This window comes from Sturnus vulgaris, chromosome 2 (genome assembly GCF_052056855.1).
Source record: "Sturnus vulgaris isolate bStuVul1 chromosome 2, bStuVul1.hap1, whole genome shotgun sequence".
Lineage (NCBI taxonomy): Eukaryota > Metazoa > Chordata > Aves > Passeriformes > Sturnidae > Sturnus > Sturnus vulgaris.
In genome coordinates, this window is record NC_142244.1 from 58777426 (window position 1) to 58903190 (window position 125765).

At 40.8% G+C, this 125765-nt stretch overlaps 3 protein-coding genes and 2 non-coding genes across 5 annotated transcripts; 4 read left to right on the top strand and 1 right to left on the bottom strand.

The window, feature by feature from the left end:
* The first annotated feature begins 17106 nt into the window (after nt 1-17106).
* Nucleotides 17107-22343, top strand: TPT1 (tumor protein, translationally-controlled 1). Its single transcript, XM_014868797.2, has 6 exons — nt 17107-17283; nt 17536-17609; nt 18253-18443; nt 19171-19276; nt 20562-20678; nt 22118-22343. The coding sequence occupies exons 1-6, from the start codon at nt 17256-17258 to the stop codon at nt 22118-22120; spliced, it is 519 nt and encodes a 172-aa protein (XP_014724283.1). The 5' UTR covers nt 17107-17255; the 3' UTR covers nt 22121-22343.
* LOC148224806 (small nucleolar RNA SNORA31) lies at nt 21923-22052 on the top strand. Its single transcript, XR_015802021.1, has one exon. It is a non-coding gene; the product is annotated as a small nucleolar RNA SNORA31 (small nucleolar RNA).
* A 656-nt stretch (nt 22344-22999) lies between the features above and the next one.
* On the top strand, nt 23000-23135 carry LOC148224807 (small nucleolar RNA SNORA31). Its single transcript, XR_015802022.1, has one exon. It is a non-coding gene; the product is annotated as a small nucleolar RNA SNORA31 (small nucleolar RNA).
* Nucleotides 23136-30331: 7196 nt separating this feature from the next.
* Nucleotides 30332-110423, bottom strand: GTF2F2 (general transcription factor IIF subunit 2). The gene is made up of 9 exons (XM_014895405.2): nt 110223-110423; nt 103746-103819; nt 103240-103258; nt 102257-102401; nt 95525-95563; nt 72329-72410; nt 40630-40729; nt 35726-35869; nt 30332-31192 (listed from the first exon to the last, which is right to left on the bottom strand). Exons 1-9 carry the CDS (start codon nt 110286-110288, stop codon nt 31073-31075), a joined length of 789 nt encoding a protein of 262 aa, XP_014750891.1. The 5' UTR covers nt 110289-110423; the 3' UTR covers nt 30332-31072.
* On the top strand, nt 81970-83036 carry KCTD4 (potassium channel tetramerization domain containing 4). Its single transcript, XM_014868796.2, has one exon. It carries the CDS (start codon nt 82113-82115, stop codon nt 82884-82886), a length of 774 nt encoding a protein of 257 aa, XP_014724282.1. The 5' UTR covers nt 81970-82112; the 3' UTR covers nt 82887-83036.
* Nucleotides 110424-125765: the final 15342 nt, after the last annotated feature.

The window sequence follows — 125765 nt, forward strand, 5'->3', positions numbered from 1 at the left end:
GCCTTTCCCACAAGGGAGATGATTCAACATTGAATGAATGACAGAGTGATTGACGTGACACCAAATAACATCTCACATATGGTATATTTTTTGCCACTTTCAGTACACCCCTTGCTGGCAGTACTCAATTTCCAGGGATACTAGGGAGCATCTGTTGAGGGAAACATATATTTGTGGAAGCATCTGCTGGGGGAAATACATGTTTGCACTAGACTATCCTGTGAAAGCAGAGTTGCAGTTGAAGTAGTTCTACAGTAAAAGAAATGTGACTCAAACAAGACAATAATCAGGGAGATGTGCTGGCAGGTGACCCCAAGCCATGTCCTTCACAGTGCAGGATTTAGGTTGATCAGAACACAGAACTGTTTATGTAGGAAAATTTCAAGCTTTCAGTGCTATTACTTCTTAAAGGAGCCTCACTATTATCTTTCCTGATTCTCAAGTGTTGATGTTTTTCCAGTAGTGTTTACTGAATGCCTTGCATTAAATCATTACCCAAGTACAGCTTTTCTTTTGGTAACCCCAGTCTGGCTTTGGGTAGCCTAGCTTTCGCTATCAGCATCTGAATATCATTTCCTTCCTTTTAAATTAAAAAATGTACTTTATAAAATTTTATCAATTGAAGCATTTAAGTAACTTTTTAAAATAAAAAGTTCTAAAAAGGCAGGATGCTTTCTGAAGAAGTATCCTCCTGCTTTGCAGGCCTGCTGATCCACAGGATGGCAACACCAGAACTAACACAGTGTTTGGCTGAGATGAGCTGATGGCTATTAACCTTGAGCAAGACAGGTTATTCTGTACAGCAGAGAAAAACAGCTGTAGGATTTTGTCCTTGTGGTAATTGTCTGTCACAAAACCACATCCTAAACAAGTCACTCAGGACCTTTAATGTGCAGTGGGATTCCTTGCTGATGCTGCAAAGCAGCAGTCATGGGTAGGAACTCACATCTCCACTGCTCCTATTTACAAAGCCTGGCAGAGTGGGAAAACAACTGTCTTCCAGAGGCTGAAGAAGCACAGACTACAGCAATAGACATCCTGGGTTTCCATGAAACACGGCAGCTGACATGCTCATGTCCCCCCATGTCCCCAGTTATCCTTCCCTACACTTGGTTCAGTGGATGCCAGCTTTTGGACACGTTCATGCCTCAGGAGGCAGCACCAGGGAGCAGAGTGATGTACGTCACAGCTGTAAAAAGGGTCTTTGTTCTGCAACAAGGCAGCACTGATGTAGCAGCTCACTGCCAAAAAGGTAGATGCTCCCTTACCTTCCCATATTCCACTCCCATTCCCAGACACAGTTCTGGCCCTTTGCTTAGGCTGATGATTGCTCTCACCTGACTCACGAGTGGGCTCAAGTCACTAATTACAGAATGCACCCGTTGAACCTCAGGCTTCTGCCAGCTGATGGAGCTGAACTGGCTTCACACTGGCAGCAGCACCAGTGTAATAGAAAAAGCAGCAGTGCATGACTTGAAGTGGGTTCATCCTGTTGGAAGCATTGAAATATTAGACTGTCTCAACATCTCACAGGACTTAGCCACACGTACCTGGCAAAGCAAAAATTCTTGAGTGGTTGCAGTATGCATCCTGCCTTTTAACACCCTTTCCTAATACCTCTGATCTTCTGTCTGGCTTTCAGTAAGAACAGGAGGTGGCATTAATGCCAGTGTGTTAACACACACTTATGCTAACAATTTTTTCTGACCTTCAAGGCTGGAGAACAGAGGCAAGGCAGAGCCACCTTTCAGCCTTCAGGCTGCCAGCTGGATCATGTATAAAAACTCATTGAAGAACTTTGGATGGCCTCCTACAACACAGCTAAAAATGCAAAGACTAATTCATGCCAAAGACTGGTTGGCCTTGTTTCAGCTCTAAGGCCATGGGGAATCCCGTCCTGCATAATCAAAGAAGCAGCCTACAGACTTCCTTGCTTTTCATTTCAAATACAAAGCCAGCAAGAAGACAGGAAGAAGAGAAACAAAAAAGCAATTAAGAGTAACAAAGATGAACAAGGGAAGATAGTTCAAATGAACGTTGAAACAAGAGATAAGAGGAGATCAGGCCTGTGTAAATTGTGCAGAAGGTTCTACTGGTGCTAGACTGTCTGAAATGACAAGAGGGGGTTTTGTAAGTGGAAAGAATAAGTGATGCTTTGAAAACAGATGGTTTGCCAGTTCAGTGACAGTTGCCATGAGGACTAAGACATCTAGATAGCCCGTTCCAGAGGAAAGCGCTACAGGTGAAAGCTAGATCTGACACTTTGAGGATTCTGAGAGAAGAAACATTCTAAGAAAGGTATCTGGGGATTGAGTGATTGTCTCCACATCCTGGAGGGGTTTTGTGGGATCCTGGAAGGTCACAGCACTATGCAGTCACACCTCAGGATACCCAGCCATCCTTCCAGGCTGCTTGGAGCACAGGACGTAGCAATAGATTATGTACTTCCCCTTGGATGGAGTTAAACTTTGTAGAATTGTAATATCTGTGAATTTTATAGGAAACTAGCCCAGCTCTTGTAGTTCTTACACATCCCAAATTTTATGTGATTCCAAAAGATGAAATGTTTTTGTTATTTTTATATCTTAAATAACAGTCTCTACCTGAAAGGCTTTTATAATGGAGGTAATTATATGTGTATGAAAATGAGGTAACGATAGAAGCTACACAACTTTTTTTCCAAATGTATCTCAGCAATGTGTAAATGACAGCACTTTTTTCTGATGTTGATTTTCTCTGCAGACTCCATTGTAACATTGAATTTTGGAGATTATAAACAGGTTGTTCTCTATTTCTAAAACCTTAAAGTACAAAAGCAATGCCAGAAATAGGGGAACCCCTGAAAATGGCTTTCGATCAGTAAGTATACAGTATCTAAAAGGAATGGGAGAGGTGAAAGTCTGAACAACGAAATGTGCAGTATAGATTATCTTACTCACTCCATACAGTCCAGTACATGGTAGAGGCATTTAAATTGTGTGGTTGAAGACTAGGTGGGGAAGATTAACAGCGGTATGCAGACTCCTGCAGCTCCATCTGGTTTATCTGAACAGAGCTCATTCAATTAGCTCAGCAAGTCTCTAATCAGCAAAAAAATCTTGGTTTAACCACTGCCCACGTCACCAGTGCAGAAGGAATTAGCTCCACAACGGAGCTCATCTAACCATGTTAGCACATAGTTATGTGTCTGTCTTTTCTGTGTAAAAGTTAACACACCTGACTTCACCAGTTTCAAGTATCAGATTAGTTGTATCCCAAAAGCTCTCTTAGCCAAACACAGGCTTCTGGATAGCAGCCCAGAAAAAGTTCTAGGAATTTTCTTAAATTCTGCATTTTGCTGTAATCCCTTAACAACTGTGATAGGAGACAGAGTTGCAGCAGCAGTGAGACCTTCAAAACTTCCTTTATGTGTTGCAGGAGGACAGCATTAGGCGTGCTGTACAGCAGTTCTTGCAGCAGGAAAATCAGAATCGGGACTCTTACGATCAAAGCTGTTCTGCCAATGCCACAGATGTTTTGTTTTGCCATTTTGCATTAGAAACAATGAGCAACATTTCTGCATTTTCATTAATTAACATTCTTGGTCAAAATCAGTTTATCCAGAAAGCTCAACTGAATAGCTTTTTGTTTTTATCCTATTAAATCTTCTAAATCCACTGCAATATACATTAGCTCTCTGAAAAGCAATTGTTCAGGCAGGCCACAGCATTCTTGCTCCCATCCATTCTCTCAACAGTTCCAGCAACCCTAGAATGCATTTGCAAGGTATTTGCCATTTGCTGGCAAGTGGCAATGGCATCAGGCCCTGGAGTTTCTCACTGATATTCAGTTCTCTTTTACTTTCCCTGTTTTGTTTACTTCATATGCACTGAAACAAATGGCCATATAAATGTTAATGAATTACAGGCTCATTAATCAGACCTAGGTTTGCCTCCAAGTTTTAGCTGATCTCAGCCTTGTGAGCAATGTACTATGAAAATTCTTGAAAAGCCGGTTTAGTTTCAGAGGGTGGTGTTGGGAAGACAATTATTATTTTGTTATGTTCTCAGACCATAATTTTATTGTAGTAATAATGGGGGGGAAAGCCTTGAATGAAAATCAAGAGCAAAATATTCTTGCAAGGAGAGCGACTGCTCATCCTGATCCAAGGGTTTGATGTTCCAATATTAGACTAGACACAGTAATGTCAAAATGCTCCATGTCCACCAGCAATTCAGGTGCTGGTGCAAAAGATGTGGCTGTATGAAGCAAATGATCCTGTCTAGTGTACACCTAGAGACATCCTGTGACACTGGCAGTCAGTATTGCACTCTAAATACAGAAATGTGTGTTCTAACAGTGCTCTGAGCTCACAGAGGCTCTGTTCTGCTGATTCGAGTTGACTGTGGCCATTGGGGTGAGGAATCAATGGTGCAAGGCACAGCTGTAGTCACTCTGCATTTTTGATGACTGAGATTGGCTCATTTTATTCATACTTAAAGGTTGGTTCAGATTGGCTGTACATCTCAATTTAAAAATCTTGTAGAGCATAGACTGAAATGTTTTCCATTTCCATTTCCATACAGAACACACACACAAATAGAGATACTCTCCACCCCCCTCCCAAACTTACTTCTTACTTACACCTCTTGAGGAGGTGCTTGCAAACATGAACCTTAAAAGGTACAGCCAAAAGGGCAGTCAGGAGCTCTGTGGGACAGGTAAAAAGATTATAATAAATCTCCTCTGTCAGAACTGCATCTTAGTTTTTGCTGACTCTGTTTTTAAGCCCAGATTTGAACATCTGAACTTTCCCTCAAGTAGCACATGACAGAGCCAGTTTGTGCCAGGTTCCAAAATCAGCTCCCAGAGACCTTTCCTGACCACAGACAGGAACCAGAGCAGGCAGTGTTACATTTCTGTAGAGTCACTCTATGTATTAAAAAATATTTTCTTTTTTGCCTTTCACTTCTGCAATTACATGAATGTTTCATTTCATATACACTATTAACATAAGAATTAGTGTTTGAACTAAGTCAAAACAAAGCCATGATGTCACTTGCCAGAGCATGGAAAATAAAATATTGCATTGAAAATCATAGCTCTTGTCTTGCAAACTATGTGATTAAAAAATATAACAACTACAGCCAACTCAATATTACTACTATATCACATACTTGACAAAACCAGAACTCATGTATTCAAGAGTCTTTAGCTCTCAGATGTCTATTGGACATTCGTATTAAAAGACTAAAGTACTTGCTCCAATTCAATATGCAAGTCCAGGTGTGCAGTATATACAGTCTGTAGCTTTCATATTTTTCACATAAAAATTATTTTATATAAGCTAACAGTAGTTAATATTGTGCGCATTTTTATATTATTTTTAATCTTTGAAATAGATATATAGGTAATAATACATTATTTAAATGTTGTGTTGATAATACAAGTTTGTCTTTCTTCTCTTGGTGCCTTTCTGGTAAATTCATAGCTATTCTTAGTTACAACTTTTAAGCTAGTGGGTCCTTCACATTAATGATATAAAAGAACCAAATAGAGGACTTCAGAACTCTGAATATGACTGAAATTGCACTGACTGTGAAAAAAGGCTGAACCAATGCCTGATGCTGTTCACATCTCTGCAACTAGGCTTGAACAAGAGGGTGCAATTCTTACACGTGTTGTAATACTCAGTCTTCTTCCTCGAGGCCTTAAAGCGATCTCATCCCATAGACTGCACTTCTGAGCTGTAAGCAATGACTCTTCAGGGTATTGTGGTCTGTTACTGCCCACATGTACATGTTATGAATAAAGGGACTGAAACAAAAAAATTGAAATCCAAACTGAGTGCCAAGAACAAGACCTGAGCATCACAGGAAGCTCCTGCCCCTGCTGGGAAGCAGAAAAGTGCTTTGATTCCTCAAAACATACTTACAGGCTTAGTCCTGAGCACCCTAGAAAGCAGCACAGCTCCAGTAGGGCTGAGACGCAGGAGTTCCCCACTGTCATTCCAAAACTCAGCTCTTTTTCATGCTTCTCTTTCAAGGTTAACATTTTGTAACTTGGGCCAAATGCCACACTATGAAAACAAAACTTGTACCTCTCTGTGGACCAAACTTCAGCATCAGCACAACTGAAAAATTATCATGGCAAGATCTCAGGTTCTTGCTATCCATCCTGAATATCCATGATCTCCAGTTTTGTTTCCCTACCTATGGAAATAAGTAATAATTTGTTACGACTGCATTACACTAGAAGAGAAGCTATGAATGAAGAAACACATTTGGTCAGTATAATTACCAGCCATCATGGCTGTGTTCAGGAATGGAAAATATAATCAGAAATCAAGGAAATGATGAAAAGAATTTTCCTGGTCCTTAATTTTCAGTGGGCTACAAAAATCAGAAGAGTTGGCCCTTGTGTTTGCACTTTTCATGTGAAATGCTCAAAAAAAAAAAAAAATTAAACAAAAATCATGCCCTGAGCCTCTGTCTGCCTAAGTCAGACTATGGGTAGGAAAGACACCCACAAATTATCAGGTTGTTCTTCTGAAAAAGCTGACCCTCAGGGAAGCAGTTTGCTTATAAAAAGGACTGCATGCAGAAAGCGAAATGGTGCCTTTCGTATTCAGCAGCAGCAGACCTGCTCAATAAACTAATGGAGAAATCGCTTTTTTTCTGTCTGTGTGTCTTGTGTAAAGCATGTGACTGAGGGCTTTGGATGAAAGCCAAGTCTTTAAATAGTACTAGCCACCAGCAGAAATCCAAAGTAGTGGATAGTAAACTCAGATTAACAGAAAGAAAAACTATCCCCATTTTCACAGCATTGCTCTTATGTGCCTGGCTGGAGCTCACCCCTTTGCCTTGCCTCAGAGGGTTCTCAAGCAGAAGCCAATTTCTATCCTGCTGTTTAGGGGCCCGGCACAGCTCTGGGCACCATGAGCACATCACACCCTGCACGCTCTCACCCTGTGTCTGCAACATCCACTCTTCCCAAAAGCAGCTTGTCTCCAGGATATTCAGCACAAACTCATGTGTGAATAATGAGAAAATGCACCAAAAAGATGATCAGAATAATTTTCATATATTTGATGTTCAGTATAGTGCATCTGTTGCATGGTTTCCATATTCATGCTGTTCTCAGAGGAGAATCGTTTGCTTTGTGCTGTAAGAGCTACGCCCCCACGCCTCCCTCATTTCTCTGCATTCACTTGCTCCCATACGTATTAATTTTTTTCAGTAGAATTTCTTCCTGGTTTCCTATCCCCATAGAGTAGTAATGATTTGTTCTATGAAGCCTTGCGTAGGTGGATAAACATTACTGGCCTCATTTCATGCATGGAGAATCTGAGACAGGAGGGTTATGCACAGACTGCCATCCCAGAGAGGAGAGACTGTAAGCACCAGTTTTGACACACAGAAATTTCTCTGTTGCCTCACAGGTGTGTACTGTGCTCCCACCCACACTCTCGAGCTTCTCAAAACTGAAGGATAGCATGACCTTTTAGGAAAAACAAGCCCAAACCTAACAGGCACTATGTGCACCCTGGCCACAGTGGTTGTTATTTACAGCAGAAAAATATGTGTGCTCAACTTTGGATGTGCATAAATGTGTTTTCTACATTCCAATGCACTTTGCTCGTACACATGTACGTTTGTGAGTGGAAGTATTCACGTGTGGCAGGATGTCCCAGACAGGAAATTTGCCATGATTTAATGTCTGATGAGCCATAGCTGGAGGAACACAGGACTAGACCACATTGCAGAACAACTTAAAAACGAGACACAAAGAGGGGGCCTGTGGCTGTACAAGAGTGCAGAGGGTGGATGTGATTTCTTGTCACTGCTGAAACAAGGCAGCCTGACCTTACAGCACCTCTGTAATCCTTCACTTACTCAGGGATATCCAACACTGCCTTGGCTGGGCATTTGAGCACAGTCATTAAACAGTAAGGAAACTGGTGGCAGCTAAACCACCTGTCACATGTGAGGAAAGTTTTGCTTGCTCTTTCAAATGTCAAAACCAGGTCAGAAATGTAAGACAGCAGAATCAGACGAGGAGAAAACCTCAGGGCAGCAGCTAAAGTAATTGGCATAGCTGGGAGCTGATGAGACAGAATGGGCAGCAGTCCTCCCTCACCCAGAATGGCCCCTCAGTTCACCAAGGGTTATTTCAGGGCAGAGAAACAGACAGGGATGATTCCCTAGCCTCCCTTCGACTTTCTTTCCCCCTCAGTGTTTCTAGAAATGTTCTCTCCTAAGGCTGCATATGATTGACAAGTTAATAAAGGGCATTTAAGGATACAGAGATATCTTCCAAACTCCTTCCTGAAAAACATACAAATCTATGCAGAGGAAGGCAACATTTCAGTGTTAAATTTCTTGACCTCCAGCTGTCTTTGACTGTAGGGCTTCTTCCTGAGCCAGAAGTGTTTGGTAGCCCTTTCAGCAATTTTTTAAAATTGCTTTTGCAATGATCCAAACTTTTGGCATCCACAGCATCCTCCAGCAATAAGTTTCACAGGGTAACTGTACACGGGGTATTAAAAGGAATCTTCTTTTGACCCTTCTGAACTTGCCACCTCATCATTTTCTTGATATTCCCATATTTCCTGTCTGCCGATAGACAGTGAATGTTGATGTCTTTTCATTTTCTCAGCTCTACTGCTGATTTCAAAGATTGCCATCACATCCACCACCCCAGATATCTCTTTTTAAAGTTGGTGTGTCCTATTCCAGATTAATATTTTGCTCCTTGCCTCTCTTCTTGGTACTGATTCCACTTTTGTCATACCTTTTTGATACTGGGAAGCCAGGCCTGCACATGGCACTTGACATCCGACCATACAACAATTATATACAAAATCTGTGTGCGTGTGTGTGTGTGTGTGTGTGTGTATGTGTGTGTGCATTTACTCTGTGTGCATGTATACAGACATATGGCTGGTTTTATTCTCAATTTCCTTCTTAAAATTTCATTAACAGTTTAGTCTTGTTATCAGCACTGAGAGATGCTCTTACATTTTCACAGAAGTATCTATTATCACTTCAGGCAACTCTGCCCTGAATTGTGTTCATTAGCTAAACTGCTTTTTTTATGTAAAGCTCCTGAAGAAATACATGAGATGAGCTGGTCCTTCCATTTTTCCTCTCTACCTACAGTATCACAGCTGTGGAGAGACACTTCCATGTGCCCACTGACCCAGTGAAGGAACCAAACAGTGAGGAACAACCTGGCTCATCATGTGTGAAAGTACTCACAAATAATATAGTTGGGTTTTTTAAATAAATACAGAAATTGTGTTGCCAAGTGTCTGTGTAGAATGGGGCACACTGAGCTGCATAGGAATCTGAGCGTCAGACCTCAAAATCCACATTAATACAGGTTGTGATCCATCCTATATTTGCAACACTCACAGGGCAATGGTAGGGCCCAGCCCCCTTTTCAGTAAGCATTTGCTCTGCAGAGGATGATGGAAATCTCCAGCATCAGGAAATTTGGAAAACAAGGTAAGCAAACATCTCCCCAGAGAAGTGCATGTCTGACTAATCCCCCTGATGAAAGAAGACTGGCTGACTGAACTCTCAAGGTCCTTTTCTACCCTTATCTTGAAGTGCCTCAGATTATCAGCCATCTCACAGATAGATTAACAGGTCAGTCCCTATTTCCCCAGAGCATATTTGTTGATTGAATCTGCAAACACCTTCTTCTCTCATCCTTCTCTTAAAATTCCCCATTTTTGAATAGCTCCTATAATGCTGTCATACCTTTCTGAAACAACAGAGCAATTCAAAATCATTCAGAAGCTGGGAGATACCTCCTAAGTGTCCAACATACCCTTTGTCACCTAGGTACCTTTTTGATTTTCACAGAAGGGAGGAATGTAGTGGACACATTATTATCCGAAAATAATAAATATCTGTCTTGAGATCTTTGAAAATGACAGCAGCTTTGTATTTCCAGCTGACATGTGTTACGACCTCAAGTTACTAGATTGTCATTTGAGAAGCTGTTTTCCAAAATGGAGTGGTTTAGTCATGTTGCCTGCTGTCCCCTACAGTAATTTGAAGTGATGGTTTGAGAGACCGAAAAGTTAATCTACCCATTTCCTTGTAATGTGTATTAAATCCTGCCATTTTCCTCGAGCATCTGCAGCAAAGTTTGCTTTCTAAATGTAACGGTGTTATGTGCTGGCAGTGTCAGAATTCTAGGGATAACACCATTAACATGCTGAATGCTCTGATATTATTTCCCTATTGACAAAACTGAGAGCTCACACTGTGTGACAATGACCTACAAAGCACACAGGGAGGGATTAGAATGGCAGAACTCAATTTCAGGCTTCATAAGATTCCTGAAGCAAATGCCATTTAGAAAAATGGCAACTGAGTGAGTTGAGCATGGCAGGATTAGCCCCTGTAATGGTTAAGGACTCAGCAGACCCCTGCTCACCAGGAATGGATGCTAATTACCTGGAGTGAATGGTATCTGTGTGCAGCATCCAGCTGGCCAGGAGCCCAGAGCAGCTGCATCAGTTACAGGCCCAAGATCGAATTTTACTTTGCTGGTCCTGGGGCATTTCAGGTGACACGGGAACGGTACCAACAGCAGTGGAAAAAGCTCTGGCCGCCTATCAAGGTGAGTAGAGCCCTGCTTGCCATCCACCGGCTCCCGTCCTGCCATCTAGTGGGGTGTCTCCACATGGCACAGGCGTTCAGAAAGCCTTAAGTCTGGCACGAAAATAAGAGAGCTCATGGGAGGATGCCTTCTTTGAGTCTTCTCAACAGGGATCGCTAAGTTGACTGAAGATGTCTTCAGGGTGAAGAACTGGGCAGAGACATTTGCCTTAAAAGCACTGGCTAACTTTAAAATGGTGGCTGTGGAAATTGTAACTTTGGCTCACGTTGCAGTAAAACCAGCTGTGTGGATGGAGCCGTGAGCTGCCCTGCTGGGACCCTCTTTCCCCTTCCCCAGGGCTCAGCAGCTGTTTGTGCTCCGGCCCATTCTTCACTCCTCATTTGTGCCGTGCTGCAGCCATGCTGTGTCTGGCCCCATGTCTGGCTCATCCCAGCCCTGGTGTTCCTTTAGACATTGGTCCCACATTGCTGGCCCAGCTGGGGCACCCTGGGACTGAACCTTTGCTGAGGAGGACACGGCCCCTGCCTGCAATTCCAGTTCTCCTTCCCTTATGTAGCAAGCCTGGCTGCTCCATGAGAAGTCAGCTTGAGCTCTCTTAACTAAGGGATCTACTTGTGAGCTATCTCTGCTGGGGATGTTAAATAGGACAAATTCCATTCCCATTCTTTGCAAAACAATTGGACCGGCCAGGCATGCACTGATAATTTTTTCTTTTTTTTTTTTTTGTGGATGACTTCATAAAATCTCCACTCCACTGTAAAAGTAGATCTCTCTGCAGAGAGACATCCCGGTTTAGTGCTCACGGACTAAGGAGAGTCCCAGCCAACACATGAAATTAGGTCCCTGCTCACCTTTGCCTTAGGTTTGGCATGAAAGGAGCCCTTTCTGCAGCATACCTCTAATCTGAGTCAAAGGACTGTACCACAGTGTATTTAAATAGGACTAAAATAGGGACTCACTAGGATTACAGCTCTGGGCACTGTAGAACCTGAATGCTTCTCCTTCTGTGTACATCTAATTTCCATGCAGACCCATCTTGCAGGGCAACATTCCTCTCTCATAACGTCCCTTTTCCAAACCCTCTTGTTCATCCTGAATATGGATTTTATATTATTTTTATATTAATTTTATATTTTATTTATATTGTCTTTATATTTATTTAATATTATTTTTATCCTAATTGTGTAACCACTCTAAACAGCTATAAATGACAGCAAATAGCTCATCTAAGAATCATTTGGTGATTAATAGGGTTAAAAAGGACGTAGAGGCAGCCTGTCCCTTTGCTGTGGGGCAGAATCAGCCATTATCTGTGTCAATAATAACAGATCTAACATGCTTTCTGATCTCCCATGAGCAGGTTCCTAGATTATTCTCAAAAACCAGCCAGGACAAAGAACTAGATAAACAGCCTATTCTTTGCTTCTCTATTGGCTGTACTGGAAAGTATTTCCAATGGCTAATCTAAATATCTTCCTCACAGCAAAAATGCAGTTGAGTCACCATCCCTGGAAGTATTTAAAAGGGAAGTAGATGTGGCACTCAGGTACATGGTTTAGTGGTGGACTTGCCAGTACTAGATTAATGATTGGATTCAATGATCTCAGAGGCCTTTTCTAAATCAAATGTTTCTATCCATGATTCTGTTTCAGCTTTGGATCCACCAGTATCCCAGATCTTTTCTGTAGAACTTCTGCCCAGTTCTCTGTCCCGTGTCCGTGGCTGTCCATTTCTGCTCTGCACTCCCGAGCATGACATCAGAGCACCGATATGGAGCACATCATCATCTCAGCATTCCCTGGCATTTGCCAGCAGCAGAAGCCTACAATAGAGCAGAGGACCAGGGCCAGGATAAGGCAGCACTTCCCCTATTCACTCTTTCAGTTTCTGGTAATATGTGGCTCAGAGCTTGTTTGAATGTTATGCTGCATCTTTGTGTTCAAAGGCCTTTGGTAGGTTTTCCTTTTAGCAAATGTTTGACTGCTCATTGGCCTGCTGGCCTTGTCCAAACACTTGTTTCAAGATCACTCCTTAATTCCACCTCTAATATCTGGTACACTTGTGGTCCTCCCAAAGTATTGTTACTGCCACTTTAATGAATGCACCCTCTATTCCATCATTCAGCACATCAGTAAGACACACTGGCAGCAGACCCAAGGATCAGGTGCAGGCCTTTCTACCACAGCCCTTTCAGTCACATGGATATTTATAAGATTAGTAAGTATAAAATATCAGGTGGGGAGCACCTTGCTTCATAGTTCTTAACTTGGGAATCGCAGTCCTGTTTTTCCTAAAAATGCAGCAGTTGCAGTGCCAGCTGGCAGCCTCACACCCCCCAGGGCAGGGTTTGGGTGAGCTGGCCTGGTGCAAGCAGTGCCACAGATAAAAGAGGTTTGTGGCTGCGCAGTGACCTGTGTGTCTGTTTGCAAAAGTGCAGCAGCCAGTGAGAGAAACTGCTCTCAGGGTCCTGAATGCAGCAGGGGGAACTGTAAATACTTAAAATGCCAAGGTAAGAGCACCTGCATTTATTCTGAGTTGCAAGAGGGCTTGTTGCTCAACCGAAGACCTTCCTTCTATTCTAAAAAATGATGCCTTTGTCTGGGATACCTTCATCTATCTAGTCCAGTCTAATATGGTTTATTATTAGTGAATAGATCTGAGCTGATAAGCTACACTAATGATCAAAGCTCAACTCTTTCAAATACTAATCTTGGGATCTGGAATTCTGGCTTAGTACACTGCCAATGTAAATCTAAATTATGAATTTTGGCTTGAGATCCAAAATAGTGGAAGGATTGCCAAACACTGGAAGACTGACTATATTCATAACATAAACTCACCTGAAAGAATCAAACTGATGGTCTGGCTTTGTAAGATCAATTCCCAATTAATAAGAAGGGGTAACAAATAGTGATCAAATCTTTATTGCCTGGAAATGCCCCGGGGAAAGAACTTGAAAGAAACCATTTAAAAGCTACTGTTTCCATCTGTATGTGTTGAAAGAGGGGCTACAAAGTCACAGCTCTTTGTTTCAGTCCTAAATTCCAGAGAGATCTGTGAGGACATGAGCTGATCACGTGCATCCTCTCTCCCAAAGCCATTGCGCTGGGAGATGCACTGGGGAAGGGGGCACTGGGCACAGACTGTCCTGCCAGCCTCTCTGCAGTTCCAGGGATTGCTCAGTCCTTTCATCTTCATTGGTCCAGTTTCTTTCTACCTTTCTATCTTTCAGCAGATATAGATATATATACACCCACAAACACTTAGGATCCTCTCCCCCACACCAGCAAATGATGTAAAACACCACCACTATTACGTGACTTTCACAGCCTTTTACAAAGGTTAGAACACACTGGTGCCATCCCTTATGTTATAGCCCAGTATCACCTCTCTTCCTCCAGCCTCACCTCTGCTTTATTTCCACTGATTGCACCCTGAAGGAGACTTAGCTGAAGGCAGGATCTCCTCCCTTTTCTTACAGCTCAGTGTGAGTTGCCACAATGGGCTGCAAATGTACTGTTTATTTAGGGAAAGAATGATGTGGTATCAGCTGTCATCTGGCACTTTAATCCAAGACACAATTAGTTGAGCACAGCCATATCCAGATGCTAACACTTGATGGAAGCAATAGCGCAGTAATTCACAACTCTCTGAGGTGTGGCTTTCCATGGGAAAGGCTTCTTGTGAGACTCTGCAGATGCCCTGCCGAGAAAATCTTCCTCAGATACTATTACAAGACTCGTCTATAAACCCACAGGATTTCCATCACTCCTTCGGGATTTACACAACACCAAAGATGAGGTGCACTATCAGGAAAACCTGTCAAATCATTTTTGTTGTCAACTGGCAACTAAAAAGGTGGAGGGAGGGAGGGAGGGAGGAGGGACCACATTTTCAACCTATCAGTCTGAAATGTGAATCCAACTCTGGCTGGATGTGAGAAGTGCTTGAAGAGACTGCCTGGACAGAAAGCAGGTGAGGAACACTAAGGTTTTCTCAAATGTCACTGGTTTCTGAAAAAAAAGGAAAAAGAAATATTTTCAAATCTATTCACAAAGTATCAGCACGTGACATAATTCTCTGTTTATAAGGATCACAGGAAAATTTCAGCACTGGTACCTCAGTGAAGCCTATGCCAATTAAAACACTGCTAACTTCAGCTTGATACTGATTTAACTTAACTCCACATCAAACTGGTGTTCACATAGGAGCCTTGACCCATTTAACAGACACATTTTTAAATGTCACCTCAGATTTTACACCTGCAACTCTTAATACAGACCTACAGGCAAGGCAAAGCAACCTGAAGGTCCATCTACCTTCACACTGTGCTAAAGGCTTTCTACCCTGACTTCAGCAAATTGAGTCAACTGATGAATTTGTAAGAGGTTTCCAGACTACTGCAGAAATATCCATTTTTCTAGAAGTCTCTTGAAAATAAAATTGAAGCACACCTACTAACTGGATGTTTTTAGCTGCATATTACACTACGTAGAAGGAGCCAAATGTTCCCCTGTCACTCAACACACTGCTAAAGATGTAAGTTGCTCTTTTTCTACTGTGGTTTGTAAAAGGAGGGGCTATCTTTTATCAGGCCAGCTGCCACTGAGGAAAAAAAAAGCAGAATAAGCTTTTGTGTAGAAGCCCCTTCTTCAGGACTGAAGTAGCAGCAGTAGTCTTGAAGGTGAAAATCAGCAGAGAATGACTTATAAATTTAATTAGATTATGTAAGCAGCTAGACCATCTGACAAAAAAAAAAAAAAAAAAAGGGCACTGATATCTGGAGCAAAGGAAGGAAAAACAGGGAAGGAGAAGATAAAAAGGGAGCTCTACCGGCACACACAAAGAAAGCAATGAACAATTTACTGCCTAAGGAAGGTGAGGGACAGGGAATTGTGTCCTGTGCCCTGATGTCTCTGCCAAGTCCAGGATCATTAGCAACATTAAGCGTTTCAGGTCCCACGATGTCTTTTGAAGGTATTTTACCAATGTCTCTTAAGGATCAGAGTTCAAGTGAGGTCTAGATTTGTTTCAGCCGTGACAAGTTGCTGCAGAAAAGTGTGTCCAAAGTGGGAAAAGAGGTCTAGGCATAACTGTTCTTCCATCTTTCATCTCGACCCTGACTACTGGGCTAAATCTCACTTATCCTTAGAAAAATAAGAAAAATATACCCAGGTATTAATAACAAGAAGAGTCCAACAACTTCCTAATTATTTCCCTGTTTTGAAAACTTATTTGGAGGAGGTGCAGCACCCAGTAGAGCAAATGTCTGTCCAGGTACACCCAGTAGGGCAAATGACTTTCTGTCCCCGTGTCACAGCCTTGCAAGGTCCAGAGCCCCTCAGCAGCGTGTGGGGATCACGGCGAGGAGGCAGCAGCTGGAAGTGGCCAGGACAGCTCACACACACACACATCTATCAGGCTGCCCATGGAGGGGACACTGCAGCTGTGGTGGGACACAGGCAGCAGTGTTTCCCCGGGGTTCTTGGGAAAAGCTGGGAGCACTTCTCCTTGGAAGGAAAGTCAGCGTGTGGATTTATGAGGCTGCCTGTGTTAAATGGGAGGCTACTTTGGAAAATGTGGGTGCAAAGATGCTTCCTAGCACAACACAAGGAAAAGAGAGCGGATATACATGATTGCCCCCCTGAAAAAAAATTGAGGAAAAAGAAAGGATGCATCCATGTGCCCAAAAGCTGTACCATCTTGCACCAACTGGCGTCTCAGCTTGGTGACTGAGTAATGAGAAAGGAGCCAGTGATCATACATCCCAGACACCTCATCAGAAGTTAGACAAAAAGAAAAGCGTTACTGAGAGCTTAAAAGATTAGAAGAGGAAAATTGGTGTTGAAACCCATGAAATGTAACCAAAGGCGATGATGGAGAGGCACTAGCCCCACTCTGTCACGGGGCAGGACTGGTTATTCTCCAGAGGTCCCTGCCTGCCGTGACCCGCTCTGAAGGATGAAACCTTGTTCCCCGTTTCGCAAGCTGAATCTGAGCGGTGCCCTGGCAGCCAGGAGGGCCAGCCCTGTCCTGGGGGGCATCAGGCACAGCATCACAGCCGGGCAAAGGCAGGCATTGTCCTGCTCTGCTCTGAGCTGGGGCGGCCTCACCTCCAGTGCTGGGGGCAGTTTGGAGCGCACAATGTAAGACAGACATGGAGCTACTACAGCATCCAAAGGAGGGCAATGACGTTGTGAAGGGCCCTGAGGGGGAGCCGTGTGAGGTCACTTGGTGTGTTCGTGATGGAGGAGACAGAGGGGAAGCCTCCGATCAGTCACAGCTCGCTGGGCCGGTGCCGGTGCCGGTGCCGGTGTCGGGGCCGGTGCCCGCTGTCCGTGCCGGTGCCGGTGCCGGTGCCGGTGCCGGTGCCGGTGCCGGTGCCGGTGCCCGCTGTGGCGCTGCGGGAGCCCCGCGCTCGCGCCCCCGCCTCGCGGCGGTTCCGGGCGCGGCCGCGCGGGGGAGCCGCTGGCGGGGGGGCGGGGCGGCGCGCAGTGCGCGTGCGCGGTGACGCGCGGGGCCGTGCCCGCTATATGAGCCCCGGCAGGCGCTGACTCGGCCCTTTCCGCCCCGCTCCCGCCCCGCGCCCGGGTCGCTGCGCTGAGACCCCGCGCCCCCGCCGCCCCCCCGCCGTCGCCATGATCATCTACCGGGACTGCATCAGCCGTAAGGCCGCGGGGGGGCGAGCGGCGCGGCCGGGAGGGGCGACCGGGCCGGCGCTCGGAGCCGGGGGGGGGAAGCGCGGCCCGGGCCCGGGCGCTGGGCCCGGCGGTTCCGCCGCGCATGTGCAGGGCCGGGCTGGGGCGGGGGGGCCGCGGGCCCGGGGGCGGGAGCGATGGGGGGAAAGCGGTGGGTGCCGAGAGGCCGAGGCTGACGCGCCTGGGTGTGTGTGTGTGTGTGTTTGTCTGTTCCCCGCAGAGGATGAGATGTTCTCGGACATCTACAAAATCCGGGAGGTGGCGGACGGCCTGTGCCTGGAAGTGGAGGGGAAGGTGAGTGCCCGCCCGCCCCGAAGGAGGGAGGGAGGGAGGAAGGGTTGCTGCGGTGACTCACGGCTGGTGGGGAATGAGGGTGGCGTCCCTGCGAGGACGGGAGGGAGAGAAGGGACGACCCACCTCGGCCCAGTGCTTGGTGCTGCCGTGGGTGGTGCCTGTGAGAGGTGGGTCAGCCCGGCTGGAGTATGATGGAGCTTGGGTTAGGAAGCGGGGAATCGTGCTTGGGAGTCATAGAATCATAGAATGCTTTGGGTTGGAATGGACCTTGAAGATCATCTAGTTCCAACCTCCCTGCCATGGGCAAGGACACCTTCCACTAGACCAGGTTGCTCAAAGCCCCATCCAACCTGGCCTTGAATACTTCCAGAGATGGGGCATCCACAGGTTCTCTGGGCAACCTCTGCCAGTATCTCCCACGTAAAGAATTGCTTCCTAATATCTAATCTAAACCTATTGTCTTTCAATTTGAACCCATTCCCTCTTCTGTCACTGGGAAATTAGTGCTCAAGCTGCAGCCAGGTTCCTTGCACTGAACTGTGTCTCTGGAGTTGTGCCCTGCTGTCAGGTCATAGGTGTGTAAGAGCAGTAGCATTAAGGTTTTTTGCAGAGCCGTTAAGTTTTTTGATGTCTCTAAATCTAGATGGTCACCAGGACAGAGGGTCAAATTGATGACTCTCTAATTGGTGGCAATGCCTCTGCTGAAGGTCCTGAGGGAGATGGAACAGAAGCCACGGTCATAACTGGTGTTGACATAGTAATTAACCACCATCTTCAGGAGACCAGCTTCACAAAAGAATCCTACAAGAAGTACATCAAGGATTACATGAAAGCGTAAGTGTTGGTAGGCTTTTCCTTTCAGTTGGATTGCCATGGTTTTACGTGTTTGAGATTATAAAAATAGCATTGGATTTATTTCTAGTAGGTGTTAGTTCTAATACAGCTGTGAAACTGGCTTTGAACTTCAGTAATGTCTTAATGCTTGGCAGAACTGGAGCCCTAAAGAATGGCTGCTGGAATATCTATGTTTATCTTGGCTGAGGCAGAGGACCTGATCATGTGCTTTGGATCTTGTTTGTAACCTTGCTGTTTTCTTTTGTGTTTGTCCATGCGAAACCTCCATGTGGAAGGGACTGAGGTGGTAAAGAAAAGCTTCCAAAGCTTTTCTATTGTGATAATGTAAACAGCTAAAAAACGTGTGAATGGGTCTTTTTGCTAGTTTACAGTGTAATTTCTGTTGGTTGGTCTTCAGTGGGGTTAATACTGAAAGTGAAAAAGCTTTGTGACATGGATGGGTGATGCTCTTGGTGCTGTGGAAAGGGCTTGCTGATTTTTGCCTATCAGTAGCCTGGTCGTGAAATGACCTTGGTGGGAGTGGTAGGTAGTGTTCTGTGATTTCACTTGCAAAATTAAGTTAAAATTTGGGGGCTTTGAGAGGGAGTGGGGGAGGCAGCAAAATCCAAGTTTGACAGGTAGCTACTCTTTCTGCTGTGACATCCTGCTAGACAGTGAAGTTAAGCTAGAACATGTTTTCAGAGAATTTTCTTCTTTTTCCTTCCAGAATCAAAGCCAGACTTGAGGAACACAAGCCAGAGAGAGTAAAGCCTTTCATGACTGGGGCTGCAGAACAAATCAAACACATCCTTGCCAACTTCAAAAACTACCAGGTAAGTTGTGTCTTCTTACAGCAGTATTGATAAGCTGTGATTGATTCATCTGCTGAACAGCTTGTTGAGAATTTTGGGGGCTTTTGTTGTGAGGATGCTAACCTGACCTCTGAGAGTATTAGGGGCCCTGAGAGTCAGGGAGGAGAAACAGCCAGAGACTGTTAGCTGCTTGGGGATCTCATTTCAGCTGGTAATGCTTGTAGTTAGCTACGTTTGTTGTTATGGCGATTCAGGGACTGTGCAGTTATACTTGGAAGGCCTAACTAAAGGATCACTTTGGTCCTTACTGTCTCTTACTCTGTTCATAGCAGCATGGTAAAATCATTGAATCACAGAATGCTTTGGGTTTAAAAGCATCATTGAGTTCCAATCCTCAGCCATGGGCAGGGACACCTTCCACTAGACCAGGTTGCTCAGGGCTCCATCCAACCTGGCCTTGAACACTTCCAGGGGTGGGGCATCCACAGCTTCTCTGGGCAGCCTGTGCCAGTGTTTCACCACCACAGTAAATCTTAACTCTATCCTGTTTTGAGTTTCAAAGATGTTCCCTGTTGTCCTGTTGTGATGTGCTCCCATCAGAAGTCCCTCTCCAGAGTTCTCATAGCCCCCTTTAGGTACTGGAAGGTGCTGTAAGGTCTCCCTGGAGTGTCTAGGGGCGAACAGCTCCAGCTCTCTGTCTGTCCTTATAGGAGAGATGTTCTAGGCCTCTGACCACCTTAGTGGCCCACCTAGGCTTGGTCCAGCAGGTCCACATCCTTCTTGTGTTGGGATCCCAGCTCTGTAGCTAGATGCAGTGCTCCAGGTGAGGTCTCAGAAGAGCAGGGGAACAAAATCACCTCCCTTGACCTGCTGGCCACTCTTTTGTTACATTTGGGTTTCTGGGCTGCAGGCTCACAGTACTGGGTTACACGGAGTTACTTGTCATCCAACAACCCAAGTCTTTCTCCTCCTGAGAGCTGCTGTCAAGCCATTTTCAAGGGCAGCCTGTATTTGTGCTTGGGGTTGCCCATACCCAGGTGTAGGGCATTATACTTGGCCTGTTGAGCTTCACAAAGTTCCCATGGACCCACCTCTCCAGCCTGTCAAGGTCCCTCTGGATGGCATCCCTTTCTTCTGGTGTGTCAGCTGTGGTGGCACTAAGATGGACAGCCTGCAGAGAAGGAAAATCCCTGTGGCTGGTCAGGGAAACTGAGCTTGGTGATGTTGCCTTGTCTGTGTATTAAAAAAAAGGCATTTTCTTCTGGCATTAGCCAACTAAATGTCTTGGTGACATATTTCTCTGAAGTTCTTTGTAGGAGAGAACATGAATCCAGATGGAATGGTGGCTCTCCTTGATTTCCGTGAGGATGGTGTGACCCCGTATATGATTTTCTTTAAGGACGGCTTAGAAATCGAGAAATGTGTAAGTACTGAGCTGAAGTGGGTGAATGTGGCCAAGTACATGGTGAGCTCTTTCATCTCTTTTTTTTCCTGTATCCCTCTTAAAGTTGAGCAGTAGCTGCCAGTTTGAAAACTTTAGATTCTGTGTAAGTACAGCCTGGTTGGTGCTTTCATATTATACAAAGTGCCTGAAACTTTCTTTGAGTACTATTAAGCTTTACTAAAAGGGAATGTAGTGTCAGTGCAGTGATTCATGGTGACTTAATGGCTAAGAAATGCAGAAGAGATGACCCTGGTGAGATATGTGTAATTGGGAATAGGTTTAAACCATTAGATTAAAGAAGAGGTCCTCTGAAATGGAGCACTTCTACTTTGGATCCCTTTTCTGGGGGTTAATTGTCAAGTACCTTGCATGGTCATGTTCCATCTTCTTTCACTTAATCTAGTGCCCTTATACAAGAACTATCAGTTTAAATATTGTCCTAAATTTGGGAACACATTAATGCTTGACCAGGTACTTACCCTGAGTTCAGGACAGCTTCCACCTACCTGAGTTCAGGACAGCTTCTGTAGTCTCCTAAACTATTCTATATTGGAATGTGGTTGCCACAAGACAATATTTGGATCCCAACACTTGTGGGTTTTTGGCTTGTTTGGAGACCTATGGAATTCACTGCAGTGTGGGATCACCAGTTGCTTTTCCCCCAGTCATTGTGGACTTATGAAGTCTGTATATAGACAGCTAAATTTATCTGTAAAGCTTCTCACAGGCTTTCTGGTATGCAAGTCATGTAAAGATGAGCCAGATTCTGGTGTGGAGCAGTAGCCCAGTTAAAGGAATACTCTAATTGTCCAGACAGACACAGCACCTCCCACATCCTCCCTGATGGAGGGGGGAATGTCTCTCCTGGCCCTGGAACAGGTGAACACCTGGAAAGTACCTCCTGGGAGCAGAAGCTTCTGTGCATCCCCTCCATGGGGTCACACCTTTTGGATGTGTTGTTTGGGTAACTCCATCCACTTCAAGGTGGAGTGAAAGAACAGTAGCAGGGTGTTCCCATGTGCAGTAAAACCTGCTTCAGCTTCCTGGTGTTTTCAGAGACAGCAGGTACATTGTAAGCTCTGCTACTTATTTAGGATGTGCACCTTACTTGAGAGGAAATCTGAACCTTGGTGTGCCAGGCAGGAAGGGTGTGAATGAGTGTTCCACCTGGCTTGCTCAGCAGCTGGTGGGTGCCAGTTGCTCTGTACGATTGTAAAAATGATCAGCATCCTCTGATAGACCATGAGCACTTCTCCTGTTGCTCCCTGGTTTGCACTAAGATGCAAAAATAACTTCCTTGCGCTTTCTGCCTGCCTGACTGTGGCAGAGCAGATTGAATTAGGGAATACACAAACAAGTTACAGAAACTTGCTGTTACTGTTGTGACCTTCAACTAACTCTTGCTACTTTTGTTTCAGTAACAAATCAAACAGTATGGTTTTGGATCACTTGTCTTCATAGCTGGCTGCTGTTTTTTCTTCATCGGCACAACACCAGGAATCAGCAATGTCTAACAACTGGACTGATGTCATCTTGAGCTTTATTCACTTATTTTTGACCCTGATTTGGAGTGGAGGCATTGTTTTCAAAAACGAAAAAACATCTATCATGTAGGTTGTCTAAAATAAAACTCATTTAAACCCATTCTAGGTCATGTCTTTTGGTGTGATGTGTCTCTCAAGGTGACTTGAAGGAGAGGCTGCAGCATGGATTGGGTGCTGTCAGTAGTACAGCTGGTGCTAGTGCACTACAACTGGACTGTTTCCAGACAGATTTCACAGTTTGCCTGCAGCGCTGGAGTGCAAAAGGAGGTTAGGTCAATAAGGCAAAGTCCAAGAAATGTCATAATGGAGTGGACCACCTTCATGTTTTATGATTGTGCTGATGCTTATCTCTGGAAGAGATAAGAAATGTATAATAAAAACATCCCAGAATGGAGTATGTGCTACTGAAGCCGAGTGCTGGCTGAGCTGTTTTGTCAGACAAAAATACTTGAGCCTCTCTTGAGCTGTAGCCTGTCTCCAAGATCAAGGCATGAGGCCGAATGAAGTGAAATGGCTCAGTTTTCCAACACAGCCTGGCTGTGGTACTCTGTATTTGACAGCTGCTGGGGAGCATAGGAGCTAGAATTCAGTCAAGTTGCAAGACTTGGGTTTTTCTGTGCTTCACCTCTTGTAGAGAGACATTGGAATGGCCTAGACTTCCAAGACCTAGACTTCCTCCAAACCAGGTGAATGCCTGTATTTGAGAATTACCTGAGTGTTTTTAACTTAGGTTCCTGCTGTGTGCCTTGTTAGGGAATGCATCTGTTTGACAGACCTGGAGCAAACACTGTTGCTTCTCGGGTTCTCTGTTGAGATGCAACAGTAACAGGTTCCTTGCGCTTTCTGCCTGTCTGACCCCGTGGCAGTTCGGATTGAATAAAGGAACACAAATCCTTTCAGAGCCTCAACTGGAGCAAGGGGGTGTCTGTTGCTGCTGATTATTCCTGATCAGGGATGTTGCCTTGGACTGCTAATAATTAACTTTTTTTCTGCTGCAGTGATGGCAGAGGCATAGGAGGCTAAGTGCCTGAAAGGGGAGGGCATGGCCCACTTGCCAACTCTTATCTCCTTCAGAGTTTTCACATCTTTGTGGTCTTGTGTCAATTTTTGGCCCCTGATGCTGGAGGGTGGAGGTGGAGTTCTGCAGGGTGAGATAGATGTGGCAGCAGGCTGGGAGGAGTGAGAGACTGGAGGAGGGAGTGGAGTGTGCCCTAGTTATCTCTCAGGTTCCTGTCTGGTTAAATACACCCTATTTTACTTCTGTGGGAACTTCATTATATATATTTGGCGGGGGGTAGTTGTTTTGTTTTTTTTAAGGTGCTCTCAAAAAAGGATTTTGGGTCAGCTGAGGTGGATGAGGGACAATTTTGGTGTAACCTGCTTCACCCAGTGGGCCTGAAAAGGCAGGGAGGCAGGTTAAAAGCCTGGATAAAGTCACTGAGGCAACTCTTGCTTTTCTTGTAGAGGATGTGATTAATGGGGCCAGATGAGGATGTTATCTTCCCTTTCCTGTTGCATCTTAAAAATGGGAGCATTAAAGGAGAGCAAGAGGGAACGCTTAGTTGAGACTTTGACTTCTCAGTTGAATAAAGTCAGTGTGGGCAGGGCAGTGCTGGTATGGCTGTGCTGCCCCTCATAGCCCTGGCTCCCACTTCCTGTGAGTCAAAGTTTAAAACTCCATCATAGAGTTGATATGTGAGAGTGAAAATGACTCCTCCCCCTGCCTGGCTGGTCCTGCTGGGGCTGGGAGCCCTGGCCACCAGCCTGGAGCAAATTGCCACGTGGCACCTGTGTACAGATGCGGTGCTGCTTTGAAAAGCAGGTGCTTCAAAAGCACAATGAGCACAGCCTTGCTGCTTGGTTGAATGGCAAATTGTCATCCTCTCTGTGCTCCAGGCTCATTGGGTATTTAATTGCTGTGTGCAAACATTCCTAACTAGGGAGTTTTGGGCTCCAAGCAGGTGTGCTTTTCTGCACAGCCTCTGGTGGGAAGGCTCCTTTTAGCCCCCTGTAAGAAAGTGTCACTTCAAAGGCTCTGGAGATGCAGGTTTTTGTTTGCTTCTTCAGTGACCTGCAAGAGAAGTGTTCTTGCTGCACTCACTGCATTTCTCAAAAATGCATTCCTGCCTTCAGTTTCTCAGGGAAGAGGGTAAGTTTTGCTGCTTTGCAGCATTAAGTCTGTCAGGTGCACCAGGGAGGGTGTGGCAGGGAAGGACTGCGGCAGTGACAAGTGCTTGTCGCAGCTGCACTGCTGTGGTAGCTGCCTGCTGTGGAGTCAGGGTGAGGGAGAGGTGGGAGTCACTACATGCTGGGAAGGCGGAGGCCCGCGGTGGTAAATGCACTTGTCCACAGCCCATGATGCAGCTCTGTATTGGGAAGGAAGTCTGCATATTTCCTCACTGCATAATTCCTCTTCTTCTGGCCCCTCTTCATCTCAAGCAGCTGTTTCCTTCCTGGGTCTGAAAAGCTAAAGTAATTTGGAAAGTCTTCATATTTCAGACAACAGCTTTGGAGTTATTAAATTGATAAAATCCCTCATGATAACAAATTACCTGGTGCCGCTTAAAATACAGCTGGAACTGAAGAACAGCTTTAACACTTAGCCCCGTCTTGTTTTAAAATATGTTTATCAGGCTTGCATCTCTCATTCCTGGAAAGATGCTTTGAGTAGATTTGGGAGGGATCCAAACTGCATTTTCCCTGAGCCTCATGGAGCAGGTTAAGCAGCTGGGTAGAAACCTTCCCAATGCTGGCTCGGGTCTCAGGCTCTGGTGGCTAGCAGGCTGCTCCTGCACCCACTACAAGCTGGTTGCTGACAGGAGAAGGAAGGCTGATTTGCTTACAGAGAGAACAACTTGCCTTTTTAGTTTCATGCTTCTCTGGTTAAAGGGGTGATGCCTTGGGGCTGAAGGAAGCAGCTGCTCTGCTGGGCACATTCCTGTGGTCCCTGTAACTTCTTCCCCTCCAACCTCACTGTTCCCCGTCAGTGTCTGCTTTTTTGTCTTACACTTGTGCTACCCCACTTACAAATCCACTCTTTTTTTTGCCCTTTGGAAGCAAACAATCTCAAACACTTTTCATGTGCCAGTGACCGATATTAATGTCCAAGTGCTGCTACCAGCAGCATTTTGCTGCTTGGCCATTTGCTTTGAAAAGAAAGGGTGCAGACCTGGGGGTGTTCATGCAGTTCAGGGAATATCTGGTGTGCTGGGAGAGGAACTGGTGTCCCCATTGCCCCTCTGGCATGCCCAGCCTTTAGCTTTGCCCTCTGAGCGTGGGCTGTGGGTGGATGCCAGAGTCCAAATGGGTGATGGTCTTGGAGCCTTGTGCAGCCCTCGGCTTTGGCACAAGGAGGGAGAACCTACAAAGGGAAGATGCTAAATTAAAGTATGTAGGAAACACAGTTGGGTTTGATTGGTGTTGGGGGCTTTTTTGGTGAGTTTATTTTTAAAATCAGTTTAGCTTGCAGCCAGGAGGCAATTACTGTAAGCTTAGGACATGGTTGTTATCAATTTTTTTTTTTTTTTAATATAGAAAAATATGAAAAAGCTGTAATTTGCTTTCTTCCCTAAGCAAGCCTCTGGCTGTTGAGCTGGCACAGGTCAGCCCACTGCAATCTTGGCAGTGTTTTCAGTGACAGCCGTTCAGGGAGGTTGCTTTCATTAAAGAGCAATAGTATCTACATCAAGATACTTCTTTTTCACACTCTGCTGCTCGCTTGGAGCAGAGAGGATGCCTCCCTCTGCTTCTGTGAACCTCCATCTATGCTTTACCTCTGTAGCCAGTTTCCTGGAGTGTTGCTGCCATTGTAAGCTGGGATGTTTTGCTCTGGACCAGGAAATCTCTGTGTCACTGTAGCTGGCAGTGGGAGAGCAGCAGTTAAACATCATGTTCATTAGCTCGGGATAAACGTCTTGGTAGGAGGAAAAAAAAACCCTAGCCAAACCTGGAAGTATTTGCCCTAAACAGTACCAAATCCATTCCCAAGAGCACAATGTTGCTGGTTTGCAGTCCCTGTCTTGGCTGCCTTTTGGTCAAAGCTGCAGCTGGAAGCTGTTGTGCAGACATCACAGCCAAATGCCCGTGGCAAGGGCTGGTGGCTTGAGGGAACTTTTTGGGTGCCAGAAAATGCTGGCAACACTGCCAGTGTGTTGTACAGGAGTGGGTGAGATGTTGAGAATGCACATGGCTGCTGGGTATTTTAATACACTAGAGCTGCATTCATCACCTTCCACCTCAGGAAGAAAGGATCCAAACACCTTTGAAGACCTTTTAAAGACCATTGTGGTGTGATGCCAATGCTGCCAATGTGGCAGCAGCTGGACATACTGATTAAAATGTTAAATATAGTTTCTCTGCAGCCCACACTTTATCCTGGGAGCTAACAGCTGGGATTCACCTCCCCATCTGTAACCAGCAGCAGCAGGAAAGGGAGTACTGCTGGCATTTCGCAAAGCAAACCTCTTCCTATCCTCAGCAAGGTGCAGGTGGGCTGGCACAAAGCAGTCCAGCTGTTTGATTATTTTTTAATATGAAATGTCCATGAACATAGATGTCGAGGAAGTTTTTTAAAGATTGGCCTCGCAAATTCTTTGTAACAGAGCAGTCAAAAGATGGCCATACGAAGCTCGGTACTCCCATCCTCGGCTAACAACAAAACCTTACTGTTGCAATTGGAATAGTCCGGCTCAAGTTTAGCTGTTTTACGTGCAGCTGTGTCTGCACCCGAGCTGGGTGCCCTGGGCCCCTCCCACAGCAGCAGGGAGGGATGATTTCGCTGCCCCTGCAGCTGTGGGGTTGCTGCAGCCACAGAACTGCCTGCAGCTGCTGGTGCTTCCTCACGCTGCCCACAAAAAGGTGTTTCAGGGAATCAACTCTGCCTTTCACCCACCGGCTGCAGCTGCCCCAGCCTGCCAACCACCCCGGTCCCCATGTCCTGATTTTCAGCCGTGCTCATAGTTAATTTCTTCTCGGTAGCTGTTACAGTGCTGTGTTTTGGATTCAGAATCCGAGTGGTGTTGATTACACACTGATATTCTGTTTTTCTGGTAAGTCGTGTTTACCCTAAGTCAAGGACATTTTTCCACTGTCTCATGCTCTGCCAGTGAGATGGGATGTAGAAGAAACGGGGGAGGGGAGCACAGCTGGGACAGGTGACCCAGGCTCACCACGGATATTCCACACCACAGAATGCTCAGTATATAAATAGGAGGGACTTACCCATAACGGGGGACCTCTCTGGCTTCAGGAAGGGGAGTCTGCCATCAGTCAGAGGGTGGTGAGTACTTGTATTGTCCATCATTTGCTTTTCCCTTTTTATTATAATTTTTATAATGTTTTACCATTACTATTATATTTTACTAATTTTCAGCTATTAAACTGTTCTTTCTCAACACAGAAGTTTTATTTTGATTCTTTTCCTCCTCATTTCCCTGGGGTGGGGAGAAAGAGAAGGGAGGTTGAGTGAGCAGGGGATCTCTAAAGGTGTGTGTGGCTTTCACCTCGTGTCTGCTCAGGTCCCTGCTGGTACTGCCTGAGCTTACCGTGTATGAAATTTCCAATGACTCAAACTGATCATTCGGGACAAGCAGTACTGGAGCATGGACGAGCTTTTAATCTCATTTAATGGCATTTAGCACACAGAAACTTCTGCTCCTGCCTGTGGGACCCGCTCACTAAGCAGCATTTTAACCACTAATATTCAAGAACATCTGCATGAGCAGAGTTCAGTGTTGAGCAGAGACAGCAGCACATGGGAAGACAGACCAGCAGGGAATTGTTCATCACTGCTGCAAGTCCAGAGTTTAGATTAATCCGAATGTGGAGGCCAGGGAATCAGACCTGAACGCCTCCGAGCCTCCTCCTCTCTTCTGGCAGATGGAAATGCTGCCAACAGCACTTGCATAAGGGCCTCGTGCAGAACAAGTGCATCGGAGCTGGAGAGGTTTTACTGCTTATTAAGTGATGGTTCCAAATGAGGTTCTCCCAGATGCTCAATCTTCATCTCAGCCATGCATTAATTTAGACTAGTCCTGCAGTGCCCTGGGTTACTGCAGAAGGTAGAATATGGGGCCCATAGGAGCATGCTTATCTTGCTGCTTGTCTGTACCATGGTTTGTACTGCAAGGTCCCATGGCTTAGCTGCAGGCTGGATGATGACCTGGCAAGGGCATCTAAAAACTCCCATCTTCATCTCTACCATGGCAGGAGCCAGCAGAGCCCTTGAGCGCACAGCACAGGTTCTGCTACCAGCACAGGAGAGAATCTTTCATGGTCTAGATCAGCATCTCTGTGGGCTCATTGTTCCCTTCTCTAATGCCACTTGGATTTTGTGGCAGCTTTTGAGGTGAAAAGTCCAATTGCACCCTAACATGCTAGAAAAACTTCAAAATCATGCAGGAAGCAGGTAAAAAAATAGTTCACAAGCTACCTGACTTCTGGACTCTCCACTAGTCCAAAGAACTTTTTTTTTTTTTTTAATTTACTCTGATATAGCATTTCCTAGTTCCATTTTTGAAATTATGTTTCCTCACTGTCCTGCTCCTCATTCTTTATAACTGGTGCTACTCCACAGAAGGCTGCAAGCAAACCAGTACACCTTGGCATTCCTCAACCTTTCTGCTTGCTTGCTGGTTGAAAACTCCACTGCTTCTTTTTTCTGTTTACTTCTAGCACTCCACACGTTTCTAATGATACCCATAAAAAAATCAGCCCTTTGCAAAGACCATAAACCCCATAAAAAACAGAGTGCTCTGCACATTTTCCATTACTCCAGAGCTTATTTACCCTGTCCAAAGACACTCTGCAGATCAATAAAATACCTTCTTTACTTACATGTTCAGGCATTTCATGCTGATTATGTCCCTCTCAACTGAAGACAAACTGTGAAGCAGCTCACATAAAACCAGAAATACAGATCCAAAACTTTCCCGCTAAACTAATCCTGCTGGGGCTCTCACTCAAGGTAACCATTTCCCTCTGAAATGTCACAGTGATTTTTATCTGTGGTAAGGAATGACACAACTACTTAATCAGGATTGCATGGCACCCCCCTGCATGGTTTTAGAGGACCATGTGGGGAGCAACACAAGAGAGAAGCTGACCTGGACTTGCTGGCTGCTTCAGCTGCTGAAACAGGACACGGATCCCACAGAGAAGCCCAGCTCATGAAAGGCAAGAGCTCTCATCCTACACATCCCTGAACACAAGTCCACAGAGGACTTGAGCAGTATGATAAGGACAGCAGTGTGAGCTGGCCCTGGCTACTGCCCGGGAGCACATCATGTTCCACAGCAAGACACAAAGGCTGACTTCCTCTGTTCCTCTCAGCATCCTCAGATGGCTCCTGCAACCATCTGCAGGCTGGGTCCTGCTGTAGAGCCCGAGGAGGCACGAGTCAGTGGCAGTATTTATGAAAGCACTCACCCTCCTGGAGTGTGATCTGCTCTTCAAAACTCTCAGCAGTCTCTCTCCTGGGAACTGGGCACTTAATGCCACAGGATGCTGAGCATCAGCCCAAAGTGTAGCTGTAGAGAGATACCTACACAAACAACTCTAGAAAAAATGAATCGACCAAAATTGTGTGACTTATAAGAGTTGTTTAAGAAACCTCTTAAAGCATTTGACCACTCCCCGAGCCTTTCATTGCTTCCAAGTTGACCAATAATGGAACGTTTTCTTCTCACACATATCTTTTGTGTCATTAGGGTGAGTAGAAATGATGCACACACCTGAAGGACATGAGAGAACGTGAAAGCTGAGCTATCAAACCTCACCTTCTGCTTCCTTCACAGGTATAATAATGAGGTTATCCTACTCTGTGTTCCTTGCTCTTTCTTTAACATAAAAGCTTTGAGAATATAATTAAATAGTCCCCTCCCTGCTTCCTCCTGAAAAGGATGTTGAAGGGACAACCCTTGCAGTGTGCATTTCAAAAACGGGGGAACAGAGACACAGACACATTTAGCAATCTTTCCCAAACCACAGAGGAACCCAGTGGCAAAGCCAGCAATAGAAACATGCTTTGAAAAAAACACTTCAGCCTTATGCCTAAATCACAACGTGTTCAGTCAATAATGTAGAACATTGTGTGGTACAAATTAAAATAATGCTTTTATTGGTCTGCTTAAACAGAACATAGGTATCAGCATAAAAACCAAACAGAAGATAAAACTATTCCTTGCTGTAACTAACAGACATTTTATTTTTTTCTCAGTAATCACATGGAGGGGACTGACATCTTCCCACTGACTTTATGGGTTTTTAACTGCATTGGTTTGTTCCCAGGGAGTCTAAGGATTGTGATGAGCACCATGGTTATGGCTGTTTGTCCTAAAGCCTTCTACCAAGAGGAGCATCATGTCCATTCCACAGAAACACTGCACAAAGGATTGTGCACATTTGCAGGCTTCCAGATGAAGCCCTGACAGATCTCAGCAGAACTGAGGGTATTAACCTGGTTACACCTGGTTAACCTGGAATGCAAACCCACGAAGTTATGGGTTCCTCTAAGACACATTTTTCATCAAAGTTATCAAGGCTTAGAAAAGCCATGAAGCTACCAAGAAAAAAACATAAGAGGAAATCTCAAAAGATTTCTAACGAAGTTAAATCTAATACCAGTTTATTCTATAAACTTTTCCTGTCAAAAGACAAAGCATATATAGAAACATACAAGAAATATTCCTTGGGGAAAAAAACTACAGAAAATTACAAAGTATCAGCTGCTTTAATTTATCTTTATAATTGAAGAATTGCACTGTGCTCAGTCCTGTCTGTAAACACCACAGTTCCCTCAGTGCAATCACTCTTACATCATAAATGTCTTTGTTAATCACTCTTTTCTTCTCCTTGGTAATGTCTGTATTCTGGCTTCAGCTCCCACGTGTTTTTGTGGGTCCCCTTCACATTGTAGATGCCTATTTCTCTCAAAATTTCTTTCAAGTATATCTGAAAGGAAACAAAAGTTCAAATTAAACAGGCAGGCAATTGCCACAGTTCCTACACACCTGCTCAATTGCAGGGACTCAGTTCCTAAGAGGCAGACAGCCTGGCTGGCTGCTGGGCACTAAACAGTGTGGGAAAGATTCTGGGATAGACTTCAACCCTCAGGAACCAGCAGGGATTACTGCAAGCCCCAGGGATGCAGAAGGGAGCACCTGAGCCCCAGGGGTGATGGTTCCCAGGCAGTCACTCTGAGAGGCAAGTACTCCAGAGGCTGCTGAAATTAAGTTACCAGCACCTCTTGGGAACTATTATCTCACACATCTTCCTCCTGCTGGAATTCCTCCAATTGAGCTAAAAGCTCTTGACCTTTCTTCCTGCTTGGGCTGGGATTATCTTGAAAATCTTTGCCTTATTCAGACTTTGTCAAAGCTTCAAGCTGATGGTTTTCACGTCATTTTGCAAAGCTTCAAGAATTTTATTATGGCCTCATTTTTAGAGGAGAGCTGAGTATATGTCTGAGAATTTTCAAATACCTTAAAATATTAAGGCTTGGAAGAAACAGAAAAAAACCCAAAACAAGTAGAGCTATTATAGTAGCTATATTATACTACTATTATAGTAGTATAATCTTTGACAAAACACAATTCACTGATATTGCCCCCCTTCACTCTTTATAATAAACACCAGTAATTTTCTTAAGAGTCACAAGAGCCTACTTGTTTGTTTAATTATTAATTGGGACTGAGATGAGTGGATTGTCATGGCAACCACAGACCACAGTTTAAGAATCCCCACATTAAATTCATAATTGCTCTAGTTTGAGCAATTTAATCCTGTTGGAGTGCTTATATTGAACTGGAGTTGTTGGAATGCTTGTATTTTCTGCATCTACAGTTCCACTACGCACAAATATCAACATACTCCAAGCCATTAAAACCAACAAATACATGTTGAAGACACAGGAAAATAAGAAAGGCAGATTGTCTATGACCTGTTCCTTACACTCTTCCCCCCTTTGCTAAATGGAAAAGCTAGGAAATAGACAAACAAAAAGTATGTTCTCAGTCAGTCAAAGAAGTGTCTTTTAGAGAAACTTAACCTTACTCTCTCTTTCCAGGTACACACCGAAAGTATGCAAAGCAGCCCAACACATAAGAAAGGTGACTGTCACAGATGTGCATATGAACCAGTTCCTTGGGGTGTTTTTAGGGTGTTTCCTTTGTGCAGAGCAGCTGGGCACAGGAGCAGGGAGTTCACTGTGCAGGGATGGCTCCTCAGCCTTGGGGGCTGCCCGATGCGAACCCCAGCAGGTGGCAGCAGGAGATCACCGACGTCCCCTCGCACTGCTCGGCTGTTGCAGAGATGCCGTCATGATTCCCGTCAGGAACCCGGGACACACACGCTTGCTATGACACCGATGCACCAGGAACGGTGTGAAAGGTGCTGGGAGCAGGTGAAACAGCCATTTCTGCATGGGTGTGTGCAGATGTGCGCACCTCTATATCCACTGCCTGCTTTGCAATCCCTGCACACGAGGCAGTGTCATCGACAGACACTTCAAAGCATGGCAGAGTGGGTGGGAGGAACACCTGGCTGCAAGGTTGAATTCTGCTCAGGATCACATGGACAGAGAACTGGAAGAAATCCCCCATAACTGCACTCAGTGCCATGAAGTATATTCATGTGCAGCTCCTGAACTGGCAGATCTAGTCTGCCTGGGAAGTTGGGTCACAAGGTGGGATGCTGCTGCTGGGCTCAGGCAGAGTGAAACCACTATGGCTGAACTTTCCAAACCACCCAAAGGCTATTTTTAATTTCAACTACTTTTCAGACCTAATTACCCAGGCAGTTCTGCTTCTCTCAGGGCAAAACTTCCAAGAATGTCACGAAATGGAACAAAACCAACCCAAAGTGAATAGCAAGGTAACATTTGTGCCACAGATAATGGCACTTCCAGCTGGAGCCATGAACTGCAGCAGCTGAGGATTTGCTACATATTCCTATTTCCCATCTCTGCTGCAGGGGGCAACCAGGCAGCAGAGGTGTTAGGGAGGGCAGTTGAGAGCATTAACCCCAAAACATCTGTGCCCATCTGTGTGGGCACAGACAACACTGAACTGCTGGAGTTTTTAGACAATTATGAAACATAGATAATCCCACTGTGCTGTACTGTACCTGAGAGGAAGTGGCTTGAAGAGATGAGTTCAGGGGATGCTATGATTTTTCCTGCAGGATCAGTTTTCCTAGAAACCAGGACTCCCCACCTGGGTCTGCACTGCACCAGGCTGGCCTTGAAGCACACTGCACTGATACTGTACCATGGAGAGAAACCCCACACTACTCCAGTGATGCCAAACACTGAAATTTAGAGCCTGGTTATTGCTAATCAGGGGGTCACAATTTTTTCTCAGAAAAGGATCCAGTGTTTTTATGTACTTACAATTCTAGCACAGAAGCTCACCTGTAGGTGATCTGTTCATACATTTAAAGCATCCTTTGTCCTGTTCTACCTTTCCTCATTATTTTTTCCATATAAAGTGAAATGTTATCATGGAATTATGAGATAATAATTTCTGAGGAGTTAACTTACAAGCTCTGAAAATCCTTCTGAAACTTTGAGGGGGAAACAAACTCCATTGTATTTAGGATAACCATTACTTAAAGCTAAAATAGAAGAGAAAATGCAAACTATCTACTCAATTTTTGAAATATACAGTTCATCTTAGACCACTGGCTCCTTCCTGGTTCCACTCTTCACAAATATTTGATTCCTCACAGAAAGTTGTATTATGTTCTCAGCCATGAAGCCCAAGTCTGGAATTACTGCAATATTTCCAGGGAGCATTTAGTACTTACATCTGGGTAGGTGGCAAAAAATTTGCCTACTACTGCAAATTGTTATTTTGCATTAGAATGAAAAACAAATAAATCCAAGTTTCCCTAATAGAGCAGTAATTTACATTCAGAAAAGATTTGTTTTGTGATTTCATGACACAAATAAGGACAGCAGCAACTTCTTGTATAACATGCAACATATTCTGTAGCAAGGGTTTAATTTACTATTTACATTTACCATTATGTAAGAAAAATACCTTTATTTATTTGTAACTTCAAGTTCTCCAGTGGCTTAAGTGGGAGCTGTGGGTGACCACTGCAAGCTGATGTCATGGTAGATGAGATAAATCTGTACCAACTTGCATTCAAAGTGATCGAGACAGTGACTGCAACACTTCTCTTACCCAAAAAAACCCACTTAAAATTTTCTTGCCACTTCCTCCATATCTTCCTCCTATTCATTCCTCCTTCTCAGCTCCCATGACCCACGCACCTTCTCTGCCACAGAGATAAGGAGCTGACTCATGAGATAAATGAATGGAAGACACAGATATGTTACCAAACTTTCAAGTTTCTTTCAAGGCACTAGACCACAGTGAACCTACATGGATTTGACTTGGGTAACATCGTAGTGCAGCTTCTAACCAAAAAGATTGTTCACTTATACAAATGCTCTGACAGAGATACACTTCATTCTAAATGTGAAGTGAGCAAAACTAGTAAGCATCTTCATTTCTGCCTTTTTTTTTTTTACAGAGTATTTTTTCCATAATCCAGCTGTTACTGTTCTTTCTTCTGCCTTAGCTCTAATAACTTGTGACACTGTTGCTCCATTTAAACGCAAACATAATTAAGTCCCCTTAAGTCTTCTGAAATCTGCAGCTGGGTTGAGGATAATATTGAAGTTGGCAGTGAAAAACATCAAAAACACCAAAGGTCCTTTGCATGTCAATGTCTCCTTCCCACTCTTGTCTGGTCAGCTCAAGGAAAGCTTGAGCACAGAAAGAAGGGAAAGAACTGGAAAGTTATGGTTCATACATGAAGCGGCTGACAGACACTACAAGACAACAAAACCATCACATATGCAGATGTCTTGGTGCTTTTCTTGTCTGTGTATCAAAACACTTTAAAAGAAAACCCCAAATAAATCCTAAATATCAACCACCTAAATTCTTAACCTAAAAATTACCCTATTTGTAAAGGAAATCCAGTCATTTTGGAGGGATTGTCATGACGTCTGAGCTCCTAACATGGATAATCTCTGCATTTAATACAAATTCAATACAGAAAAAGAGCAACCCCTGTTGCTGTGCCAAAATACAGTTCAGAAGCTGAGGGAAGGACTGACCATAGACTAACACAAGCTCACTACTGCCAAGAGAACTAGGCTTCAGGAGGACAGGAGAAGCAGGGTAGACAGAATCTGGTTCCTAGTATTAAAGCAAACCTAAATAAAAAAGATACCATTTAGGTTATTTAAACCACCTCTCTCAAGAAAAAGCACACTCACTGCAATGTTTGGTGTCCTACACTGTCCTACAATGCTGAACTTAAATCTTGGTGATTTCAGTTTGTTGTAAAACGTATTTAGAGAGGAGTTTCTAAGGCATATAATATTTATTAAACTATTTCTGGATATGTAAAAGACACACAGTAGTAACTACTGAAAATGTTTGTATTTACAAGACTTGCAGTACGTACCACTGGCTGTTTGGTTATGTCCACCAGGTCTTTAATGTTGTAATACTGATGTTTCTCAAAGGCTGAAAAAAGCATGTCCAACACCTGCTGTTTATCAGCTCGAGCTCGTTTTCCATCTTCTTTCTTCTTCTTCTCATATTCAATCTGTTATAAAACATGTTTTAAAGAAATTCATATGTAATGCTGTGTAATTCTCAGTGCTGAACATTAAGCTACAAAAACCCCTTTTCTATTTAATCGAACACTGTACAATGACTCACTGCTTTGCATCTGGAAAGTTTTCTTTCGAACAGTCAAATATTCTTTTATGAACATAAACTAAGCATTTTGTCCTCAGCACAATATGCTTCTCAGATGTGTGTATCTCCTTTAAACAGAAAAAAAGAAGCAGAAACAGAGCCTGCAGGTGCCCAAGCCTGGAAAAAGAATTAATAACAGTACAGGAATCCAAACTGAGATGGCATTCTTACTCCACTTCTGTTGGTATCAGCTTCTGAGGTACAATGACAAATGTCAAACAACCTCCCAACTGCCATTCTTGGGAAAATCCACAGACCAACATGGCTGTTCAATCACAACAAGCACTTGCCCAAAGGATGTTCCCAATGGCCCTAGGTCACTGCCTCATTTTCTCCAGAAAAGGAGCACTCAAGGCATCAACTCCATCAATACACAACCAATCTTCAAAGACACACTTTGAGGATCTGGACAGCTTCTCTTCAGGAAAACCAGAGTAGCACACATGAAGTTACACTTGTCCAAAAACCCCAAACTTTCTAAACAGGCAGAGGCCCCTTGTTGCCACGCATCATCCTACTTCAAACTGTACATTAAAAATTACTTAACCATTATAATCTGCACCAGATGACTATATATTTTCACAGAAACTTTTATCGCCTCCAAAAATACTTCCTCTGATTCATCATCAGAAGCACAGACCAGCACACCCCAAACAAACCCCAATCACCAGAGAGCACCAACCATGACACCTCCAGCACATCACCCCATCCACCCCCAATACCACCCTCAAACAGAAAATCAGCCAGCTCCTTGGAATCAACAAAAGTGATCCAGAAGGTAGTGTAAGTCATGTAATCATCAAGTGCTTTCAGGCAAACTGCGTGGGTGAATCCATAGCGGCACAATGTACAGCAGAAAAGATGCACGTGATCTATAAGGGACACATGCCTGGCTGTAAATGGGATAATTCTGTATGGGGTTGTTCTGTTTCTGATGGCTCAAATCGGATTCTCAAAAGGAGGATCTTCAGATGAAAAGCCTAGAAATGAAAATGCACAGATCTACTGGATACTAAAGATCTTATTTTTAAGAAGAAAGATTGGTTTTATCACACAATTTATTTTTTCCTATGTATCCTTGCCAGCTAACTCCCTCCTACTCTCAGAGTGAAAATAGCCTGCCTCTTGGTAGCTGTCCCAAAGTGGCTGAAGACTATTGCCACCTTTGCCACAGTTCCCAGGTCTCCAGCCAGCCAACTACCTCCTTCACATTCTGAAATGGATGTACATCATTAACCGGATGCAGAGCAATTGCTCCCAACCTGTAGCTTGAAGTCTCTTAATTCTGCTTTAAACCTAAAATGGGTGCGTGCAACCAAGTACTTGCCTGCTTTTCTAACTCCATGTAGTGTTATAAAGGCTACAATCTCACCACACAAACCCATCATGCAACGGATTTTTAACCAGTAACAAAGTTTAGTGCAATTATTTAACTCTTTAGCCACTGCATTGAAAGAATACATCTTCAAAACAGTAATATCTTTGCAACACAGCAAACGGTAACATCAAGCAAACCAGCTTGACAGTACATCATCTTGGTTGCCACGATCCACAGCAGAACTGCTGCACCACAGACACGAGAGGAGAAACATAAACCTATGACACTGGCCTTCCTTTAAACAATATCATATCAAAACATTTGTTTCTTCTGGAAGTCCAAGAGACAATTATTATAAAAATTCCATGAGAATATTCTAATATTCTTAATCCATTAATATATAAAATCAACTCACATAGAAAACTGAGTATCAAACCCTCTCTTTATTGAAAGGTTATGAGCAGCTGGTGCCCCATTGTCCACTCTCTAATTAGCAACACTCTAGCATTGCCCTCTAACTTCAGCAACAGTTTCCACTGTTATCTAAAAACAGAGAACATTGAGAAGCGCTTAAAAAAAAAAAGCCTGGTGTCTTCTGTTGATGATTTTTTCTTTTTGGTCTTGTGAATACACTGCTCACAGCAAGTTACAATGCAGCCTTTCACTCTTTTCCTCCCTGTTTTCTTTGCAAACAGGATCTTCTATGTAGTAGCCTTAAAGCACTTTTTAATAGTCATGTAATAGAATGCACCTACCCTGTAAATTCGATTTCTTTAAAGTTGTGTGGTTTTTTAATTTAAAAAACATTCAAATACTATTTGATTTCAAAGAAGGACCATTTTAGGACAAGCTGTTTAGCATAGAAGTTGTGAGTTTATCCCCAGAAAATTTTATACTGAAATCGATTTCTCTTTGTTTACCTTCCCAGGATGTTGCTAAGCTTGCTGAAAAGCTGCCAAAATTGCCTTCTTGAAAGCATCAATAATACTGAAGCTGATGTAACTGCTTAGGTAGACAGCAAATACAAAGGTGATCGAGAAGTTAGAATAAATCCAAAGTTTTATCTAAAGATGTTTTAAAGTGGTCCTAAAAGGTTTTCTTGTCTCCTGGAGTATGGGTACCAACATCTACAGTACAGGACATTGGGAAGAGAGGACCACAAAGAAACCACTAAAAGCATCCTCTGAAGGGGTAACCAGAACCATTGAGGAACTTTTCTGCTATATTATGAAAAATAATTATGTCAAAAGGTTCCAGCTGCAAGAATACTAACCTTGCAACTTTGTAAACACATTTAGTATTTACAGACATAATGGAGGTCTCTTCCACAAAGAAGAAAAGCTAAGTTACAGTCTTAGCCTATATTGTAATGGAATTGCAATTTATTCAACTAGAAATATAGGCTTAGTATAATTTCTTGCAAAAATAATCACTTTCCCAGTCCTTGAATTCAAACAAGCTATTACTACTCCCCATCCATATGTAATTTATTTCCCTCCTCCTTCCTGTTGTATGTTCATTTATAGGTACATGAAGCAGCCACACTTAAGCCCCATTTTATATTCTTTCCTTCAAGAAATGTTAACCCTTTCTGTCTTACTTAGTAGACACTCATTCTTCCCTCAGAAACTGCCCAGATGATGACTGTATTAGCATATGTGTCAGTTTATACATTTTTATTTCTTTCTTGTTCAAGTCCTGTCCCCAACACAGCACCTATATGATTACATGAAATGCATCAGGTTCTAAGAAAGCAGTTGCTGCTTGAAAACAGCAGAAAAATTCAAGAGGTTTTAGAAGTTAAAGGACTTCCTCTCCCAATTATACATGCTTTCATCCATCTAAACCGAACCTTAATAAAAGACTTAATGAAAAGAAAAATTTTGTAGCAAGAGACAAGGCAAGGTCAAGGTGACTCAAGTACAATTATTTCTTACAAGATTTTTCCCATCAGAACATCTTTAAGGTAGACATGAAAACTAAACACACTGCTGATGGATTTCCATGACCATGGACAGCTATGCAACCAATAAAAACATTACAATTAGGACACAAGAGCATCATCACTTCAAACAGGCCTGATTATGTCCGGGTTATACCCCCTCAAACTTACATAAGATTTAAATGTCCATAATGATATTATGACCTGTTTGCAGCTGGAATAAAGACACAAAGATTATCTCCAGGTTGAAGTCATACTGCTGTAATTTATGCTGGTGTCAGGGAAATGAAACATCATCCCACTAAAAAGAGAAGCTGTACCTCACTAAAACTTATTCCAGAATTAAAGAAGGAGAACACCAGCAGCATCATAAAACAATATACTGATGCAAAACTGTATCTGCATAGTAGGATACATCAGTGTGACTGTTTTGGTTAAATGGCATTCCCTCAGCTGCAATAGTTATATTGGTATGATCATCCATGTACAGAGCAGGCTTTGAAAAGTAACTACTACAAACCAGTCCCATGAGAGAGAAATTATTATTTCTGGTTCTGTGGCAATAGACTGACTTTCATAATAATGCTTAAATATCATCTAGTATATTGTCACTTGTTTTATGTAAATAAAATCTTAATAAAAAGTGTAAAAGTTTAAATGACTAACACAGTGATTCATTTTCAGTATGACTTAATGTTCCTTACATTCAACATACTCAAAGAGGATCTTTAAGGAAAAGGACGTTACAGTTTATATGTACACCAGCTGATCTGGAACAGCGGTGTGGGTGTAATATTGACAAAGCCAATGATGCCAATAACACGTACTGTGAAGGTATGAAACAGAAAAATTATCAGCTGTTACTCTTTTCTACTTGTTGCCAATTCCTCCAAAGGACTAGAAACTAATGATGCTTTTCAAGTCCTTTACCCTTCTGCAGATGATAAGTTATTTGGCTCAAAAGAGTTCTTCCACATCTCATAGCACAAAGCCAGAACTGCCTTTCATCCACAAACGTCGAAATTACATTAAAATAAAAAAAAAGATTAGAGGAAGAATGTAATAAAGTCACTAGAAAGGGTAGAGTGAAGGTGGTCTGCCCACCATCAGATAATACAAGACAGTTAAAAGTGGCAGACCTTTGCCCCAAGGGTGATATTGGTCTTGAGACAGAAAGAAGATCCCCAGAAGACAAAATCAAAGAGAAACCAGATGACATAGAGCATTGCCAAAGACAGTGGCCAACTCTGAGCAAAAGAGCTGCTGGACAGCAGTAGAGCAGTCCAGGAGTCCTAAGCCAAATTCCTCTTGAGGAAAAGAAAGGGAAATACTAAAAGCTACTTACATTATACTGATGATTAGCCACTGGTTTATAGTTTGTGGTTACAGCTTTGTCCAGCTGCTGTGATAACCTTACAGGTTTAGAGGATTCTTCTATCTGTAATCTACAAAAAAGAAAACAAGAATAAAAAATTCAGACAAGCATACACTCAAAATTAATTCTAAAAACCTGCAATTATGAACGAGCTGTTATCAAAGGTCAGTTGCAAACAATCCATAAGGCAAAACAGGTGCACTCTTCTGGATTAATTCTTCCTACTGTATTTTTGCTTAAGGACATTGAACTATTAGGGTGCTCTATGCTACAGAAGATACTGAAATGCTGAAAATCAAATAACTGAAGAGGAGATAGTAAAAACAAAGTTTGGACACAAATTTCATTGCAAAAGCCTAATGCTCAGATTAAAAAAAAGCCCTTGCTCTTAAAAAAGATCAAACCCAACCCAAATGAATGCAAAATCTCACCGCTTACTCAGCTGAGGGATGAAAAAGCTTTTCATCCACCTCTGCTAACCCATGACCTTCTCTTAGATATTGAAATGTAAAGACATAAATTTCTGTGACCTTTCTTTTGGCACTACAGTACAGTAAGAGAATGCAAATAATGGTTTTAAGAGCATTATAAAGACATGAAGATAGAAAAATCCACCTAGCTTCAAATCAATGTGCAATCAAGTCTCTGTCACACAGATAACAATAGATGACCTTCAGTTCTCTTTGGGAAAGACTCTCAGAAGGTCAGAGGTTGAGGACATCTTGTCAGGCTCATCCCTATGTAATTTAAATCTTCTGTATGTTGATGTAGAGGGGTGTTCCATTTAATTCAGATTTAGAACTCAAGAATTTCTCCTTGAAATGAAGGCAAGAAACCAAGCTCTAGAAAAGCACAGGACAATGGTCCTTCAGACACAATGGCTTTATGGCACATCCAATTAACATGTTAATTATCGATGAAGCTGTTTCCAAAGCTGTATCTTGTAGGCAGAGGAGTCAATTTCCACTAAACGCAGTATAACATGACCCAATAAATGCACAGAGATGCCTGCTTCTTTCCAAACAAAAATTAATATGGTGACATTAATGGAAATAATAACTGCATGTTTACTAGTGTAAAATATAAAAATGATAAAACTGACAGTTCTTTAAAAACAACTGTAAATATTTGAGATCACAGATTTATTTTTGTAAAGATATCATTTACACCCAAAAAGATAAAATTTAAATTCAGTATGTTTCTGATTTAACACCTGAACAACCTAAATACATTTGAAGGAAGTATCCAATTAAGAAATAAATTCTCTAGTCGTAGCAACTTGACAAAAGAAAATCATCCTCATAGCTGGTATTGCTGGACAGTAGGTGGGGGTAGTTTCTTCTCATACATAGATCAACTTGCTTCCTCTCAAATCCTTGCAGACTTGTCATTTTTTCTGTAGTTTTAACTACTCTTAAGCAACCATTGCCTCATATTCTACATTTTTATATCTATGCTGCCTTCTGTCCAAATGTAGCATGTTTCTTTCCTAGCTTGAAGGAAGATCAATTGGAAGGTAAATGAACAGTGAACATTTTTTGCTTATCACAAGAATTTATCTTTTTGTCTTCAATCTAATTAAATGATTTTAAAGATTTTCTTGATCTGGTTACCAAAGATCTTCTAAACTCATGTTTCACCAAAGAGGCATAGGCCAAAACAAAAACACTATATTTTCTACAAAACAGTCTTTTTCTCTGCTTCTCCATTGCTTCATATTTTTCTTTTTGGTCTCAATGACCTTTTAAATTTTAAAATAGTTTGTCTTTAATTTTTACACAGTTTGGCTTTAATAGTTTAATTTTTTTTCCAATTCATCATGTTTCCCATTGGTTTGATATGGGGAGTTTTCCAGTCCTCTCTCTCCTATATTCTAGCTATTTTTCATTTCACTTCTCCTCCCATTTTTCCTTTTCATAAAGGAGATTTCCTGCTCAACCCGTTTACTGGTACTGCTCCTGTTCATGAGACAGGGGCTCCTTGAGATGAACTGCGAATTCTTGTCACTCTTTTCCCCTCCCCTTCATATGCAGCAGACTGAGTTTTTTGATTTGCAATGTTGCTCCAGAGTCCTTCTCATGATGGTTAGAGCACAGGGTCCTAACAATACTTAAATACATCCATGGTGTCACATATCCAGGGAGCACCAGGCATTCAACAGTGGCATTTCTTCATGATTCTTGCACTGGGCTTTATATTCATTACTCTTTATGATGTAAATTTACAATATCATCCATTTCTTCAGGTAAACAGCCAAAGAACATTAGCTCTTCAGTGATGAATTTTCAGCCATAGACTTTAGATACCACTCATGTTCAAGGCCTCTTCCTGATCCAGCAGTTTAAAATTGCAATAGAGGAAATTTCAATCCCCATTCAGTGCATCTTCCTTAAATTAATTCTTCTTTGTATGAAAGTACACCAGCACTTTATTTCTTAACATTTTTCGCTCACCATGCAGGATATGCATTTCAGCTCTTTCACGTTAACCTCCCAATTTCCAAACCAGTAGAAAACCAAACGTGCAAGACAGCTTCTCAGAGGCCTCCCTCCAAAGGTTGATGGAAGTGAATGTACATTTAACAAGTAAAGCTCTCCAGCACACAATCTTAAAAACAAAGAAAAACTTACTGCCTGCTCAGGAAACAGAACGAAAGCCAACCAAGTGAAAATGGAGAGGGACCATCTAAGTTAGTTTGTGAAATGGCAGAAGACTTCAGAAAGATCTATACATAGCAAGTAATAAATATATCAGCTACAAATGTATGTCTGAGAAATTTCAGAGATATTTGTGTTGTACTTCGATATTTCTTGCCAAAGGTTTCCAAATTACAACCGCAGATCTCACGGTCTTTAGAAATCTGGCTTACAGTAAAATGTTAACCCTTTTTTTGTTGTTGTTTCTACTGCTGTTGTGAGAGCTAAAAATACACTACATTCCTGATACTACTTTTTAATGAAACAATTACAGCAGTGGCCACATGCCAATATGGAAATTTATATGGGAACCATGGTGACTCAGAAGGCAAACATTTTTATTAATAGCTTTTATTCTACACATGCATCTTGCTCTTCTCCCTAATGGCTGACCTTCCCTTTTTTTTTTCTGCATCTCTCACGATTTCACAGAGCCTCAGATTACCTTTCTTCCACTGGGCTTCCAGGTGGAATTCTGTCACACAATCCTACGTGGAATAATAGCTGATGCACATCTGGAGTTGGCCTTCCAAAAATGCACGAATAAAGGGACTGACAAACATGGTATAAAAACCGAATTAGTAAATGGTTCAGTGGGGATGAAGCACTGAAATTTGCTTAGCGCATTACAAAGGGTAAAGACAAGCAGCCCATAATCATTTTGTCCAGATGATTTGTTGATACAGACACTATCTGCAGGGAAAATACAGCATGGTTGTTTGGGTTTTTTCCAAAATCATGCTGCAACTCTGTTATATTCAGAAAGTAGTATGTCTAGGGGCATATAATTGACTTTTAAAATTCGCATAGCTGTTGTCTGAAAAATTTTGATGAATATATAAATTTATACATTCTAGTAATTATACACTCAACAATACATAACAAAAGCTATAAACTGAGAATTATACTAGCCTTTTAGTTAGATGTTTAACATGTTACAGATATAGTTACTTTTAAGTGCTCACTTCTTAAACAGAATTTAAATAGCAGTATTAATCAAGAATATCAGGCAGTGCTTTATGTAGAATTTTCTCAGAGTGGACCTGCTGAATCTTAATTGAAACTGCTGGTAGGAATAAAGAAAAAATCAATAGATATTCTGAGTCATTGGTGACACTGATTTAAAGGAGCAGTGGCTTTTTACCTATTACTCTTCATTATGATTTGCAGGAGTTAAGACAGTTATGGCTCTGAACAATATAAAAATTTTCAAGGAATTAAATATTACACTGAACTCTTGTTGAAATAGCTAGAGCTATAATTAATGCTAATATCTGGCCTAAAAAATAAAGAGAAAATGCAGATTTTTTTTTTCTCCAAAACTGCCAATGAATTAGCAACAGAGCAGCCACCAGCCTACACAGTGGTTTTCCCTTCCACCACCAAGATCTAATGTAGCTCTTCCACCTTGAAATACAGCAAGTAACCAGCACGGCATCGAATTCATCATGGTCATTGCCCAGCAAAACACATTTCATACTGCAGCTTTGATTTGACACTGTGCTTATAGTTGAATAAGGGGAAAAAAACATTCAAACAGACTGGAAATAATTCCATAGTACTTGGCAACATGTAGCAAGCTCACACAAGGAGACAGATAAAGACAGTCCGTACATTCCTAGAGAGAGATATTGTTTTCTAAATACATGTAATTTTCAGCAACAAAAAATAAAATTAAGACCTTTAGAACTGATAATCTACTGTGATTAATCTTTTGTCATAAAACAAAGATTTGAAGCAGGCATTTATCAGAAACACTGCTAGAGCTTGAATTCTTTGCACTTCTAAAGAAATTATTTTACAGATGAGAGAGGAAAGTTTATATACTTTTTTGTGCTTGGCTATATGCACACAGGGCACCAGTAAGTAAGGAGTCAGCCTTATTATTGCAAAAAAGGAAAAGTTGTGTTTCTTTTCTCTCTGCAGTATCATCCAGCTGCACTGGAAGAGAGCAGGCCCACTGCCCAAAGCTTTGGAGGGGAAAAAACACAAACTCTGTATCTTTGCACAGTTTCGTAGCTTTTCTCTGACTGCTCACAGAAGCTCCCAGTCCACTCCGAGGGAACTGAAAGCCAAGGACTAATGCTCTCATTGTCCTTTACTCAGTAATTCTGTACTAGAACTAGGCTGGCATTACAAGAAGTTTCGTGATAACTGGTGTGGGTCACAAAGCTTTTTCTTTGCTTCCTTATTTTGCTAAGTATCCCAAACATGACAGAAATAGGTACATCCTGAAAATCTCATCCAAAACAAACCAATAAAATAAATGTAACAATATAGCCTCACACCTACTCCTCGTGCATTCATTTGGACTTCTGCACCTTGCTGAGGTTCAGATAGCACCTCTTTTGACTTTCCTTCAAGAAAGAACAGCAGGAATGTAAAAAGCAAGCAGATGATCAATAAGAGACGAACATTCTTATAAGATACTGAAAAAGTTTTTGTAATTCTGTGAGAACCAAGGGAATTCAGCACCCTGTGGTGCACACCCTGCTAAAAACAACCCCATGGCAGTGCTCAAGCACAAATATAGGAAATTACCAGAATGGCCACACCAGTAAAAACATGCACTATCTAATAATAAAAATGACAATCTGCTGGTACACCAAACAATCTGTCATATATCCTCAAAGATAAGAACAGCACTCAAATTCTGCACGTTCAGTGCAAGGAACCCTACTGTCTCACGTTCCATGGAGGCGGATGACAGCCTCCATCGCAGGGAGGAACGAATCCACTGCTCTTCAGACACTCAGTGCTACTCCAGTGCAGTCAAAGCAAAGCCAATCTGTCCCCATTTATGAAGACTAGACAGGCAGACAGAGTAGAGCATGAGCTGAATGAAAATGGCATTAAGAAGTGTACTTGCCAGTGTTAAATAATGAAATGTTTCAGATTATTAATACAGGATATGATTTATAACTAATTTTAAGTCCTGAAACCCTGGCATTTCAAGAAAAGTGCTGCAATTATTATGTGTTCAGATATTAGATTTTTCTGAAGTTGACATCTTTAACCATATATGTTGAAGGATAAGCAATGAATCATATGTATATATGATAATTTCATGTCTAATACTCAGACAGGCACCACAGTCACAACTCAAGACTCCAATTCTACGTATCATATATTCCTCCAGAACAGAACATCAGATGACATAAATGGCAATTTAATAATAAGTAACAATTTCTTATGCATTTTGTTTTCTGGATTGACAAAAAGTGAATAATTGATTAAAATCATCCAAGTTTTCCTCTCTGAGTTTAGTGTTGCAAATGACTAAAAGCTTCTTAGCGAAGCTTGTGTGATCAAATAATGTAAAGATAAAGCAAGACCTATTTTAGCATTCTACGAGTGATATAATGGAATAATTTTCTCTATTTGTTTGATGCACAACTTTAAACATATTAAGAGATGCACTAATGCAATTAGCATGAAGAAAATTGTAACGTCTGCTTGACATCACAGATATTTTTAATCAAGCTCACATGTGTCGACAAATACTTCCAGTGGAAGCATTCTGACTCTGATTAAGTCAGGCTCTGGCATTGCCTGATACACACTGGGGACAAGGTAGAAGAATTTTATCTGAGGCTAAGTTCAAAAACGAATCATACCTCAGAAGTATCTTCTATGACTATATTCTGTCTTCTACATTAAATGAGGTTATAGTTATCCTATCCATTACTGTGTCTGACAAAGTTTGTTTCTTGTCCCAGCCTCTATTAGATTTCTCTGTCCAGGTCTGGGTCTCTATGTTTTGTTTGTTGCTTCCCCCTTTTACTCAGCACCCACTCCCTTTTGCAGTGAAAAGGGTACATGACCAGATATCCCTAAGGGCAGAGTTTCCCATTCACCCTTGTGAAGCAAGGCAGCCTCTGCACCCTCCTTGTCCTTTCAGGAGGACTTAGGTCAGGACTTGGGTCACAGCATTATCCCATTTCCTCTGAAGTGAAAAGGCCCTTTCAGCACTGTTCAGGCTATTGACTGATAGAAAATTGCACAACCAACCACAGAATCACAGAATCATTTCAGTTGCTCATCAATTTCAACCATTGACCCAGCACTGCCAAATCCACCACTGAACCATGCCCCAAAGTGTCCCCCCATAGGCCTTTTAAATGTCTCCAGATATGGTGACTCAATCACTATCTTTGGCAGCCTGTTCCAATCTTGACATCCACTTCAGTGAAAAAATGTTTCCTAAAATCCAATGTAAACCTCCCCTGCTATAGCTTGAGGTTGTTTCCTCTTGTCCTACAATTTATTGCAAATAAATGAACACCCCCTTACTACAATTCATGTACTCTGGAAGAGCAGAGAAGTTTTCAGCTTTGCAGTTGTTAAAAATGTCAGGATTTTGCAGTCCTTTCCAACCTATGGTCATTATAGTCAATCAATTAGTGCCCAAAAGGAACTCTCTGTTATTGGTTCCTGCCATACTTCCAATATTTTCTTATTAATACACATATCACAAACATCTCTGTTCTGCCCAGTTTCCTGCCCAACACAAGTTGGAGAACAAGTAAAAGCAGAGCTAAAGGGGATGGTCTTCCCTGAGGACTAAGTGAGGGTAAAAGTTCCACCATTCATGCTCAGTTACATGCTGTAGCTCTATATGGGGCATTTCATCTTAATTTCTAAGTGGATAAAACACAGCAGATTTTTATACCAGGGTGCTTATACTTGTGGCTTATTCCAGTGACAGAAAGGTCTAAAACTAGGGTGAAGTAAAACGTGGATGTCCATTTGTGTTGTCTGGAGAATGTAAGGGTACCTTGACCACAGGCATGAGACAAGGTTTGAGACTAGCAGAGTGACGAGGTATACCAAACAAAAAATTAGGCAACTTGCCAGGAGAAATGGGAATGCAGGTGAGATTTTGGGGAGAGAGCTGTAAAGAACCATACAAATGCATGTGATACACATCAGTCCCACATGGAAAAAGAGAGAGAGGCAACACAGAGGCTGTAAGAGAAGGACAACACAATAGGAATGGCTGGATAGGCAGGAGTCTGGTGCACATACTCCTGAAGAACAGCAAGAAGGTGAAAAAGTAGGTTGAAAAGGCTTCGGGTTTATTCAGCTAAGAAACACAGTTGATGATCCACAGGCCTCTGCCTCTGAGCCAGCCCTTCGACACTGCAGTCTGTACAGCACAGGCAGATGCCAGCATCTGAAATACCATAGGGATGAGTAACCACGGAGCAGTTCCTGGCTCGGGGGAAGCACCAGCAGCCTCACAAGCCCATTACTAATACTAGAGAAGGTGATCTAGGAAAAGTGACTCATTAACAAACTAAGCAAGACAGAAAAAGCCCAACCCTTTAATTTTAACACGAATATTATTTCCTGAATTAAAGCCAGATAAAGTCTCCTTTCTCACTTCCATTTTCAAAGATGCAATTTCCATCCCTGCTCCTATTCTTCTCAGTCCTCAAATTTCTCCAGAACAAATGGATTTAATTGCTAGATACGATTTCAACTTAGGTTTCAGACGAGGAATTCTAAATTCTGAACTATTATTTTTTAAAGTAAAGCAAGTAGACTTGTCTCAAAATTACATAATCTTTGTTTTCCTGCCAAAACTCATCTGGTGTGCTTGGAGTTGTTTTGAAACCAATGGTAGAAGTAACAGGGATTTTTAGGTCCAGGCAACAAAAAGCCAAATAGTTCTTGTCAGTCTACAGATGCAGAAATCGTGTACTTTACTAATGGGGACAAGAAAAGAGAATTTTAAAAAAGTAGTTAGTTGTACAGAAAAACTACATCTTTACTATACCCTGAGAGGCCTAGGTGTTGAATTAATGGTAAAAGCGTGGATGATTTACAAGCTCAGTCAATTCACTCCACATTGAAACTGCTCACAGCTAAGAAGGTAGAAAGAAAGGCAGACTCTTCACTACAAGTCCTCAAATGAAAAAAAAAAAAAAAAATCCCAACACCTCAGCTGCATCTCTTCAATATGAACCTCTTCTCCTCCCCTTCTCTTGCAAAATGTCTTTATCAAGTTACAGCTGCCAGCACTCTGCCTCCAACTACATGCTGCCATCTCTTAACTCCAATTCCCAAATACTTCACCACTCTCTTGATTGCTCTGCAAACAGCCATGGCATCTGGCTCAATTGGGGATCTTCCAGTTAAAATTTACTGTAAACAATTTAACAGTTTGTGACAATCTGGAAAACATTTGGACTGCTTCCCTAGAAAACCTAGCTGGCTCAAATCCTCAAGGTTTTTTCCTCTGTCTCTTCCTTCCTTAACCTGCAGACCCTAAAATGCTGAATAGCAAGAACACCTTTTTGAGGACCCACCCCTCCCCTCAGTTAAAAGACACTTGGAAATAACTGTCAAGGAACTGCTGCAAAGGGCACTGAGAGGCAGCTGCTGGGAGACTGTGCTGCACAAGCCCATGGGTTAATGACTACACACTGCCTTTGGTACCTTAGAGTTGAATCTTGAACAGTTCAGCTGCTTCAATGGTTTAAACATATGGTTGCACTAAACTGCAGGATTAGCTCACACTGAACTGCTGAATTAACCCACCCAACACTCTTTCCTGCAGGCAAAGAGAATGAAATTAGCTTTAACTGAACTCTGAAATCATGCTTAATCCAAACAAAATCAGCATTAAGTTAAAAATAAGAGCTGGGTAGGTTCAGCAACCCTAGAAATCCTGTGCTACAAAAACCAAAGAAAATGCAGGAAAGAAACCTGTCTGTCTCCTCAGTCCATGCGAAAAAGCAGTCTTCTCATCCCCCAAGTGGAAAATTTACCAGTTTCTCCAGCAAGCCACAGGAAAAAAAGAGGTAACACAGCACAGACTGAAAGATATATCAATTAAACCAGAAAACTGGAGATATTTTTAAACTTTGATCATCATTCTTTCATCCAATTGTACAGAACTACTGGTCTGCTGTATTTGCTTAAGTAGTGTAATTACATTTTACCTCCTCCTATTTTGCAAAACAAGTGCTCCTCCAGCTCCCTCTCCCAATATATTACATATCTGCCCACCTCCACTGGAAAATCACTGCTGGATGTCCCTCACCTATTCAAGTGGGAACTGTGCTCCCACAAGCAGAGCAAGAGGATATGGAGATGCAGCAAAGCCAGAGGCAGAAAACAGCTGTCCAAAGGGAGCCCAGCAAGCAGGAACAGGGCTGGGAGCTGCAGGTCTGCTCTGTAGCTGGGAAGTGATGGCAATGGGGAAAAAGAGCCACCAAAGGGTCATCTGCCACAGGACTCCACTCCTGATCAATAAAACCCTGAAGGATGGTTTTATAGTAGCCCTGCATCACTCAATTTGGTTCAAGTCACCTTCCTCAAGGTCTGGTCTTTGAAATGCTGCTGCAGAGGGCAATCCTGGATGTTATTTTCTTAAAAAGCCTTAACTTGGTTTCTGTGCATCATCTTCAGGGTGGTGCTTATCAAAGCCACAGCTGTATCACCATTAGCCCCAATAAAAGCTCTCAGTAAAGTGAAAATACCTTCAGGATCAGGAGACTGTGGCTCAAGACTCAGCTTCAAGCTCTGCTATAGCTTTAAACCAACAATTCTCAAAGTTATTTCAAAATACCTTTCTTTAAAAAGCACACTAATAACCACAAATTACAACAATGACTTGACTAGGTTTTAAGGCAACTGAGTCCAGAAAGCATAAGATTTCATTTTGCATTTAATATTATATAAAAATATAAGTTGAAAAACATCTCTGCCTTTGTTTCGAAGAAGAAATCAACATAAGCTTAGTAATTCAGAACATCATCTTTGAAACACTCCCTAGAGAGCTTACTTGTTAAGAAATAAACCTAGCTCCATGCACTTTGAGGTCTGCTACATTAGTATTCTCTTAATTAGAGATTTTCAGAAGAGTGCACCTTATTTGTGAGCACAAAGAAACTCACCCAGACTTTGTGAAGCCATACCTACTCCGTTATTAAATAAAAAACTCCAAAGATTTGATTATAGATTTGTCTGGCATGACAAATTCCAAAAACAGTTAGTGACTGAAGCACAAACATTGTCTAGCTTCCCCAACAGGAAGCTGGATAATTGGGTTTTCCATAAGATCTGTGTGAAAGCAGACTCCATTCATGTGTAATTTGGTTGAGTATGTCTTCCACAGGGAAGGAAGGAAAACAAAATTCATGAAAGAACTTTCAGGACCGTTGTATTTTAAAGCTTGCCTTGCATGGTGTTCCTTAGTTAAACCTTAATTAAATGTTGCAATTTAACAAAATGCATACATACAATAAGAAATGCTCCACACAAATTTCACTGGTTCGTCATGAACTGAATTTGTTAGTAATCCAAACACGAAATGTAACGTGAAACCATTATTACTATAAACTGTGAAACTATTATTGCCAAGAAAAGCATCCATTTTCCAAAAACTTCCATAGTTTTTAATTCATTGTGCATATATTTCTCAAATGGCAGTGTAAAACAGAGTGTATCAGTACACTGAATCTGACAGGATGGGCTGAGCCTTCCCCACAGCAGCCCATGAAGTGCCTGAGCAGCACCCACACAGCACCAACACCCCCAGGGGCCAGGAGGCTGGGAGTGGGCAAGAGGCTGGGAGGGGATGCCAACAGATCCCTGCTGACCAAAGGGATATCCTGTACCATATGGTGTCATTCTCAGCAATGGAAGTTAAGAGAAAGGAGGAGGATGACATTCCTTACAAAGGCGTTCTCTTCTGAAGCAGCTGCTATGTGTACTGGGGCCCAGCTTCCCATAAAGTGGCTGGACATTGCCTGCTGATGGGAAGTAGAGATTAAATCTATATTTTTGCTTTCTTGTATTAAACTGTCTTTAACTCGACCCATGATATTTTCCATATTATTTTTTTCCACTGCCCTGATAAGCCGGGAGTGTGAGAGAGCAGCTGGGTGGGCATCTGGCAGGCAGCCAAGTTTAACTAACCACACTTAAAAATGCTAAAAAATTTAAAATTTTATAAAAATATTACCTCAGTATTAGAGATATTTAGAGCTGTAAATGTTTTAAAAACACTTAACAATCAATGGGAGAAGTTCTCTGGACTCAACAATATACACACTGCTGTTGGCAGAGAATACACAGCAGTTAATACAGGTCAGCTCTGAACGATGTGAACTGCTGGTTATCTGCTCTTTCTTCAGTGGCATACGTGGTATACTTCCAGGAACAATCATGGCATATCATATATACTTAATATTTCACTACATCTTCTAGTGGAATGTGTCCCTGCTTATCGCAGGGCTTTGGAAGTACATGATCCTTAAGGTCCCTTCCAACCCAAGCCATTCTTTGATTAAAGGAAAAAGGAAGTGTTATTTTTTCTACTGGCATGTCTCTTATTAAGCTCATTTTAGTTTACATAATCATCTTGAAAGACACGTATTAATTTTTGTTGTTATTATTTGTTTGCTTTGTACAAAAATGAAGCTATAAGCATCTCTAGAACAAAAGAGAAACAAACTGTCTTTTGTGAAAGCTCTTTGGAGCTGGTTTAAATTCCATGGGAGATAAATTTTTAAATTCTAGCTCTAAGTCTAGAGGAGATGAAGAAATTCTAGAGAAAAGAATTGGAAAATAGGTCCACTTAAAAATCCCCCTAAAAGAAAAAAGCTGTAGCAAATATTTAATTTTTAAAATATAGAGAACAGTCAAGCAATTACTCAGAAAAGTAAGAAGCCCAACAGTTTTTTTTCCCCAAACAGATGCTTTTATATCATGTTATTTTCGCAATACATTTTGGACTACTTGCTCTACTCCACCACATCCTTTAATTTAATAATTCCACAAGATTTTGGAGGGTTCACACATCCTTCACTGCAGCAGGAAATGAAACATAATTACCTACCACTTTCCTTTCTTTATTGCTAGAGCTGCAAATATTTTGTGGTAAGTGGGGAGAAGAAAACTGCCTCTGCAAACCTGTTTCTCTAGCTAGACAGAGCCTCAAGACTTCTATGACAATTCAGCACTTTCAGGCCAAGTACCTCCTGCTTTAGAAACTACAGGATCTCTGAACTAAAGAAGACAGGTACTAAACACTATTCTCTTCTGCATTTGACTTAGAAGCAGAACACAAACAGTTTATCTGGCCTTCATAATTTTGGAAAATCCTCCAAGGAAGCTTCTTTTTCACAATGGGAAAAACGCCAAATTATGCAAAATGCTGTTATAATTAATTAAAAATTCCTCTCTACTTGATAAATGAAGAAAATAGCTGTCCATCATTTCTTCTCAAGTGCAAATTCTATTAATGGCTGCATGAACGCTAGGTTTACAAAGGGGACCACCAGCAGCATGCTGCTTTGTAATACAAAAGGGGCAATGGAAAATAATAACATATAAAAACACCAAATAACAAACAACGTAGTTCAGTGCATTGAAACAACGTGCCTTTCTTTACAAGAGGTGTTCTGTTATGCCACACCCTATGTAACACATGAAGTAAACACTTTATTGCCATGGAATACAAACAACCTGAAATGGGACGTCTCCCTTTGCACATGTTCCATGACAGACGGTACTGGAATGGTATTTGCTGCAAACCAGATTAAATCAGTTTTAGAAACTGAATTCCATCAATGAACAGATTGCACCATCTGCTTCTACTAATATACATTAGAGAATGTGTATTTTCCATAGCTGCATATTTACTCTGTAATCAGAAGCCTACAAGACAAATAGGTATAGCTTAGCTACAGAATGGCTGAAACGCATCATTATTTGAGAATGTCAAGGGCATAAACAAAAAAGCACTTAGGTCATTGAAGGCTGTGCAATGAAGTAATGAAACTAAATTAGGCAAAAGAAAATTTAAGCAGCACACTGGGACACTAACAATCATTCCAGTGATGAGAGAAATACAAATGCAAAAAGCAGAGATGAAATAAAGTTTCTTACTAATAACATGTAGGGGAAAAAAAGAAATAATCTTTCAACTGAAGCCTAAGTAGGGCTGTCTGGAAATTTGAATTTTTATTACATGTTTTTTAGTGCTTTCAAGAAAAAAAAAACCCAGATTTGAATCAGGAGATAAGCCAACATTTGAAGTTTTCATGGAACAGAAATCCTGCAAAATTTTGTTTTGGAAATCCAAACATGATGTTCCCAAAACAAAATATGCTTTCCCAGTATCCTCAGCAGCTGCTGACTGAAATTAATGCAATTCCTTTCATTTCACAACTGCCATTTTTATGGCTTGCTGTGGTGACAAAGGATGGTTATTCCCAGGAGAGTAAGATACCAAGTGCAATTAAGGAAACAGTATTTCATTATAAACTGTGGTCTTCTTTCTGAAAGGACAATAAAAGAAACAAGAACTATTGGGACATTAATTTTCCCCAGTATAAATGCACAGAGGAGTGCGACAAGTTAGGTTTTAGGAAAAAAAAAGAGTAGAACTCTTCAGGGCCAAAAAATAAAAAAAATGAGATATGAAGATATGACTGAGGTGTATGAATTCATTCAGTCCAGGAATAGGGAACAATTGTATGATGTGAACATCAGAAGGAGCAGGCATTAAATCACAGGAAAATCCAGAGCAAACTGAGGAAAGCAGTTTTTCACACAACCTGTAAATAAATGGTGGAACTTCTTGATGCAGAGTATTATGAATGCTAAAAGTACATATGGGTTCCCCAAAAGTAACTTTATTGATGACTGCTAAATACCAGGACCACTCAACAGTCCTTGAGATACGTGTATCACAGGACAAGCACAGTGTGCTGGATTAAGCAGGAAAACTGAAAAGACAAGCACTCCCTCCTTCCCTTGAGCAGAGCTAGGCACTGAGCCATGCCCCCACCCCAGTATCCAAAGGGAGCAGTGTCCAAAGTGAACAGCCTGCTCTGTGTCACTAAGCACAGCTCCATGCAGGTCTGAAGATTTGGATGTGCCAAGCACTCACTCCAGCTCAATAAAATTGAGACTCCCAGAAGAAACACCCATCAGACACTGTTGTGATTTTTTCTCACAGTCCTGAGAAACATTAATTACTGGGTCAGTAATAATGTTTCATAAACAGCTGCTGCAGATAAGGAAAAAAAAATTAATGTCACGCTAAATGTGTGTAGGTTTAACTACCTTCTGCTCAAAGGTACCTCTTAAGAGAAGGATGGGATCCAACACAAAGACACAAAGGCACTTTATTGCTGCAATCCTGTTGGTGGAAGTAAGTCTAAGATACAAAGAAACCTGAAAGGAAGACTTTCTGAGTTGAATATGTATTATTTGAAAACCAAGGCTTTTGACTTCAGCATCTTGCAGGGGAAGAAGCATCCCATATGACCTACACAGACGAAGGAAAATAAGATGAACCTGGTCTTTGCCTGAAATTGTGACCATGCCAAACAATTTCTGTCAGGACATGCAGAAGAGCACCATCAGTTCACTCACCAAAGCAGGACTAGTCAGCTTCCTCATACCTCTATTTCCCCACTCTAAATCACAGCATAAAATTGACCACTCAAAGTGCAAAGCCTTTTATGACCCTTGGGGACAAACATATTAACAAACCCAGTGGGCCATGGCATGATCATGTGAATAAACATAGAGGTACTAATTTGGAATAAAATGCAAGCTAAACAGTTAAGCCAAAACCAGTCAGAAGAGCAAAAAAATGAAACATTTATTCCAGCTGGCCAATTAAACTGCAGAGAAACTAAATTAATTCTTCAAGATGGACATACATGACAAAGTTCGCTATTTACACCCATGATGGAAAAGAACTACAAGAATAAAAATAGAGTTTAAAAAAAAGTTTGTAAGTTAGTGTATTGCTTAGAATGAAGCAACACAGTCATGACTTGATGAGGATAGCCTCAGGCAGGGTGCCCTACCCATCCATATAGACATTCAGATAGGTCTACCTCCTAAAGCTAGAGAAAAAATGAAGAATGAAAATGTAGACAGAAACACATGGCAGATAACTGGAAGAGTTGAATAATTAAGAAGTCGTGATTACACAAACAAAAAAAAAGATTTCTTCAAAAAGGAATAAAGGCACAACAGGGAGGAAAAAAGTAACCAACAAATAAAAATAAGAGGTCCATGAACAGCCTTCCTAAGATATTAATTTTCTGTACTTCACTTAGTGGACGGACATCAAATAGTATTTTGTCTACTTGGAGTTCATTTGTAGGTGGACACAGTGAAACTACTATTGCACTCTCATCTCCATCCAGAAGTCAAAATAGGGCATCTTCAAGGAATTCAACAAGGAATAGAAACTGTGGACAGATTAAAGTATCTCTTTCTTGTAATTTTGAGGGGGGTTTTTTTTGTTGATTTTTTTAATGTCTAGAGATTCATCCTCCTTGACGATGGGCTACTACCTGCTTGGTTTTAGTCACTTTGACAGAGTTGTTTCTAAAAGGCTCCTATTTGCTGCAGCAAGAAGCTGTATCTGAACAAGAATAATTTTGTCATCTAGCTTTTAAATCATCTAAACCAGATTTTTCTTCCTCTTCTTTATTAATATTGCAATGAACTGAAAGTACTTCGGCATTTTGCCAAAACTTCAACAATCTTTTTCTTTAATTTCAGAAAAATTCTGAACAAAACCAAAGCAAAACATTATGTTTTAAAAAGTAAGATTCCTATACTCTGTATGAAGCTACTGATTTACCTTAATAGAAGGCAAAAAGGCAGGGTGCAGTAATTGCCTGGTCGCTGAGAGCTCAGAGCAGATGACTCCTTTTAGCTTCAATTCCTTTCACAGAGGATTTCCAATTCACACACAAAACTGACGTGAAAGCCACGTTCAATTTATTTTATTCTGACATTAACTTAGTCCAGGGCACTTGCTTGTGATTAATAAAGAGAAGAGATATAACTGTCAAGCCAGTGTGAGAAGCCAGGTTATCTGAAGAGCATCTGGGAGACAGAACAACACTTAAATCATTCTGAAGGCAGCATTGCAGAATGGGTGGCCTCCACATTGCATTTTATTTCAGGGAAAAATCCCTCACTATTATGACAGTATCATCTTTGCTAACATAGTAGGAGCAGACCCATGACAAAAGGTAGAAAGAATTGAAAAAGCAAACCAAATATTATATGAACACAAAACATAGCTAACACATAGAATTTCACACCACCATTAATGGGGTGATTTAACAACTGCTGCACCTGGTGGAAGTCTTACTTGATTTGATAGGATTTAGGGATGGCCCTAAAAGCTCCTAGTAACTACTTGGTTAGTGCAGCATGACATGAACTCACAACATTGTTTGATTTCTGCCTTTTAGATTTTGCTAAATAAATGCCTTGTGCATCAGTGACTTGTTATACAGAAATACACAGAAATACATCAAAAGACCCTGGTAAACATCAAAGCTGACCATGTAACACGATGCTTCCATTGCGTCCAAAAAGGACACTGGTCTTTCTGAATTTAGTAAGAGCTTGTGCACTTGCTTTTTAGCAAGTTTCAGGCATCTATACAAAGTATTACTTCTATTTTGCACTCACCAGATTTCTAAATCCTAGACTTGAATTCTGTGTTTATTATTTTATTGAAATCATGGCACATGTTGACATGTGGGAAAATATGCTTATAACTCTTCTTCATCTTCTCTGGATAATACATAGGACACTTGTGCTTCACTCATCAGCTTCTGAAATGAATCTGCCCGTAATCTTCAGATCACTTCATGCATAATTAGGTAATTCCTGATTTTCATTACTCATGCTCATCGCCACAGTATTTACACAGCACAGTCGTACAGCTGCCCATGTACAGATTGGAACACACCACTAATTACATACGTTTCATTTGGTTCTATTCCTCTACAAGTGAGGTTATGGTTTTCAAGGGCCGTGTTCCAGGCGCATATCCAGATGTTCAGGGACCAGAAAGTCCCTGAGGTGTATAAACCCATTTAAATTTACTGACCCTTTCAGAGAAATAAAACCACAAATAAAGTATGTCTGCCATTTTATTTCCTAACTTGTGCATCTACAGCTAAAATATGACAGCTTGGAGTCAGGAAAGCTGGTAATGCTTTACCTGTGATTCCCTACATACAATTTTGAAGTATTTTTTAAAATTCTATTAAAAGAAATTACAGTTTGAAATCTTTGTTGGAAAATAGTATGAATAGATCAGTTTATCATCTGTTTGCTCTTCTCTCATCAATTTAGATTAATGACTGTGTCTGTTTAGACCAAGCAGCTTTCACAAGTGTTACTTTCCTTCATACAGCTGAAGTCTCATTATATACACAGAAGACAGAAGTACAATACTATTTATTGTCCTCTGTTTAGCCAGTTTCTAGACTTCCACAAATGCTATGCTTAGGTAATTGAAGCATGTGAAATATTTCTTACGGCTGCACTATGCACGCTTACAAACATGAAGTAGAGCATAGTATAAAGCAACTTCTCTGATTTTTAAGAGCCTGTAAGGCACTTAAACAGATAATTGCCATATTCCAATCTATATTCTGTCAAATTGCATAATGTAAGTACAGACTACGCAGCAGCTAATATACTTCACTGAACACACAAAACAATAACTCACTTTCCATAAGCACTGGCTCTTGAGCATGTCAGGAACAAAAACCTATATGCTCACTGTGGATAGTAAATCTATCGTTTACTCACCGAACATCTCACTTACATACAGCTTAATGAAATAATAATTAAAAAATCTAAATGCTATATAATAAACCACCTCCACAGAGTACAAACTAATATCCAAGTGTCAAAGTTAGTATTTTATTCTTTAAAGCAGCAAAAGGATGTATTAAGTGATAATTCTTTCTGTACCAGACCATGAAAATCTAAGAGCACAGGATAGAGAAGAGGGAAAAAATACTGTGTAAGACTGCAATGAAATGTCTTAAATCTGGCAGATCTATTTGCTAGCTTTGTCCTTGCTAAGATCCCACAAATTATGGGAAGCACTTTTTACCCCTAGAGTGGATACTACATCAGGTATTTGTCTTCTAATATGAAAATGGGCTAAAGAGAGTTAAAAGAAGAAATAGCAATAAAAACAGCTTTAATAATCTACTCCAGTTGGGTGATTTAGGCATCAATTTGTAAAACCTACACCATTACTCCTACTCTAATATATGGCAGCATAATTAGGCTGTGTTTCTCTCCAAGTTGCCCTGAGTACCTCTCATGGTCGATATTGCAGTAAGTGCATTTCATGTTAGTTTTAATTTATGGATAAAGACTGGGAAATGAGGTTCAGGTGCACAGTTAGAAATTCAAAACAGATGCTTTAATTCTGCTACAATTTATTAGGAAATATTCATATGATTCAGTTTCACAGCATGCGTGAATATAAATCCTCAAGAGATTTAATTAGGTGTATTTTATCATAAATTGCATTCCCATAGACATATGCTGCTCCTGCTTCCTGCTGATAATAACAAAGACCAACTGACACTTAAGAACACTCTGAAGTGTAGTTTTCTGATGACATTAGGTAGAGCAAGAAAATAAAAAAACAGTGCTCAATAGAAGTATCAGTGGTTCTCCCAGTTGCTTTACCATACTGACTTAGAAGACCATTTATTTTATACAGTACTAATTAACCTCATGAAGTTCTATGTTTTGTCAATCTACAAAATATATCTTTTACTTCCAATACCATAAACATGGCATACAAAAAAATTCTGTTTGCTGTACCCATAGATGTGCTTCATGAGAGCCTATAAAAACATTCTCGTTTTGAAAAATCATAGTTTTGATCAATTAACGTCTCAGTAACTGAGTCTTTTCTGCAATACAGTGATTTCTTAATGCTCTAAGCATTTTGATCATAGTTTCATAGTTTCAGGATGTAGCACATATTCCCTGAATTTCACTTCAGAGAAAGAGTACTTAGTTTTCATGGACTTTGTTGAAAAGTTCTTTGTCAACCTGAGTCACCAACTGCAGAATAGTTAAAATGATCTTGATTTTTCTAAGTAGTTCTCAAAGGCAAAACAGAAGCCAATACCTGAGTTGAAATTAGAATTCAAAATAAAGAAATTATTTGAAATGTAATTTGAAAATTATATACAAGTGGTTTGGTTTGTTCATTGTTAATTTTAGTTTGAAATGTATTATATAAATACAGATCTAAAGCATAATTCTCTCTCAGATATTATCATTTAACATCTTCAGGTATGCATCCACATATTGGTGTTGATTTCCACGTAGTCTGCTATTTTTATCACATATTTTTCTACTCCCGCCTACACTCACATACAGTGAAATTTCTCTTTCAACATGACTTCACAATTCAGAATATATCCCAGAATGCAGGGATTTTCTTTTCTTTTTTTTACAAAAAGAAATCTGGCCATAGATATTTCTGTGCTCCTGCTTCTCCTGTCTGTTTTCCAGTTAGAAAAAAAAATGGAGTGAACTATGATACAGACAATATTCAACCTTGTAACAGGTTTTGAACACAGGGCTTTCTTTAATCTCAGAAACAGCTATAGTCAAAACTGCTGGAGAGCTAGGGCTTTTCAGATATGACACAGGAACTTTTAAAAATGAGCTAAGCAGACAGAATGTGTGTCTCATTACTTCTAGGCCCGATTAAACACCTTTTTTAAAAATCTGAACCATTTTGGAAGTGATTTTTTTCACCATTATCACTGTCATGATGGTCTAAGGGTAAACAAGTGCCTGAGTTCATGGGAAGATAAGAACTCATGTAAAGCTATTCTTTTACACTTAGATTCTTCACCTTAAAGGTGTTGTCATGGTCCTGACTGACTCTAACCTGAGTTACCACTGTTCAATCAGTTCTGAAGAAGGACAGAAGCCTGTGTGTCTTCACCATCTGCAGATTGGAATCATGAAGTCAGAACCTTATGTTATAAACCGAAATGAACCCTGCAAAATCCCCAATTTCCCCATGCCTATTGTTGGGAATGCAGCACAAAGCCTCAGAACTGAATACAACCAAGAGCAGAAGAACAGAAGAAAGCTCTTTGGTGAGCTGTTTCTTTGTCTAATTCATTACTATTTCTTTTTTATCTTCCTCTTTGGCAAGGTCTCGGTCAGCACTCAAGAAGACATGCAGGCTGAGGGAACAGCAGGGCAGTAATTCAAATTTGTATTGCAAGTCACAGGGCACAGTTCCTCTTGATTCTGCCACTATCATTAAGAAAGGGGTTAGTCAGATATTCTTGAAAAAATATGGACCTGTTCAAAGACCTAACATAGACACTTCATTGCCATTAACTTTGGAAAGGACCCAGTCTGTTCACACTTTTCTCAGTTACTGTTTCAGCGTGTCCAAGACCTGCAAGATGGTGCTGTACCTGGTAATTTCTGGCAAGTATTTTTGGAATTAGAGAATTAATTCCCAGAAACGTCTGTCAGGATGGACTAATACATTAATAAGGTGGGAGGTTTGCAATCTTTGGCATTTGGAAAACCTAACATAAATTACCGATAGAATACACTGTATGAGTTGAGCACAGATTTACATTTCTTTATATTTTAAAACTGCTGCTGAAGATAACTCCTGGATAAACTTGCAACTTCACCTTAGTTAGAAAGGGTCACCCTAAACATCTACCACCAAGTATTTGAGTGCTTGACAACAGCAGAAGTATCCAGCACACCTAAAGTTTGAGTGAGAAAAGTATCCTGGATAAGGAAAGGGAAGGTAGAGGATAAAAGAAGACACACACAGTGATCAACTGACAAAAAAATTCAGTCTGTCCTCCAAAACACCCCAAATCCAATCAGTCTGCTGCTACAGGTTTCACTATTGTCCTTCTCCACTTCTAAACCTAAGTTCTGGTCTGTGCATACAGCAGTTCCTAAATAGTTCGGAGATGACTCAACTAGAAATGGCTTTTTTACATAGCTCATGTTACAACAACCTGGCAGAGACAATGGATCCCAAAGAAAAGAAAACGAAATAATTTTGATAGAGCAGGTAACATATATTGATACCTACCACCACGATAGTCTTAGATATCAATAGGATATTAATTCAGGTATGCAGAGTCACTTTAAGTGCAGAACACTATCAGCCTTGAGATGTGTCAGAAACTTGGGTGAAGATGAAAGCATTTTTAAAATAATTTCCATTTACCAGCTTTGCAATATTAATTACATTCTGTTGGAAACTTTAATTTCAAGTAGTGGCATATAATCTCTCTAAGTTTCACTACTTTATGCTATACCGGGCTTTCAAACTTGTGGCTTGTCAGCACCTCAAACAGGAGAAGCTGACAACTCTCAGGTGATGCACTATCCATTTTAACTTCGGGGTTGAACATTTTAGTCTTCTTGTGAGGCACTGGGCAAACACAGAGCTGTCACCTGGACCACGGCACACCGAGGCAAAACATCTTTATAACACCTGTGTGAGAGACTTTCTGGGCTGTGAGTCCACATTGCCAGCTCATGTCCAATTTTTTATCTACCAATATTCTCAAGTCCTTCTCTACCAGACTGTTCTCAGTCACCTGGTTTGCACTGATATTGGGGATTGCCCTGCCCCAGGTGCAGGACCTTGCATATTATCATACATTTATGTGTTCTACAGAAGACATATTACAGAACAAACTTATACAAAATTATAAACTAAAGTAACACCGACCCTAAACCTTAATGATCACTGGTACTTTTCACAAAGCTGCCTCAGTTCCAGCTTTCTGCCAGGGCCAGTAGGGGAGGAACTAAGCAGCAGAGTCCATAAGCACTCTTCATGCTTTCCTGTCGGGATCATCACAGCATTCAAGGTACAAGGTTAGCTCAGAAAAAACTTCCCATTTCAATCTCAGGTATGGATAAAGCACATCAGCCCTATAACAGTTGCACTGTACTATTCAACAAACATACAGCCAGATTTGAGTTGTAATACTCTTTTTGCTAGTGCAGAGGCATTTGTGTTGAGTCCCAATGGTGGTACTGGCTTAGTGTACAATGCAAAATTTTCAATGCAGTATCACAGATGCCAACATGACAGTGATTGAATCCCAGGGAAATGTCCTGTCTGCAAACAAAGGAGGCAACAGTCTAGCAAAAACATCATAACAAACTTCAGGAATTATGCAATTATTGTATATCAGGTTCAGTTAAAAAATGTATTTCATTAAAAAGCACAAAGCAGCTTGCAAATTTCAAACTCAATGACGACTTGAAAGGAAGGAATACTTCCAGGATTTACACATCACTAGAATTGACATTTAAGCCATATATTCTGTTGATAAAATACCATTTCAAAGAGAAACCACCTCATTCTCTCACAGTCATGTCAGTCTTGCAATGGTAACTGAATTAAAATAGCAGCATATATTTTTCTTAAGGCCATAAACAGACATATCTGTACTTCAATGAAGGCATGGAAAGAACGAAGAATTTGCAAACCATTGTTTTGATATGAAATTGTTAAATTTGTGCATGCACATGAATATCCCTAAGAAATACTTCAGGCAGTGGTCCTTTGTATTAATTTCTGCTTCTTTCAAGCTGTGGGAAGTAAGTCTGTAGAAGAGCTTTTGTGAAAAATATTATTGAAAACGATTTGCATTTGATTTGAAGTATAAATAAGACTCCTATGATTTTAAAGTTCCTTCACTGTATTTGCAGCTTCAATATAATTTGTTGGCCTTTGATACTGGCAACTCCATTTTTTCTATGCAGATGATTCAAGAGGAAAAAAAAAGTGAATTTAAGTAGATTAGATGAGTGAATTTCAAAGAATTTTACATTACATCTCTTGCTTAAACCAAAAGAAATTGATTTACTGTTCTTTTCCATTTTATGGCATTAATTTGAATTCAAGTCCTAAGCCTTTTTAAAAGCATCCCAGACTCAAGCATTAGCAGGTGGCTGCACAATATCCTCTCTTTTGAAAAACATTTTAGGATTGTGCCTGAGTACTAAGTGATTGTTGCAGCGCTTCAGTATCTTGTATTAATATCTGAGGCACTTGGAGAATGAGAGAGTCTTCCATAAAATGCAATGCTGTGATTAATTTCGAAAGCTGGCATCTTTTCCACCCACAGAGCCTTAGAGGAGCATAGGAGATACCTCCACTGCTTTCCCCCATGGTGTAGCTGTTCCTATGGCACTCTAGGACTTCAGCTCCCACTTATTTTGTCATGTTTTCAGGAATTAAATCACCCACTGATCACAGAGAAACCCAGTTTGATAAGCACTGGAATCCTACAGACAGACATTCCTTCAAAAAAGAACCAGAAACAGAGGATGGACAGTTTGTCATCTATGAATTTCTTTGAACTTGATGACATCCCAAGTAACAGGTGCTATTTGGAGGGACATGGGCACCCTGCCACCTTTCAGTTTCACCGTTGTTTCAGTGCCTTCTTGTAGCTTCATAAATTTCAGAAATGTTTTGATAAGCTAGGCAATCAATACATCAGCAACAGAACTTGCCATCTGATGATTCTAATCTTTGATTCTACACCAGGTAACTTTTAGTACTCAATGATATCATAGAATTTTTGGAGCTCCTTTTCAGTAGGGAACTGTTGGATGATACCAGTCTACTGATCTGTTACAAACTCCAAATATGATCAGGAGTATGTGAACAAAGTGGCTTAAAAATAGAAGATGTGCTATGGTGCTGACATTCGACATATTGTGAAAATTTGAGCTTGTCAGGCTGCTAGTTGCCAAAGCAGTTTAGCAGAACCCAGAACACTGGCAGTACTCAACATGACTATAGCATTTGGAATGGTGGCCAGAAAGAGATCAATGAGCTTCAGTGTGCTCTGCAATAGAGAAAATGCTGACATCGATGAAGAAATAAGCTTTTTTATTTACATCAGTAACACCAGATCAGTCATGGTAGTTAAAACTGAACTCTCAGATTTTCACCCACTACAGTGTGACAGTTACAGATGGAAAAGAGGATGAAAAGGAATGTGCTACCCTGGGAAGAGGAAGGATGTTCCTACATACTAAACAAGTCCCTCACTGAAATCTGGAAAGAGCCTTAGCAGCAGAGACATGTTTGTAATTATTGTTGCCCTGGTAAACAGTAAGGCCAAAACACCTCCAGAATGGTACAACACCAAGGACTCTGGTATCAAGAGAAGGAATCAATGCCACTGACATTAAGGTTTACTAGAATTGCAAATATCCAGAATTTCTGGTGCTGAGCACTGGTACTGAGTGAAGCTTTTCTCCAGCCTGAAGAAGCTGGCTACGACTGAAGTCTGAACATACTCCAGGATGACTATTTTTAGCCTCACTGCTTTCAGCAGATAGAAAGGAAATGGATGCTATTTTGCTAATTACCATAAAGGCAAAGTAGATATATTCTTAAATGCAGTGCCTCTGTTTCATGAACTTAGTCTCAAAAAACACCCAGGACAATGAGAACGCTCCAATTAGAACTACTGATTTCCTTCTGCAAGGTATAAGGAAAAATTCATGGAGTATTTGACATAAACTCCTCTTAAATATTCATATCAAAGCATCTCTTTTTTCTGAAAATGACCCTCATGCTAAGCTTCTATCAACAACACACCTTTCTAAAAAGGCACAGAACACATTCACTATGCTCTCTATTCAGAAGCTATTTCAGTTCCAGAGAAATGCAGAGGAATCTGGACACAATCTTGGGCAACCAGTTCTAGGTGGCCCTGATTGAGCAGGGGTGTTTGAACCAGATGAACTTCCAGAGGTCCCTTCCCACCTCAACCATTCTGTGATTCTGTGACTCTCACCTGGAAATCTTGATATTTAAATAATAGAAAGAAGGCAAATTTCATGCCATGCTTTAATGAAGCCATTTTAAGTTAAAACAAAAGGAGAATTGTAAGTCAGCCACCAAAGCCCACTTTTTTATCCTCTCTCCAGGCTTTTACAAAAAAAACCGGAAACTGAGATCCAGTGATCAGATCAATGGTCTCTCCAAAAATTTAAGGAAGTATCAGTTTCCATAACCAATATAATTCATACACTAGAAAGTGTATTAAAAAAAAGAAGAAAGGAATGTCTTATGTCTCTCCCCCCATCCATAACTCCCTCAGATTAGCACATATACACTTGGCTACTAGAAACTGAAGACAACAACCGGGTAAAAAGAACATATTAACCTTCTGCATCCAGCTGCAGATTTAAGAGAAACACAATAAAATACCTGCTGCATTACCAACAGCAGGCTATACCGTTTATATTAGCTGGAAGCAGCAACCAAAATTACAACCTTTTTCATATCACTGAACAAAAAAGCATGGTAATATAAAGACCTATTAAAATCCAGTCTCAGAACACCACTTGTAAGAACAACAAGAAACGACAGACAAAATGAAAAGGACAAGAGACAGTGAAAAGAGTCTAAGATCACAAACAAATAAAGAGCAAACAAACAAAAGCAACACTCCTGACCACTGCAACAAAGAACAACCAATTCTCCATGCTGCTGAGCTCATCTCACTTAAACCTTGTTTTTCTTACTTGCTTCTCTCCACTACTCTGTTAAAAAATGTGAAAAATGGATCAAAAATGGACACAGACACTGAAGTACTAGTGTGTCTGTTACATTGCAGTCCAGTTGTTCACAATTAGAGTGCTATTTGCTTGATTTGTTAAAAACTGGTGGCTGTCCAGGAACACAAGAATAATATAAAATACATATCTTAACAGTACAGCTTAACCTATATGAACATGATCAACATTAATTTTCTACAAACTGCACATAACTCTTCTGGAAAAACTGTGATTGGAAATACTCTAGCATATGAAAAAAAAAAAAAAATTGTACTCGATGAGTAACTCAAAATATCCCACGAATGTGTTTCTGTACTATGCTGAATCTTACTTCAAGCCAGAGAAACTGATCTTTGATACTTGAAAAATCAAGGTCGCATTGACTGACAGGCAGATGCAATCTCAGCCCTGCATAAAAATGGCTTCCCACCTCAAACAAACCGGGCAGCATTTGTGCAGCACGTCAGCCTTTGTGGAAAATGCACAGATGTATGCATACATATGTATTTTGAAACGGAATTCATAGCCAACTAAGCATATCTATAAGAATATATAGGAATGGCATGGTGGTCAAATGACTCACTTTCTTCTGCTAGTAGGAAGTATTTGTGGGGGGAAAAAAAAAAAGGAAAAAAACCCAAAACAACCCCAACCAAAAAAAAACCCAAACTCCTGGCATAATGCTCATTTTCTGCAATATACTGAACTGTCAGTCAGTCAATACTCTCTCAGTACTTTAGAAAAGGTGAGCAACTCATCAGCACTGATTTAATTTCAATTGCTTGACTTAGAACACCAAGCTTCAGGACTTCTAGAAGCCTTCATAATATGGTTGTAAAGAAATGTGACTTTTCAAATGTGGAAGTTTATTAATTATTCTAGAATGTTTTACAACCCATTACTCCTAAAAGTCTATTATGCACGTTTCTTCCAGCAGCTTTTTCTAAGGACTTTCATTATATTCTCTGTAGAAAACTCTTATAAAAAAAAGTGAGAAGATACACAAAATTCTTGCAGCCTTGTTACAAGCTGTCATACTGGCAATCACTATTTTCACTAATGACACTTCAAGATGTATTTTTAAATTATTTAAGAGAGCTATAGGGACTACCAGCCTTGGGATACTAGCAGTGTTAAATGTTGGCTCTTCTAGGCTTTTGGTAATCCTAGCATTCCTTTTTCTTCACTTGGTATACGGTTTGTGAGATTTCAGTAATTCGGATTAGATATAGTCAAACCAGAGTATTCCAAAACTCATTGTGAAAGGTCGCCAGCATTTAAGCATTACATTTAAGAATGAAACAAGAGCACTGAATTAATCCTTTTTTGCCATTTTTCACTGTTGCAGAAGTGCTAACAAACACTTCACACAATTCATCAACTGCTTGAGCTGCACTTCACATGTGCCTTCAAAACCTGCTCTGAGAACTGTGAGCCTGGTGCCCAGCAACATCCGTGCAGAGGACCTGGACCTTTCTGTAGCTACTCAACTTGGCAATGTCAGTCTGAATTGGAACTTTGCAGAAGTCACTCTCAGAGATTTTTTTCTTCTTAACTTCACCTTAAAACAAAACGTATGAGATACTGACGTGCTCCAAATACTTTCGAAAATATTTTTTTTCTGTGAGAAAATGGAGAAGCAGAAATGGGAAAGGGGGACTGAGAAAGAACTGGGGAAGAAGAGAGTTTGCTGTGATCAGAGAGATGAAGAGAATGGACGTGAGGATCAGTGCAAGGATGAAAACAGGTAATATAGCAAAAAGAATCTGAGATGCTTATAACTGGCATGATGGTATTTAAAAAACAGAAGAAAGCAAATTTGATGCCATGCTGTAATGAAGCCTTTTAAAGGTAAAATAGAAGGAGAATCCTAAGTCAGACACCAAAGCCTACTTTTTTTATCCTCTGTCTCCAGGCATTTACAAAAATAAGAAGCCTGAGATCTAGTGATCAGATTAATGCTGTCTCCCAAAATTTAAGAAAGTATCAGTTTCCATAACCAATATAATTCATATGCTAGAAAGTGTATTATAAAAAACAGAAGAAAGGAATGTCTTATACCTCTTTCTTTTCCCCCCTGCACAACCCCATACTTCCATTTTCCCTCATTTGAGAAGAGCAAACACCCCTGAGGAGTATCAAAATATTATTCTGATCTCCTCTCAAATCATCTGGAGCCTGAAGGGATCTTGAATGTCTGGGGAACTCCTCTCTTCCTGTGCCTCATGTTTCCCAGTGCAGAGAAGCTGCTGGAAGATCTCTCCTTTGGGGGGGAATGGGGTGGGGGGGGGGTCATTAATCCAAGGTGGTTAAACAGTGGGATCATGAAATTAAAATCTCTTAAGCCTCAGAAAGACAAAATTGTGGCACAGATAATGCATATTCATGGTGGAAAGTTGATTACAGTAAGAAAATACTCTGGTTCATGTGGGACTGCCTAGGGAGGATATGGAGCAGCCTGACAGAAGGGAAAAGCAACAACCTACCTGGATGACACAGATGATAGGGGCATAAACCTGGTGCAAATACAGTGTGCTGCACAGTGAGCCACGTGTGTGACCCCCACCTGTGACATACACACTGCTACCACAGTTGACATGTGCCCCCACTGTCTGACAGGCTCCATGGGGCAAGAAGGGAACTATAATAGAGTAGTGTAGGCACAGTATTTTCTGTGACACTGCACAGCAAAGCTGTCTGCTGTTAGGAATGGTCGGCCTACCTTTTTCTCCACACAGTCCAAATATTTTTAAATGGGATCATGAGATCCACTCCCACAAGACAGAAATCGTGACAGGTGCTTGGAAACCACGTAATATTTTCCAGCTAGCCTCAATAACTGCAAATGTAAAACCAATCATTAAGGTGCTATGAAGAAGAAATACACTGCTAATAAAAATTTTGTAGGAAGTTCAATAGCACTAAGCTTTACTAGTGCAGTATAGTGGGAGTTTCATGGTATTTGTCCCTCTTCTAGAATGTGAAGTTCAGAAAAATTGAAAAAATTTAAATCAATCTGCCAGCAACAAAACTTGCAAAATGGAACACCAAGTGAAGGTCATACAACCTCTGTTTTACCTTAGTTAGGGAATAGTTATCCCTAGACACACATTTGTACCTTGTATTCAACAGGTTGCGAACCTCAGCCATCTCCATTCTTCCTGTAATCAAATCAATATCTGGGGGAAAAAACCCTTCTCACTACTGTCACCAGTTCCTGTAGTTTCATCATCCATCCTTAAACCCACATGTCACACTTATCTCCCACTAAACTGCTGGCAAGCCCATCATGACACCATCGCTTCATCCTCAAGCTGAAACTCTACAGGGCAGCAAGGAAACCAATGCCACACCACATATCCATCAGCTGATCCCCTTGACCCAGATGCAGATGGCAAAATAGACAGGATCCATATCTGCATTCAATACCAGGAAGTATATAATCCTTTTTGGTTACTGCCAGCTCTCAGAAAAAAGTGATTACAGATTTTGAGAGTGCGCAGCTTCCTCTTCTAGATCTTAAACGTTTGAAGCAACAGCATGTATCTTTTAATTTTATTTCCTTCTCAACTCAACTTAGTATTATAGCACTCAAAGCCTACACAATAGACTTGCTGTTTTATCAATATTATAAATTCCACCTTTGAGGAGTCTCTCTCATATAAAGCACAAGAATAAACAGAAAAATGAACAAAATGGTTTAATATAACACAGCTCTATAATGTATGTGTTTTATCTTTCATGCTGTCACCTATTTTTATGTACAGACTGTAGCATGTTGAGGGTGGGAGAGCATAAAGGGAGTGAAAAGTTAGATCCTACTACTCAAATTCTAGAAACAGTATTTGGATATAAACCAATTCCTTCTGAGGCTGTGACTGCTAGAAGTGCTAAATCTCATGCTGATTCTCAACAGAACAGACTTTTTTTTTTTTTAACTTCTTGGTAGAAGGCAAAAGATCTTTAGCAACATGCAAAGTTAGAAAGTAGGAATACATAGCCTGACAATTTTTCTAGAGGAAGAAAAAAACAACAGTACCATTGTTTTCACCTGTCACTGTTTTCAGAGACAAAATCTGCTTTTGTGTTTGTAATTCTGTTGCTCCTGTAGGAGTAGAACATGACAGAATTGAAGACCAGGAGGGACTGCATCCATGCATGCATGACAGAAAATAGAACACTGAAAAATTCAAAGTTTGGGTAGTACTTAATTAAAGCTATCAGTTCTGTTTCTGCCTCCTTCTGTGGCCTTACCAGAAGATGTTTATCTGATCAACTATGTACAAAATGCAAAAAAGCACTTGGATCAGGACACCTGTGATTACAACAATTATGAAGCATTTACATTCTATATTCATGCATATTTAAAACTGCCAGATTGAAATGAGTCCTTTTCTATAATATTACATTTGCCTCATACTCCATTTCTTGCTGATGACAAAAACCACGATGGCAATCACAGAACGCCGTCTGAAATGAAGCTGTTCACTGCTCAGGAACAAACTTATGGTACTAATCTGCCAATAGCTAGAACATAAAATGTCAAAACTGTATGAATTCAGTAAGGAATACTGGAGTCATTTAGATGACAGAGAAGGTTAATAAAATACAAGATACTGAAAATGTATATGATACATAGAAACCAGATCAGGCATTGGAGAAAAAATGTCACTTTGCATTTTCTGTGTTTCTTTTGACAATTGTAAAACGAGTCATGGATGATTCTCTTCCTGAAATTTTCTGCTTTGAATTTTTCTGTTTGCAACAAACTCACATTATAAAAGGGTGATCTAATGAAAACCCACATGCCTAAGATATATAAAGATGCACTTCATATAAGGCACAATTCAATCCCAAATCTGATTACTAGAGAACATCATCAAGTTAATTACCCATAAAATATTTGATTCACATGGTAAATTCTAGAGGTATTTGCTTAAATTTTCAGAAAATGATCCTGCTAAATGTGTGTGTTGTGTTTCCCATGCCACTTCTGGTATTTTCAGTCACTACCTTTTCTAAGAAGCATGTCAGTTTAGGTCCAGCACTTCTCCAGAAACTCCTTCCTATTTTGGACATTTTAAATGTCTTTTCAGAGATCCTTTTTGTCTAGCACAGCACAGTGTAAAGTGGAATTAAACTTGGGTGATCCACAGAAAATCACACTCAAGAAGTGCTTGCGGAGCAGACCAATGTAATCCCTTAAGTCCTCAGGAAATTCAGCTTCAATCACATTTGAATACAGTCATATGTTCAGATATGTAAAGGTCCATGTGCTCTATTAAGAGATTTGCATATGATGGGATGCAGAAGTCTGCATCATCCCACCAGACAAAATCAGAGGGAGATACAACTCCCACAGAAGCCTTAACTCCCTCCCTACAGTAAATCCACCCCAAAAGCAAGATCAATTCTGATTTTGTGTAAATCTGGTGTAAGACCATGATAATACTGAAATCACCCTTCCCTAGTAAAGCAATAATAAAAACACCAAAGTCAGATATCATATATCATTTGTAAGGAAGGACTCCTACCTTTTCAGCTTCATATAATTTTCACTAGCTGCAGGTCTGCATTCAGCACGTTGCACCACTATTCCTTCCAAGGCAAGTTTATCTAGAATGAAAAGAAAACAAAGTAAAACTGGACATTAAAAATAAGATCCACCAAGATGGTCAACATTTGAATTATTTTTCACTAATTAAGAATTTACTAAATATAACATAATTTTAAGTTCTCAAATCAAGTTCTAAATTCTCTGCTATTTAGACACCAAATAAAGAAGCAGAAAAATGTGTTTGTATAGCTGGTATACCCTAGACTTCCTTGTTTTGCATACTAAAAATGAATCACAGAGATCAAATTTTAAATAAGACTTTGCAACTCCTTTCTCTAGATATTGCACTCAGATTATTATCTAGGAACTGTTTTCTGTAAATGGGCAATTAATACAATCAATGACTACGAAAAAAATAATCTACAAAGAGAACCCGATAATCTGAGTATCCAAAATTAGTGGAAGATAAAACAAAAGCTAATTTTGTCCTTATTCTCAGGAAAAGAGTACTACATATTCCTCTTGTTACAATTTTTTTTTAAAGTACACTAAAGGAACACAATGCAAAAAATATATGGTAACAGGGAAAAGAAGTAAAAGCCTTCAGTTAGTAATCTAGGACACCACATACATGTATTTAGGTAGAACTCCTCTCTGTACATTCAAGTCTGTGATGCAGTCACTTAGTTACCCTACATGACCACCTTCTGCCTAAAGCAATGATGACTAACAGAGCAGTACCAGCCTACACCATAAAGGTAGGTAAACCCAAAAATTAAAGCAACTTGATGCAGAAATGAAGAGAGAAGTGGTGGTGGGCAAACTTCTTCACTTCTACCATGATGTTCTGGTGCATAATGTGTGGATGTGGAAGGAGCGCATGTCCATTTATTCATCTCTCTGGGCATAGCCAGTGCAATATGTGTTAAACAAACACCTCTGGAAGAGCCTTGCATTACAAGAAAGGATGAGTTTTAAAGGCTTGATTAGCTCTTAGTATTAAAATGTCCTTCCAAAGGCACTACACTGTCACTGTCACCTTCTGCTGGCAATGTCACAGAAGATGACAGAAATGCTTAGAAATACTGATGCCCAAGTAACCCAAGGCGCTTTGACACTGCTGGGTTTCCTATTATCTTATAGACTGAAATATTAATACATCTGCACATCTAAATCTGCTCTCCCTGAATAATGTCAGAAGCAATTACTTAGACATCATGTATTTTAAAATTATTTAATCTAAAATTGCTTGGATTTATTCAAACTAAATCTTTGAAAGCAGTAAGAATGCCATATTTTTTCAGATAGGTTTGAATGAAACAGAGAAAATTTGTTTTAAAACACTTGTAATTTTGTGGATTCCCAGGTTAATGGTCAAAAGAGACAACTTGAAAAATGTGCCTGACTTACCACATATCATGAACAGAAAAATTTTATGGTCTTTCTTCTTTACAGAACCTAGTAACTCATTTGTGGCTAAAATGGTACTAATATTGCTGCTTAATTTTTAATAAGAATTTGGCTTCAGCTTCTAGAAGTTGGTTATAATGACTTTCTATACTATAATGAGCCTTTCAGTACCTGGTGTTTTCTCTCTTTGAAAGTATTTATAAATTGTAATCAAGTTGCTTTTCAATCATCTTTTCAATAAAAGCCAATTTAAGCTCATGCATTACATCATCACAAGACATTTTTGCCATACTTAAATCAGTCTGGGGTTTCTTATTTGCATCTTGTTCAATTTCGAAATGATATTTTAAGATTACAGAGACCAGAAACCAGACATAATACTACTGTACTGATTTTATGAAAACCATATATGGAAGTAAAATAACAGATACAGGAGCTGGAATTTCTCTCCCCTCACTTAAGCCACTTGAAGGTTATTCAGCAGAATCTATGAATTCAGCTGAGAGAGAGAGGAAGGAAAACTGTCAGGAAAAAAATGGTCCCATCTCTTTTAGAATTCAATTATTTTCCGGTGGTTTTTTGTTGTAGGGTTTATTTTGGAGGAGAGAGCACATGGTGTCTGTGTCCCACGACTGCTTCATCCTAAAACTGGGTTAAGATCAATTGGTCTCTAAAAACCAAGTTCTGGAAGTTTGTGGAGTTGACTATTACTAAAACAACCATTTTGAGTCTTAGCTCTAAGCCTCACATTTTACCTATGTGCTCTGTATTGCCTAGGTGTATAATCGTCTTTGGCTTGGTGAAAATGCATTGTCTTTAAAACAGATTCTGTGAATTAAGCAATCCCAGTCACACCGTGACAGTCCTGTCATAGTTATTCACTGTTTGACCAGCATTTGTGCCAATCACGACACATTGTATAAGCAGTGATTCTCACCACTCTCCTTCTTGCTAATCCTGGAGGAAGCCATTCAAACTGCAACTCAACTGCCTTCCTACTCATAATTCCTTTCTGCTAACTGTCAGCTAGTTTTTAATCTTGTTCTGTGCTTGCTTTGGTTTTTTTTTAGCTATAAATCAAAATGTCACAAGGATCTAGACTATGTGCAATAGGAAATGTTAAGCAGGCTGCAAATGTGCTGTTGCTTTAAACTCACAATCTTCAAAATAAACAAAATTAGGTTTGACCAGAAAAACTTTACATAAAGCCATGTTTGCTAGCATTCATTACATTTCCAATCTTATCTATCTCTTGAACTCCATAACAATTTTTCTGCTCATTTCTATGGTATAGGTTTCAAGGCTAGCTAACCTATATTCATCTGAACCATCTAACCCAACTGCCTGAACACTGACATGTCACTATCAATCTCCCTGCACCTTGCACAATTTTCAAATTATTTTTAAGTTTTAAGGATCAGGATCAGTAAAGCAGAGTTCCCACCCACCAACTATTTAGGAACTGAACATGCCAATTAAACATGTTTATCCATAATATTACTACAGAATCACATAATGGTTTGAGTTAGAAAGGACCTTAAAAATCATTCAGTTCCAACCCCCTTGTCATGGTCAGGAACATCTTCCACTACACCACGTTGCTCAAAGCCCCAACCAACCTAGCCTTGAACATTGTCAGGGTTCAGGAATCCACAACTTTTCTGGTATCTCATCTTTGATGTCTTGGCTAATACCCTCTTTTAATTACCACTAATTCAGATTTGACTTTTGCAGTCAAAGCCAGACAAAATGTTCCAATCATTTCATGTACAAGGCTGTGCATGGTCTTCCAAACACCGCATTGCAGCTAAACTTGTCTGCTGTCTCAGGACATCCACTGTCCAAAAGGCTTATGTCCCACTTTCCCTGGACCCTCTTAGGGATTTTAACACAACTTTAGAAGCTAGCAGAATACATAATGATCAAAGACACACACAAACGTCCGGATGCAAGACTGTAGTGTGGGAGCACAGTTTTTATTCCCTTTGCAGCCTAATTAGTCTTCATTCACCAAACTCAAATTCAGACATGAGTCTGTCTTCAACTGTTGCAGAGATGCAATGAAAAGATACCCAAAATGCTACACACCTGCCTTGATATTTCCACAGTCACATCAGTCTAGAAGGTAATGGATGAATGAGGCATGAAAGTGGTAGTTCCCTGTTAAAAACACCTACTCAAAGTAGATAGTACAAAATAAATACATAGATCTGAAAGATTAGCTAAGATCAGTGATGAGAAGGGAAAATAGCACATTTTCCCAAAAATCTATCACTCTCAGTTGGCCAACATGTGTTGGCAGGTACAAAGTACCTGCTTAGTGCAGTTCCAGACAGGCTCCTCCACAGAATCCATAGATTCATTATTAGCTGCCAAATGTGTGCTCACCCTGACCTCCCTGCCTGAATGCCTTGGTGCCAGTTCATAAAGCAATTTCAACTATTTACTCAGTGAGATGATAGATATGCTGGGGAGACACAGATTCCAGCTTGGAATTCTGCTGACAATCATTATCAAAGAACAGAATATGGTAGAAACATTTAAGCCAATGTTAATAAACAGGCAGGAGAGAAACTTACTGGAGTTATGCAGCAGATGATCTGATAGGGGTTGGATTGTTGTAGTTTTTAGAGAGATGGACTGGCTTGGAGATTTTAATGTATTAATCTTCTAGTCTGACTGCATTCAGCTTTGATTTCCACTGTCTTGCTGGACCATTGACTGCTAAGCTGAAGAGCCTGCTAGGAAAGCATTTCTGCCCATCCAGGCACTTATATAAGTCTCCACCTTTATCAAGCCTAATAACAATAAATCACGTTTTCTTAAACCTTCCATTACGCTAATTCTTCAGCTTCTTAATTGTTCTTATTGGCCTGAGAAAGTCCAGTTCATGTATGTCTCTCACAGCCAGACTTGACAGCACGTGGGTCTGGAGCTTACTAACCCCTCTGCCTTGTGAGTGGTGCCAAGGAAAAAAGGAGAAGACCACACTCAGGATGTATGGTTCCCAGGCAGCAGGAAAAAGGACATGAAAGCGCAGTAAGGACAGGCTGTGGGCACATGTGCCTCCAGCTTCTCAGCTGTTAGAAGATGGGCTGATGGCTCCCAGCTGTCATGGTTTAACCCCAGCCAGCAACCAAGCCCCACACAGCCACTCACTGCCCCACCAGCAGGATCAGGGAGAGAATCAGAAGGGTAAAAGCTGGAAAACTCATGGACTGGGATAAAGACAGGGCCATATCATATATAACAGTTAATCAGGAAGATAAATGTTATCACTCCAAATGTCCCCCCTCTTCCTCCTTTTTTCCCCACTTAATACACTGAGCATGATGTCACACGGTCTGGAACATTTGGTCAGTTTAGGTCACCTGTCTTGGCTGTGTTTACTCCCAGCCTCTCATGCACCCCTAACTTCCTCACCAGTGTGTCAGTACAAAAAGCAGAAAAGGCCTTGGCTCTGTGTAATCCCTGCTCAGAAATAACAAAAACATCTCTGTATTATCAACCCTGTGTTCAGAACAAATCCAAAACACAGCCCCGTACCAGCCACTGCAAAGAAAGTTAACTCTAGCCCAGCCAAGATCAGCACACAAGCATTCAAGTCAGAAGCCCTGGTAAGCTCACACTGCTCACTTAAACCACTGTGCAGCTTCCCAGGCTTTTGCATGTGTTGGCTAGACAAGGAACAGCCCCTTCCTTCACTAGACCTCAGCTCTGCTCTGACAGAACAAAGGCATCCCGCCTCAAAGCTGGTGACCTTCTCAGACCATCCTTCCCCGGGAGCTATGCAACTAAGGAACAGGATCTCCAGGTCTTCACTTGGCCTTCCCTTATTTAGGCATCCAGTGATACATTCGATGTTTGTTTTACTGACCACTGCACAGAACAGTGACCTCATGCTCAGCTGTCAGCGATGTATTATTATACATAGATCAGAGCCTCTGCCCTAATTCTCCTGCAAACATAAGTACTACAAGCTCTGTCTACAGTCTATTCCTGGACACTTTGTATTTAGTGATAATAAAATGTTACCCTAACAACTATCCAAATGGTTCTACATCAGCGAGGTATCTCCTTGAGTGACTGTACTCTCATATGTATCATCTCCAAAACCATCAGCAACTACCTCCTTGATCATTCACTAGAAAAAAATTGGACCAAGAACCAAATCACAGCAACATCTGAGTGACAATTTTCTGCTTAAAATTTGCCGGATTGAAGCCTGCAGGTTAAGTTCTGTATAGCTAAATGACAGGGAAACTAATGCAGTATATATTTTACTACAAAATGACAAATGAAACATACGAAGTATTTAAGAGAAAAAAGCATCACCTACTTGGCTGAACAAATTCTAATTTTACAAAAAGGGCAAAAAAAATTGGCTCCACCCATATTGATTAGTATTATTCTCCCTTAGTTTTTAACTGATTGATTTCCAAGTCAGATATTTTATCGTTTTTCATACCGTGCCTTTTCATATTTAAATACCTGGCTCATCCAAATAATCTTTCAGATATTGGCACAGCATTTGCTTTTCCAGTCTTGTAGAATTGCAGTGCTCAAAAATTATTAAAAATATCAACAGTAACTTTGACAGTTTCTTAGACAGCCCTTTAGAAACTCTTGAATGCAAATTGTTCAGACTTGCTGGTTTGAAAATCTTTAATTTTAATTACTATGTCGAGATTGTCTTCAATAGCTGTTAATCAACACCTGGAGATATTATGGAAATGAGAATTTCGATACTACCAAAACTGTGAGACAGGACCTACTGAATGTCTAATTGTCCAACAGCCTGGACAATTTTCTGTGTTATGACAATAAATGACTAGCAAACTGCCTCAATAACCCTAACAGATTGTATTAGCATGGCTTCCAAATACACTTCTAAATTTCTCTCCCTCTTATTAGCTGAGAATTTTCCTTATATTCTTTTGTATTCTAATAAAAAATTTCTGTAACCCCGGTTAATTTTACTTTCAGCAGACTGTTGGTAAAGCTGATGTTCTTTAGATAGGCAAGTAAGCTGAACTACTTGTAAAGCACCAACTATTCCATGGTGTGATCTGGTTCTGAATCCTCAGCTCTATGGCATGCTCAAGATTAAAGACCAGGAGGTTCAGGAAGATGGTGGAGGTTGAGTGGGAGTGAGGTTATTTTCCAAAAGGAAACATGTAGAGCAGAAGGAGGGGCAGATGCCTAGCTCCCTCCTCCTAGGTTTTGTTTTTCTGTGCAGCTGCTAGACACTAGCACTGAATTTTCACTGTCTCCAGGACAGCTGAGTGAGAACCTGGAAATCTCTGTGGATTGCCCTTCTGGCACAACCAAAAGTGTGAGTAACTTGGGAAGGAAGTACTACTACTATACCCACTCTCCTAAGTGTGCCCGAGGGTGCTCAGTGTATTTTCTGACTTAATCTGAAACCAAAACAATATCCTTTCTATTGCTGGATTCCAGCACTATTCCCTACTTCAACGGCCATCCCAGCATACAGGTGACACTAATAATTTGTGAAGCAGCAGTCACTTCAGGCTTGCTACCCCACAGGACACTTCAGCTGGATAGAGCAGGAACAGTTCACTAACAGCAGGGCAAAGCACCCAGCAGCAAGTTAACTCTGTTTCAATCCAAGTGGGAAGCAAGAAGATCTGGGATGCACTTGGCACATCTCAGCTATCATGCACAGCTACACAACACAAAAGACTCTCAGAGTACAAAAATGGTCAAAGTCTCTAACTTGATTGCAAGAAATACTTCCGTATCTTTGCCAAAATGAATTTGTGGATGATCTTTCAGTGCATGGACAGAAAAGGACAGAAAAAAGGAAATCCAGCATAGCTGCACCTTCAAAAAACAGTAAATTATATGAAATCACCTCACTAAAATTACATGCACTACAATACCATATGTATCACCAAGTGCCCAGGAAGAATGAGGGCTTTTTGGGTAAGTCTTGTAGTATGGCACAGAAAGTGGAAAACTTTTGCCGAGAAATGCCAAGCTTTAATTTTATGTTACAGATGACTGTCAGCTGCAGTGAAGTAAAGTGAAAATTTTACAGCAGCTCTAAATTTTTCAAGTCTCAAAGGTTTAAGTGTAAATATTCATGAACTCCACAGAGTATATTTTCCACACCAAATCCATTTTGAATATTTTATCATACAAACCACTAAAATGATTTTGCATGATCTTTCAAAGAATACTTACTTGTTCACAAAAGTGGAAAATATCAACTGCAAGTGTTAGAACATTCAGAAGATGATGAAAAGAGAACACACACTGTTCTATAAATTCTGGCTATTAAAATGCAGACAGCTTAACTGGACATGGAAAATTTCTTATCTTTTACAAATCCCTTCTCTCCTTGGAAATCCCTGTTCACTTGTACTACGATGCTCCTAGTTCAGCTTCAAAATATTTCAAGTTCACTGTGTGAGGTGAAAGCACCACCAATCATTCTCTTAATGTTTAACAGACAATAAGATAGTTCAATATTTTAGCTATGCACAATCTAAGCACATTAAGTGAATTTTCCATCACTTGACAATAAAATAAATTTGAATGGATGTCTCCTGTAATGGAAAAAAACCTAACTTGAAACTAACTGGCTTTTTAATTTTATCAATTACTAATTCAGTAACTTGAAAAACTTAATAATTAGTGAAAGGAGTTAATCTTGGAAAAAAGTCCAGATGTTTAAAAATTAGATTAAAATCTCTGATTGAAATATCTTTAACTGCAGTTATGTTAAACATATCCATGGCATCAAAGAGATAAAAATAAAATCATTACTAATTCCTAGTAAATCAACCCTAATTAATAATACCTGCTTAATATATCACAGCAGCAGAAAAATTTAGCATATCAGTGCTAGGGATAGGACACCCTGGCAAGGAGAAGAGTGAGAGAAAAACATTTATTTCCACTAGAGTCAGTTACCAAATAATAAAATATTATAGTGATTATTCTGTGGTATAAATAAACAACCTTACAGACAGTGGGAACAGTAGGAATAAGATACTTAGAAATAGAGCAGAAGAATTTATGGAAATATAATCTGCCTTTCCACTGCTAAAAAAAAAGCAAAGCAGGACACATCTACCTGTAAAATGAAAAATACATCTTGAAAAAGAAAGAACCTCCTTCTCTCCAGGTCTAACCCAAGGAAAGCCTTTGCTCCCATCCATGCTGGGGAATGCATGCAGTGGCTCCCATCTGCCCACTCCCCAATGAAACGCCCATAGAGATGTGTGGAGAGCTTTTCCTTTCCTGCTCCAAACTGCAAATGTTTAAAGGGGAAATCTTTTTGTGAGAGGGAACTGAGAGGCTCAAGGTACAGGAGAGAAAATGAGCATTTGATTCCAGTGTGCTGTGCTGATGCTTCTGCCTCCCTGTACCCCGGTGTTGCTAAGCTATGCTGTTATCTGATGTTCAAAGCTATCTGTAGGCACACAAGCCCTTTGTTCCACAGGGCAGCTGAGTTTTTCTATCAAGAACAAACTGATGCTAGACAGTCTTGGTGACTTAAAAATCATCATCAATATAAATGGTAAATCCTTCCTGTTTTTGTCTATGCCACACAGGAAGGCAAAAAGCAAAACCTAATCAAGCTGCTGTTCTTGTGGTGGTCAGGACAGTCCCTTTGACTGCAAATAAAAGCTTTTGCCACAAACTTAAAACAGTCAGACCAACAAGTCCTTAGCACCACTTCCAGGGTAGCTTCTGTGGAAACATTTTACTGGTGCACACATGCCTGATAAATGAGTGACATGCATGTGCACACATTCCACAGATGACACCCCCTTTTACACACAGGGATGCCTTTTGTTTCTGTATTGTCCTGCTGTATGCATCAGGTACTGTAATCATACTAAAAAACAATGTGAAAAAACAGGCTTTGTGAAAATAAAAATCCTTGAAACACAAATGAAGCTGTTTAACACCATAAGCACAAAATATGATTTGGCCAGCTGACACTACAAATATATCTTCAAGTATTAAAAATAAGTTGCCATTTAGTATAGCAGTATGCATTTCTGTGCAGAACTCCCTAGGCTTTGCAAACTACTTAGACTTAAAGGAAAGAAATAAACAGTTATTATACACTTCGTCCCTTACACAGTTAAATGCAAATTCTCTCTTACAGTCATATTCCTGATATCTCCCAGCACACACAGCTGATACGCCACCTACTGCAAACCCAAGCTGACAGTCGGAGCAATGCGAGCAGCATTTCCATTCCAACATCGAGCTGGAGCTGAATAAAGGTGCTTTTTAATAAGAAACATCCTCCTTGCAAGCTGACAAGAGCAAAGCAGGATAGCTTTATTGTTGTCCTAGCTTCAATAATGGAGAGAAAAGCAAGCAAGAGAGAAAACGAATGTGAAGAAAAAAACAGCAACTCTGAAAGCTCCGAGCTAGACAAGGACTATAAAACGTCTCTGATTACTCTGAATGTCGGTGGTTACCTATATATCACACAAAAACAGACACTGACCAAGTATCCAGATTCTTTTCTGGAGGGGATCATAAACGGAAGAATAATGTGCCCATTTGATGCAGATGGTCATTACTTCATAGACAGAGATGGACTCCTTTTCAGACACATCCTCAACTTCCTACGGAACGGAGAACTTCTTCTACCAGAGGGGTTTCGAGAAAATCAACTTTTGGCACAAGAAGCCGAATTTTTCCAGCTTAAGGTACTCTCAGAGGCAGTGAAATCAAGGTGGGAGAAGGAACAGCTAGCATCTCGAGAGACTACTTTCCTGGAAATAACTGACAGCCACGACCGTTCACAAGGACTTAGAATCTTTTGTAATGCTCCTGAATTCATTGCAAAAATAAAATCCAGAATTGTACTCGTGTCCAAAAGCAGGCTGGATGGATTTCCAGAGGAGTTTTCAGTATCTTCAAATATTATTCAATTCAAGTACTTCATAAAGTCCGAAAATGGTACACGATTGGTACTGAAGGAGGACAACACCTTTGTCTGCACCCTGGAAACTCTTAAATTTGAGGCTATAATGACGGCTTTAAAATGTGGATTTAGACTGCTGACCAGTCTGGACTGTTCAAGAGGGTCGATTGTTCACAGTGATGCACTGCATTTTATCAAGTAATCACAAAGGCAAAGGAAACGAACACGCAGCCAGTAAACCTCCTTGAGCTGCAGCCTCCTGGCATCACAAATAATGCATCTAACTAGCCCTGTACCACAGAGCTCAGCTGCTAATCAACTGATGTGAGCTAATGGTATGTAAATCCCATAATGACATCTATCTCTGGCTTACTTAAGCTGAATGAAAATTTTATGCCTGAATTTAACAAGAATTATCTGCTAACATTGTAAACACAGATGGAATGCTTTATTGCTCTTTGTAATATGTTTTCTCAATGCTGTCTTTCAACAAGAGAGTCTAGCTGAATTTTTGTGTACCTGTGTGATGAATGTGCATATACCTAACTGCTCTGCTGAACAGCAGTGAGAGTATTTTCATATAATAGGCTTAAAGTATGTTTTGCTTATAACAAATTCAGAATGGATTTTATCCGGAATAAATGATTTTGACTGTTCATTAGTGTTTATGGTAATCTGTTGTACTGAATTTGCAAAAAACAGGATTGCAAGAGAGTTGAAAATAGCTAACTTAATTTTTAAGTTAAATGGTTTCTTAACTAACTTAATCCCAAATTTATAGCATACTGCTACACTAATAGCAATTGCCAGAAACACGTAAACCAACAAAATAATGCCGGGGCAGATTAATTTTATTACAGGAACTGGGTCCAATCTGCACAGAGGATTAAATTTGCTAATTTCATACACACATACATACAAATACATTCATACATACATATCAAATAGCTAACAAAAGTATTTGACATTAAGTTCAGCATAACAGGTTTCCAGTAATGGCATCCTACAATGCCACAGTCAGTATTTCTAGCAATCATTTGTGCTCATAAGGACAGGCAATGAACAGAGCCCTTGCTTTGCACAGTGACTTAGTAAATGCAACGAGTACTATCAGTTCTGAACAGACCACCTGCTGGCATTAAAGACGATTCACTCTAACTAATGGAATAAATACCTTCATTCTCCTCATCTCCACTATTTATCCACTCTTTTAATTTATATTTTAAACAAAATTTTAATAGTTTCTATAGAACAACTGTAACTAATTTAAACACAAGTATTACAAACCAGTCACTTCACAAAAGCAAACTGAAAAATCAGCACAAAAGGATAGAAGAAGCAGCACTAACTCTAAGCTTTGTTTGTCATTGAAACCAATCATCATTCACAGCTCATATGAACCCAAAATTCAAGTAAAATTCTTATGAAGAAAGAAAAAAACCAACTAAGTAGTTCTCTCAAAACATTGATTTTGTACAGGAAAAAACATGTCAACAAACGGCAGTACAATCTCTACTACAAGTGACAACCAAGGAAAACAGCTAACACAAGACAGGCTGAGAACAGTTGTGGCTTGGATTTTAGGGGGAACAAATCAATCTTCAGTAGCAAGGGCTAAGAATACAAATTCAAGGTCCACTTATCCCTCAACATGAAACTCTTTTTCACTTTTACATACAACAGGTGTTGCTAACGAGGTCCCTTGCTAGAGATGAATTAATAGAGTGATGCCAGACCAGGTAGCAGTGAGTGAAACATATTCCAGTATGATTTTATCAAGTGAGGGAATTCAACCTCTCCAGAATGCTCCATCAGAATGAATCCACTGTCTAGAAAAGATGAAGTTTTCTATCTAGTCCTCATGTTAGACCTACAGTTTATAAAAAATGAGTTTCTATAAAAAATATGGTTCTAAGTGGAGCTTTTCCAGACTCTAATGTTTAAGAATCAGTTCACTTTACATTTCAGGCATACAAGAACTGTCCATGTATCCCAAAACTTCTCTGAATTTGTCCAAACACATTAATTATACACGCACAGAAGATACATAGTAAAGTACTATTGTTTACATATGCCACCAGCATGTGTCATCTTCTCTCCTCCCCCTCCAAGCTATTTTCAAATTGATGTATTAAAAAAATCCTCATTACCCACTAATCCTGTGCTTATAAGAATCTGTAGGACTTCTGTGAAAAGCAAATGTGAAAGTTTCTTTAAAAGAAATACAAAATTCTGTTGATCTTCTAGGACAAGAACTAGAAACACAATTGCACAGAACAATTAAATGAAAAGCCCTTTGTAGACACCATTCTCAACATGAGCAAGATAAAGTGGCAAGACAATCTACAAAAGCTCCATAACGAATCCACAAGTTTTAAAGCAGCATGCTCACGGTGCTGTCAAACACACAGACTGCATGAGCACAAAGTCTGGAGGAGGCTGTTGCTCCTGGGATGTCAAATCATCCATTTGCATTTAAACACTTTTGATTATAACCTTCATTCGTCCTGGGTCTTTGACTGAGATTTAAAATGTAATTGCAGCTGAAAAGAAGGACAGCGAAAAACAAATTTTATTTCAAACAATTAATATATGTTAATGTAAATATGTTGTGGTTTCTCGCCTTTCAGTCGGGCTCTTAGGATGCCAAACACCAAGAAATCAACTGTTAGCACTTCCCTATCAGAAGGCAGCACCAGTTTTTTATTGGAGCATGACTTTTGCTCATGAAAAATCAGTAGAGAATTTGATGGGTCTGCATTTATTGTAGAAAATACTTTCAGAATATAAGTTATTCATAAGCTGATAATCACAGGTAACATGGAAACCATCTGAAGCATATTTTAAGAATATTCTATAGCTGCTCATAAAAGATTTCTTTGCCAGGCGTTTGGTTCAGAGTATCTACTGTCCTCAACCTACAAAAGAGAACTTGATAAAAAGGGGTTTTTAAGTGAAAAAATGTACCTCTCTAACCATTATTAAATAGTTCAATTGGTTTGTTGTGGGTTGGTTGGTTTGTTTGTTTAAAATTCAATGGTTCATTACCTTATGTAATTTTAACTGGATTTTTTCTATATTTCTGTGTAAGTAACACTGACATCTATGGCATATATGTAAAGTCATCTGCTGCAACACTAACTTCCATCTTGTTTCTTTTCCCTTTTTCATGAGTAGTAATGCATTTCTGTAAGTGTCAGGGTTTGAAATTTTTACATGCTATCTCTGATCACAGGCACCTCACTCAGCTCTTCGAACTTCACAGCAGAAAGGAACGTGGAGGTAAAAAATTTAATTCCTCTTCCTATTCAGAGGAAACAAGTCCCCAGCTCTCTTGAATCATGCCATATCAGCTACAATGAGACACTTCAAACTAGATATCAACTTGAGTAATTTTTCAGGGCAGGAGTGTCTTGCTTTGGTATATGAACAAAAAGACTATATAAAATCTCAATACTGTGAATGTTTCCTTTGTAGTCTATAAACATACTAAATATAACATACATATATTTAGCATATGTTCAGTCAGTCAGGTGGGTACTTGTGCTCCATCACAGTAGAATGAGCCAGAAAAAGTATCCCCAGTTATGCATCAGCTACCGTTTATGTCTTTTCTTTAAAGTCGGAAATTTAATATTCAATAACTACTATGACAATATGAAAACTGCAAAATCAAGTGCTTAAGTGAGAAATACCGACAGTTGTTCTAACATTAATATTACTTAGTATATGATGTGCATGCAAAATATTTCAATTCTCCTTTCTCTCATTAAGACTTGGATCACAACAAACTTACCAAAACTGTCCTATAAGTATCAGGAAGGAATGACAATTACCATAATTTCTCTGATGATCTTCAACTGCTCCAGAAGGAGTAAGAAGGAATTTCCTCCCATTTCCCCAGGGAGGCACTTAACCTGCTCCCAGGCTTGGTCAGCTCTGCTTGCCTCCCTGCCTATTTTGTCAGGTGAGAAAAGGGGTCACCAAGCAGAAAGGACAGAGGCAACTGAAGGCACAACTAAATTCCATAGACTACAAAAAAATGTCCTTGCCCCTATTAATTTCTTGAATGACTGCTCATGGAAAAACATAAATAGCTGTCAAACCAACCAAAATACTGACAGTTGGATGCCCATCTTTCCCCAGTGGTGGAGGAGAAACCAAGGACTCTATCGCACTTGGCAGTACACTGGCATAGGTACCAACTACATGGATTTCTATATGAGAATTAAATCTACAAGTGGCTGCACTATGTCAGACTAAAGCCTGTTTTAGCCTAGTTTTTCCTAGTGACTGGGAACTGTTTCTAAACCCAGAGACTTCACATGTCTGGGAGAATCCCCATTTTTGATCCTTTGACCCTCAAATTCTTTCCCTTGTCTTGTTCTCTCCTCCCATGATACAATTGTTTCTCATTTTTGTTTCACCGTATCACTTCCTTCCACCAGGCCAGTTGTGGAGCTTTTTCAAAGATGCCTAGGAAAGAATAAATACTGGGGAAAACATATACAATACCTGCTCAAAGCATTTCTTCTATCTCTAACCACTTACTGCCCAATGACTTCTAGAGTCAGAAGTGGTTTCTGGAGGTAGTCTTGATGGTGTGAAATACAGAGGCTGCACAACAAGGTTAAATTGCAGCTCCAATTCTGTACCTCTTCAGTACTGACTCACCCACCAACCAGTTTCACAGCCTCATAATTGCACTATTGATATTTTCAAAGGCTCATGTCTTATTTTTTATTTTTTGCGTTTGTGCCTATTACAAATGTTTAAGCGACAACAGGTCACTTCTTTTCTACAGTAAAGGTAAAAATTACATCATCATTTGCAGCAAATTGGTGGCATTATTATTTTCACCTCTTAAAAGCATTACAAGGTTTCTACTCAGTAAGATGAGAAGAGGTCAAGAAATTTATCTTCTTCCTTCACTCCTCATTAGCATACAAGCAGAATAAGGGCAGGCAACAAATAATACAATTTAAAAAGAGTGGTGTCTAATCCATTCATTTATTTGTGTAGAAGGGTGATGTTGCCCTAATGTTGCTGACTGATAAATCAGGATTGGGGATGAAGAACACAAATTCACTTGGGCCTGTGACAAAATAAATACTATTTTCCTAGGCTGGATCATCTTTGCTAAATAACTATTACATAAACCTAACGTTGTTTGCTGCCCTGCAACACAGGGTAGATTGATAGGAAAGCGACTACTAGTTAAAAAATTAAGGAATCCTTATATGAAGAGAGAGGCTTGCATAATTCATGTGTTGAAATAAATTTAATAAGTAAGGCACAAAAAAATTAGGAACAGAAAAAATAACATTTTGGGTTTTATTTACATTTGAAACAGACATTCTGCAAGTCCTATGTATTGGTATATCACAGAGAACGTTGTCTCAAAACACTGCCTCTGTAAATCACTGTCATTCCCAATAAAATGCCAGAAAACAAGAAGCATGGCAAGGACTGGGGAAAGTAGGAGGAAGATGTATGATGACACCTGAGGAACACAGATGAGCAAGCACTCCAAAAAAGAAAGTGTGGTTGCCTTTCTTTCTGAAATTGTGTAATATTCTGTAGAACTAGACAGTTGATTTCTTTTCCCAAAAATGTTGGTAGTAAGAATACCACACACAGCTAATGCAACAGTCTCCCAAGAAGCTGTTTCTAACTTGTTTTTCAAAGCTCGTACAATAATTATAGCTTTAAACAGCAGCTACCCATTTAAAACACTATTACAACATGATGATATGCAAGCTCAACAGGCTAGGATTTCAAAACCAAGTCATTAGAAGATGACTCCTATAAATTGAGTCATTCTGAATGTCTGTAAGCTTCTCCTGGTAATGCTAAAAAATTACCACAGCATTGCCCTGTTCACTGGTGGTGTGACTTTGGGGGACATAACCTTGGTTTACACACAGTTCACCAAAGTCATCATCTTTCTGGGTATTAAAGGGGGATTCCATTAGTTCTATCCCAAGCATTATTTCAGTTTTGTGAAAAGCTAGATCTCTGCATTTTTCCGGGACACATCTTTTTTTTTTTTTCCGTTGACACCACCAAACTTTCAGTGGCAGCTTTGTTCCAGGTATGGAAAGCCTGCTCTAAACGAAGCACAAGGTTTTCTTGTTCACAGCTCCTGAAGAGACATTTGGCATCCTATGTAAGGGAGTGGCACTTTACCAGCAACAGAAACACATCAAGGAGATGAGAATTCAGATTTAAAAACCCAAGGCTGCTTGCTGGGGAAATGCCCCAGGAAGATGAAGTTCCAAGGGGCTTGTTAGAGTCTGGAATCTGATGCTCAGGGAAGTCTGCAGTGCTGGACTCCCCCAGCTGTGAGAATGGGGAGGGAGAAGTGTGGCAAGAAAGCCTATGAGCATTATGACGTAAAGAGAAAGGCACCCAGTGTCACTTAGTGTCAGCTGAGGGTCTTGGTCTTGTGATGAAGACAGATGCCCACAGAGTGCAACACTGAGGTTATACAAATAATGTCTAATAATCCTGAAACTAGTAAATAAATAGTGGGGGGAAAATCTTACAAAATTCTCTTCTTGCTTTTCATACAACAGCTTTCAAAGAGGCGATTTTTTTCATTGTAGCAGAAGTCAGAGGAATTAACTTTTTCAAAAAATTGTTAATAGAAAACTTGAAGCTACAAATCTCCTGCTGCAGCTTCACAGAAAGCTATTTGTTAGCTCCTAGGAGGTTCCTGATTTTGTACCATAGTGAACAGATCAAGTGAAAAAAAAACACAGGTCAGAGGTGGATACAGACTCTCTCAATTAGGAATTAAAAATAAGCAAACAAACTAGCAATGAACAGGCTAAGCATGAAAAAATGTAAACAGAACAAGCAACTGTAACACCAAACCCAGTCATTTATTGCCTCTCTACTACTTAAAAAAGGCCTTTGGCAAGTATTAGGGATAAAGCAGTACATGTTCTCAGTGCTGAAACTGGTAATCTCAGAGGAGACAAATTAAAGGTCCTGCCAGTCAGGTTGATAAGAATCAACTAACGAGAGGAAAAGATACCCTTGAGGTTAGAAGTCTTATCAATACTAACATTATCTAAGGCCTGCAGCACTGCCAGGTCTTGTGACATTTCCAACACATTTTCTAAAATGAACAGCAAATAAAGTTCTTTCCCAACAGGGCAAAAATCTAACATATAGGCTATCTTATGCCTTTCCATATGATGATAAAAGTCTATAAGTTCTATAACTTTTCTGCCATGCCAAGATTACGATTTCTGGGTTTGCCCACAGAGTTCCCTCAGACAACCTGCATGAGTAGGACAATATGCTGTAGCACAGCTACACACTGTTTCTGCATCACCACTGCTATTGGCAAGATGCTGGGGCTGGAAAAGCCTGGCAGCTCAGGAAGAACACAAAATGAGCTTTGCTAGATTGTTTCCAGACTCAAGCATACAGAAAGCTCACGTCCTCCAACTGCACTACTGCTTCCAGTGTTCTTGCAGCTGCACTTACCAAAGGCAAAGATAAATGACTACACACAATCTTGGAAGAGCTGATCTCACCTTTGCTTTAATTGCTTTCCCCCCAAAATGTCATTCCAGGGTTAAAAAGAATAAACTTTTAATTAAATATCTCTGGTGGAAGCTATGTAACAACAGTACAGAACTGGAAAAAAAAAAAAAAAAGCAGGCAGGAGAAAGGTAAATAAAGCCTGATTGTAACAGTACTGGATCAAACTAAAGGTCTGCTTTGCTCAGCATCATGACTCCAGTAAAGTGGACATCTATAAAGAAACCTAAGGTCAGTGCAGCCATGTATGATTCTCCTACTTGGTATGCACCCCAGTGTCCACCTGGCTTTTGTGGCTTGGGGTCTCTCAAATCAGATGTCCTCTTGATCTTAGTCCCCTTAGGTGGATTTTGGTTGATGAGAAGCTCAACATAACCCAGAAAGGTGAGCTCACAGCCCAGAGAGTCAATTGTATCCTGAGCTACATCAAAAGAGGAGTAGCCAGCAGGGTGAGGGAAGGGATTCTGCCCCTCTCCACTCTCTGGGTCTCCAGCATAAGAAGGACACAGTCCTGCTAGACAGGTCCAGAGAAGGGCCACAGAGGTGATCAAAGGGCTGGAGCACCTCTCCTATGAGCACAGGCTGAAAGAGTTGGGGTTGTTCAGCCAGGAGAAAAGAAGGCTCCAGGGCGACCTTAGAGCACCTTTCAGAAGCTAAACGGGACTACAGGAGAAAGACTTTCAACAACGGAATGTAATGATAGGACAAGGGACAAAAGCTTCTCAAAAGAGAAAAAGGGCAGATTTAGACTATATATTAGGAAGAAACTTTACTGTGAGGATGGTGAGACACTGGAATAGGCTGCACAGGAAAATTGTGGATGCCCCATCCCTGGAAGTGTTCCAGGCCAGGCTGGATGGGGCCCTGAGCAACCTGGTGTAGTGGAAAGTGTCCCTGCCCATGGCAGGGGGGTTGGAACCTGATGATCTTTAAAGTCTTTAAGGCAACCCAAACTATTCTATCATTCTATGATCTTTCATATCCCTCTGGTCTCCTCTAAGGTTGTGTCAGCCTTTAGCAAATATCACCCTTATGTCCACATCTTCTGTCAAGGAATTCAATTACATTCTGAGTGCAGAACCACCTCATTTTATTTACTTTGAAACGGACTCCTGCAAGCCTTACATCTGTTACATGTCAGTCTTGTACTGGCCGAGACAGAAAACATTTGATTTTCCTCTGCCCCTTTGATCCATCATTCCAGGCTCTGAATTTGCAACACTCCAAAAGTCTGAACCCATCAAATGTGATCATGCTGGTAGGTGGGTGAACTGCAGTAATCAGCAAAATACCTCATAGAAGACAAACACAATTTACGAAGTCATGATCTCTAATGCCTGGCGTAGCTAAGATTCCTAGGATTTCTCAAGAGTCATAAGGAAAACCAAGAACTCTGTTACAAGTCAGAAGCACGCTCCTGTTTACTTCAGTACTTCTACAAGCTGGACATGGACATCACAAAAGGATAAAATATAGTCATGGATTAACTGCCATTGTTTTGTATCATGTTCTGTTCTCAGGAGAGAAACTGTATGACAACAAATACAATATGTTTGCTCAGACATACATGTTAGACTATTCATACAATATACTAAAATAAATAGCCAGACTTTAAGGACATCAAGGACATTTACATAAATTCTCAAAAAAATTAATTCCTGTTAGTGCTGACCTACATTAAATCTGCATCCTTTTGTTATTCTACCACTGCACCTTCTCTGTTCTTCCACAATATTTATTATAACCAGTACCACAGGCCTTGACTACATATACCTTAAAGCAGGAATCATTGCTACTATAAATGGACTGTCACACAGATTATGGCTCCTGGAAGGCTACTGGGAAGCTTGTATTTTAATTTGTGTTGTATTTATCTGCCAACAAACCCTGTCACATTTTCAAGACAAAAACTGTTTCCATGTCTTGAAAATGGCAGAATCCGCATCTAAGTTATCTTCAACACTGAGTTGTAAGCTAGTATTTAAATTAAAAGTTACTGTTTTATTCCTCCTGACAATCATTTAGTTAGAGTTTAGCTTTTGAAGTTTAATTAATATATGTTAACTGCTTGAAAGAGGATAAAATCATATGTGCATTTTGTAGCTTTATACCATCCCATGTTATACTATAAAAAGTCTGTGTCTTTACCAGAAAATTGCTGATTTTATCACATGGAGTCCAGTGGTTATCAATGAATTTCAAATATTCCAACATATGTATAATCAACATGTGAATCCTTTTTTTTTACTACAGTATCAAGAAATTAAGGAAGTGGTATCTACAAACAGTTTGAGTGTTGTATATTTGTGTCTGCAGTCACACTCATACACTCACAACTGGTAAAATTTTAATACTAAATTCACCCTACATTGTCTGTCTACAAGCTCAAAGGTTGGGCAACATTATACACTCAGTTGCTGCCCATGCAGCTTCCATATAATGTACTTTCACAAGGACAGCACCTAATTGCATTTGCTCTTGCATGAGAATGCATTTCTTTACTGTATCATTCTCAGCAGACTACACTGGCTCAGAGCAGCAGCTTCTGAGTATTTTTATTGGAGGGGAGCAGGTCACACTTTATACTGGCACAAATGCTTGGTTTTCACAGCTTCTGTCACCACTGACAGCACTTTCAGGTAGGTGCAAGCAATGCCATAAACAAACAAGAGCCACATGCACATATTTGGATTTAAATTGCTTGCTCATCCTCATATAGGACCAAGCAAAGCCAATCCTCATTTCTCTTTTCCTTTAGCTTAGTGTGTCATTTGCTATGCTCCTTTCACTTTTAGCATAAACCAGCCTTCAGGCACTAAACAACACTAGCTGAATCACCAAGCACTATTTATCACAAGCTCTAAACAAATAGGATTTCTGTATGGAAAAACGGATCTAAAATGATAAAATGCAAAAGGAATTCAAATTTAATTTAAGGAATCTTGTCTCATGTGTGTCTTGAATCCTGAATACTTTGACTGTAAACATCATTAGAGGTATTATGGATACTAAAGATTTTTCATGGACTCAACCAACAGGGAGACTTCATAGAAGAAAAATCCATGAGGTCCTGCTAAGTAAAACACCATCACTTCTGGTTCTGAAATTCCCTGAGCTGTCAATCATTAAAGGCTGGAAGAAGTTGAAACAGGTTGCCCAGAGAGAAGGCAGATGCTCATCTCTGGAAACATTCAAGGTTAGGTTGGACAGGCATCTGAGCAACCTGTTTTAATTGAAGATGCCTCTGCTCATTGCAGGGGTGTTGAACTAGGTGAGCTTTAAAGGTCCTTCTCAAACCAAACTGTTCTATGATTCTATGAGAAGTATCTTGGGAGGTACCATTGTGCTTCTACACTGCTCTTACACTCATCTCAAGGTATCTGATGCCAGCCACCACCGAGGACAGGACACCAGCCAGATGATCCAGTATCACTCACAGTCTCTCTCAAACAGAATCACTTAGAGTAGCAACACTATCATGGCTTTTCTAGGTGGGTTACAACTATCCCAAAAATAAATGCAATTAAAAATGTCATACATAATACTAAGGATTTTCGACATAAATTCTAAAGTTTGACAGCACCTTACCAATGTAAAAATCTTTTTAAGAATGTAAATCAAATGGTTTCTGAATGTTGTATCTCATTTACTTTACTTCTAACTATAAATAAACCTTACATATTTTATTTCAGTAAGACCCAAAAGGATCTTGTTATGCTAAGATGCTAAATAAATATATAAAAGGCATCATCTTTGCCTCAAAAGTACTTGATATAGGCCAAGAAACAGTAGATTAACAGAAAAATTGAGTACTAAACAATCTGAATTACCTGAGAGGTAGTTTGGAACAGGTCATCTGAGTTCCACAATGATTTTGAGAAAAAAGTGAATAAGCAAATAGTGTAACTGATGGCTGAGAGTCCTCCTTTATATGCCCCAGGGTAACCATCTACCATCACTCAGAGAGTGAATCCATAACCAGTTTGATTCCATCAAATGAGTTTAAAACTCCTCTTGTCAGCATATGTAAACAGCTCACACCATACAGTAATTCATTCTTCTGGCTGAAGCAAAAATACAAACAACTAAACACGTGGCTATCTTACACAACATTCACAGAACACGGAGGAGGCACCAAGTGAAGAGCAGACAATTCAACCATTCAAACACAAATGGAATTAAAACAAACCACAAAAGCCAAGCAAAACCAAGAGTGCACCCTTACATCTAAAAAACCAACTAAATAGAAGTATTGAAATTCTGGATCATTTTAGCAGTTAAAATGTCAGTATCTGATTTACACGAAACCCTGCACAGCAGTGAATCAGTTTTCAAGTGGTACAAAATGCCAATCTCTAAGAAGCAGCCCTTCTCACCTGAAAACTGCATCACAATTCATACAAAATCAGAGTGAACAGGTTTTACCAATTAACTGAGAAGAATTGCAAGCTATAAAACACACCTTGGATTCAGTACAAGTTTGCAGACTATAACATCCCTAACACCAGTCTTCTGACATGCTTAGGCCAATGTAATAGAAGGAATCTCAATTTTACAAAAAATTCCCTGCTACAGAAAACAAAACCCAAACCCTACTTCTAGCCAGGTGAAAACTATTTACTTTTGGCAATATTTGATGCTGAAGTGCAATTCAAAGAAGTCAGACATTAGAAAAAGTGGATGACTCTATGTTGAAGTGTCCAAAAAGTATTTTCAAGAAGGTATTTAAAACACGCACTAGCATTAAACTTATGTTTCGGTAATGCTTTTAAGAAAAGTAGGAGTTTGAAACTCTTTCACATCTTTCACTTGAGCCATCTCCTATCTGTGCCATTACCACTTAACAAGTGCCACTCCAGTCCCAGTACTATTTAATCCATGTGCATCAGAGATTATCCTATTTTTTATGGACTATTTTTATGACTGCTTAGTTTATGCAATTGGAAACAAATAACGAAAGATCTGGAAATGTATTACAAACTTTCCAACCAAAAGAAAAGAATTCAAACTAAATGCAGACAAATAATTAAAAAAAAAATACATTTCTAAGCCACTCCCTCATCATTTTATTCCCCTTCTTTTAAATAAAAATATGACTAATCTAAACTTTTGGGCACAGCAGATAACAGTTTATGAAGTTATTTTTTAATGTTATGATAGTCTACAAAATATAACAAAAAAGACACTTTTTTTTTTAATCTAACAAGTTCTTGAGAAGCAAAAGTCAAAATCTGCAGTAATAAGTAATTTCTTAAGTGCTTCAAAGAAATTGTCTTTACTCACCAGCACTGCCGCTTTCTGATTTTTCTTCTGATTGGTTTTCTGGAAAAAAAATAAACATAAAAGTAATCATAACGCTTCTGTGTTGATTATTTGAAATTATATCTAACGACTGGGTTGCAAAGTAAAGAATGATAAATTGTTATATAATCAAAATTACTGGATTTGATTAATGTTTATAAATATACCTTCTGAGGAATAATTTGCTAGCAGATGCAACACCAACAAAAAAGTGCTTTAATGCCCAAACTCACAACTTAAATGAGTGAACTCTATTACACCTCTGACTGAGCTCTGCAAGAATGAAGATACACATTTATATAAAATCAGTAGCAGGATTATGCTCAAGCAATGTACGTTATTAATTTATCTCACTGGTCAGTCTACACAAACAAATACTTTTGTATATTACAAAAATAATCAGGGTTCTGCAAAAGAATGTTCTTAATTGGCATTAGGCAAATTTTTGACCTCTTCTCTACCCTTTCTACAGGCCATGGAGGAATTTATTTCTTCAAGCTTTTTCTTCTCTGATTACTTGTCCTCAAATGGTACTATAGTCCATTGGTATTTTTTTTAAGTATTTGTCAAGTACAATACAAACACATAATCAAAAACATCTCCTGTTCCATGTAGCAGAGAATCATAAGTACGTATGAAACAGACACAGTGTTGCAATGTGACTTGCTAAAAATCATCACTCTGGTGAATGGCAGAGTCAGATTGATTGCTTTCTGCAAGAAATTCCAATCCCACATTTCAAGAAATGGCTGCCAGTAGAGGTATTGTGGTAACCTGAGCTGTAATCCCTACCAAGTCCTATAATATTAAACCCCTCCATTAATTTGTCACTATTATATTTGGCCTCCTATATTTCTGCTTTTTATGCATCCTCTGATGCAGAGAACAAAAAGAACATTTTCACCTCCCTGAAACACAGTTAGAAATGGCAAAACATACTTGTCCTTTGCTTTCAACTCAGGCAAGTTACAGCTGTCATTACAGGCTATTTACTTACAGGCAAGAGTGAATTACTGCCCTAATTCAGAGAGTAATTTTCGAGTTCAGTTAGGTCGATAATTTCTGCCATTTACAGGCTGGGTATTAAAAGAACTGAAAACATGAAATATTTTAGAAAATCTTTTTCTTGCCACTGATTCTTGCTGGCTTTGAAGGCTCCTGTCCCTCCTTTCACACTGACGTGGCTTGAGAGCCTGAGGACTAAATGCAAACATAAGAGCCAGTATCTTAAAGCTCCTCCTTTCTTTACACCAGGTGGCTGTCATTAGTCTTCGAAGATGAAGGCACCTGCTTTCTCTATGAGAAACAATCATTATATGGCTCCTTCCCAGTCACGAGTATTCACAAAGTGAGTAAAGATCCCTTCCAACTTTCAGACATACATCCAGGGTAGCCTGTTCACAGAAAACCAAGTATTTTCTTGTTGACATTATTTTTTATGCATATTTGGCACGTTTACAGCATGACATAAAATAAATGTCCAACCAATACCCTAACTCAATTGTAGCTTAAAGAAGGAAACATTTAGTACACACACAAGAAGCAGAGAGGATGAAATGAAGAACATACAAACATACAAAGATACAAACACCTGTCTGAAGTGAGAAGTGAGATGCAACTGGACTTCGAAGCTGTTCAATTTCAACTCAGTTGCAATGGAAGATCAGAGCTACCTCACCAAAACTGTTGTCAAATACATCACACTTTAACATTGCTAAGAGCATCTCTGATTAGCAATAAATGTATCTCATGTCTACACAGAAAGTGTGTGTGTTTGTATCTGCCCTCGACAGTGGAGACAAAATACCAGACAAAATTAAAGTCTTGCAAAACAGTGGCATTTTTCGTCCTCATAATTAGACAATTCAGTTTTGTTATGATTAGGTCACAAGTTCTGCTTTAAAAATCTTCTCAGTATTAACATAATGAAGAAGGTAAAGGAAGTTGTACTATGTCTACTTAATATGTTTTGTTAATGCAGACTACAGCTTCTCAGCCTCCTCTCCAACATGCAAGAGTTGACAAACATCACTGAAAAATGTCAACAGATTGGGGTTGGTTAGTTGGGGTTTTTTGTTGTTAGTGGGTTTTTTGCTGTCATTGTTGAAGTGGGTGGTGGTAGGGTGCTGTTTTTTTACATGTACATCAGTGAGACTGAAAACAAAAGGTCTTTTAAATCAATGAAGTATGCAAGAAGACTATCCCCATCACACTGAGCACATTCTAATAGATATTTTGTGTGTTATATCCTTGATTGTTCAAATTTATACAGGCATTAACAGTCTATAATTCTACAGCAGAAATGAAAATAAAATTAGCTTGTCCCTGCCAGCCAGCTGAACCTGCTTTACAATACTTTTTAAACCCTTCAACATGCATATGAAGTCATTAAATAAATATAATTTCCACTTTTTTTGAGATGGAGGAGTATGATGTAAGCAACTGCAATTGTTTTCTAAATGGACTGTACGTCTCAATAATACACACAAAAATTTGAGCCATCAAAATAATGCCCGTAATTAAACTAACTTGAGTCACAAATTCTCCTTTTCTGATCAAGGGTTTCATCTTTATGATTCTCAAAAATATTTGAAAATTTGCATAAATGCCATAGATTTGAAAGGCTGCTGTTGCTTCTATTTCTTTTGATCGTGAGGCTGCTGACAGGTTTTCCGCTTCTGCTAACAGTCCAGAAAAGGCTGAAGTACAAAGAGAACAAAGAAGCATTAGGTTAGATCCCAAAACCTTCTGGAGACTGAAATATGTGGTTAAGTGACAGCCTGAACAGAAATAATTGGAAAGTACTGTGAACATAGACAGGTACACGTCAAAACTCCTCATTAGGCTGCAGTAAGATGGCAGAAGAGTGAGGGTGTTTATTTCCTAAATAACAGTTTGATGAGGAACTTCAGAATTCAAACACTTATCTAATAGAATTGGAAACAGTATTCCAAGGCATCAAGATTCTGAGCACACTGTATTTTACTGAGAATAATTAAGTGCAATTAAAGAAGTAACTGCTTTAATGAAAGGTTTTTATTAGGGTTTCTTCCCTTCACATTTCTTTAATGGCTGGATATACCTGATACTTAAAAATACATATACACAAAATACAGAATAAGAACCTCTGAATAGTCTGAATATTCATTTTCATACAATTGGACATTGTATGTTATATGGTAAGTGTGATTCATGTACAACATGTACATGTACAGAAAAGGTCCTTTCATATATGAGAAGCTGTATAAAGGAAAAAACCCCAACAATTCAAAACGATGGGAGAATTTTCAAGGAATGTGGGAATAAAGGAGCTGTTATTGGGTATATAGGCAGAGTTATATGTATTATTGAACAAGAACAAAAAAATAATTCAGTGTCACAAACTGAACTTCTGAAGGGGAGAGGGCTCAGGAAACAGAAGAAAAACAAAATATTAAAAGCCAGCAATGTTCTGTGAAGCGTGAAACAGTGAGACAATCCACGCATGAATGCTGCTCAGAAGCAAAGCTCTGGTATGTGTTCTGTCAATGGAATTTTCTGAACACTTTTTACTTTCAGTAAGATGGAAAGAGCATGAAAGAATAAATTTAAAGATGCGAAAATAGACATTACGGCTATCCCACTTATGAAGGGGGAGTTGTGAAGATATATTCAAAATTTAAATAAAATGAATCATCTCATCCAACTTTACAGAAATATCTCATACTTTATTTGTGTCTACAGTGTAAAATCTTCTCCTCCACCCATCAGTCCTTTACAGTCTGAGATGGAATTGTCTGCCAAGGTCTATGTTTTCACAAGTCATATTAGTAGCACATTTTTCCAAAACCCAGTTCAATAAGAAACTCTTATCATTATCTCTAACAAAACTGTAATTTTATTTATATCAAGATCCAGCAAACCTAAACTATGTGCTGGCAGAAAAATTAAGCATCAGACAACTAAAGTACTTAGGGAAATAATGTATAATCAGAAAAGTTTGCAGTTTAATGTTTAACAAAAGTGTCTTCCCATTTCTTCAACCAAGAAAGAAATTGTTAAATTACAGTGTTATCTTATGCTAGGGTGTCTGGCAGTGGAAAGCTCAGAAAACAATTTTAACCAAATATACCCTATGTATCAGGCCCATTAATTGCCCCTAGATAGTTTCTAGCCATATGCACATAAGAAGAATTCATTTTGTCCAATAAGACCCATTAAAACATATGTAAAATCTTCTGCTTGTCACCCGCCAAAAAACCACAGCTATGATAGCTGATGACAAAGATAAGATAAAACGACTGGAAGCACAAATAGCATTGTAGCATAGCAACTGTTGATGTACATATGGTGATGTTTATGGAACAGAATGCAGTTCATATTTAATGCAGAAATAATACCAAAACCAGCCTAGACAGCAAGACCTAGACAGCAAGAGACAAGTGTGCTTTGGATCCCTCTGCAGACATGACGGAAGCCATGCTTCCCACCAGCTTTGCTACACTCGTGCTCAGGAACGCCACCACAGGCCTCAGTGATCTGCCCCACGATGAAGACAATGCAAGGTCCACATCTGTAACAGCCTTGCAAAGGAACTAGGGAGGTACTTTGCAACTACCACCTTCAGAGGACTCAGTATTATTCACTGAGCTATTTCAAAATACAGAAAAAGAAAAGAAAATAAATGGGAGAAATCCCAGAGCTAATCCAAACAGAAGACGCAGCACGTGTGAAAGCCAGCACAGCCAGATTTTTAACAGTATCTGGGATGGGAGCCACTATACCAAGCCTCCTATTAGCTCATATACACACTGCAGAAGAGCAAGAAACTGCAACTCATTACATTTTGGACACAATAAATTGCACCTTAGAAGAATCTACTGCTGTCCATTAACAAATATGGGACCACCAGAGATGCAGGTATTTACAATGCAAGAACAAAAGGATTTCTTCCAACACTACAAATAGGAGAAACAAGTTCAGTTAAGACAAAGCAAAACAAAACCCACAGAAAATCCATTCAGTAGACTAGAAATTACATCATGCAGAAAATATTAAATTACTTGTCAAATTTGATCTTTTTAGCTTGCTCTAAATGACCTGATGAGTCAGATGAAGTGCTGAATTATCCAGAATATATAAACTGCCTACAGCATCTTCCAAGATCACAGCATATTTCAGAAAAGCCATCAAAAAGACAGTCACTACAACATAAGGATCCCAGGGTTAAAGGACTACACAGAGAACAGACCTTAGGGCATTCAGTGTGCTCAAAAAAAGGGTGGAGGGGGGTACAAATCTCAAACCCGCAACCAAAAAAACCTCCACCCTGTACAAAACAAACTCAACTGCTTTATGCCATTTGGTCTGGTTGATTTAAGTCAGTCCTCAATAAGGGTATTGACTGAGAGAAATTGTGCTTGAATCACTTTTTTAATCCTAATTCCTCAACTGCACCCTTCTAGATGACATCTGCAGTTCCATACCAGCTTAATCTTTGGCCCATGGTTCAAACTGACATACTGCTTGTGTTACATGGTGCAGTTTAAAAAAAGAAAAGGAACAAGATGCTTTTCAGAAAAGAATATGCTAATTATAATATGAAGACTGTCTGTGAACCTAGAAATGAATGAATTTCAATTTCCTATTACTGCCTTACTGTGGATTGACTGATGTGCAAAGATATGTAAGTTTTTATTGAGCGTTTTTCCGTGGTCAATATAGTAGGTTTTTCCATGGGGATTTTCTGGCATCCAATACAGTAGCAGACTTTCTTTCAGTTGGGACATCTGTACAGCCCATTCTCCAGGAGTGGACTGTTTTCCCTGTTTTCCCACTAGCCATAATTCACTTTGAAATTTGTCGAAAATGGACATGGAGCTCAAAACATGCCCACACATTTAAGCACATGATTGTAACCTCAGAAACATGGTGCCTATAAGGAATCTGACTGGAATTTGGAATATTTGTGCCACATTCATTTTTAAAAGCAAAAAATAGTCAAGCAAGAAAGCACAATAAAGTATATTTTTGATTGTACTGTCACTGTACCAACTTAAATGCAACAGCAAAATTAAATCAGTTTCAGGAAAACTAAAACTCATTGACTGCATGTTATGCTTGCTAATCTCAAACAAAACCAATTTTGACTGGATCTATTCTTATTCAGTGCTTCATCCCAATCATATCTCATGTAACTAACTACTCTTTGCTCCCAGTTAATATAATAATTTCTATTCAGTAAATCATGGCCCTCAAATAACTTTTTTTAGTTGCTAGGAAATGCAAAATTTTTAACTGATTAAATAAAAAAAATGAACAGAGGAAAAATCAGCATTCTTATAAAATTATATTCACAGCAGAGACCAATTCACGGAGAAAAAACTAAATACTAGTTCATACAAAAACACATGGGAACACAAAAACATATTTTTTTTCAGTCAAAACCTTAAAGGAGAATGTACACAATGTACTGCACTCTGTATTGCATTCCACGTTCCCTCTGCTCTCTCCAGCAGACTCAGAGCTGAAATGTACATGGTAACCCTGGAGAACTTAAATCAGTTGCTTGATCACACCAAGTAAACAGACAGACAAAAAAATTACAACAGTGTTATCTATGCCAGAAAACAACAAAACGGCCAAAATCTGACTTATGAGTCTTCTGTCTTTTACAGCACGGAATTTGTTGAAAGCAGACATACTGGAGTCATAACAACTTTAATCCTAACTTACCTACTGAAGTTTCTGTGAACACTGTTAAGGTCTGTCCTCCCACACTTTGCAGAAGAAATGGATGTTCCCTTGGTGCACTGACTGAAGCAGGCTTTCCTCCAATATCACTGATGCTTGCAAGCTCTTCATTCAAAGTAAATGACACCTAACAGTCACAATTGCCACAGTGTTACTAAACAGACTCAATTACACTGTTTCACAAGTTATGGGAAAACAAAAAGAGATAAAGCACAAGTAGTATAGCACATTTCTATTTCAAAAATAAAGAGTAATATAAGAGCCCTTCCATACTAATCTGTTGTTGAAATATAGAATTCAAAGCTTTCATGTACTTAATAAAATTTACTCAGTTTTCAAAAAAGTTATAAATTACTTCCTCGTGAAGTCAGAGAACAATTTGATTTTACTTATTAAAATATATGGCATAATAGGTTTTCAGCCACTGCTCAGTATGAGTGCTGAAAAATGTTTCACACAGCCAGGTGAGCTCCAGGAAAAGTGCTGAAGGACTACAACAAGTGTTACTAGCCTGGGACTGCTGAATTGCAGTCCAATTGCAGTCTGAATACAGTCCAGAAGAGGTTTAAGCACAGCTTCTTTGCCATGTTCACATTGTATTCCCAATGCAGAAGCTAAGGAAGGGGGAACTGGATAACCAGAATCCCTAGACACAGGCCACAGCCAGGAACTTGAAGAGGGTTACTTCACACCAGCACCGCATGCTTTTTCTGTGCATCCTCCTTAACCTTCTGTACTGACACATCTCAAAATGTTTGAAGAGAAGGTAAACAAAGTGAGGGAACATAGAGACCTGACCCAAGTCCCACAGGCATCTATGGGCAGAGCTACTAACAGAATTCTCTCCTCCTGATTCTGTGGTACAAAGCTTCGCTAGAGGTATAACAAAAAATATGTGACATTAGAAACCAGCACATTCTAAACAGTTTTTAGAATTCAAAATATAAATTTTAGCAATTACTTACTTCCGTTCTTCCTTGATTTCTGAAAAAGAAAATATTTGATATTTAATAAATATATAAATATTAAAAATATATAACAACATTTCCATAACCTAATTCCTCAAGTTTAGGTTTCCTGATAAAAAAGCAAATTCAAATTCTAGTTTTGTTATCCATCTTCACTCCTGAGCTGTTCAATTTTTTGTTATGCTGATGCCCAAGAATAAATGGGAAAAGTCAGCATGTGAGAACAGAAGCAACAAAATAACACATGTAAATAAAAGCAAATTCCACAGTTAGGTTTCCTTAAACCTAGGAAATTAAATCTCATGTAATGGGACAGAGTGACTCCCCAGTATAATTTTGTACAATTTATATTCCTAATCACTACACAAGCAAATACTGTTCATGGATCAGAGAAATATGCACATTGTTGACAAGAAACAGGATTATGTCTTAGAACAGGTGCAATATATTCTTATTTTACGCAGGTAACTTCTAAGATGCAACCAGTAAATGTAAAGGCTTACTTGACAATCCTTAGTTTTCCCACTTCACCTCTTCCTGAAGCTTTACTCCACTGTTGTGACAAGTATTTGGGGACCTAAGAAAAGATAAGAGATTAAAGGAAAGCAGATTTTAAAATTCTATACAAATTGTGTATGAGTAAATACTTTAAATGCTTTTATCCTGACTACTTCAGAATAAAGTATGAGATAAATATAGCAGACAACAGAGAGCCATAGATGGTTTTGGTTGGCAGGGGCCTTAATGGACATCTAGTCCCAACCCCCTGCAATGAGCAAGGACATCTGCAACTAGATCAGTTTGCTCAGAGCTCCATCCACCCTCACTTTGAATGCTTCCAGGGATGCCACATCTACAACTTGTCTGGGCAACCTGTGACAGTGCCTCATCACTCTCATGGTAAAACATTTCTTCCTTACATCTAGTCTAAATCCACCTTCCTTTCACTTAGAACCATTACTCTTTGTCCAACTGCTATAGGCCCTTACTAAAAAGTCTGTCCCCACCTTTCTCGTCAGCCCTCTTGAGGCACTGGAAGGCACCTGTAAGGTCTCCCTGGAGCCTTTTCCCCTCCAGGCTGAGCAGACCCAGCCCTCTCAATCTGTGCTCACAGAAGAGGTGCTCCAGCTCTCTGGCCGTCTTTGTGGCCTCCTTTGCACCTGCTGCAGCAAGTCCACATCCTTCTTATGCTGGGGGCCCCAGAGCAGAGGGACAGAATCCCCTCTCTTGACATAGTGCCCATGCTGCTTTTGTTGCAGCCCTGGACAGAATTGCCTTTCTGGGCTGCAAGTGCAGACATTGCTGGGTCATGTCCAGCCTTTCGTCCACCATCACCCCCAAGTTTTGCCCTCAGAGCTGCTCTCAGTCCTTTCCTCCCTCACCTTGCATTGATACCAGGGGTTGCCCCAACCCCAGAGCAGGACCTTGTGCTTGGCCTTGTTGAACTTTATGAAGCTCATGCAAGCCCCCTTCTCGAGCTGTTATATACATATACATGCACACATGCATACATATATATACATATGTACATATATATTCTGTTAGAGAGAGCAAAGAGAACAATGTAGCACAAAAATAACACCAACACAGAGTCTCAAATGAGAAAAAAATCTTAGTAACTTCAATCTCAAGTACTACTATCCAATCACATGCAAATAAAGGCAGGAAAAGATCAGCACTATATTCTTAAACTAAGGAGTCTCGATATTTTATCAAGTAAAATTATACTTTTAAATATTCTCTAGAAATTATCATCTCTCTGGGAAAAAAATCAACCAACCAATCACAGTGATGAGAAGTTAGGCAATTTCTGCTGTGAAGGGAAGGTTTAGAGTCTGGGAACCTCAGACACGTTAAGCAGCAGACCACAGCCTACTGACACTCCCCCAACAGCAGAACCACCCTAGGCAAATCTGCCTCCCATCACTCATTCCCAACTCTTCACTGCATTGGGCAGTCTGTGCAGCTGGTCAGTATACGGAAAGAGCAGACTGATCTAGCTAGGAGGAGTGGGTGACTTCTATGTTCTAGCTGTGCTGATTTTGCGTTTAGCAGGTGGAACAGCCAAAGCAGTTCCCCAACCCGTTTTCCAGAACAGCTGCACAAAGTAGTGATTAATCCAGGGACAGGAACAAGACCTGCATAAACTGAGGATTAAAAGCTGCTGCAGTGCTGTTACCTCACCTACACACTAATTGCTTCAGTTGCAAAGGCTGTGGTATCTGCAGCACAGGGTGACCTGGGCTCAAAATGGACTATAAAGGCCTCTGGCAAGCAGCACACTCCTCAGAACTTTACAGCCATGTTCTTTATTGGCACGGCAAAGTTTGTCCTGGCTCACACAGTCCACAGCTACTGAAAACATATGTGCCCATGTGAGGCACAGCCACTGAGAAAGAGAAATGCACTAAGGTATGCCTGGGGCATTTTCTGTTTCAAGCAGCCAAGAAGCACTTTGAAGCCTAATTTTTGTCTTGCATAGAGAGAGCAGAACTAAGCCAAGCTGGGGAGGAAAAGAGCCTGTTCCAATAAGTTGCAACCTCCTAACTTCCTAAAGCTCGAATTAAATTAACACTAACTTTACATTTATCAATTCTTCAAGAACTCCAGAAGATCTCTTGGAACTGGTGCTTAGTTAGCACTTACCTTTAGACTCACAGCATCCCATGAGGTACATGTGGAATAACTACAAAATCCAGATGCCTCCAACTGCTCAGACCATCTAAAGGGCAGGCCAGGTTCCCATAAAGTTCAGACAATTTTGGTCCAAAATACCACAAAAGCACAACAGAAAGCCAAGAATTGGCACAATCTATTGATATATATTTTTTCACTTTTCAAAGTGGTAACTTTCTACGTGCCAGATCAGATACAGTTTTCTTTCTAAAGTCAAGATAAATGCTAAGACATGCTCCAGCTGACTCAACAGAACTATTATTACGTGCTTGCACCTAATCTCTATTTATACTGCCAGCTAATAAAGTAGATGCACATTCAGTATGAGTGGACAAGGAGTGAAGGGCTCTCCTGGTGTTAAAATCACTGACTTGCTATATAATAAATTCAGACTGGGAATTTAGTCAGATTAAGAGGTTGCAGATCAATCATAATCTTTTCAGCTGCATGGGAAAGTCTCAAAGAGTGCATTTAATCATCCTTCTGCTGGCCTACCTGCAGTCAAGGGCTATGCAGAGAAAGACAAAGGGTTATGAAGGGCTGTGATCAAAGGATTATTTCCAAATACCCATAGGTACTTCATATAAAACCAGGTGCTACTCACAAACCCACATGCTACTGATGTAAACAATCAGGAAAGACTAAGGTCTTAAATGCTATAGACATCCCATTCTGCACCTTTCTTTTAACATAATAATTATGGCAAACAGTCAGGTTTCAAAGTCTTAACAATCTTTGAAAGAACACACAGAAAACAAGAGCAACCTGTTTTTAGAGGGCAGAATTTTCACAGATCCCACAGGAGGATTTTGAAAAATACACACCCACAGAATGAGTGACCTGTGGACAGAGTGCCTGCCCAGCTGAAAGGCTACTGAATGTAGCCTTTCAGGACAAGTGGCTTTTATTCTGGCATTCGTAGGTAAGAACACTCTTCTCTCCAAAAACAACAAAAAAATACAGTTTAGTCACTGGAACAAATCTTATGTACTAAGGAGCACCACTTGAAGACCACTTCCCACTGCTGTTCTCCTCTTGCTACTCACGTCACACAGCCACCTAGGCTGCAGTACACGAGGCATGCTGCAGGCACTGTAGGACACAGAGACCCTGCTCCACTCATCTTTCAGCCTGGCATAGCTTCCTACCCCCCTTTAGAAGGGAACACACAAGCAGCCCCTATCTGTAACAAACTACTTCCATTTTCCTGCAACAAATTAAATTAGTTCTTTCTCTATATAGCAATCTATGAGCAATGCATACAACAAAAACTAAGGCTGATGTCAGATTCTGTTTTAATTTTTCTTTGAACGTACAAAAAATAAAGATATCAAGTTTCTAGCTACAGAACAACGCAGCAGATTAAATAAAAAAATCTGACCAATACATTCAGGGAACAAGAAGTTAACATTCTAATGGCTAACACTAAATAGGCTTCACTTTACCACAAGTACATAACCAAATATTCTTATTATTTCTCTACCTTAGCTTTCACTGAAAACACAGAAACAAAAATCCAGTTGCTTTCTGGATTTGTACTAAAGCAACTCACTCTCTTTATGGTGCCTCTTCTTACTGCTCATGCTTCTAAAATACTCATCACTACATTTTTTTATTGCCTTTTAAGTAGCCTCTCTGGAATACTTCCTGTGCTAGCACAATGCATGCTAAAGGAAATCAAATAAGCCAGGTTTTTTATTCCATCAGAACTGAATGCTCTCTCTCTCAAAGGAAGGATAAATTCAGCCTCGTTTGCCTAGCTAGTGAAGATAAAAAGTACAGGTACTATGCACTGTTGTGCCTCCGAGTTGGAAGTCCTACTAACAGACGTGGTTGCTCCCAAGTTCAAATCCAAAGGAAATCAAATCCTGCATCCCCCATGTTATGGTCTATCAGTGTCAGCATCTTCTCAATATTTTTTTACTATCATTACTATACAAGAAGACAGACATAGGTTCAGAACATATGCATGAAGGACTACATCAGCACGTACTTGGAAGAGAAATACTCCAGCTTTCCTTTCAGTCCTGTTTTCTCATTAAACAGAGTGGCACCAACAGTAAGCACACATGTGCCTGAAAATTCCTTGCTTTAGGAAACATCAAACTGTATCAGACTAAAGGACAAAATAGTTCAGTGTCCTGTCTCCAAATGCAGCCAACGGCAGTTACTTCAGGACGAACGTACAAAGAAAATTTATTTCCTCAGCATGCTCTTCTAAAGAAGACACGAGTTTTAGCAGACATGGGGTTTGGCAGTACATTACTTTTTAATCTCTCAATTCAATTTTCTCACCTGGATTTGACTGTGTTTGAGCTTCTGCAAAGTTCTGATATTCAGAACATCTAATTGCAAGAAGTTCCAAAATTTAACTACACATTGTGCAAATCAGTAAGTACCTCCTTTGTCTGCGCTGAGCTCCATCGATTAATTAATCTGACGCCCTTCTAATTCTTGTGTTTGAACTGGCTCTTTCCTGTTCACCTTTACCTATTCACTTCTTCTTATCCACCCATGACCTTACTCATTGTTTCAGATCTCTACAAGATTTCCGAATTAATCCTTCTGCCAGCCTAAAAGTTAACAACATATTTAGGAGTTCCATGGTTTAGAAGCCATCATTCCTTGTTGCCAAGACCAGACCTGGTGCTCTCCTCTGCACTGTTCCCAGGTCCAGTGTACACTTTCCACAGCAGGGAGAATGAGACCACGGCTACAGAGCACCCTGCATAGAGGCAACATGATGGTACAATAATATTTTCTCTTTTGTTTTCTGTGTCTTTTGTAATCATGTCCAATATTGACTCAGCTCATTTGACATGTTCTTATAGAGTTATCCCCATGTACAGAAAATAACACTCCTCCTGAATGACAACAACAAGCAGAAACCCAACTGCTGAGTACATATAATTAGGACAGTTTTTCTCTGTGCAGGCCAGATTAGATCTTTCAACTCTTAATTTCATCTGACATGTTATCATCCTGTCACTCAGCATGTCATGATCTATTTCTGCAGCCTTCTGCTGCCAACATTCATTGATAGTGCCCCGGAAAAGCTACTACAATTAGAGCACTTGCAGAGTGTTCATTGTGGCTTCATGACACAACACACTCAGGTGTCCGTACAGAAGAGGAGGCCAGATGCAACAACCTGCCCACCAAAAATTCTGCACAGCAAAGCAAGTCTGAAACCCTCAACCACTTTTAAGGGCCACAGTAGGAAGTTCTGGTAGTTGTAGTATGATGGTATTAGATCCCTCCTCACTACCCAGGACTAGTATTTGGGTACAATCCTTTCTTTCAAGTTGATGGTCTGAACCTATTCCTAAAGGAGGAAGGGGAGGAAGGAAGGGTTTCTCCCAAGACAGAATAAACATAGGTCTGGAAAAAGAGGAGCAAGCCCAGAGAGGACTCGAAGCAGGCAAGGCACATGCTCCTCCATCAGCTTCAAGTTCCTCTGTCTTGAAATCTGAAATCAATGCTTGGTATTGGCAGCAAAATATCTTGACCACAAGACACTCACTCCAGGCAACAGAGCAGTGCCAGCCTGTTAGTGGTGGCATCAGACTGGAGTCTGGCCCTGCACCAAAAAGGTTTGATTTTACACCCTTGCTACCTTTTTACAGCCCCTCCACTACAGCTGTATTCCACTAGCACCAAAGGGAGCTGTAATGACAGGACATTGGCATTCACTTTCCTCGCTGGATGTGGACAGGCTTTTAATCAGGGTGTGAATCTGGGTGCACTCAAAACTTTTTACAACTCTCTAAGTCTTGGGGAAATAAAAGTTATATTGCCACGTTTGTTGCTTGTCACAAACCACTAGCAAGGACAATGAAGAGATGAAGAGATATTTTACTATGAGGGTCGTGAGACATTGGCACAGGTTGCCCAGAGAAGCTGTGGATGCCCAATCCCTGGAAATGTTCAAAGCCAGGCCGGATAAGGCCTTGAGCAACATGGTATAATGGGAGATGTCCCTGCCCACCGCAACGGGGGTTGGGACTGATGATCTTTAAGGTTCATTCCAACCCCACAACATTCTGGTTCTGTGACAGCTCCCCCGAAGCCCAACTTTCCCTGCAATGTCTCCTTTACTCAGCAAGCGTCAGGGCCCAACCCGATGCTGTCCCCGAGAAGGGGAACAAGCACAGTGGGTGTCCCAGGCCACAGGGCGAGCCTGACGCGGGCAACCCCGGACTCAGAGCGCCCACCCCGGGCACGTGGGGCGAGGACGCAAGGAGGGGTCCGGCTGCCACAGGCCGCGCTGGGCCGGGCCCGGGGCCGCGGCGGCGGCTCCTCACCTTCACCAGCCACATGCCCGTGTTCTGCTTGGCGCCGGTGAGGTCCAGCTCGCCCTTGTCGCTCATGGCGGGGCAGCGGCTGAGCCGGGCCGGGCGGCGGACGAGACGAGTAAGCGGCGAGCACGGAAGCGGAGCGCACCCGGCAGACAGCGGCCGGTGAGGGACAAATCTCCTCCGCTCGCACTGCAGGCGGGGCGGGCCCTCGCTGCGTCGGGCCGCGGGTTCGGGTCCCCGCCCCGGCGGGGCCGTGGGGAGGGGCAGGAATGGGTGGTGGCCGCAGAAAGTTCCACTATCACAGAATATCCAGGGTGCGAAGGCACCCATAGGGGTCATCGCGTCCGACTCCCGGCCCTGTACAGGATATCCCCAAGTGTCACACCCTGTGCCGGGGAGCACTGTCCAAATGCTTCTTCATCTCTGCTGGGCTGGTGCTGTGACCACTTCCCTGGGGAGCTGTTCCAGTGCCCAGCCACCCTCTGGGTGACGAACCTTTTTCTGATATTCAACCTAAGCCTCCCCTGACACAGCTTCAGGCCATTCCCTGGGGTCCTGTCACTGTCACCCGAGAGCAGAGATCAGTGCCTGCCCCTCCTTTCCCCTCACAAGGAAGCTGTAACTGCACTGAGGGCTCCCTCGCTCTTCTCCAGGCTGAACAGACCAAGGGACCTCAGCTGCTCCTCGCACGGCTTCTCCTCAAGGCCCTTCACCATCCTCATGGCCCTCTTTAGGATGCTGTCTAACAGCTTAATGTCTTTTTTATATTGTGGCACCCAAAACTGCACACAGGACTCAAGCACCAGCGCAGAGCAGGAAGTTACTCCCTCCTTTTACCAAAAGAGTTATCCCAGCATGATGAAAAAAGACAGCAGCAGGCAAATGATCTAAGGGAGCTGGAGGAACAGCCTGGAGAGAGGAGGCACTACCATGACGGTGCCCTTCTGTGTGGGAGGGAAATGGTGGCTAGAGGAGCAGCTCCTGTGACAGGGATCAGAACATCATGGTGTGCCCAAAGGCCACGAAAGTGAGGAAAACACAGCTGGTGAATTGTTTACTGGGAATAAAAAGTAAAGAATTAAGCTTAGCTTCCCAGAAAGGGAACTCACAAGGAAATGTCGGAACAGGCTCTCTGAAGATAGGAGAGCATCTCAGACACTGAAAATGTCAGGAGACAGAAAGCACCTGCCCATGCTACTTTGAGATGAGGGTATTTGGCTTAGAAAAACCCAAGTTTTTATTTTATTACTTTCTCTATCTCTGGGGAAGTTTTCCCCCTTTGCAGTTTAACCTTGTTATCTACCTTCTGTCCACTGTGAGCACAGGAAAGACATGGACATGCTGGAGACACTGGCACAGGTTTCCCAGAGAAGTTGTGGATGCCCCATTCCTGGCAGTGTTCAAGGCCAGGTTGACCAGGGCTCTGAGCAACCTAGGATAGTGGAAGGTGTCCCTCTCCACTGCAGGGGGTTTGAACTAGATGATCTTTAAGGTCCTTTCCAATCCAAACCAGTCTATGATTCTATGGCATGGAAAGCATTTTATTATTTTCCTCTCTTCTTTACTTTATCCTTTTACTGAGATGTAGCCCTTTGATTTGCCTCCTCTCATACTAAATAACTTCAGTTTGTTCAGTTCTGTCTCATAGGTATATTTTCCAGACCTCTGGTTATGTCCATTGCTCCCTGAATTCCCCCCAGAACAAGTTTACATCCTCTTTGAAGTCAGCTTGTTCAACAGTGAAGGTTATACTCCATCTGAGTCTGTACCAGCAGCAAGCAGAGGGTTTTTTCTGTTACAATATGCAAGAAATTGCTCATCCGGCTCACAAAAATTATCTCAATATTACATCTCAGATATGATAGTCTGCCTTTCTAATTATAGGCAAGCATTTAGGTAACCAAGGAGGACAATGTTTTTATATGTATCTGAAGCAATAACAGCTAGCACTGAACTATTAGGATGATTAGGATTAGTTACATTTAAAATTAATTACATTTAAAAATTGCTTTTGTTTTTACAGTGGGACTGTGTTTGCAGAACTCAGCTGGGAGGGTTGATAGATCTTATATTGTTAGTCAACTTCCACTGAGAATTCCACTGAAAAAGTTTTCTTTAAGACAACCTTGCATAGACACACTAGAGGCTCCTCAAATGCTAATAAAAGTGGAAGCGGATGCATGTCAGCAGTTGTAAGACCAGCCCCATTTTCTGGGACTGTGTCACCACCAAACAGTGTAGGTTTAAGACCCTTTGGTTTTGTTCACCTGGAAAAAGAGTGGATCTACACAGACAAAGACCATCTGCTTTGGATCCTGCTCACAGGATCATAGAACAGTTTGGGTTGTAAGGAACCTTAAAGACCATCTAGTTCCAAACCCCCTGCCCTTGGCAGGGACATTTTCAACTAGACCAGGTTGCTCAGGGTTCCATCCAACATGGCCTTGAACACTTCCAGGCATAAGGCATCCACAATTTCTGGGACAATTTGTTCCAATGTTTCACTACCCTCATGTAGAAACATTTCTTTCTGATGTCCAGTCTAAACCTACCCTCTTTAAAACCATTGCACCTTGTCCTTTCACTACAGGCCCTGAATAAAAAGTGTCTCTCTTTCTTGTAAGCCTTTTTAGTGTACTGCAGGCTGCAAAAAGGTCTCCCTGAGCCTTCTGTTCCTCCAGGCTGAACATGCCCAAATCTCTCAGCCTGTCTTCATAGGAGAGGTGCTCCAGCCCTCTAACCATTTTCGTTTCTTTCCTCTGGACCTTATCCAGCAGGTCTGTGTCTGCCTTGTACTGGGAACCCCAGGGCTGGATGCAGTACTCCAGGAGGGATCTCCAATGTTCCCGCGGGATAAACACTGAATTAACAACAAAGTTGTCCCTCTGCCACTGCTCCCAGCTCAGCCTGTGTACTCAGATCACATGCACCACCACTTTCAAAAAGAAAAAAGCAGTGGAATGGATGTCTCTAACAGGGGTGACATTTGCAGCAAAGCGGTGTCGCGGGGGTTCGGATGAGCCTGTGCTCCACCGCATGGAAGGAGAGGAGCTCCACTTGCAAAGAGCCCAGCTGCAGGTGACAGGAGCATGGCTGACCACCTCAGGACTCCTTAGAGAGGGAATCCATGAGGAGTCATCACGCATATTCCGAGCGTAAATGACAATAGCAAAAGCCTCTGTAAAAGCTGACAATTGGGATGGCTCAGCTGGCAGCCCAGAGGGGAAGGCGGCCAGGCAGAGATCTCTCCTAGCTCCCTCCAGGCAGCCTTTCCATAGCTGTTTCCATGGAAACTGAATTTAAAGGGACAACAAGCAGGAAAAAGAGTGCATTTTCATTAATTCCTCATTTAAAATCTCAACCTTGTGTTTCCCAGGAACACATTTAGTGCCATGGAGGAGGATCCAGGGGCCAGCTGCTGAGCTACAGAGCTGTGTGTTAGTCACCCATTTTCTTATTGCTTGCATGGAAACAGATGTGTCTGAGAAGAGAGATGGCCAAATTCAGACTTTCATGGCCTTTCTCTCTTTATTTTCCCCTTGTCCAGCTAGGTGAGACGTAGAGTTGGCAGTGTCATCAGCAGCCACACGAAATTTCTCTTCATCCTTTTTAGGAACGGGCTAATTCGTGCAGCCTGGTGGTGCTGAGTGAAAACCAACACAGCAGAAGATGCAAAAAGCCTGATGCTGCCCTGTTGGAGCTGATGGGAGTTTTGCATTTAGGAACCCATGTGCTTTTCTCCAACCCAGCAAGAACTAGAGAAGATGTGCTTCTGGGAGCTGTTGGCCCCACAAGATATCTGTGATGGACACTACCAGAGAGGTTTCCACATGGTGAAGGAGCTGAGTGCTGCCCACATCGGGACAGTCCCTGAGTTCAGCTCTGTACACCAGAGCTGTGCTGGGCCTCCATGGGGTCAAAATATTTGGGTCTGGAGCCAAAACAGATCCACTGCGAGGCACAGAGGGAATCTCCTGCAGAAGCTTGTTTTGATTTGGGAGCATTGAGCCGGGAAGACTACTCCACCAAGAGCTGATGCTCTAACTTGACTCATTCCTGCCTGCCAACCTCCTCATCAACAAATTAAGGTGGGCAGGAAACTTGCATGTTAGAAGAGGAAAACTAATGGAAGGAGATTGTTACAACATTACTTGTCCTACTCTGTAACGATTACAATGCAGGATCAGCAGAGCTCTGCCGGCCAGCAAGGATCTCTCCTGCATTCTGAATACCTGAATTTTCAGCTAGCAAAGACCTCATGGCCTTAGAAGGATGCAAGAATTAAATGTCAAAACTACCATTATTGCTTGAACTGCTTGAGTAAGAGGAAGGCAAACTTTTGCCATCTTCAACTGTAATGCATCATTCTCTTGTTTGTGATGCAGTTGGTCTGGGTGAGCTGAAAAAATGAGAAGAAATAATCTGCAAAGATGAAAGGAACACCTGGGTAGGTCATGATCGTTTATTTTGGAATAATAGAAAAGAAATTCTCTGTAACTTATTCCCAAAACAGGGCATGGCCCATCAAGGTGCATATTTATTTCCTGAGGCAGCAAAGAATTCTCAATGTGTCTTTTTAAGACAAAAATATATGTCGGAGCTTTTGTGTTTTTAAACTGCTTTTGAGCCACATGTTAATAACAGACTTGTTTACTCCAAGCTGTTCTGTGGCAGAGTTGGAAAACATCAAGCACAGGGCTGAGCTCCTATTTCAGTACAATCCTAGGCATTGTGAAATCTTCAACATGGGACTTCTGCTGCAAAACACAACACATAAAGGCAGTTCTGAACAAAGGACAACCTTAATTAATCAATTAATAATTTTTAATTCTTTCAATATATTTACAGCCACACAATTTTTTCTATGCTATGTATTGGAGAACCTTAATTTTCACAGTAATGGTGCTGCACCTCTGCTTGTAGTTTCAACCCATACCACGTCTTTCATCATAATAAGAGTGTGCAGTAAATTTGACTGTAGGCAGCTTGGACTCTTGCTTGTTAGGATTTTCACCATACTGAGGAAGGAGTGGGAGAAGAGAGAGAATTGAAAGATGCAACTACAAATCTTTTTTTTTCAAAGGAAGAAAACACTTGTCAGAGAATTTCAGATACTTGGTTTGAACCTAATTTAAAATTATTTCTTTTAAAATGACCATAAAATTGGCATTATCTCTTTAACTCAAGGTACTTTTTGTGCCTCTCAGGCATAAAAAAAGTATTATCTAGCCTTTTTCACCAGTGTTTCTCAAGAAGGAGCTTTAAGCATGCACATTTTCAACCTAGTAATAGTACAAAGATATTGTGACGTCTCAGCAACTTGTTGCTTTTTAAAGTGCTTTTCATTGTAGGTATAGAGAATATGTTACACACAACTGAGTTTTACCTTTTCTCCTGCACTGCTCGATGTTTTTTCTGATCTTTTTCTCTGGTGATGTACTACCTCAGCACAAAAGGTCAGCACGATCTACAGTCACTCATCTCCTGGACTTTCCACTAATGAGTTGGTGAAGAGCAAGGCATTTTCTGTTCAGCTACCAAAAATTTTTGTTTTCAATGGATTTATTTCCCTTGTGTTATAATTTAATAAACTTGATTCTATGCCGCTGATATTCCCCTTATTTTGTAGGTATAGACAATGCACAGTCACCAAGGTATGTTATTGATGCATAAATTATCTCCTAATGAAGTACTGTTTTGCAGAGGGAGCTTCCCAATGAGACTAGGAGAAGGGTGTGTGACCAAACTGAGCAAAAACAACATTATTGACCAGAAGAACAAATCTACAATGCTCCTAAAGAGAAACAGGACACTTCTGTTGGGAAGCCTGCCAGCCTGAAAGCATAGGCAGGTGTATATAATTTTGAGATAGTGTGTACATATAAATGCAACAAAGGCATCTAGTTTGTGGGTGTCACTGCTTCAGAAGTGATCACACTGGGACCCTTCAGTGCTACATGTGTCAGTGCTGTCAGTAAAGGAAACAAACCACATGCATTTACATTCAGCCTCGTGTCCCACCCTTGCACATCGTTGCAGCTCAGCCACAGCAGTGCCTCACAACAAACTCTCACTGAGATAACTGGAGAGATCAAAAGTGTCTGCTTCATGACTGCTGTGTGCTGCCTGCGGATTCCCTCCAAAGTTTTTACGCCTAATGGCCTTTGCTGATAACTCACTCTTTTCCCTATGTGCTGCTTGTTGGTACTTCTCTAAAACAGTGCTAATTATCTAATAAATATGGTTATGGTTTGTCTCCTTTCAGTATAAGTTAACAATGCTATTACAAACCAGTGCAAAATATATTCTCTTTGCCACAAGGAACAGCTTTCGCACCAAATTGAAATAAATAAACTGGAATGAGTAGAAAGTGTTACAGACCTGCAATTGGATCACGTTTTACTGGATTTCTATTGATGGGTGAGGTTAAATAAGGTATGAAATTTTGCCTTCTAGTTAATTGTTATGGCTTAAACATAAAAAAAAGAACAGAAATTACGTTTCAGTCACTGGGAGGAAAATAAACAGAAAAGGAACCAAGGAAAACAGAAAATAAAACTGGTGAGGTTAAGAAGATCCAATGAGAACACAGGGGCCAAATGGTCGTGAAAGGGACAGAGACCACCCTGATGGCCTCGTGTTGTTTTATTTTGTCTTCTGGCAAAAGACACATGGGGCTAGGGGGAATACATACAATGATTCGAGGATTATTTATTATCAGAGGCCATTTATTGACAGGCTGCTTCTTGTTGAAAACTGCAGACTTACCACTGAGAACACTTTCTTCTGGAGACTGAGCATTTGGCAGCAGCAGCCTTCAAATCGGCACTTGCAGCTTGGGGGATATGTCCACCTCCCTCCTGAAGCTCAACCCCTGTTTCACAAGCACTTGTCATTTCTGAAGTCCCCACATGATCAGGACAACTCTTCATTTCATATACTCTTGAGGATGAGTCACTGAAGCTTTTTCTAACAGAGCTGAATGCTAGCCTCTTTGTTAAATTACCTGAACTTTCTTTGTTCAAATGGAGAACTGGGATGAAAGAGAAGGTATCTTTCTAACAATGCTAGGAATAATGAAGTCTGATTTCCGCTGGAATCTCATTTGAATGACTTTGAGTCCTTGTTTTGGCTGACATAGGCTTTTCCCTCATTACTAATCTTAGGTATTAATATTATGTTAACAGTTATATAATACTTTTCAACATGTAAAGGGCTGAAACTGAAAAAGGGAAATACATAAGGATTTTCTCACCATGTGGAGAGATGAGTAGCAGACTTAAGATTAAATTTCTTTGTTTTGCTTTCCTTGACCTTTTGTTCTGATCTCAGTGACATATCAACCATGCTTCTGCTGAAGACAACCCAGATATAAGAAGTCACTTGTGCCTGCCAGCTCATCATGGGCATTCAAGGCATACAGAATCCTGTGCAGAAAGGAACCCACTGCTCTATTAGAAAGGAGAACACCACAAAATCGTTGAGATAACTGCTCAATAAAACTCAGCTTTTGAAAATCAAGGCAGGTCATGCGAAGTGTCCTTGTACCTTGATGACTTGTAAGTTTGGCATGACATCTGTTTTGAGCACTTGTGGTGAAGTAATTTTCCCTCTTGTAAAACAGTGTTGGTTGAACCACAATTATGGTTTTGATGAGGGACTTTGAACTGGCCTGCTGGAGTAGCAGGCGATTCCACACAAAAAGAAGCAAATGTACAAAGAATGGGTAGAAATTTCCTTTGGGTACAATATGTACTTAGCTGGCATGCCTGTGCAGAACAAAAGGCCTGGATATTAAACCATCCGTTGCCACTGCTGAGCGACAGTGCAAATTACTTCTGACAGCCATTAAGAGGTGCTTTAGTCAAGCACCCAGAACAGTACAGCTCTTTGCTAGAAAATTTGCTGATATTTTGAAAACATTGTGATACTTCACTAGTCTCAGAAATCCTTGACAACTTGTCAGAGATAAGAGTCTAAGTCTCTGCACTAGTAATTACTCCTCTAACCTGCTAGAGAAAGTGCCAGATATTCACCTTCCTCTTAGGAAATGTGAAGTCTCTGACAGATAATAGCATCTTTTTAATGTATTTAGAGCAATTGTCCATTCTGATCCTCTCCAATAATGTAGTTTCTGCTTTTGAGAGTGCCGGGAGAGTGTTGGCTGGTAGCAGATTTCCATTTTCCCACTGTTGCTAGTCTGTACTTGTAAACAATGACTCAAAATAAAAACGTGAGTGTTGTTTGAACAGCCAGTATCTGCTATGAAGAAAGTGGCTCAACAAGTAGGGACAGATCCCACAGCCTCTGCTCAAGTGATTCATCTCCCTGCACACAAGTGGTGCTGTCAAGTTCAAGAAGCCTGTCTGTGCAGGGCTCGAGGGTCAGACTCATCAGACTCCTATCATCCATGGCATGGGGACAAGGATGTGGATGGCTTTTGCATTGCTGATCCCCTGCATATTTCTGCAACGGGTTTGTGAATCTACTCTCAGTGGGCAAGAGTGTGTGAGGGAAAAAAGCAAAAAAGGTGAAAATCAACAGAAAATTACAAGGCATCTTCCCCCACTTTGAAACAGAGTCCATCAAAGTTTATATGCCATTGCAAAAAGTACTGCATTGAATATAAAAATGGTTCCTTGAAAGAATCATTAAAATTGCAAAGTCAAGTAGCCAAACATTAAAGGCCAAAGTTTAGGCTGCTCACACCCCATTATTTCTGTACTTCTATGTTTCTGTATTATAATAGAGCCTCGAATGTCATGAGTACATAGCATTTAGCTTGTTTTTCTATGGAAAGGAAACCCTTGGGGTCACGTTGTCTCTGTAGATGTCTGCTTGACAGTGGCTCCATCCCTAACTTTTGAAACAATCCATCAGTTTTAACCAAAGCCTAAAGGTACTATACTGCCAAAAATCTATGGAAATTAGAGGTCCAATTGAGAAAAAAAGATGCTGCTAGAGATGCAGTGAGAGAGAGCATGAGCAGTGTAAACCCAACCCTTAAGAGCTAATGGAGCAACCTGAGGGAGGAGAATGCTTAAAATACTACATATATGAGAAAGGCCTCAGCTGGTCTCATGCTGTGTTAAAACCTTGGCCACAGTCAAAGTTTACCTCCTCTGTTCTCCAAATGGGATAAGTATGTAATGTGGTGATTCTCCTTCAAAACCCTGCAGGCTGGGTTCCTCCTGGTCCCAGAGCTACTCACTCTTCTGCACAGCTCAGTCCCACACTGTCAGCACATGGGGGCATTGCTGCAGCATTGGTTGGGGATTCCCTCTGTGGAGATTCCCTCACCCTCTGCCCTGCTTGCTGCCTTCCATGAGCAGTGCTCCTTCTCCAAGCCACCTCTGAAGATCTGTTAGGATGCCTGGCTCCAAGGAGAAGAGATTCAAGTCCTCTCCCACTGTGGAAATGTACAATAGAGTTATTGTACAGCTGCCCTGGGAGGTATTGGGAGGACGCACTGTCCCTCTCGTGCAGTAAGTTGACGGTGAATGTACAAAGCCCTGGGGGAGAGCAGTGCGGGTGGCTGTCTGGAGAGAGCCTGGCCATGGTCAGGAGCAAACACAAACAAAGTGATGGATAAGCAGACAGGGGAGATGGCAACCTGGAGTGGCTAAGCCTGAGCCTGTCCTCCTTCCTTATTCTACAGATGGGAAACTGAGGCTCAGTGAAAGGGCAGTTCAGATGCAGCTTCCCTTATGGAGAGGAGGCTCCTGAAGGAGCGCAGGGATGTTCCTTGCAGGCAGGGGCTGAAGGAGTGAAGGGGAGTCGGAGTTCACAGGAGTTTGTAGCTATGGTTGCTACGCAAAAGTGAGCACCTATTTTAAATTAGTGCTCAAACCCCAGAGTGTCCTGTGAAACAGAACTTAAGGTCTTCTGTGAAGCATGTCATAGTGTTACATCTCTGTTTTTTAGAAAGCAGATCCAGTCACATGCTGCCCCTCCTACTTGCAGTCTATGAAGCCTTTTGGCATGCCAGTATTGTAAGAGCCAAAGGTTTCAAGGTAAAGATTTTTGTGTAGGTGTAATAGCTTTTCTGAAGCCAGCTAGTATATCTGAAGCAAGCAGATGAGTTTAGGGGCATGTATGCTCCTCAGGAAAGATGAGGTGAATTTCAAACCTAACTGCATCTTGGGAACAATTGTTCTGGGTTTAATTAGACCTGTGTCTGAGCTAGACATCTGACAGCACCTGTGGAATATAAAGACTATATTGGTGGTTATATCCTGAGGAGAAAAGAGGTGCAGGTAATTTGTAGAATAATAGTTGCATGATGTAGAGCACTGGGAGATCGAGAATTAGGAAAGGTGCAGAGAGGAGGATGGTAATGTGTTCTAAAACATTAGTATTCAGGGAAGTAATGAGATACAGTTCCCAGAGTTACCTCACAAAGATATTGTAGGATTTTCTTTGAGAATCAGGGCTGGAAGATCAAAAATGGGACAACTACACCGTAAGAAATGTTGCCTGTTGGAAGCACTTCATCCCAGCTGACTCTTTTGCAGAGTTGAAGACTGTATCTTTTGACAGGCTGAGAAAGAAGCTTTCTTTTGCCTTTGCAAAGTTGTGCCTGGTGCATTTCAAATTCCCAAGCATTTGGCAGATTTTTACTGTCTCATATTAGCTGCTAAACCAAAAATTCCTCCTGATGAAGAGTTTTGATTATGACTTTGTAGCCAAGACTACTCAACTGCTAATTGAGGGGGTACAGCAGTCAAAATAGGATGATGCCTCTGCTGCTTGTATTGTCTCACTATTGCTATTTGGATGTTTTTCTGTGTGCTTAAACCCAGATGAAAGGTTACAAGTCCACTGGTCTATTTCCCAGGAGGTAAAAATTTGTTGGGCTGCGCCCATCTCTGAGTGCTAGAGGAAATCACCTCTGACTGGTGGGTGACCAGGCAGCTCCTTCCACACTCAATTTTCCAGGACCCCAAAGAGCAGGATTTAACAAATAAGTATGGGACAGAAATTTCACTGGTTGCCTCAACTGATGGTTGTGATACATCATTTCATCCCAGAAGCTGACAAGGCAAAGTGGATCTGTCCACATCCTTCAAGAGAGCAGGCCACGAGATTCCTACTGGTCAGCTCAGACACACAGATGGAGAAGTCTGATCCTCTGGGGTGGACAGGTTCCTGCTCACAGATCCACTCATCCTGGCATTGCTGCAGCCCCTGCATGGGGAAGCAGACCTTAGCCAGCCTCCTTGCCTGGGGTACAGCATTGCCAGAGCAGGCCTTGGAGAGCTGCTTCTTAGGCACCAACACATTTCTTTTCAGCATTTATGACCTGAGAGGGTCGAAGGCTTGTAGTTGGGGGTATATTTGGTAAAAGATTAAAAAAAAATACTCCTTATGCTAGCAAGGGTCCCATATTTGCCTCTCCCAAATTTAAGTCCATATTCCAAACCAGAGCTTTTTAGCATACAGTGCTAGGAACTCTCTAATATTGGCAGTGCTGCAGTTTGTTCTCTGAAATATTCTAAAAAAGTCACATGGATGTGACATTTTGTGAGACAGGGTCTTGTGGGTGAATCAGAGCTGACACCTGGAGAAGATAATGCCAGCTTCCAGAAAAGCTGCAAATGCCTGGAAAGGAGAGCCTCCTGCTGCTAAGTTTTTCAGATAATGTTTGCATTTAGTATCATTGCAGGTTTCCTTCTGGCCATGCACTCGTCTTGTTAGAATATCAATACTGAACAGAAACCTCCTCAGGATTATTCCCCCATAACCCTTAGCACTGTGGTGCTGGTCTTGTGCTAGATTCTGCCCTAACAGCTCAGCCTGATGCTTGTGTTCCTCTCCTCACTAGGTCTCTGTTCTGAAAAGCTGTTGGAGAGAAGATGTTGGAGCAGGGGCAGCAGCAGGGCCACAACTTGGAGTGTGTCCTGGAAGGGCTCTGTGGAAGACTGGCATTTTTGGTGTGGGCTCCCTGCCAGTGCACAGCATGATAATGACAGGAAGAACTGCACAAAGTCTTCAGTGACGCCCTTAAGTTTCTCTGCTCGTGGAAGCTCCCTTTGTGAACAATAATGTGTACATCAAAGGATTAAAGTATCACACTCAGTACGTGACTGTGGGCACATCCTCTCACTCCTCTTTTCCTCTCTCGTTCTGGTTTCAAAAAGGCAATTAAAACCCAGTGACTTTTGTCACAGGTGGTGCAGAGGTCAGTATCACCTGACCCGTGTGCTTCCATACAAGAGGTGCCACTTGGTTTGCTGACAGCAGCCCAGCTCCCTCGTGGTTGCCACAGAGATGAAGTCTGAGAAGCCTTCACTTCTTTATTTCCCTAGAAGGTCCCAGGATGGCTTTGAGGCAACAGCCAAGCCTAGCTGGTGCTGATGCAAGCTGGAGAACTCATGGATCCTCTCAGATGAGCATGCAGGGAAGGTCAGATCCATGTGGTGTGGGCACCAAAGAGCTGTGCATTGATGAGGTTCCTGGGATCTTGAGTCATAACTCCTGTTGGAAAGCCACCTATGATAATTTTGAATTAGCTGACTTGCATCTAGCAGCAAGTCAGGAAGGTTCATCTACAGTGGATGAATTCCTTGTTCCTGCCTGCCTCAGCAGGCTGATGTGGAAGGTGAGAAATCTCTAGCAAAGCAGCTGGAGTAACACATGGCATTTTGTGTGTGCTTTATTATATATATTTATATTTATTTATTATTATTATTATAAACCCATTATTTGTGTTCTGCTCACATGATGGTAAGGGCCGAGCCTTACCTGGGTGGCAAAAGATGGAAGTTACCTTGGAAACAACAGGAACAACTTTGTGGCTTCTAGACAGCTTCCTCCTGGCTACAGGCTTTGTACACACCAGCAGCCAGCTGGTCTCCTTTTCCTGGAGTTGCTGTTTTTCCACTGTGCCTTTTCTCCCTCCATGGGAGCTGACCACATTGATTTACCATCTCCTGGTGCTGTGGGGCATTGGATAGGGAATGGTGCTGCACTGGGAAGCAGCAGTAAGAGCTTGGCTTGCTTGCTTTCACACAGCTCAGATGTCCCCCTGTTAGGGGACAACCCTTCATTGCCCTGATAGGAGAGGTACAAAGCAGCTGAACAGAAAAAAAGGAATCCCAGGCAGTAGAAAGGGTCACCCCAATGGTGTGTGAGGCCCTGCAGACATGATCCTCTTGTGGATCATGGAGAAACACCTTGAGGTATTTACAATAAGATGATCAGTATAGGCTCTTTGAGGGATGTGGGGGGAAAAACATTTTTGAGACTGTCTACAACTTGTTTTGAGATGTTTTCTAGGGGCTGTGGGAAAATACAAGACTTAGTTTAGGATGTTGGGGATGGATTAAAAGTGGGGAAAGGAAGGAATTGAGGTAGATTGGAAAGGAGTAAGCGTGGGAAAAAAGGAGTATTAAAAGGGCAGGTCAGCGTGCTTGCCTGAGCCCTGCCTGTACTTGATCACTCCAATCTGTTCTGTATTCTCATTAAAACCTATTTTTATCTGGTTTAAACCAGAGTGTTCTTTCTGGTCTGAGTGGGTGTGTGTAAGCACAGCCAACGTGATGTTGGACTGGTTGGTGAGCAGCAGAAGAGGGCTGAGTGGTGCAGCTGCACCAGGGCTGTGAGCTGGGGGCTTGCATCCAGGTACCAGCAAGGCTCTCTGAGAGAGACAGTCAGGTAAGGACAGAGAGAAGATGTAATTTGCCCCAAGTCGTCAAACTCCTGTCCAGATGTCACATGTGCAAGGACAAGTGGCTACAGCCCTATGAAGTGAAGCAAGTGGCTGCAATGTTAAGCAGCTGAGAACCTGGGTCAGCCACTTCTTTTTTCCCCCTTCCTCTAAATCTGTTTATGAGAATTGTTTTTGCATATTTATGTTTGGAATAATTATTTGGAAGAAGTCACAGCTGCATCTGCTCCTGCTGAAGTGACAGTTTGTGCTGCTGTCTCCTAGAGACCTTAAATTCCCATTCTGAAAGAAAGACCTTGTTTTTTAAAACTAAGGCTTGATTTCCATGCTGATTCGAAATGGGTGTAATTTCAAAGATCAATGGGACTTACTACTGGTTTAAGGAACAATGTAAGAAAACAGATGAACTGAACCAGTGACTGTTGCAGTGATAGCCTCTTTGGGAAGACTCAGAAGTGGCTGCTATGAAAAAATCAGCTCTGGGAATGCCTCAACCTGTTTGAAAAGAACAGAAATGCCACATTTGTGTGAGATACTGTTGTGGATCACTGCTTCCCATACATCTGCCAGAGCTGGAATCATCAGAAAGATGCATTTCAGAGGTGCACAACAATTGGGAGCCACAACTGTGTTCCTCAACCATCTTTATGAGCACATGAGAAAAATCTGAAGAGGTTGTCTGAAAGACACTGCATAACTTGTTGGTTTTTTCCCCCCAGCATATAAACCACTGCATGCAATTCATAAGGACAAGAAAACACATGCACGTGTTTTATTTGAGAATTAGGTAATTATGCAATTAGAAACTATATCCACTGTATGCAAGGTGGGTGGCAAGAACTGAGGATGCATGCACACAACGTTTTCAGATCCTGATTTTTAATGCTATATGACTCTTAAATCAACATGTGATTTGTAATTGACTGGACAGAAATAATAACAAATTTACATTTTAGAAACAAAACAAGTCCCCAAGCTCAATTAACCCTGGATTTCTGGAACCTTCTGGAGCATTTTAAATCCTCTTTTATGAGGAAAACCCCCTTTCCTATTGGACATAAGTGTGTCAATGTTTCATCTCAATGTTTCTAGAAGAAAGATATTTCTACAATGCCATTTTGGTGCTATCAATATGATGCCATCAAAGCCCTAAATAAAATACATTTCTATTGCTGTTGATTATTTGGGAAATCAGTTCATCCCAAGAAAGCCAATATGCACAGGGCATCCACCAATATCCATTCTGCAACAACAGAAGCAAAAAAAAATAACTCCACAACTAGGTGTTTACATTGGAAGAGCATGGACAGAGATTTTACCCAGGTATTACTGTATCATATTCTAACAAAATTTTCCATCTCAGACAGAATGGTAGCTCAATATATTTGCCCTGAAGACACATACAAAGCAATCAGTAAGTTTTCTTGAAATGTTTTTATTGCTTTTATTTGTTCCTTGGTAACAGCAAACTTAACAATTGGCTTTTGATTCTTTTCCCTTTCCTTTTTGTTATTAACATATAATATTCCTTAAAATTCCTTTTAAACACCCAGTTTATTATATGCCTACCACAAAAGCCTTCTTTTTATTGACTATACTGTGAATTACACACCTATTTAACATTTCAGAAGGAGGGAGACCTCACTCTTCAGCAGGAATGTTCAACATCAGTATAAATAAAGGACGTTTACGCCAGCACAAATCAAAGGCAAGCACACTAAAATCTAGGCTGGTAGACTTTTCACATCTAGGAAAACCTCCCTAACATTTCTTTTTTACAAAACAGGATTTCCTCATGTGTCTGGAGCCAGTATGCTGTGACGTGGGCTGGCACTGCAGAACAGCAACAGCATACATTAAATCTGTGTTGGGAGCTGGTT

Bases quoted from the DNA above. Each gene is read 5' to 3' on its own strand.
- TPT1 (XM_014868797.2), top strand. From the start codon at position 17,256: ATGATCATCTACCGGGACTGCATCAGCC. The intron at 17,610-18,252 runs GTGAGTGCCCGC...CTCTAAATCTAG, and splicing joins GCCTGGAAGTGGAGGGGAAG to ATGGTCACCAGGACAGAGGG. The intron at 18,444-19,170 runs GTAAGTGTTGGT...TTTTCCTTCCAG, and splicing joins ATCAAGGATTACATGAAAGC to AATCAAAGCCAGACTTGAGG.
- KCTD4 (XM_014868796.2), top strand. From the start codon at position 82,113: ATGGAGAGAAAAGCAAGCAAGAGAGAAAACGAATGTGAAGAAAAAAAC.
- GTF2F2 (XM_014895405.2), bottom strand. From the start codon at position 110,288: ATGAGCGACAAGGGCGAGCTGGACCTCACCGGCGCCAAGCAGAACACG. The intron at 103,820-110,222 runs GTGAGGAGCCGC...ATCTTTTCTTAG, and splicing joins CGGGCATGTGGCTGGTGAAG to GTCCCCAAATACTTGTCACA. The intron at 40,730-72,328 runs GTAGGAGTCCTT...TCTTTTTTGTAG, and splicing joins AATTATATGAAGCTGAAAAG to ATTACAGATAGAAGAATCCT.